Source organism: Microtus pennsylvanicus, chromosome 8 (assembly GCF_037038515.1).
Source record: "Microtus pennsylvanicus isolate mMicPen1 chromosome 8, mMicPen1.hap1, whole genome shotgun sequence".
In the NCBI taxonomy this organism is placed as follows: domain Eukaryota; kingdom Metazoa; phylum Chordata; class Mammalia; order Rodentia; family Cricetidae; genus Microtus; species Microtus pennsylvanicus.
In genome coordinates, this window is record NC_134586.1 from 105,329,889 (window position 1) to 105,453,457 (window position 123,569).

Below are 123,569 nucleotides of genomic sequence, written 5' to 3' on the forward strand. Positions count from 1 at the left end.
ACAGTGAGACCCTGTCTCCAAAAACAGAACAACAACAACAACAACAAGCAGATTCCCACCGCAGACCATCAGAACTCAGTTCTACAGGAAGACTGCATCGAACATACCCTTTACTGCCATCCCTGAGTGCAGGAGACAGAGATTCTGGGTCAATGGTAGAAGGCCCCTCTCAGGGACTGTTAACTCAATGGTACATTGGGATTATTTGTCACATGGTGGACAGATTGAACCCCATGTCCTAAAAAAAATTCTGCAACAAATTTGAAGCCTGAGACTGTAGCTCAGGGACACGGTGCTTTCACAGTGTATTGAGGGCCCTGGGTTTCATCTCCAGTACTAGAAAAAAGGAAGAAGAAAGTAAGAAAAGAAATGTTGGGAGCAGGCCGGTTATGCAGCAAAATAATAAAACTGAAGAATTCTGGAGATACCTCAGCAGATAATCCTAAGGATCTAAGTTCGAATCCCCACTACTCATATAATAACACTGGGTGCTGCCAAATACTCCCATAACCCCAGAGCTGTAAAGGAAGATTGCTGAGGCTTGCTGCCTGCCAGCCAAGATCCAAACCTGGTGAGCAATCCTGTCTCAAGGGAAAAAGGCAGAGAATGTAGAGCAGAACACTTGACAGCATCCTCGTCTGACGTCTGTGAATGAATGCCACTCCCCAGTTTGGCAGAACACAGTGAGTCGCCTGAATGAGGTGGGCCTAAAGTGGGCACATAGGAGAACAGAAATGTCTGCTCTGTAGGACAGTTGTGGCTGTCACTAACTGCACCACCCTCTTCATTAGGCTGAGGACACAGTTCAGAGGTCAACGTCTGCCTAGGATATTTGAGGCCCGGAGTTCCAGCTCCAGCACTGCAAATAAAAAGCCTCCCAGTTTGATTCATTCTCCATTGTAGTAATACTCCATAACATCACATTGCACCTTATAAATTATCATTTTAATAAAAATATGGCTGGGTAAGGGAGCACACATTTTTACTTTCAGCCTTTGGGAGTCGGAGGTGGGCGTTGCTCTGTGAGTTTGAAGCCATCCTGGTCTATACAGCAAGTTCCAGTCCAGCTAGGGCTACCTAGTGAGACTCTATCTCAAAAATTAATTAACTTAAACTTTAAAAAATCGGAATTAGCACAAAGCCTTTAATCCCAGCATTTGGGAATCAGAGACGGGTAGATTTTAGGCTAGCCTGACCTACATAAGATCAAGGACAGCCAGAGGTAAAGAAACCCAGCCTAGAAAAAAATCAAAATAAATAGATAAATAAGATAAAAACAGAGCTGAGGGTGCAGCACAGTTATAGAGAGAGGGCCTGAGTTCCTTCTCCATCCACACTGCAGAAACTAGGTATGATGCTGTATACCTGTAATTCCAAGGTTCGGGGCAGAGAGCATAAGAATCAGGAACGCATGGTCAGCCTCAGATGTATAGCAAATTCAAGACCAGCCTGGGAATACATGCGACCTAATCTCAAAAATATGTATAAATAAGAGCTAGAGCCATAACTCAGTGTTTACGAGTACTTCTGCTCGTTCAGAGTTCAGTTCCCAGGACCCACACAGTTCTTCACAACTGTCTGAAACTGTCTCTGATCCCAGGGGATTCAATACCCTCTTTTGACCTCCATGGTCAGCAGACACACATGTGGTACCCATGCATCATGAAGGCAACAAACAAAAGCTCTCATATACATAAGAATATTTTTTTTTAAAGACAGGGTTTCTCTATGTAGCCCTGGCTGTCCTGGAACTCGCTCTGTAGACCAGGCTGGCCTCAAACTCACAGAGATCCATCTGCCTCTTCCTCCCAAGTGCTGGGACTAAAGGTGTGTGCCACCACACCTTACCACAATGTCCCCTTTTCAAAGCAAGAGTTTCAGGACAGGCACAGTAAAGGAGACATTAATCCAAGTGTGAGACCTCAGAGTCTGGGCACCTAGTGACTGCCAACACTATATGACCACCGAACCATCCTCATTCTTCCCACTCCATAAATCCAACTCCCCACACACAGAGTGCACTATGTAGCCCAGGCTGGCTTCAAATTCGTGGCATGCAATCTTCCTGTGTGCGCCTAACCAGTCCTAGGATTACATGTGTGCATTGCCCCATGGATTCTTGATATCCTTGCCTTCGCCCAAAGTGTACCTTCTACTTGGTACAATCTTCTGTTTTCCTCTCATGCTTCAGCTTGCAAAAGTTACCTCCCTAGAGAAGCCTAGCCCTGATTTTTCCATCCTGGGAAGAGTGGCATTTCTGTTCAACTGGTCATCCTTCATCCAGTATGTCTCCTCTCAGTCTTATACACAAATTCATAAAGTCCCACTGAATTCAGGACCTGTCCCCTCCCCAGACTGTGAGTTGTAGTAATATGAGCAGCGGGGCTACGTCCCCGGCACCCTGCCGCTCACATGGCTAGCTTATGCCCGAAATAATTACACGGAAACTGTATTCATTTAAACACTGCTTGGCCCATTAGTTCCAGCCTCTTATTGGCTAGCTCTTACATATTGATCTAACCCATTTCTAATAATCTGTGTAGCCCACGAGGTGGCTTACCAGGGAAGATCTTAACCTGCGTCTTTCTGGAGTGGGAGAATCATGGCGACTACCTGACTCAGCTTTTTTCTCCCAGCATTTTGTTCTGTTTACTCTGCCTACCTAATTTTCTGTCCTATTAAAGGGCTGAGAAAGTCTCTTTATTTAACCAATGAAATTAACACAAAACAGAAGACTCTCCCCCATCAGTGAGTAGCAGGAGAACAGAAATCACTTTTATTTATTCTCTCTCCCCACTTCATCTAGCACACAGTCAACACTCAGGAAACATTTGTCACATGTGAGCTCTAAAAAACTTTTTTAGCTGGGTGGTGATGGCACATGCTTTTAATCTCAGCACTCAGAGGCAGAGGCAGGCAGATCTCTGTAACTTCAAGGCCGGCCTGGTCTACAGAGCTGGTTTCAGGACAACCAGTGCTGTTACACAGAGAAATCCTGTCTTAAAAAAATTAATTGTGTGTATCTGTGTACAGATATGCGCGCTTGCAGTATTGAGTGTAAGTACACTCAAAAGCCAGACCTGAAGCTTCAGGTCATGTGGAGCTGGACATACAGGTGGCTGTGAGCTACCCATGCCATACCATTTCCTGCTTAACCTCAGAGTCATCTCTCCAGCCTTGAATATGAGCTTTTTGAGACCGATACCATCATCCTTTACAAATAAGGAAGCTCAGAGAGAGGAAATGACTTGTCTGAGGTCACAGTGAGAAAGAGGGTGGCCAGCACTCCAACCTGGGTCAGAACGATGCTGACTCACTACTGCCAGAACATTTGCCTATTTCTTTTTTGTTAGATTTTTATTGCGTTTTATTTATTTTGTCTGTGCATGTGTACACATGGGCATGTGTCATGAAGAAGAACGGAGGGGTCAGAGAACAACTTGTGAGCATTGGCTATCTCCTTCTACCATGTGGGTCCCAGGGAAGCACCTTTTATTCACTGAGTTATGGTGATAGCCCCTCCTCTTTTTCAAGTAAATACTTATGAAATCATCAAAGATGCTGACTAGATAGTGCACCAAAATTCACCTCAAAGAGATTTCACAACAGAACATACCCAAGTCACTAGCACTGAAAGTCATAAACAGAGCATGTTAAATTCATGTTGTGAGAATTTTACTCGCTGTTAAAAAATAAATCTGGGACGGGAGCTAGAGAAATGGCTCCGTGGTTGAGAGAACAAACTCCTAAACCCAAGTTTAGTTCTCGGCACTGTCAGGCAGCTAATAAACAGCTGTGACTACAGCGCCAGGAGAATCCAATGTGTCTGGCCTCTCTGGAGACCCTCTCACACACACGCACACACACACATCCTCACATACACATGCACACACACACTCTCACACACACAGAGACACACATGCACACACATTCATGCACATACAGATGCACACATACACTCACACACACAGACACACATACACACATGGTGGGGTGCATTTTAATACTGATCACAGTGATAAATCTCAGCATTCAGGACACTGAAGCAGGAAGATCAAAGGTTCAAGACCAGCCTGGGATACATAGAAGATTCTGTGGAAAGAAAAACATTCGAGCTAAAAATATAGATCAGTTGACAAAGCATTTGTCTAACATAAATGAAACCCTGGGTTCAAGTGGGGAAATAAATCAAATTAAACCAAACAAACAAATAAAACAGGCTGGATATCTAGTGCACACCTATAACCCCAGAACTTGGGAGACAAGAGCAGGAGGATCAAAAATTTAAGACCAGCCTTGTCTACATACCAAGTTCCAGGCCAGCCTAGGATACAATAGACACCCATCTCAAACAAAACAGAACAAAGAAAGCCATCATCCAAAAGTCTCTTTTATGTCCTTACTCAGTCACTAGCCCCTCTGAATGAAACTGATTCCCTGACTCTTTAAAAAGATTTATTTTTACTATTTTTAATTCTCGTGTGTGTGCGTGTGTGTGTGTGTGTGGTACTTGTGCTCATGTAAGTGGGCACAGATGCCCAAGGAGGCATGTGATCCCTTGGAGCAGGAGTTACAGGTAGCTGCTAACTGTCACAGGGTCTAGGAACTGCACAGGTTTTGGTCCTCTGCAAGGGCAGTGCACACATTTCACTACTGAAATTCCTGACCTAATTCCCTGACTTGTAGTATCTTCATTTGCTTGGTTCTGAACTTTTTACTTCATTTTTTCCTTTTTATTATTTGAAGCAGGGTCTTGCAACACACCTTGGCTGCCATTGAACTCATGGAAAACCTCCTGCCTCGCAAGGCTTAGAATGCTACATGAAAGGACTCACCCAGCATATACGCTTTAGCTTTTGCTTTCGTTCAGCACTGTGATTCTTCTGACGTCATTAGTTCAAGAACTTACTCATTTCCCTGGCTATGTGACACTCTTCAGTATGGAGATGCCACCGGGTGTTCGTTCTGCCATCAGTGAACACCTGGGTCTTTTGGAGTTATTAGTTGCAGTGTTGGTGGGCATGTCTATTGGATATCTTCCTAGCAAGAGAAAGGCTGGGTCAAAGGAGACCTAGACAATTATGCTGGGAGGATCAGAACTAGAGTTTTGCTCGGTGATGGCTACAGCTGTTGCTGAACACGCTTGGCCTTTGTTCTACCATAACACTGAGGTGGGGGACTGTCCAGCCAAGTCTTTAGACTCAAGAACCAAAGTCAAAGGCCAGCCTAGGGTACACATGCAATGAGCTCAAGGCCCAGTCTGTGCAATAAAAAACAAAAAATACAGGTGTGTGGTTCAGTGATAGAGCATAGGCCTTGCATCCTCAGGCCCTAGGTTTCACCCCTAAGGTGGAAAAGGGTGGCAAATGGCCCAGGGGGTAATGACACTTGCCATATAAGTCTGGAAACCAGCACTCCATCCTGCGAGCTCACTTAAATGTGGAAGGAGAGAACTAACTCCTTGTCCTCTGACCACCACTGTGGCATCCACGCACATAATAGTATATGTTGACTCTTCTTTTAAAATCCATTCCAAGATGGGCAGCCGTGGCGCACGCCTTTAATTCCAACACTCAAGAGGCAGAGGCAGGAGGATCTCTGTGAGTTCGAGACCAGAACAGCAGAGCTGTTAGACAGAGAAAGCCTGCCTCATCAAACCCACCTCCCAAATAAAAAATACATACATACATAAAATCTATTCCAATAAAATTATGGCAGCGTCTTTACACAGGTGAATCCTTCCACATGCTGGCCAGCAGCAGATTTCCAGGGGTCCCTAGCATGCTCCCATTTCACAGAAGGCAACTAACTGAAGCTCAAAGAGAGAAGTACATCCTACCGCCCTGTCCTTCTCGCCAGAAGCCAGCACTACCACCCCTCCCACCTCCACATCCTGCCCCCATCATGCCCTCCCAGCCTGACTGTAAAGAGGGAGGGGGGAAGAGACAGGCAGGGTCACGTGGAGCTAGGTTCTGAGGAAGGAAGCTAAGCACAGTGCAGAAGGCTGCTGATTCTGGGACTGGCCAGGAAATCAAGGTAAGGGACGGTGTACGTGTGGCACCCTCAAAAGTGTTCCTTGGAGGCAAAGCTGAAAAGAGACCGGGCAAGATGAAGACAGAATGTGGGCAGACAATGCGCAGAACTGTCACCTTCTGGTCTCGCAGCAGAGACTCCGCCATGGACCCACCACTGCCGAGTGAAGCCGTCCAAACGCAGCCCGCGCCACCCTCTCCACTGGCATCCTACCGCTGGCACACTGGAGGTGGAGGGGAGAAGGCTTCTGGAGGGTTCCGCTGGGGCCGCTTCGCGGGCTGGGGAAGGACCCTAAGCCATCAAGAACCTATGGTGAGCAGCCAGCCAGCCCCTCGATCTCTATTTCGTCGGGTCCTCTCTGCACCCCCTAAGGTGTCACGGTCCAATCGCCTCCGGCTTTCCAAGACCCTCTGGGGGAGACACAAGAACGTGGCACCGCTGGAGGCCACACCAAATCCCAAGGCCCCAGGTACGTTCTCCCCTCTACCAGAGTTGGGGCCAGGCTGGGTGGCCGGATGCCTGGGTGTTTGTCTGTCAACCTAACATCAGCCCTCTAGACACAGGAAGTTGTGGGGAGTATGAAAGCCCAGCAGGAAGCGGCTGGGGCCCCCAGCAACCCTCATCTCTCTTTCTCCCTAAACTGGAGTGAGGGAGACTCGCAAGACCTGTAAGCAGCTGGGTTCAGCCTGAGAAAGGGGCATTGAACAGACGCACCTTAGTGCCGTCTGGATGCTCAATGGCTCTTGGCCCCGATGGTTGTCTCCTGTTGTATCCAATTGACCAAGCCATTGACTGGATCTCAGCTGCCTTATAGCCTATGTCTTACTTTGTTTCCTTGAATCTGAAACTCCCCATCCCTGCCTTGAAGAGCACACTCACTCATTCAAACATGTTTATTCATATGTTTTGTATGTGTGTACCTCAGTGTTGGCATAGCCCATCTCCCTTAACACAGTACCTATGTTGAGGTCAGAGAAGAACCTGTATGTATTAATTTATGTTGCGGGGGCAAAGTGCGGTTCCAGTGAGGCCCTATAGAGTTCACAGAATGGGACGGTGTGTGTGGGGGGGGGGGGTTAATGTGAAGATGACAAATGAGAACTGGGAGACAGAGGAGACTATGAAGATTAGAACCCAGGAATGCAGTACAAGACATCCATTCGTAAGAAAGAGTTAAGGCTGTGGATGTGGCTCGGTGGTAGAGCACTTGCTTAACATGGGAAAGGCTGTGGGATTGTGGGTTTTATACCCATCGCCGAGAAAGAAAGAAAAAAAAAGTTGTATTACCCCTAGTGGTGAAGCCGGGTAGAAAATAAAGTGAGAAGATTCAGTCCTTGTTTCCTGGAAGCACAAGGTTAATTCAGCTCTTTCCTAGAAATCTTTGAAACTCCTTTCGTTCGTTTCAGAGCTAGAAATAGTAACGCACACCTATAATCCCAGCACTTGGAAGGCAGGGGCAGGAAGATGATTGATCTGAACAAGATAACAAGACTCTCATCTCAAAACAAATGAGGCTCTCGCCAGAAAAGGCTCCTGGTGGTAAGCCCCGAGAGCCACAAGGTGGGAAGAGAGAACTGACTCCCAAAGGTTGTCCTTTGACCTCTCCCACTCCCCGTATAAATAAACGAATTCAGGCTGTCCTCTGGCCTGCACTGGTGTGATGGCAAGTGAGTGTGTACAAACACAAACTAAACAAGCGTCTTAAAAGGCAATCAGCATATAGTATTATGTTTAGAAAAATGGCTTCATAGTGTAGGGAATTTCTTTTTCTTCCTGAGACAGATTCTTGCTATGCAGATCTGACTGGCCTCAGACTCACAGAAATCTGCTGGTTTCTGCCTCCCATTTGCTGGGATTGAAGGTGTGCACCACCATGCCCAACTATTTCTCTTTTTCCTTTTTTTTTTTTTTTCAGTTTAGGGACTCACACATGAAAGGCGAGGGCTCTGCTACTGAGCTAAGCTCCTAGCCCTGTAGAATCATTCTTTGAGGCCTTACAGGGTCCAGTACCTAGTTGTCCACTACACAGGTCCAGACAGAGCTTTCTACCAAGCAGCCTGCTCCTTCTTAGCGTGTTCTCTCCCATGGCTCGCTACTACTACTCCCACGGTTGGGAACTGAGTGTAGCCCACTGATGGGGGACATGCTTAGGACAAGGCTCAGTCCTCAGTACCACAAACAAACGCTAGTTCCTAACCTGTTGCCGACACCTTCCCTCCAGTCTTTCTTGCCCTTCCCTTTATTTCCCTGGCTCTTCCCCATCTGCCAGCCTTTGTTCAGACACTCCTGCTTCCTTCTCTTCCAGCTTGGCTGGGTGAAATTCAAATTTCAGTTCAAAATCTAGTGCAGATGCCCACTTTTGGGTGTGGAGTGGAGTCTTCCCTGGCCCACTCCGCACCAGCGCCACCTGCCCAAGAAAGAAAACTCCCATTCAGTTCACTTTTGCTTTTTCTCCACCTTTCTCAAATTGAAGACTTTCCACCTTAGAGAAGTTATCTCATCAGTGCATGTGGAAGTCAGAGGATAGCTCTGTAGAATTGGTGCTCTCCTTCCACCTTTCCATGGGTTCCAGGGATTGACTTCACATCAGGCCCGCATGGCTGGCACCCTTACTTGTCGGGCCACCTTGCTGGTCCCAGTTAGTTATTTATGTAAGAGGTTTGTACCCCCTCATTCTCATATTCTCTTCCTTCCTTCTTCCTTTTAGAATAAGATCTCAGTAAGTAGCACAAACTTACCTGAAACTCATCATCCTCCCAATTCAGGTCCTAGCGTTACAGGGGTGTCCTGAGTCTCAGCCTTGCCCACTGTCTTGGTTAAGAGAAAGGTGGTTGTGTTAGAAGCCTGGCTTCACCACTCAACAGCTGTGTGATTCTGGGTAGGCCAATCAACCTCTCTGGGCCTAAGTTCTAATGCCCTTTAAATGATATTTGAAGGACTGGGCAAGAGAAGGCGGGTAAAGCGGTAAACACATGGTATTGTCCACTTTTAGGGCTAATGAGAACAAGCCCCACAGAGGTAGAGATCGGCCCAGTGACACCCAGCCTGACATGGTTGCTGCACAATGCACCTTGTCTACACGCATAGGAGGTCAGAGGGAGAAAGGGGAGGCTCTGTAACCAGCATCCCCTCCTCTCCCCAGAGCCGGAGTTGGAAACAACCCCGGATCCTGTTGCACGGATCCCTGAGCCTCCCACTCCTGACATGCCAGTTTGGGACATTGGGGGTTTCACCCTACTCGAAGGAAGGCTGGTGCTTCTCGGTGAGGAGGAGGTAAGAAAGAGGAAGGAGAGGGGAGGAAACTGGGCAGAGGCAGTGGCAGAGAGGTAAACACCAGAAATGTGCGCCTCACCCGTTACCTCCCCTTTCTGACCGCCAACTTCTATGGGAGGACAGGGTCCTCGCCAAATCCGAATGGGAAGCGCCAGCTCGGAGAGCAGCATGCAGGCGTCCATGGGAAACCTCCGGGATCCAGGTAAATTGGGGAGACTGGGGAGGCTGCAAAACTGAGAACTTTTCAAAACGACTCATAGGCTACTACTATGCTTCCTCCCCTTAACCTCCTACCTCTGACCTCCCGCAGATCGCACTGCTGGAAAAACTGAGCCTGAAGCTACTGGTTCCAACCAGGTCCACAATGTTCGGGTACGGCAGCCAGTGTGACAGGATGGGGAGTGGCCAGGGTGAACAAGGTCTCCCAGACCTGGGTCTCACACAAGCTGTACCATCTAACTAAATCTGGAGACCTAGTATAGATATTAGGGCCAGGTGTGGTAGTGCATGCCTGTAATCCCAGTACACAGAATCAGAGACAGGGCTGCTTGAGACAGCATTGGAACTCCATTGTGGGTTCCAAGCAAGCCAGAGATACATATTGAGACTATCTAAAAAAATAAACATTCACATACACACACAAAATGACTACTATTTTAAATTTTGTGATCCTCCCACCTCTTCCTCCTGAATAGAAAGAATTGCAGTCCTGAGCATGGAGGACCAGGAAAAAGGGGATCATGGGTTGGTCGCTGGCCAGTTCTGACCCTCTGCATCTATTCTTGGTTGAATAAACCTAATGAGAAAATTCCTACTTTTTTGGCTATATATTTGGGGGGTTGTGGAGCTTTTGCTTTTTTTTTGTTTTGTTTTGTTTTGTTTTATAGACAGGGTCTCTCTATGTAGCCCTGGCTGTACTGGAACTTACTATATAGATCATCCTGGCCTTGAATTCACAGAGATCCAACTTCTTCTGCCTCCTGAGCCCTGAGATTAATGGTGTACACCACCATGCCAGACCCAAGTTATTTATTTATTTATTTATTTTATTATTTTTTTTTGAGACAGGGTTTCTCTGTGTAACAGTCCTGGCTGTCCCGGAATTCACTCTGTAGATCAGACTGACCTCAAACTCAGAGATTCACTTGCCTCTGCCTCCCAAGTGCTGGGATTAATGGCGTGAACTATCACTGCCCACTAGGTTTTATATTTTTAAAACAGCTTCATACTATAGTTCAGAATTTTCTGTAACTTGGTATGTAGCTCATGCTGGCATCTGATTCTCAAAAAGTCTCCTGCATCAGCATCCTAAGTGCTGGGATTATAGATGTGAGCCACCACACCCTGTTCCTTCTCTATTTTACCAAGAGTCTATAGAGAGTTCAGGGAAGTGAGTGACTGGACTTTCAGAGATGCAAGCTGCGGGGGCTGGGGAGCACTGGCCAGGCACACAGGAGGACAAGAGTTTGGATCCTCTGCGCCCATCAAATGCTAGGGGAGCATGGCAGCCTGCCTTTAAGTCTGGTACTTGGAAGGTGGAAACAAGGAATCCCCAGAACAAGCTATCAAATCAATGAGTTCTGGGTGCAGTGAGTGACCCTGCCTCCTGGTGAAGAGTGCCTTAGAAGAATTCTTTGTTTTTCTTTTCGAGACAGGTTTCTCTATGTTCCAGCCTGACTGTCCTGGAACTCGCTTTGAAGACCAGGCTGGCCTCAAAGTCATAGCGATCCTCCTGCCTCTGCCTCCCTAGTGCTAGGACTAAAGACATGTGCTGCCATGCCTGACTGTGAGGAAGATCCTTGATGCCACCCTCAGGAATCCACATACACATGTGCATACATGCACACATGCATATCACACACAAGGACACATGAAAAATATTGTAAACATAAGAAAGGGAAGCCTGCCTATTTTACTAAGTTCTAACTCAAAAAGTATAACTTTTCCTTTTCCTTCCTTCTATCACTTTTTTTGGATTTTGAACGAAAGCCTGCATGTGCCTTCCCTGGCACTCTGGGCTTTTTTAGCAGTCCCTGCCCCCTTTTACCATGCAGATGGTTGCTGACCTCTATTGTGCACTGGCTTCCTTGGATACTAACTCAAAAGGCATGACTAAGGAAAGAAGGAAGAAAGGGGGAGGGAGGGGAGGAAAGGGAAGGGAAAGAAATACAAGCTGTTGGGCGGGGGGATAGCATGAAGACAGCTCTTGTTTTGAGAGCATTTGCCCCTCATGAAGCCCTGAATTCGATCCCCAGTATTGTAAAACATAAATATAAGTGTCATCTGCTGGTTACAGATATTAGTGCAACCTGGTCATGGGCTGGGTCCTCCAAGACTAGCAGAACCTGAAGGACGCTCTGAGAGGACAGAGCTGAGGAGAGAGTACAGGGTTCTACCTGGCTCACATACCTCTCTTCCCACTTAGGGGTTACTCAAGAGGCTGAAGGAGAAGAAAAGGATCAGGTCAGAGCTGGGAGCCCACGGCCCTCGAGATGGGTAAGTCTCTGGGAAACTGGAGGGCTTGAGGCTCAACATTATGCCAATCTTCACCTCTGGGTTCCTTAGCCTCACCTTCATCCCATGCCTCCCTTGTTCTTTCTATTCTGCCTTATACCAGGTGAACTTGGAACCATATAGATCCAAGGCATTTTCTCATCTCTTGGTTGAAGGGTGGGAGTGGTCTCTGGATTAGATGCTATCTGAACACCCTGGATCTGGGCGCTCCAAAGAATGCATGGAAATTAAGCCACAGAGGGAAGGAAATAGCAGGTCAAATGCTAAGAGCCAGAAAGGGACAGCAGCTAGGGTGGCTAGGGATTAGAAAGGTCTGAGTGAGCAAGGAATGACCACTTGTTCCCCTTCCCTGGCTCCAGACCCCCCAGTGCTCTGGGTTCCAGGGAATCTCTGGCCACACTCTCTGAGCTGGACCTGGGTGCTGAAAAGAATGTGCGAGTCTGGCCACTGCATTCTAGCCTCCTGGGGGAGCCATACTGCTTCCAGGTAAAAGAGGAACCTACGTTCGCCTTTACTAAATAAACTCTTGGCTTCACGTTAGCCTCTTTTAAATTCTTGAATCCCGCATCCAATAGGTAACCTGGGCCGGCGGGAGCCGCTGTTTCTATTGTCGCTCCAGCGCTGAGAGGGACCGTTGGATCGAGGACCTTCGTCGGCAGTTCCAGCCCAGCCAGGTCATTGAGGATGAAGGGATGGACACAAAAAGCCCTCTCACAAGCTAGCCACCCTCGGCATGCCACCCAAAGCTGTTTGCCCCAAACCCTCTCGTACACACACCCGCCTAGTCCACACCTGTGCAACCACCAACCCCATGAATGTCAGACTTGTTCCCGCATCCAGTTCTGGATCTGTTTGCTCCCCAAGTCAGCCTACCAAGTAGTCGAAAAGTCCTTACTCCTTTTATATCTAAGCCCCGATGTGTGCGACACTCCCTAAAGCTAAATGTGTTTTGCTTAGCATCTCCCAGACAATCGTGGCCCCAGCCTCTTCGCTAAGGGGTCCTGCGATTTAACTGTGGGCAAGGCTCCGGATTGCGATGCGCAACGTGGAGTCTCAGTGCGCGTCTTGGAGCCCAGACACCTCCAAAACACAACTTATACCCCACTCCCGCACGCAGGACAATGCGGAGAGGCAAGAGACGTGGCTGACCGTTTGGGTGCACGAGGCCAAGGGGCTGCCCCGAGCAGCGGCACCCGGAGTGCGTGCGGAGCTGTGGCTGGACGGGGCGCTACTGGCACGCACAGCTCCGCGGGCTGGCCCGGGTCAGCTCTTCTGGGCTGAGCGCTTCCACTTCGAAGCACTGCCACCAGCTCGTCGCCTGTCGCTGCGGCTACGAGGAGCAGGCCCTGCAGGTGCAGCCGTGGGCAGGGTAGCGCTGGAGCTGGACGAGGTGAGCATCCCCCGAGCGCCCGCGGCGGGCCTGGAGCGCTGGTTTCCGGTGCTAGGGGCGCCAGCCGCCGCCGCTCTACGGGCGCGGATAAGGGTGCGACGTCTGCGCGTTCTGCCGTCGGAGCGCTACAAGGAATTGGCCGAGTTCCTCACCTTCCACTACGCGCGCCTGTGTGAGGCGCTGGAGTCCGCGCTGTCTGCTCAGGCCAAGGAGGAGCTGGCAGCAGCCATGGTGCGCGTGCTACGGGCCACTGGCCGGGCTCAGGTGAGGAGCCGTGACTACGCAGATAGGTGGCCCCAGAGCAGACGGATAGCAATTTCTGAGTTGTGCTGGGAAGGGAGAGTCTATACAGTGCTCATCGGGGCAGGGCATCGTGAGGGGCGGGACCTACACTTAACCAATGAGGGAGACTCCTGAATTTTGACTACTTGAGGCTAGTCTGGAATTTCAGCTGCTAAGGATGAGGCTTTAACTTGAATTGTGAGAGGCAGACCCTGAACTTCACCTGAGAGGGGTAAGGCTGAACTTCAGCGAGAGGGGAGGGGCAAGAGGTGAGCCTCTAATGCTACTAGGCTCCATTTCTGTTGTGAGAGGTGGAGTCTGTGGCTTCATCTAAAAGCTGAGCGCTGTGCCTGAATATCAGCAGGAAGGGACAAGGGCTGTGCCTAGGTATGAAAGTTGGCTCAATGGTTGGGATTCCCACGTTCATTCAATGTGTGATCCCTGTCCTCCACAGGCATTAGTGACGGACCTAGGCACCGCAGAGCTGGCGCGCTGTGGAGGCCGAGAAGCATTGCTATTCCGAGAAAATACCTTAGCCACCAAGGCCATTGATGAATACATGAAACTGGTGGCACAGGAGTACCTCCAGGAGACCCTGGGTAAGCTGAGAGAGGGATTGGTGCCAGGGGTTCAGAAAACCCCTGGTGACCTGTCTTCTGGGAGTGAATGGTGCCTTGCGGGTGCTAGAATTTTGGATGGGAGTGGAGCCTTGCTATTCCCCCAAGATGTTACCTGCTTCCAGAGTAAGTTGCAGATAGGGTTTGGAGGCTGGGTGTGATGCATCTGGGTTCATGACCTTAGACTGTCTGCTCTGGACCGCAGGGGAAGTTGTGCGGCGTCTCTGTGCCTCCACCGAGGACTGTGAAGTGGACCCAAGCAAGTGCCCTCCACCAGAGCTGTCCAAGCACCAAGCTAGACTCCGAAACAGCTGTGAGGAGGTTTTTGAAGCCATCATCAACTCTTACAAGTGAGAATCATGGACCCAGCAACTGAGTCCAGCCCTGCCTCTCTGCCCCTGTGCTGCCCTGGCCAACCAACAAAATGCTGGGCACTCAGTTAAATTTGATTCCATATTTGAGATATGCTTATATGAAGTCAAATATATCTGCCCTGGTTTTGTTCTTTGTATCTGGCAAACCCTACACTCATGCCATACCTAACCTAACCCCAAGTAACCTAAGGACCCACTTCTTTTGCTTATAACCACAAATGATTCTGACTGCTTAACCTTGGTCAACATAAGATTTTAATTTCAGATGATGCATTATCCTAATCCCACAATTCCTGACCTTAAGAGAGCCTGTATTCTAAATCTCATGAAACTGATTATAGGAAACACGAGCATTCAGTCCCTCAGCTTCTGGCCCTAGGATAATTTGCATGCCTAATCCTATGACATTGTAATTGCCTCATCTTAAGTCATATTATACTCAGGCACCTCACTCTCATGTGAAATTATAACTCTACCCCAAACTCAGGACCACTGTTCCCACGTGATCTTATCTGCCCAAATCTAAGAGTATAGACTTCAGAGGTTGCCACACTTATGCTATAAGTTCTGAGCCTCTGGGGCCCAAGCCACAGGTACTGTTATCCCAAATAGCCCCATCCCTGCAACCCAAACAATAGGTCCAACGAAAAGAAAGCACACACAGGCTTCATGAATCATAGATCATAGACAAGCCATGTAGTGTTTTCTATACAGCAGACCTCTGGACTTATAACTTTGATCATGCATGACCTTTATGCCTCTCTATCCTGTTCCTCTAACCATTGCTTCTTCTGCCCCAGCTGGTTCCCAGCAGAGCTGGGCACTGTGTTCTCAAGCTGGCGAGAAGCATGCCAAGCACGTGGCTCCGAAGCACTGGGCCCCCGACTGGTGTGTGCCTCTCTCTTCCTAAGGCTCCTATGCCCTGCTATCTTGGCACCCAGCCTCTTTGGCCTGGCACCAGAGCACCCGGCCCCAGGCCCAGCCCGAACCCTTACACTCATCGCCAAGGTCATCCAGAATCTTGCCAACCATGCTCCGTAGGTGCTGGGAGAATGTGGGGGTGATGACGGGACCAGGGAGTAGGGAGTTGGCAGGTGTCTGTCATGACTCACCCAGTTTGGCTCCAACGCAGGTTTGGTGAGAAGGAAGCCTACATGGCCTTTATGAATAGCTTTTTGGAAGATCATGGACCAGCCATGCAACACTTCTTGGACCAGGTGGCTGTGGTGGATGCAAATGCCACACCCAGTGGCTACCAGGGCAGTGGAGACCTGGCCCTCCAGTTGGCAGTTCTTCATGTCCAGCTCTGCACAATCTTTGCTGAACTTGACCAGGTGTGGCCTGAATCCCAACCCTGGATGTAGGGTAGAAAGGCAAGAAGGCTGGGAAGTGTTGGTGCCAGAGAGTTCACAGGGTGTCTTCATTGTATGCCTTGACAGACAACCCAAGATAGCTTGGAACCACTGCCCACCATTCTTCAAGCCATAGAAGAGGGCCGTCCTGTACCAGTGTCTGTGCCAATGCGTCTTCCCCAGATCCCCACCCAGGTTCATTCCAGGTAACCCCAAGTCTGGCCTAGGTTCTCGTGGGTGGCAGGAGGGGTTCCTATGTTAAGATTAATAATGCCAGGAGAAGAATCACGTTGGGATCAAAGGTCAGAGGCTGCAGAAGGCATAATGTAAGAAGACAGGCAGGGAACTCGCTCTCTAGGTGGTCAAAGAGTAAATCTTCACAGACTCAGATAGAGTCCAAGATTGGGAGAGTCCTGTCAGAGATCAACAAAGAGTCACCTCCAGGGACAGGGAAAGTAGCCGTGGGGTGGGGGAGGTGAAGGCCATGAGTCAGAGGTTGAGGATGGGGTCAAATCTTAGAGACAAGATACTACAAAGGTCAGAGAAGCGAAGATCAAGCTTAGGGCTTAGGACAAATAGGGCTAGTCAAGGGGTCACAGGTTAGAAATGGGGTCACAAGTCAGAGTCAAAGCTAGAGAGGGAGAAAAGATTAGATTGGGATGGAAGTCAGAAGTTAAGGATAGTTTCTCAGCAAAGTCATAGGTCAAAGTGTGGTCCTAAGAGATAGTTATACTGATGTAAAAAGTGGGGTCATTTCTGGCTTTAGGCTGGGGTAGCGTCATCTCCAGGATCAATTGAGGGTCTGAACTTCCACATCCCACCTCCAGCTTCTCTTCAGGGGAGAAACCCGGTTTTCTGCCACCACGAGACCTCCCCAAGCACACCCCTCTCATTTCCAAGAGCCAATCTCTGCGCAGCTTTCAAGGGGCAGGGAGCTGGGCCCGTAGGCGGCCAGATGAGGAACGGTCCCAGCAGCGGCCCCGGCAGGTGCAGCGCACACAGAGCGTCCCTGCCAGACGGCCTGCCCGCCGCCGCCTTTCTGCAGGTCCCAGGCCAAGACTCAAAGACTCACTACGCACTGGTCCCGTGCCATGCGGACGGGCCTGGACTGGAGCTTCTGCCTCGCTGCCTCGAAAGCCATCGGTGCCATGGCAGCGCCAGCTGGATCAGCCTGGGGACCGATACCAAGCTTTGGGAACGCATCGACCGGTGGGCAAGGTGACATCCCGCCCAAATTCTAGCCTGGGCGTGGGGCGGATAGAAATGGAACTAAGAAAGGACCTTAGTACTCGTCTAATTGACTCTGAGACTCCCCCCCCCCCAACCCCGGCCCCCGAGGCCATACATGTTCTCTATCAGAGTAGAAAGGTGATAAAATGAGGAAGGGACCTGAGGATGGGTCAGATTACAGCTCCTATCTCCCTACAGCTGGCAGAGATACAGTGCGAGGTGGCTGCAATCCGCGAGGAACAGAAAGCTCTGTCCCGTCTTGTGGAGTCGCTTAGTACCCACATCCAGGCCTTGACGGAGCAGCAGGAGCAGCTGCGCTGTCAGCTGCAGGATCTGGACTCCAGACTGGGAGCTGGGTGAGTCCCTGCCTCTTCGTCAGGGCCGCCCAAATCTCACCCAGAAAGTCCCTCCCCACCGGCCCGGCCCCAGCTTCTAACAGCTCCAACCCATAGATAAGCAACCTCCAAGTCACCAGCCCTGGCCGCAGCAGCCTCTCTCACACCTGTCTTTGACCGGTGCTTTTACTTACCTTCAACCAGTTCCTCTTAACCCGATTGGACCGTCTGGGCCCTTCCCACCCATTGGTCAGTCTCCGCCTTCAAATAGTGATTGATTAATTATTCTTTTTGTCTCCCTTCGGTTTTTTTTTTCCTTCTGTGAAGCAAGATTTAGCTATGTAGCCCAAGCTAACCGTGAACTCTCAGTCCTCTTGCCTTATCACCTGAGTGCTACAGTTCCAGGGTTGCACCACTTGGCTAGTCTTCACATTTTAGCTATGACAAGCTCTGAGCCAGACCCTGCTTCCAATACACTCTGCTCTCTGGTCTGAACAAACCCCAACTCCACTCCAAGCCCCAATCACTGGATGGATTCTTGGCTGTCCATCCAGGATGGAAGGGATTTTCTCAGCTTTTGACCTTTCCCCTGTCTTGCCTCTGACCCCCACAGGATCTCAAAGTTGGATTCTGAGAATAGTCTTCCGAGCAATGGAAGCCACAGGCTGAAAAGTCTGGTAAGATTCTTGCCTGAGATCGGATGGGAGTGGGGAATCTGTTTGGTGAACACCCCCACCTCAACTCCAAACCCACTTCCATTACCTCCCCAGGAGCACCGCCTGACTGAGATGGAATGTACTCAGAACCAACTAAGGGATACCCTCCACAGCCTACAGCTTCTTTCAAGGACACCAGGATCCCGGAGCCAGCCCCCACCTCTCAAAACGCCATGTGTCAATGGGGCTGAGCTGTCAATGGGCACCTGAGTTTCTCATTCCACTCCACGTGGTCTGGAAGCCAAGAGAGCCTCAGCCCTTCATGGTCATTAGTGGAGGCAGAGTGGGATACTGTGAGGTTGTCCAGTAAATCTTCATCTCAGTAAAATTCTGCCCCTACAAATGATTAATCAGAGATCATTCCTAGTTCTCCATCTCTCCCAAATTCCTACCTGGTTTGAAGCCTCCCAAAGATGGGAGTAATAAGCAGACTCTCACCACTGCTGTGACCTAAGCCATTACTCTAGGAGATTCCATTCCCTCATCTGTGAAATGTATCCAAAATTCTCTACAGAGCGCACAACTCCTAGTTAAAGGTATTCAATAAAAGGTATTAATAACTATTATGGGAAGCGCGTGCTTTTCAGCGAAGCACATACCTTCCACCCTCCTCATCCTCTATCAGTATCTCAGGCCCCACAAGTGATAGAATCTTTCTAGATTCCAAATCACAATCCAGGCATGGAGGCAAATGAAGGAAGGGAGTGTAAGGGGAGAATACAGTTGAGTTCTGTGGCTGGTTGAGTAATGGGCAGGCATTTGACTCATGGATAAAAGGGTAAGATAGATGAAACAGTAGGCAGCTGACTAGGTTAGCATCCAATGAATGTTTGACCTGGTAGATGTGTAAGGCAGGTCACTAATCATAATAGGTAGGTCTACTTAGAGAAGACTGACTCGTAATAGGAAACTAATACTTGAACTAAATGAGTAATCAAATGTACACACCACACACACACACACACACACACACACACACACACACATCTCACATTTATTGAGGTTTTGGGGGACTCCCAAATGAGCCATGGGAAAAGAATAAAGTATATAGACACGAACTCCTGTCTTCTTCGCTTGGAGAAGATAAGTACACAATCCATGGGTGATTGTATGGGTGGATGCTGGTAGGATTGTTGAATCCCTTTATTGTATGAATAAATAGATACTTGGTTGCTGAAGCAATGGGTTGGTACATGGGTTATGGGTGGATAGGTTAAGTGCATTTTTGGATAGATGAATAGGTGTTTAGAGGGATGGATGGATGGATGGATGGATGGATGGATGGATGGATGGATGGATAGGTGATTTGATTACTGAGTTGTTGAGTGGTTGATAGGTTGAGCATGTGGATAAACAGGTGGACAATTGGTGATGAGTGGGAGAACACAACCAGCTTGTGATGTGTGTATATGAGCTATTCTGGTGGCTGAGATCTTGAAGACTAGGTGAAGGAGAGCTTAGCCTTCGAGACAGACATAAAGTTGTTCTAGGGTCTTGGAGATGTTGAAGCCCAATGTAAACAATGAAGAAAGACGAGGAACCATGTGGTTAGAAGAGACTGGAAGCTAAAGACTGCCTGGGTGGGGTCCTCAATGATCTAAGAATGACCCAAGGGAAAACTTCTCTGTTTCCTTTCCATTCCTTTGGTGTTACTAACAAACCTAGTGTAGGAAGAACCAGTGGGGTGCAGAAGGACAAGATGTTGTTAAGGTAACAGTGCCCCTCCCTACACGCTCAGGTCCTGAGGACTCTTTAAGAGTGACCTGCTTGGCCACTCCCAATATGGCGGCGCGCCCGTTGGACCCCCCCCCGGAGTGGCACAAGGGGGGGCAGACCTCCTCATCATGGCGGCGCGGCGGGGCTGTCGCGCTGAGGTCACGGCGGCGCGCCGGGGGGGCGGGGCGGCGGGGGGAGCGATTTAAAGGGACAATGTCTCCCGAGCGGTGGAGGCGGCGGCGGCGGCAGCTGCGGAGGCCGTGGCACCGGCACCAAGAGCCGCTGCAGCTGTAGCGGCGGCGACGGCCGCACGAAGGAGGGGAGTTCCCAGCCGGCGGCGACGCCCACCGGGTGAGGCCAGACCCAGCCTGGGAAGCTCGCGGGCGGAGCGGAGCTGGAGCGGGGAGGGGGAGGCCTGGGCCGGGCCCGGACGGGCGGGACCCCCTGAGGCGGGGGGCGGGGCGGGGCCTGCATGGGCGGGGCCTGGTTGGGGGCGGGGCCGTACAGGTGGGGGGAGGGGAGGGGGTCTCGAGGCAGGTGTCTCCCCCCCCTTCCTCGGCTCGTCCCGCGGGGTCTCCCGCCCCGAGGTGCACGGGCGAAGGGCGCATTCCCGGGACCCTAGGTTCCCCGCGGGGTGCGTCCGCGCAGCGCCACCCCTACCTCTGCGACCCTTGAGGGGCTGGGGTGGGGAACGACCATCCGGACCGGAGCCCCCTCCCCAAGCTGCCAAAGTGCTCCGAAGTTGCGGTCCTACCCGATCCCCGCCGGCAGTGCCTACCCCAGTGGGCACCCGCAGGTGCTTTCTCCAGGCCTGGACAGGGACCCCTCCTGCCAAGGCTGTCAACCCACCCTGTATAGGCCCCCCGGGAGCACCAGGCCCCCGAGGGCAACGCCTGCTACCAGGCCTGGAGACCCGGCCCCGCCCCGGTTGCCTGGGCCCGGCCTCACCACCATCTCCCTCGGGAGAGCGCCTCATTCCTGCCCTTCACTTTCTGCTCTACCTTGAAGGTATTTATAGGTGGAGAGGACAGCCGGCCCCCCTCCCCCCGCCAGGGTCCTTATTTCTGAAACAGGAACCCCATCTGTCTCTTTCATCCTTGGGCCAGAGCAACCAATATCGGTGGAGGATGCAACCAATATTATTGGAAGGTGGCAGGGTGGAGGAGCCCAGACTTAGTATGCATGAGAGATCATGCTGAGGAGAAGGGAAAGGGTTAATGGTGGGGTCACTTGAGGCTGTGAAGAGGTTAAGGGGTTAACTCTGGATAACCTTACAAGGAGAAGGGTCCAAGTGTGGGGAAAGTGTAGGGGTAATTGACATGGGGCAACAAAAGTGAGAGAAGTGTAAGGGCAAAGATAGGGGCACTTGAGACAGTGCATTCAGGAGCTGGGAGTGTGGAAGTGCCTGGGCTCCTGGAAACTGGAGGCATGGTCATAGGTTGTGCAGGTCCAGGAAAGCCAGCAAGCAGCTGGAGAGGTGAAGCTGTAAGTGAGCGAAGGGAAGACTAGGGGGGAGGTAGAAGGATTAAAGAGGGAAGACTGGGGTGACTGAGTGCATGTGTGAGTGAGGTAAATGAAGGCTGCAAAGAAGCTGGGAGAAGAGAAAGGTGTGGTGTGGTGAAGCAGGCTAACAGTGGAGGTGATGGGGTTATGATACATGCGAAAGGGCCTCAACACCATTTACCCCCTCACTTCAACTGAGAAGTAAACTGAGGCAATAGGCCTCAAAGGTAAGGACTGGGGTGTTGAGGGAGGGGAAAACTGAGACAGAATTTCTTTCTTGCTTTTCCTAAGGCTTTCTCTTTGTTTGTCCCCAGGGCCACAATGTCCCGCTGAATCTGCCAGGTACTGAGTGAAGATCAGCGGCTACCACCCATGGAGGGGTTACTGGCAGGTGGCCTGGCTGCCCCAGATCGTCCTCGAGGCCCAGAGAGACTGCCTGGCCCAGCTCCGAGAGAGGACATCGAGGGTGGGGCTGAGGCTGCTGAGGGGGAAGGTGATATTTTTCGATCTACTCATTACCTGCCTATCACCAAGGAAGGACCACGAGACCTTCTGGATGGCCGCAGTGGCATTTCTGGTAAGAGGGCTCTGTGACCCTAAGGAAACATCCCGCTTAGTCCTCAAGGCTCAGAGAGAGCCCAGTCACCCTACTTAGCAAGGGTTGGTATTCGAATTCTGCTTGATGTCCAGAGCCTTCTCCTGGTGCTGTGCTTTGTTTTTATTTTGCTCTTATGAAAACAAATTCCTTTGGGAGCCCATGACTGTATCGCAGTTGCCCAGAGGAACTAGAAACATACTTGGAGTGGCCTGGCTCCCTGCTTCTGAGCTAGGCAGCACTTGTATTCTAATACCGTACCAGCACCTTGAGCTCTCGGCCCAGAGCCCACTTGTTCCTCAGGGGGCAACCTGTTCCCATCAGAGTAGCTCACGCAGCTCCTTGCAGTCTTGATGGAGTGTAGCTCCTGAGCCCTGGGCCAAAACAGCTTGTGCCCTCTAGTGGTGAGGTAGAAACTGGGGCATTAGAGATGCCTGTCACCTCTGTCTGCCTTGCTCTGCCCTGTACAAGGATAGCTCACACTGTCCCTACTTCACAAATCGTTATTCATTCATTAAATACGGAGCACCTGCTGAGTGCCAGTTTCTGTTCTGGGTGCTGGAGAAACTAACCACGACAGAGAGGCAAGAGTTCCTGTCCTTCCAGGGTTGGTATCCTAGAAGGGAAGATAAATGGAAAACAACTGGACAGATGTCCTAAGGGGAGGTGATGATGGAGGCTATGCAGATCTTAACCAGAGTGCCAGGATCATGCCTGGGAGACCTGGGGAAAGCCTCCTGAGGGAGTGGTATTTGAGGTAGAGCATGAAATGAATGGTGGAAAATGCCCACCACGTGGGAGGAGCAGTAAGTGCAAAGGCCTGGCGGAGAAGAGCCTGGCATGTTTAAGGAATCTGGCGTGGCTGGGGAATACTTTCCCTTCATCTCCTTGGTTACCCCCCCCCAAAAAAAAACTCTGGGTCCCAAGAACTTCCAAGCACCTTTTTGGTGGTTCCTACATGCCAGATTCTTTGTGTGACCAAATTATGTCATACTTAGAACCTTGGTAGGGATAGTCTCAGTTATTCATTTACCTCACATTAGGAATGAGGGATCCAAGACCCTCAGGGATGAAGTAAGTATCCCAAAGTCACAGAGTCACAGAGTCAGGGAGTAATGTGGCCTCACAACCCTCCTCCTTTTTCATTTTAGGTTTTACTTTTTTAGAGAACTGGGGATTGCACCTTGGCCCCTGCACAGTCTGCTCATGCTGTTCCACTAGCTCCATCCCAGCCCTCTTTTTATATTTTAAGTTTCTTTCATCCAGTTGTTCTTTCTTTCTCCTCGTGTTTTGTCATCCTACATGTTAGGCAAGCACTCAACCACTAATCTACATTTTCAGGCCTCATCTTATTTATTTTATTTTATTTCTTTTTTTGGTTTTTCGAGACAGGGTTTCACTGTAGTTTTAGAGCCTGTCCTGGAACTAGCTCTTATAGACCAGGCTGGCCTCGAACTCACAGAGATCCGCCTGCCTCTGCCTCCTGAGTGCTGGGATTAAAGGCGTGCGCCCCAACCGCCTGGCCTATTTTATTATTTTTGACAGTATGAAAATATTGCGTGTGAATATATGCATGTGACTGCTAGTGCCTGCAGAGGCCAGGCCCATTAGCTACCTGGAACTGGAGTTACAGACAGTTCTGAGCCACTGTCTTGTGTCTATGTGTTTCTCTGTGTATCTCCTGCATGCAGTGCCTTTAGAAGCCAGAAGAAGGAATCAGATCCTTTGGGATTGGAGTTACAGACAGTGCACTTAACCATTGAGGTGTCTTTCCAGTCCCTCTTTTTTGATATTTGTTTGTTTCTGTTTTTGTTTCTTGAGACAGGCTTTCTCCGTAGCCCTGGCTGTCCTGAACTCACTCTGTAGACCAGGCTGGCCTTGAACTCAGAAATCTGCCTGCTTCTGCCTCCTAAGTGCTGGCATTTTAGAGTTGTGTGCCACCATGCCAGGCTACCTTTTTAGTTTTTTAGTATTTTTCTCCTTTTTTCACTTTTCTGCTTTCTTTCTTGTGTTCTGTTTTGTTGTCCCAAAAAGTTAGGGAAGTACTCATCCACTCAGCCCCCTCTCTGTACTTTTGAATCTCCTTGATCTACCACTACCTAGCAGCACTTCTTATGATGCTCCAGTATTTATGAACCTACCTTCATAGAGTCAAGTAAGGAGGGGACCAGGAACATGCCATCCCTGCTTTCATGGGCCCATTTATCCGGGGCAGGGAAGAGAAACATGAACCAAGACATAGGATGAGGAGGAAGCAACATGACAAAAAGCAGAAGGTATCTAGAGAGAGAGAGCCCTGACTTGTAAAGGTTTGAAGGGGACTCTGGCACCTGCCAATCTGAGGCGCCAGGGAGATGGTGAGTAACAAATCCTGAGGGCAAAGGGTTATCCCTTAGCAGTCCCATCCTCGGGACCCAGAGAGCAGCAGGACTTTCCCAGGTCACACAGCTAGCCAGGGCAGGACTGGGGTCTTGACTCTGTAGGAATCTGAGAAATCTGTAAATTCCAAGGGACTGGCACTTTTTCTCCATGTGGCAGATAACCCAGGCTGGAGAGGTGGGGAAGGTAGGTAGGTGTGTGTCTTCACCACCCCACACCTGACTGCAGAGCAGCCAGGGTTCATGTGTGTACCTCCTAGGTAGGAGGAGTAAGGAGCCACCAAGGATGACCAAACCCATCCTCAATGGGTTCCCTGAGCAAATGGGAGCACAGGTGGGAGTGGCTGCATTGACAAGATCAAATCATGGAGGTTAGAGGTTAGAGAAGGCCTGGATGTTTCTCCCACTGCCCTCTCAGCCTGCTTGATCCCCCCCCCCACCTTCATAGACTAGACACTTGCCCCAGGAGTCTTGTGATGTCTATAAATAGGTACAGCCTCTGAGGCTGCTATTCTGTCCTGAAGCCTGGGCACTCCCTCATCCCCATGCAGCCCTCAGAACCCTTCAAGGATCCCAGGAATGACACCCCAAACTTCTCTACCTGGACAAGGATATGCCCACTACCTGTTCTGTCTTCCATTATGGCTATCAGTTGGGACCCTGTCTGAAATTCCATTGCAGTCCCATATACCTCTGAGGTGGGCTTCACAGGTACAGAAAAGTCTTGTGGGATTTACATGTTCCACTCAGATCAGTGAAGAGTCTGGTGCATGGCCTGCCATTGTTTGGGGGACAGGAGTCCTGGGAACAAAGAATGTATCATTTCGGGATCCTGAAGGGAATGAACCAGAGCACAGAGAAAGCAAGCCTGAGGCTGCAAGTGTAGCCTCCAGCTCCCCACCCCAGGACATCATTAAGACAGCCGTGACACTACAGAACACTTACCTCCTCCTCCCCTCCACACATCGCTGTTTCTCTGGATGGAATTCTTCCTGTGATCTTATTGGCCCTCGTCAGTGGCCTCTTGAAGCTGGGTTCCTGTCTGTTTGCATTGTACTGAGGAGGAAACTGAGACTTGGAGCCTGGAAGGCAACTTCTGATCACACTGCTGAGTTTTACACTTGGAACTCTCTGACATCAAAGTATGGATTCTTGGCTACTCTGTCAAGCTGCAGGATGCCTGGCTTAGAGTCTAAGTGGATCATGGACACTCTTTCCTCTCATTTGTAAGCTGTCTCAGGAACCCCATATGGCAGGAGCCAGTGAGGGATTCCAGCACTGCCATGGACTCAAGAGTTGCATCCCAGGTGCCTCATATGACCCACAGAGGCTTCTGGATCCCCTTCAGTGTGGAGGCTTCTGGGCAAAGCCCCCACCTCCAAGGTGTCTCAGTTACAAGCCCTGCTTGTTCTCTTTCCTCAAAAGTTGCTGCCACTAAAAATAGGAACCTCATTGGAGCTGCTCAGACAAAGAGGACAGTGTGCCCCCCGGCTCATGGAATTCTTAGACAACAGCCATTGCACACAGCCATCAAATCTGGGACACTCAGAATTTCAGAAACAGGACACCTGGGACCCTCAGACCCACATCTCTAGGCTGTACTAGGGCTGGTTAACCACTAATTGGTCACCCCCTCCTGATTAGCTCTTCTCTGTGATGTATCCAGGAGAGAACCTGTTTCTTATGATTGGTTTTCCTAGCCCCCATTGTCCTCTCTAGCACCCAATTATAACTTCAGTCTTTAAAATCCAAGAATGTCCTGCTTCTTGTGGGTCTACCTCTGTGGTTCTCAAATGGGGACACTTTGGGAATGTGTAGAGACATTTTCAGATGACACTATTGCAGGAGAGGTAGGTCTTAGTGTTTTGTGGATGTGTAGATGCCAAGGACATTGCTGATCATCCTGCAGCAATACAGAAGTGCCTCAGCCCAGAGAAGCACCCCCCATCCAACTGTCAACACTGAAACCACTCTGCCCTAGGATATGCAAGTTTTTGTGCTCCTGCCCCACATTTTAGAGGCCATGCCATTGTTACAGGCCCTTTCATCCGGTTCAACAGACAGACCCCACCTTCCTGACCACCCGTCCTCATTTTCATTCTTCTGTCCCCAGTGGTCAGCTTTCAGTTCCCAGGGAAAATTGGACGGTGGGGGATTGGAAGAATCTGTGCCAGCCCTCGCCCTTTCTGGACTATCCTCAAATTGAGGTTGATCCAGCAATTGCATCTGTCAGGCCCTGGCCAGGGCACAAGTTCCCCCAGCGTGTTAACCTTGGCCCAAGCAATTGGCTTACTCCCTTCTTGGCATGCTTGCCATGTCAGGCAAGCGTGGCGGGTAGAGGCACGGGCCAGAATTCCTGTGGTGGCTCCAGGCATTGGCTCTACAGGTGGATAATGGAGAGTTGGCTCTATCTGTGTTGTTGTGAGGTGGTGGGCATTCCCAAGAAGGGATTCCATTCTAGGATTTAGGCCTGGAAACGGGTCCAGAAGGCAGGCATGGGCCACGTGTGGCTCAGGGTGGCCAGGCTCCCCACTCATCATCTGGCATGTGTTCGTTTAGTACTTGCGTGCCAGGTGCTGGAATGCTGCCATGAATGAGGCTGCAAATGTCCCAGTTCTCAGGGGGCTTATGTGCTTACAGGGGACCCAGACATGCAGTTATCCATAGAGAGAACCTGGCAATATCTGGGAGAGCTAAAAAATAAATAAAACAGATGCCAGGCATGGTGGCACAAGCCTGTAATCACAGTATTCAGAAGGCAAGAGACAGGAGAATGGATGGAAGAAAGACAAGCTTGGCTATATAATGACTTCTAGACTAACTGGAGCTTGTAGCAAGATTTGTCTCAAAAGCAAAACAAAGCTGGGTGTGGTGACTCATGCCTATTTTCCCAGCACTTAGAAGGCAAGAGGCAGAAGAACTGTAAGTTTTGAGGTTAGCTGGTCTTAAGAAAGACCTTGTCAAGCCGGGCGGTAGTGGCACACGCCTTTAATCCCAGCATTCGGTAGGCAGAGGCAGGCGGATCTCTGTGAGTTTGAGGCCAGCCTGGTCTACAAGAGCTAGTTCCAGGACAGGAACCAAAAAGCTACAGAGAAACCCTGTCTCGAAAATCAAAAAAAAAAAAAAAGAAAGAAAGAAAAAGAAAGACCTTGTCTCAAAAGCAAAACTAAGACTAGGCATAGTGATACACACCTGTAACACACCTGTAGTTCCAGCATTTGGAAGATAGAGGGAGATCGGGAGTTCAAGGTCATCCTCAGTTACATATTGAATTTAAGGCCAGCACTGAGCCAAGTGAGACCACAGACAGACAGACAGATAGATAAAATCAAAACAAACAAACCAACAGAAATCCAACAAAGTAGCACAAAAATAAATGTTAGGTTAAAAAAGAGACAATCATAATATCTCATTTGAATAAGTAGTCAAAGAAGTACCAAGTGCAATTGGAAAAGTCCTGCAACTGCTGGGCATAGTAGTGCACACCTTTAATCCCAGCATTCAGGAAGCAAAGGCAGAAGGATCTCAGTGAGTTTAAGGGCAGCCTGGTCTATAGCCTGGGCTGCCCAGTAAGACTCACTCTCTCTCTCTCTCTCTCTCTCTCTCTCTCTCTCTCTCTCTCTCTCTCTCTCTCTCTCACACACACACACACACACACACACACACACACACACACACGGGTGGGGGTGGCTGAGGCCAGAGAGAGTTAAGACTCAAAGCTTCATAGGGATGGGAGTTGGGGGAGAATGCAATTGGGTCACAGCAGCAAGAGCCCAGGAAAGGCAAGTGAAGTTGGTGGAACCAATAAAGACCCAGATCTCATATGTGTGTCATTGTTGTGGTAGGTGGGACTTTAGCTTTTTCTTGTAGCTAGAATTAGAAGCATATGAGTTTTCCCAGGGTATGACTTAAAAATGAAGAAACAGACAAACACTACCCTGGTTGTTGAATGTCAGGAAGCCTGAAAGGCAGCAAGTCCCTAGGGTCCTCCTTGAAAGAACCTCCTTTCAGGGTACAAATACAGAGGTCAGAAGCCTCTGAGGGATAGGGTTGGAGGCCTACAGGGCCCCTCTTAGATATCCCACAGGCTCTTGGAGCTGAGGTATGGAGGACCCCGGCCAGGGGAACCCCGGCCCTGGCCAGAGGGACCCCAGCCCCTCAGGGTCTCCCCTCTCTGTTGCAGATGGGCAGCCCCATCCTGGCCTCAGCGAAGCCCTCCCCCGTGCCACCTCCGCCACCCATCGGATCAGCAGCTGGTGAGTGCCACGCTGGCCCTGACCTCAGGTAGGGCAGGGGGATGAGCAGGAGTGTCTAGGGTCCATCAAAGCCCTCTGGGGAATGAGAAGGGGATAGGAGGGAATCAAGAGGCCAGGCAGGAGGAGGTGGCTCCCCATAGACCAGCCCCCGGATGTGTGCTGGGGTAAGGGAGGAGGTCTGATAGCAACACAGAAGGTCAACTCTCATTACCCCTGCCAGGAGCCAGGCCAGAAAGGGACAAGTCTGTACGCTGGACTCTTGGAGTCCAGTCTCTCTGTTAAGTGATGCTTAGATTGCCTCAGTTTTCTCATCTGCAAAATGGAAAGTTCGCTGCCACAAGATATGTTTCACATGGCGCACGCCTTTAATCCCAGCACTCGGGAGGCAGAGGCAGGTGGATATCTGTGAGTTCGAGACCAGCCTGGTCTACAGAGCTAGTTCCAGGACAGGCTCCAAAGCCACAGAGAAACCCTGTCTCCAAAAACAAAAAAAAACAAAAAAAAAAAAGATATGTTTCACAAATTAGCCTTGGGAACTCAAGGAGCAGGGAAATGACAGGGATCATGCCGATTCTTTTGTTTGTTTATGGTGCTGGTGACAAAACTCAAAGGAGCAAGGACATACAAGGTCAATGCAAGTGCTCTACCATCTAACCCTGAGCTGTAGCCCAACCTTGCTACTCTTTATTAAAGAGTTGGTGGATCTAATATATAATTATGATAATCTCAAGATTAACAACAGGTCTAGAAATGAATACTAACTATTATGTTCTGGCTCTCAGTTCAGCCCACTGACTCCTTGCGACAGCGCTGAGAGGATGGCACTTTTCATATTGCATGGCACCGATGGGGCTCAGAGAGTGGTACTATGGCGTACACTTAGCCTGTCTGTACTACCTGTTTCCTCACCTGACCCATGGGTGTGATCAGTCTTCCCCTCCACCCCCATCTTGTGAAGGCAGAGTCCCTTAAAATGAAGGGAGGCGTACATCAGTCATCCCAGAACTCATGAGGGAGATGCAAGAGAGTCAGGAGTTCAGGATCCTCCTCTACTACATAGTGAATTCAAGGCTAGAATGGACCACTGAGACCCTATCTCAAAGAAGTGTGTGTGTGTGTGTGTGTGTGTGTGTGTGTGTGTGTGTGTGTGTGTGTTGTATATGCTCATGTGGGCACGATGGCACATACTATTCTCCCAGAACCTGGGAATTTAAAACAAGACAGTCTTGAGTTCAATACCAGCCTGGGGTACGTAATGGGACCCTGTCTCAAATTAATTGGCCTATCCTGGTAGTACAGACCTATAATCTACAGCTACTCCAGAGGGTTAGGGAAGAGGATCTTGAGTTCAAAACCTGACTGAACTACAGAGTGAGTGCAAAGCTAGCATAATTTAACAAGATCCCATCTCAAATTTTTAAAAAGGGAGAAGGTCTAGGGATGTGGTTCCATGGTAGAGTGTTTGCCTAATGTGAACCAGGTCCTAGGTTTGATTCCCAGCACTGGAGGGAAATGAAGAGAGAACTGATCAGGAATACTTATATTTTAAAAAGTCCAAGAACCTGGTGTGGTGGCTACAACTTTAATCCCAGCACTCAGGAGGCAGAGGTAGGCAATCCCTGTGAGTTTGAGGTCTGCCTAGTCTACATAATGAGTTCTAGGCCAGCCAGGGCTACGTAGTGAAACATTGTGTCCTCTGAAAAAGTTCTGTCCATCCCAAGGCTTACCAGGTATCAGGTGATTCCTAAGCACTTGAATTATATCTGTCTTTACCCTATATCTTGTTGTAGGGTCGTAGCCCTCGTGTTGGCAAGCTTTTAAATAAGCACCTGCCTTGTGTGATAGTTTTCCTTGGTGAAAACTGTCAGAAAGTTCCTTAGATATTGTATAAGGAAGACAAGATTCCTGACTCAGAAATCATCTCCATTTTTAGGATTGGAAAACTGAGGCCCAGAGAACACTTTGCTCATCTGCTCTGACCTCCCAGCCCTATCTCCCACCCAGGAAGGTCAGAGTCATTGGAACCATTAGTCACTACTGACTCTGCCCCTCCAAGAGGGGAGGAGGTTCATCCTTTGAGCTGTCCTGCCACAAAGTTGACCTTCACCAAATTTGGGGGAGAGATGTGACAAAATCGCCAGTTTGGGGAGGACCAAGACAGAAGCAACTTGGAGCCCAGGTCAGAGCCTTGGATCCTCCCTGGGGAAAGGTGAGAGTTGACTGTACCACCAGATTTGGGGATGCTCTCTTGAGGCTCTATCCCCCAACCTGTGGTCTCTGCACATTTCCCCAATGATGCAACAGGGCTGGGCTGTACAGACAGGTGCACTCTAGGAATTAAACCTGGCTTTAATGGACTTCCTCACCTTTACCCTATTACTCCCAGCCTCTCCACAGTCACCCTTAAGCTGGATTTCAAGAAACTGCTCCAGCAAGCCTAGGAGGACTACTACCCTATCACTACTACCTAGGGAGGGAAGCTGAGGCTCATGCTAACCTATCCCCATTGGCACTTCCTTGCAGCTACTGGGATGGAGACAGCCTGGACTTTCAGCCGGGCTCCCCACCACCCTATCTTCTGGGCCCCTTCCCTGCTTCCCTTGATGTTCAGGGGTCTTGGGAGCACCCCATGGTCCAGGAGGCCGGGGAGGGCATCCGGTCTGAGCAGAGGTTCGAGGATTCAGTTATTGTGAAAACTATGAAACCCCATGCCAAGCTCAAGGGCTCTAGAAAGTTTTTGCACCACCAGGGTGAACTGAAGCTCTTAGAGAAATACCCTCCAAGCCACCACAAGTTTGACTGGCTCCAAGATGCAGATGAGCAGGGGCCACTGAAGGATGCAGGGTTACACCTGGACCTCCCTGCCCAGCCACTGACTGTCACTTCCTTCAGGAAGGTAATTGTGCCAGTGGATGACACTCCCAAGACACTGGACATGGAGGTTATGGGTACCAGAGAGGACCTAGAGGACTTTGCGGGACTGGCCCAGCCTTCTGAGTGGGGACTCCACACATCAGCCTCAGAAGTGGCCACACAGACCTGGACAGTGAATTCTGAAGCATCTGTGGAGCGACTGCAGCCCTTACTGTCCCCAGTCCAGACAGAGCCATACTTGTGTGAACTGTTGCAGGAAGTCGCTGATGGGGTGGACAGCCATGAGGAGGAGGAGGAGGAAGAACCGGCTGTGTTTCCATGCATTGAGTGCAGCATCTACTTCAAGCACAAGGAACACCTCCTAGAACACATGAGCCAGCACCGCCGAGCACCAGGCCAGGAGCCCCCAGCTGAGCTGGCTCCGCTGGCCTGTAGTGAGTGTGGCTGGGCTTTCACTGAGCCTACTGCCCTGGAGCAGCACTGGCAGCTGCACCAGGCTTCCCGGGAGAAGATTATCGAAGAAATCCAAAAGCTTAAGCGATTTCCAGGTGATGAGGGCCGTGAAGCACGGCTGCAGTGCCCCAAGTGTGTCTTTGGCACCAATTCCTCTAGAGCCTTCGTGCAGCATGCCAAACTACATATCCGTGAGATACTGCCCAGCAGGCAGGCCAAGGAACCTTTCAGGGGTGGCAACCCAGTCATAGATGCTAACACCTTTGTCTATCCCTCCTATGGAGACTCCTCAGGCCTCAATACCTGCATCTGCTGTGGCTTCACGGCACCTAGCAAGAGTCTGCTCAGGGAGCACATAAGGCTAGTGCATGCCCATGCCCAGTGGGGGGAGCATGGCGAGTCCTTTGAGGAGAACCTCACTAGCCAGCCAGGTACTAGCCAGGATGCCTACGTCCACTTCCCTGACACTGCCACCATGGACTATTTTGGCAAATCTGAGCCTCTCTTGGCCTCTATGTGGCAGGAGAACCCTGCTGGATATGACCCGGGCCTAGCCTTTGGCCCAGACCATCAGCAGCCAGGCATGAGAGATTTCCCACTGTTAAACTCAGGCCAGCAGCCTTTTGGAAAGCTGGCCTTTCCTTCCCCTATGGCATCTGCTTCCTATTCCATTCAGCTCAATAGAAACAAAAGCACTGTCCAGCTGCAGAGAATGGAAGACAAGAGTCGCCCTTGGAGTGAAGAGGAGGAAGAAGATGAAGATGTAGTGCTAACTTCTGAAATGGATTTTACTTCTGAAAATGGGGCCTTTCCACCCTCATCCATCTCTAGCCTCATCCCTCAGCCAGCCCTAGAGTTGAAGCAGACTTTCCAAGATGTTCTGCAGGCAGTTGAGGCCTCACAGGATCAGCAGCAGCAGCTCCAAGGAATGGTGCCCATTGTTCTGGTGGCGAAGCTCAGGTCACAAGTCATGGCTGCGGCCAGCCGGGCATCCCCAAAGCTGCCACCTGAGGAACTGGGCCTGGGAAACACCCACCCCCTGGACTTCCTGCTCCTAGATACACCTTTGGGTGGATCACTGGGTCTGGACACACTTCTAGAAGGGGATACGGCGATGGCTCTTAAGCATGAGGAACGGAAATGCCCCTACTGTCCTGATCGTTTCCACAATGGCATCGGGCTGGCCAACCATGTCCGAGGCCACCTGAACCGCGTGGGTGTCAGCTACAATGTTCGGCATTTTATCTCTGCAGAGGAGGTGAAGGCCATTGAACGCAGGTTTTCCTTCCAGAAGAAAAAGAAAAAAGGTAGGGCATCGGCCTTGCTTTGAGAATCTATCTCCCTCTCCCCTTGCCTGGGAGACACAGAGCTGGAGAGCAGACTTAGCCACCCCCACTGTGAATCCTGCTTTAGCATCCTGTAGGGTGAAATTGGGGGCCTCCCCTCTTGAGAGACCTGGGAGCCATGGGTAGTGTTGTCACCAAATGTTGGTGGATGTGCAGGGATGCCCCAGTGCCCTAATCACAATGACAGCTTGAGGAAGGCATTATATATTCCACAGGCAGATAATTCCATATGATGTGTTCATGCAGTAAATGTTCTTTAAACTGGGTCCTCTCTGTTCTGGAGCGAGCCAGACAACAGTTCTGATTTGTTAGAACTCATGGCCCACACCAAATAAAAGGACTCTTGGTGGGCTTCAGAGCGTGGGGCCCCTGTGCAGCATGAAGATTTCAAGGAAAAAAAGGTTCTGATTCCAGAGGGCTGCCTCTAGGGAAAGCACACTGGGTGGTCCACTTGGGGAAGGTGCTAGTTTGGTGTTTGAGTGAATGAGAGCGCACACACACACACACACACACACACACACGAGAGAGAGAGAGAGAGAGAGAGAGAGAGAGAGAGAGAGAGAGAGAGAGAAAGAGAGATGCTGAAGTGTCGGGTGAGTGGTAGACAGATGTGGGCATCCCATCCTCTCCTTGTCCGTTTCTTCATACAGCCTACAATTAATGTATAAATACTGGAGCGATGCCAAGCAGAGGTAGACACAGAGAGAGTATCTATCCAGTACTCTCATATTGCAAATTCAGAGAAGCCTCTTCTAGAAAGGGGTCCCTAATGCTGCTTGATGTGCAAACAGAGGTCTTGGAAGTGAGGTTTCTTGGAGTGTCTGGTTTGGGGAGGGTGCACACGCTGAGAGTTTCGGGTCAAGCAGAAGCATCAACAACAGAAGGGAAGGCAGGCGTTCCAGGGTGATCTGTAGAAGCGGGGAAGTTGTGGGAAGGAGGTTGAGTTGGAATGGAGAGTGGCTCCCCTCACCACTACTCCATCTCAAGAAGGCTGTATCTTTTTTCTGCAGTGGCTAACTTCGACCCGGGCACCTTTAGCCTGATGCGATGTGACTTCTGTGGGGCTGGTTTTGATACTCGAGCTGGCCTTTCCAGTCATGCCCGGGCCCATCTGCGTGACTTTGGCATCACCAACTGGGAGCTTACCATCTCGCCCATCAACATCCTGCAGGAGTTGCTAGCCACCTCAGCAGCTGAGTTACCCCCCAGTCCCCTGGGCCGTGAGCCACCTGGAAGCTTTCTGACTTCACGACGGCCACGTTTACCTCTGACCATGCCCTTCCCACCCACCTGGGCTGAGGACCCTGGGCCAATCTACGGAGATGGTAAGGGGAGGGAACAGGCCAGACTGGAGCCCTTCCCCTTCTCCAGGGCTTCAGAGGGATGGATGGGTGAGTTGGAGGGTGTCCACTCTGCTTTCTCGGAAGCATTTCATCTGTCTGTAATTCTAGCACTCAGGTAAGACGCTCAGGGCCAGCCTGAACCGCATAGCAAACTCCAGGCCTGAGCTAGGCTAAACAGTCAGACCTTATTTTTTTTTTTTAAGAAAAAAAGCATATTGACAAATTTTATCACCACTATATTGCCACATAAGGGTAATTTCTGTTTTATTCAAGGACTTGTTCATGGCCTTTTCTGAATTCGATTTCTCAGTAAGTTCTTTCTAGAAGCAATGGCATTTTACAAGCACAAAGCCATTGAAGTCCTCACAGCTACCCTATGAAAGTGGGTGTTTTCATCATATCCATTTTACAGAGGAGGAATCTGAGGCACAGAGAACTTAATTTACCTGCCCCAAATTGCATAGTTAGAGGGAGCTAAGCTTTGCAATCCAAGTAGTTGGGCAGCAAATTCTTTGTTCTGGGAAAATCTCCTATGTTGAGTACTACATCCAATAGAACTTTGTCAGATGTCAGAAATAGTCTGTGCTGGCTGGAGGATCACCATGGGCTACATGTAGCCACTGGGCACTTAAAATATGACTGGTCCATTAGTGATCTTACTGTAGTGGGTAGTACAGAGCTAGAATCCAGACTCTAGCTGGGGATGTGGTTCAATGGTAGAGGGGTAGCATGGGCAAAGCCCTAGTCTGGTTCAGTCTCTAGACTCAGACAGTTCTGTCCAGCCACTCTGACAAACCCTTCCCATACTCAAGCAATTGCATGTACTAAGGCTTCAACCTTTGTCATCTCAGATATGCCAAAAAAAAAAAAGCTGGTAGGGCAAAGGATTATTTTATTTTGCTTTGATGTTCTGGGCATGGAACCCTGGGCCTCATGCATGTTAGGCAAATGTCCTCACCACTAAGCTATGCTCCTAGCCCTAGGATCATTGAGTATTTATCTCAAAGAAACTGTGAATTGTTTGCTTTGTTCCAGTCACATACAGGCAGAGCTGGACTTCTGAGCTTCTTGTTTGGTGGTGTCTTGAAATCTAGAATTGGTGTTTGGTGTTAAGTTACAGGATGGACACAGCAGAATTAGAGGAAAAGTGAAGGACCTGTCTTGCAAAACTTGACATTCTGAGAGCTTTTAAAAGACAAAGAACTCAGCTGAACATGGTGGTACACACCTTTAATTCCAGCACTCTGGAGACAGAGACAGGTGCATCTTTGAGTTCAAGGCCAACCTGGTGTATGTAATGAGTTCTAGGATAGCCAAGGCTACATGAGGAGACCCTGTCTCAAGAAATAAAAGTTAGAGTCAGAGAACTGAGCTGTGAAGTGTAGTTGAGTAAAATTCAAACTCCTTGGCTCTGAGGAGTGAAACACATCTAAACTGGCAGAAGTAATGTAGGGTACAGGGACTGTCTCTCTTCCACGGTTCCTCTACCTACAGAATTAATGTAGGGTACAGGGACTGGCTTTCTTCCACGGTTCCTCTACCTACAGAATTAATGTAGGGTACAGGGACTGGCTTTCTTCCACGGTTCCTCTACCTACAGAATTAATGTAGGGTACAGGGACTGGCTTTCTTCCTCGGTCCCTCTACCTACAGAATTAATGTAGGGTACAGGGACTGGCTTTCTTCCACGGTCCCTCTACCTACAGAATTAATGTAGGGTACAGGGACTGGCTTTCTTCCTCGGTTCCTCTACCTACAGTTGCCAGGCTCCTGCCTAGATGTGTATTTTAGACTTGGCCAGATCCACCATCCCATCTGTAAGCCATGTAAAGACACTTGAGAATTTTCAAAGGACAGGGTGGGGATGTCAAAAGTCCATCTCTTGCTGGGCAGTGGTGGTGCACGCCTTTAATCCCAGCACTCAGGAGGCAGAGACAGGTTTCTGTGAGTTCGAGGCCAGCCTGATCTACAGAGCGAGTTCCAGGACAGGCTCCAAAGATACAGAGAAACCCTGTCTTGAAAAAAAAAAAAAAAGTTCATCTCTTCATTGAACAAGAAGGAAATGGAGGCACAACAGATAGGTTGGTGACTAACTGAAGCCATATCTCAGAGAAAGGCAGAGGAATGGGACATGGGGCTTTTTGCCTTTGGTAAAGATTGCTGGTGATTCAGCTTTTCCACCTGATTTGGTTTGTAATGTCTTAGGGATGACTGGAAGGTAGAGCCAGCTCTAAGGATGTCTATATCTGTAGAAAGCAATCTATGGGAGCTCCAGCTCTGACCCCTTTTTCTGTTTTCCCAGCACGGTCCTGCATATCATGCTCACATTTCTTCTCTGGCACCTGAGCCAGACATTCCCAAGGATGAGACCAAGTACCTAACAGCCAAATTCACTTATGACCAAAATATTTTCATGAAAAAAAAAATTAGTGTGTCACCTCCCAGAGGGAGCTGGCCCAAACTCTAGGGTGTGAGGAAGTGGAGTCGGCTTTGCTTTGGCTTTATTTAAGGGGAGGAGAGAGTTATGGCCTGTTTAGGGAACACATGAAGATGGGGGGATAAGGAGTAGCTGAAATTATCTCAACTTTGCAAAGTAAGGATGTTCCAAATCAGGCTCAGGTTGGGGTAGTGGCCCTGCGTGGCAGTTCCTTTAGTAGGTTCTTCCCCTTTTGCCAAGTAAGCCAGAAGGGGAGGGTACCAGGTTGGAGGCGGGGCAGCGGTCAGATTCTGGTTCCACCCATCTGTCAAGGAACAGCTGGACGCTGCAGTTTGAAGTTGGGGCGGGAGAGTGTGGGGTGCTAGAATCGTAGGTAAGGAGGGACTGAGTTTCTTGGATGGCGGGACTGCTCTATCCAAGATCAGCTATAGATACCAGGGTGACGTGGGGGATGGGGAGGATCACCGTGGTCAAGGATCTATTGTCTTTCAGAGTTGTTCTAGAAGGCTTGCCTTGAGTAAGAAAAAAGAAAGCGACAGGGTCTCAAGGCAGGTCCTAGCTCTGCTGTCAGGGTTCTAATTCTGAAGGCTAATATTGAGGTGAATGTGTGTGACTGGAGTGTTCCCTTTCTAGCCGTAGGGATGTGCGGATCACGGTCTAGGGCGGCTTGCTGGAGGCGTCTGGAAGCTTGACCTGTGTGCGTGAGCCCTAGCGCTCCAGGCAGCTCCCTAGAGCTTCCAAGTCAGCTCCTCAGCGCCCAGAGCATTTCGCTCGAGGCGCTCGACGCTCTTCAGGTTGCCCTGGGTGCGCCCGGAGGGGCGGAGCAGAGCACGCTCGGCGGTAGCCGCGCACGGCGCTCCGCTGCTCTCGCCTGGGGCGGCCGCCCCGCGTGCGCCGGAGCCAAGATGGCCGCCTCCACCGCCCAGTGCCGAGTGACAAAAGCGGAGAGCAAGGCGGCGGCGGGGCCGCGCGCGGGGGCTGCCCGGGAGCGCGCGACCACGGGGGCGCCCTCGCCAAGTCCCCCGAGTCCAGGCCCGGTGGTTCTCCCGGCGCCGCCGCCCCCGCCCCCGCCTCCGCCGCCACCTCCGCCTTCGCGGGACGGGCCCAAGGCCGAGCCGGAGCAGGGTCCCGGGCCCGCGCCCGCGCCCGCGCCGGGTAAGAGTTGGCGGAGGGGAGGGATTCGGGAGGGGAAAGTCGGCGTCCCACCCGCGTGTGCCGCCGCCTCCCGCACACCCGCCGTCCGGTCTCTGTGGCACCCCTCCCCCCCCAGGCGCTCGGGCCCTGGGCCTCCCTCAGCCTCCTGGAGGGTCCCAGGCTTCGGAAGCACTCTGCCGCTGCTCCTCGGGACGCTCGCCGGCTCTGACAGAAGTCCCCTGCCTCTTTTGGAGTCTCAGAAGCTCCCAGTTGTCACGGTTCCGATCCCCTCAGTGTGGAAAACCACCTTTGGCCCTGCCCCATCTGACAGACGCGCCCACTTCTACCTGGAGACTTTGACAAAGTACTCGGTGTCATGATCTCGGTAGCCCCCTGGCCTATCTTCTTGCCTCTGTGGGACTCAGACTGAGCAGGGAGCGACCTTCCTAACCCCCTGCCCTATTGCATTCTACTGGTCGTCTCCGAAGCCCATCTGACACACACACTTCTTCATCCTCAGCTCTTGTTCAGAATTCGACTTCATCTCCTCCCGGTATCTCCCATCCGTACCCCTTTTAATGGAAACTTAGACTAAGAAAACCACCCTTGAGTCCTTCTCCGCGTACCTCTTACCTGAGAAGGCGTCCTCCCTGGAAGCCTAAGAAAGTTTGTGCAAACTTGTGTCATCATCACTCTAGCTGTCCCCGAGTTGCCCAGGCTCCAGATTCTTCCTTTGTCCCATTTACAGTTCTACTGCTGGGACTAGCTTTTGTATTTGAAGCTCCAGCTCCCTTGGCTGGTGGAGGTTCCCCCCTCCCTGTGTGTCCTTAGCTTCTTGCTTTTTCTGCCTTGCCTCTCTGGCCTCCAACTCTGGTCTTTGTCTCTTTTGACTGTTTTTACCCTTCACCCCCTTATAAGTTCTACCCAGAGAGGCATTCTCTCTTAAGATGACCTCAGATAGGAGTCTCAGCTGAAATGTGTTCTCAGACCAGTCAGCCTTCTGCTGGACTGAAGCTACTGTTTGTCTCCTGTCGTTGAACAATCTCAGTGTCTCTGCTTTGTGCTGCGGTGGGGGTTTATGGGTACAGCCTCAGCTCTCATGGAATAAATGGCTTCCAGGAGTGAGAGCAGATGCCAAGGATGAGGAAGAAGTACTTTCAGTTCTTTCAGCCCCATTCTTGGGATGGACAGCCTGACTATTGATTGGCCTGAGCCTGTCTCCTCCACCCCACAGGCCTTTGTTCTGAGGAAAACACAATGGTGGCCATGGACTTGGGGTCTCCCTTACTCCCAAAGAAGAGCTTGCCTGTCTCTGGGACCCTGGAGCAGGTGGCCAGTCGGCTGAGCAGCAAAGTGGCTGCAGAGGTTCCTCATGGCAGCAAACAGGAGCTGCCAGACCTCAAGGGTGAGTGGCCCAAGCAACAAGGCATGTTTGCTGACCAGCATAGTCATGCTCACAGAAGCACTTTCTGGCCTGGCCAACTACCATGGGTCCCCAGGTTGGCACTCATCTTCCTTCCGGCATTATATAAGGCACCAAGGAGATAGACACCCAGCTGTCTTCTACATTGAGTTTCTATAGCTTTGGCCATATGGCCCTCGGCTACTACCTTACTGGGTGAAGAAGGGGCATCCAGGGAAGCAGTGGGCAAGGTGGATAAGAGATCAAATTCAAACCCACATCACTAGCCAACCTTGTTAGTTTTGAGCTTTCATATGATACCTATTTGTTTTTCTGTAGACTACAAGGTTGTTGAGAGTAATGATAAGCATCTTACTAGTTCCTACGTGTGTTAAGATGAGCAAAACCAAACTCTCCTTTGCATCATTGAAGTTGGGCAAGGAGGCCAAGAAGCAGATGGGGAGTGGGCAGGGCCATGGCTGGGACCTCTGACTTAGCATTTGAAGTATGCATTGAGTTACAGTGAGTAGGTTGGATATTAGCTCCATGTGTGATGTATGTGTGTGAATGCATGCATTTGTGTAAGTATGCTACCAGGGCATTCTGGTATGTTGCAGGTCTGAAAGACATCCCCACTGGCTAGGCAACAGAGGGTCCAGCCTCCTGTTGTGCGCCCTTGGACACAACTCTTCCCTTCTCTGAGCCTCAGTTTCCTTACTTCCAAACAAGAAATATTAACCCCCACCAAATTAGAATTGTTACGACCAAAGAGATTTGACAGAAGCAGAACACTTCTTTTGAACTTAGATAAGGGGAGGAGAATGGGTCAGTATACCTGCAAGACCTCATGGCCTTTCATCCTGGCCTCCATCTCACCCTCCAGCCCAGAGCCTGACCACCTGTGAGGTCTGCGGTGCCTGCTTTGAGACACGAAAGGGCCTGTCCAGCCATGCACGTTCACATCTGCGGCAGCTGGGGGTCGCAGAGTCAGAAAGCAGTGGTGCTCCCATCGACCTTCTCTACGAGCTGGTGAAGCAGAAGGGCCTGTCTGATGCTCCCCTGGGGCTGCCCCCTAGCCTGACCAAGAAGTCCAACTCACCAAAGGAGTTGGTTGCTGGGGCTGCCAGGCCTGGCCTGCTCACCCTGGCCAAACCTATGGATGCCCCTCCTGTCAACAAAGCCATCAAGTCACCTCCTAGCTTCTCAGCCAAGGGCTTGGCCCACCCATCCAGCTCTCCACTCCTCAAGAAGGCCCCACTCACTCTGGCAGGATCTCCTACACCCAAGAATCCTGAAGACAAGAGCCCCCAGCTATCCCTGAGTCCCCGGCCGACCTCCCCAAAGACACAATGGCCCCAGTCTGAGGATGAGGGGCCTCTGAATCTCAGTGAGTCTGGGTACTGGGAGCTGAGGGGGGTGCTGGGTATTACATGGTCCTTGGATGAGGAGGACCCAGGGTAGGAACTGAGGCTTGCATCTTCCAGATCGTGGGTCATCCAGGTCAGTACTGATTGAGGCACTCATTGGGTCCCCTATTGGGCTGTCCTGAGATGATGATTTTTTTTTCCCATTCTGCCAATCTTCCCCTGGAGGCCTACTACAGGTCTAAGCCTGCTAGGGTCCTACTTGCTACTTGAGAGGCGCTCTTGTCCACCTTCTTTGGCCTGATGTGGGGTGGAAAAGGTAACCAGGGTACCTGTGGACCTGGCTTTCCTAGTGGGAGTCTGGGATATTTTGAATCATACAGGTAGATAGGTAGTAATCTCTACCAGAAAGGAAGTCCTTACACTGCCCTCTTTTTTTTCATGTCTCCTGGTCATGTGTGCCGAGGCTTCTCCCTGTTGGTGCACACAGATAGAGACCCTCCGCTTTGGCTGCCTTGCACTTGGCAAGTTGGGTTTGGGAAAAAACCCTCCAAGTTCAGCAGTCAGGTTTTGAGGTGTCCATTGTACTTTCCCATATGTGGCAGGTATTAGAGCCTAGTGACACCTGTGTTTTCTGGCAGCCGCTTGCATTGGATCTGCTGTGGTTTTAGGAGTAGGTGTGCTCGGTAGTCTGGTGGTGCCTCCTACTCTTCACCTCTGTCTTCTTCCATAGTTCCCCTATCAGAGTTCCAAGGGAGCATCAAGATTTATCACAGAACTATATCCTTAAGCTCCTCTACCTTCATTTGGTGCCAATGAGCTAGGCAGGGAACAGCTGCTCTGCTACCTGAAACCTGTAAAAAAAGAAACAAAAACATGTCTGCAGCATAAAACTTGGACCCCTAACCACCCGGGCAGCTGAAAAGCACACCAGACCCTCCTGCCTTCAACCCCTAGGGCCGACCAAGGAGGCGGCCGTGAACCCCCCCTGTGTTTTGTCTCCGCAGCTTTAGATAGTGACGGGGGCAGAGAGCTGGACTGCCAGCTGTGTGGTGCCTGGTTTGAGACCCGCAAGGGCCTGTCCAGCCACGCCCGTGCCCACCTGCGCCACCTGGGCGTCAGCGACCCGGATGCCAAGGGATCCCCCATAGACGTGCTCCACGGGCTCATCAGGAGGGACGGCTTCCAGATCCGCCTCCCACCCGGGCGGGGAGCTCTGGCCCAGCTGGGGCATCCTCCTTCTGCCTCCACGGCCCTCTCCTTGCTCCCTCCCCCACCGCCGGCCAAGAAGGCCAAGCTGAAGGCCTCGGGTATGGCCATCCCCTGGGGGAAGCAGGATCTCTCGGCCGCCGGCATTTTCTGGGCCTCTGATGTGGAGCCATCTCCTCTCAACCTCTGTAGGTTCTCGCTTCAGCTGCCCTTCCTCCCTGTGGGCCCTGGAGCCCCTCCCTGGGGGGTCATGGCCCCCTCCCTACTCCCTCCCTGTTGTCGTAGGGAGTAGACAGGGGCCCTTGGCAGTGGGCCCGCTCAACCCAGAGATTTTCTTGGCAGTGGGCTGCTGGTACCTCTCTCTTGGTCTTAGCCTCTATCACCATGACCCTGCCTGAGAACGAAGGCCAAGGGGAAGGTCCCACCTTTTGGTGTGGAAGGTGCCCTGGGTCTGGAAAGCATATGGCACCTAGGTTGGCTGTGTCCTGTCTCCTGCCCTGTCCTTGTTGGGACCCACAAAGCTATGGAGTATTGGTACTGCCCTCTGCCAGGACAAAGGTCCTATTAGCCTCTGGTGCCTCTCCCTCCCCTACCTTGCCTCTACCCAGTGTTTGACCCCACCCACCAGCTCCCTCACTTGCACCTGCCTTCCACTACTACCCTAGCTTATGGATACATTGCTGCCCATACCTAGCTGGCCAGGATACTCCTGCAGGTAACTATCCTGATGGTGCCCACAATTTTAACTGTCCCTTTTCTTCCTGCTACAGCTTCAGGTCCAGAGCCAACAAGAGACATCCGTTGCGAGTTCTGTGGTGAGTTCTTTGAGAACCGAAAGGGCCTTTCCAGCCACGCGCGCTCCCACCTCCGCCAGATGGGTGTGACTGAGTGGTATGTGAATGGCTCACCCATTGACACTCTGCGGGAGATCCTGAAGAGACGGACCCAATCCAGGCCAGGTGGACACCTCCACCCACCAGGGCCTAGCCCAAAAGCCCTAGCCAAGGTGGTGGGTAGCGGAGGCCCTGGCAGCTCACTAGAAGCCCGCAGTCCCTCAGATCTTCACATTTCACCCCTGGCCAAGAAGTTGCCACCGCCACCGGGCAGTCCCCTGGGCCACTCACCAACTGCTTCTCCTCCTCCCACGGCCCGGAAGATGTTCTCAGGCCTTGCTACTCCTTCCTTGCCCAAGAAACTGAAACCTGAACAAATGAGAGTGGAGATCAAGCGGGAGATGTTGCCAGGGGCCCTGCATGGGGAGCCACACCCTTCTGAGGGTCCCTGGGGCACGCCTCGAGAAGATATGGCACCTTTGAACCTGTGTAAGTGTGACCGACCCTGTGTAGGGCAGGTAGACCGATTGGCTGGATCCCCTCCCTATACCCCCTTAGGAGTATTTATAGATCACAGGACTGGAATGAAGATACTAAAGTCCAGAGGAATAGAACTTGCTGCCGTTTGTTATTCTTGCAGAAGAGGCAGAATCATGTAATTAATGTCCTCCTTAGCCAACTGGTAGTGGCCTCCAACTAGATTCCTAGGGAGAATAGTTGCAAAGATTCATTAGTAATACCTGCCACTGGCTGGAATAAAGGGATGGCATTCAGTGTTTGAACTGTGTCTGATATTCCTGGCTATTTGGTACTTGGCATTTGGAATCACAGTCAAGATCTCTATATCACAATAATGTGGTAGTGATTTGGGCAAGTTTCCTCATTTGGAAGATGGAGATCAGTATAATCCTCTGCCTTGTATCTATATAGTTGAGAATTAAGCACGATAAAGCACTTATCATGGTGCCTGGTTGCAAAAAGGTCCTTGTATATCATAATTGCTATCATGTCACTGTTACTTGTTTCCCTGGCACTCTGTCACAATATTTTATTCTTCTTGGGTTCATTATAAGCAGACAGGTGTGACTGAGGCATCATCTTAGAGCACATATGCCAGCTCCCTGCCACGTGCTCTGAACCCTTCTGATTTTAGACCCTGCCACCTACATTGGGAGATGGGGTTTTCATCTCCATCTTGCAGAGAAGGAAACAGGCTCAGAGAGAGGAAGTAGCTTGCCCAGCCTCACTCAGGGAGACCTGTGAAGCCAGCTAAAATTTGAGGTAATAAGACAGATAGGAGGGCTGGATATATGAAGTGCCTCTGGTGGCCCAGATGACATAGGAGTTCAGTGGAGTCTGGAGGGAGGGGCTGGCACTGTCTTGGGCTTTGAGCTTAGAGGCTTCCTGCCCATAGCCACTGCCTCCTTCTCTTTCCCCCACCATGGACCCCTTGCAGCATCCAGGGCAGAGCCAGTACGTGACATCCGTTGCGAGTTCTGTGGTGAGTTCTTCGAGAACCGCAAGGGCCTTTCCAGCCACGCTCGCTCCCACCTGCGCCAGATGGGTGTGACTGAGTGGTCTGTCAATGGCTCACCCATTGACACTCTGCGGGAGATCCTGAAGAAGAAGTCCAAGCTGTGCCTCATCAAGAAAGAGCCTCCAGCTGGAGACCTGGCTCCTGCTCTGGCTGAGGATGGCTCCCCGACAGCAGCTCCTGGGGCTATGCATTCCCCACTGCCTCTGTCACCCCTGGCTAGCCGGCCTGGAAAACCAGGAGCTGGGCCTGCCCAGGTTCCCCGGGAGCTCAGCCTGTCGCCCATCACGGGAGCTAAGCCTTCTACCACCAGCTTCCTGGGCCCAGTGGCAACCAAACGGCCCCTACAGGAGGACCGCTTCCTCCCAGCAGAGGTCAAGGCCAAGACCTACATCCAGACTGAACTGCCCTTCAAGGCAAAGACTCTCCATGAGAAGACCTCCCACTCCTGTAAGCAGTGGGTGGTAGGGTCTTGGGCTGGCATTTGTTAGGGAAAGCAGGGCCCCTGAGGCAAGGTCCCTGTGGGAGGTGGGATTTGCTCCTGACTTGCTTAGGCCACCTGGGTATGCCTACAGTCTTAGAACAAGCAACCTCCTCTGTCTGTAGCCACCGAGGCCTGCTGTGAGCTCTGTGGCCTTTACTTTGAAAACCGCAAAGCCCTAGCCAGCCATGCGAGGGCACACCTTCGGCAGTTCGGTGTGACAGAGTGGTGTGTCAACGGCTCTCCCATCGAGACGCTGAGTGAGTGGATCAAACACCGGCCCCAGAAAGCGGGTGCCTACCGAAGCTACATCCAGGGTGGCCGCCCCTTTACCAAGAAGTTCCGCAGTGCTGGCCATGGCCGTGACAGTGACAAACGGCCACCCCTGGGGCTGGCACCTGGGGGCCTGTCCCTGATTGGCCGAAGTGCTGGGGGGGAACCGGGGCCTGAGGCTGGCAGGGCAGCTGACAGTGGTGAACGGCCTCTGGCAACCAGCCCACCCGGGACCGTGAAGTCAGAGGAACACCAACGGCAAAATATCAACAGTGAGTACTGGTGGAGAAGGGATGGGAGGGCAGTAGGCACCTTCTAGGGCTCACCCAACCACTACATCTCAGTTGCTTAATCCCCTTCCCTTATCAGTATGCCATTCTACCTGTACGTATGGTGTCCAGTCTCGAATCCCCAAAACCTCTGTCTCCTTATGCTCACTGAAAGCAGGAGTGTCTCCAGGGCCCTAACCTTCCTGTTCATCAAGTATCTCTGTCTCTGCTTTAGAATTTGAACGTAGACAAGCCCGCCCACCAGATGCCTCTGCAGCTCGGGGTGGTGAGGATGCCAATGACCTGCAACAGAAGCTGGAAGAGGTGCGGCAACCCCCACCCCGGGTCCGGCCAGTCCCCTCCCTGGTGCCTCGCCCCCCCCAGACATCACTGGTCAAGTTTGTGGGCAACATCTATACCCTCAAGTGCAGGTATGCAGTTCTGGGCCTTGGCTCTCTGAAGCCTGGAAATGTGACAGTCTCTGTTAGGTTGGGAGGTGGGGGTCCCATGGGCTATTTTGGGGTATTGCAGCCCAGGTTAAGGGCTCTCACTCACAGTAGAACTTACCACCCTTATACACTGAGCTTTGTAGCCAGCCAGACCTGGGTTCAGTCCTAACTCACTTCACAGCTTGGTGACCTCAGGCAAGAGCTTACCTGCTCTCTGCCTCCATTTTTCCACCTTTAAAAAGAGTTCAGCTTGATGTAGTGATACACACCTTTAATTCCAGGACTCAGGAAGCTCAAGGCAGGCAAAACTTTGAGTTAAGGTCAGTTTGGTCTACTAGGGAGTTCCAGAACCACTAGGGCTATGAGGTAAAACCCTTTCTTTAACAAAAATACAGACACCAGCAAATAGGGACTTTTGAGACCTGAAGTAATCCAACTCAGTCTATATAATACAGGCCAAATCAAAAGTAGCATCCAAACTGAGAGTGATGATTCAGGCCTATCAGCCTAGCACTTGGGAGGCTAAGACAAGAAGATTGTTACCAGTGTAAATCCAGCTGGAATACATAGTTTGGGGCCAGCATGAGCTACAAAGGTAGAGATCATGTCTCCCAAAAAAGACAAAGGATAAAGATTTAATTTCAGCCCAACTCTCTGAAGCCACAGAGCTCAAGCTCCTATGTTCATTGGAGACCTAGCTTAAGGCTACCATAAGGGGAGGAAGCATGGTTCTTGTGAGAGTTAGACTTTGTTTCCCTGTGCCCACCACCATCTCAGAGCATACACCTCAGGTGGCATGCTCTTGGAGAATCCTCTGCTTGCCTGCCATTAAAGACTTCATGCCCAGCAGACTCTGCCAGTACTTCACAATAGAAGAGGTAACTGTCCATTAGGAGACACTGCTTCCCTTGAGTCCTGGTCTTGACATATCTACACTGAGCAGTGGTAAATATGCCTAAGCCCTTGGATTGGACTACACTTCTGCCTGTCTTTGAAGCATTGGCCACTTCCTTTCTCTTTTTTTTCAGGTTCTGTGAAGTGGAATTCCAGGGCCCACTCTCCATCCAGGAAGAGTGGGTGCGGCATTTACAGCGGCACATCCTGGAGATGAACTTCTCCAAAGCAGACCCTCTGCCTGAGGAGCCCCAGGCCCCACAGGCACAGACAGCAGCTGTAGAGGCGCCCTAACATACATGCATTCCAGATCCCCTCTTGTGCCACCTGTCTCTGTGTCCTTTCCCATTTCCCTCTTTCTTTTCCGTTTCCAAAGGAGCAAGCCAGAACCTCAAACCGGCGCCCTTTGGGGGCCGGGCACACTACATCCTGGGCGCCGGGAGCCAGCTAGTCACCTTCCCTCAGCCTGAGGACTCTGGGGCCACAAGGGTACCCTCTTTGAGCCTACCTGGTTGGTCCAGCAGGGGCAGTAGCCAGACCTTTGGTGGTGGCCAATCTGGTTACAGGGGAGAACAGCACTTCCCTGTGTCTAGCAACCAGGCAGGGCTATGTCTGCCATCCGTGGCCATTTGCAAAGACCCCAAAGACCCCTGTTCTCTTTTGCCCCCATGAATATCTATTCTCACTCATGTACAGGCAACCATAACACACACGCGCACCTCGTGAGACCTGGGATCTGCCCTAGCCCCCACAGTTCCCAAGTCAAACAACCACATCATGCCACGGTGCTTGCTCAGGGGAATCCACGCTCCCTCTGCTAACCTACTAGGGCTTGGGAGCCCCCACTGAGCCCACAATGCCACGGAAATTATTGTTGGCTGCCCCCCCAAAAGGGACTTTCCTAGCTTGTAAGAGTTCAGAGCTGACAGCTGCCTCCTGCCATGTCAGAGCCTCAGGGGCTCCAGGGCTGGGAGGGTAGAGTGAGGGGTGGGACTCTCTTCTCCCACCCCTGCCACCCTCCCCCTTTTCACTGTTGCTTTCTATGTATAGCTCCCTAGATCTTTCACTTTTTTAAAAAAAATGCATTTTGTGTAGAGAATAAGGAATGTGGATCTTTTTATTTTCCAATCCTGGGCCAGCTAGATGCCGGGAGCTAATTGACCTTTTAACCTTTTTCAGTGGCCATCTTTTGGTTATCAATGTACCTAGAAATATGTAAATTAGATTAAATTTCTCTTCTGGAAACACCCCAGGGCAGGCAGCCACTGTGTGTTTTTCTGTCAAGTGGACAGGCTAGCATTGGCTAATAGTGGGGCTGGGGATCAGGGTTATGCCTGGCCAGAGTCCCTGGGTTTCCCTGCTGGCCACCGAATTGACCAGACACTACTGGGGATAAATTCAAGTTCTCTGCTGTTGGCCCATGGTACTGTGGGTGGTGAGGGGCTCTGGTTACCTGGGAAAGTGGCTCCCCTGAGTGGGAGGAACCAGGGCTCTGGTTGGCTGGTCTGGGAAGGGAGCCAAGACAAAAGGGCTAGTTGGCTTTAACCAGCAGCAATAACATCTTCTGGCACTGGTGCTATTACCAGGGAAGGAACTCCTTGAGGGTGTTGGGTAGAAGCACACATCTGCTGGCGCTTTGGGTGGGAATGAGATTGCAGAGTTGGCACTCTTCTGTCTTTAAGATAGGACTTTAAATGCAGTGCTGGGGATCCTATCCCAGGTCTTGAACATATTACACAAGTTATGCCACTTGTGTTACCTCCCTAGATCCAAGGTAAACGTCAAGAAGAGACATATGAACCCAAATAACAAGGGGAAAGCAGCTTTGTTTTTGTTTTAATAATTTATTTGGTTTTTCAAGGCATGGTTTGTGTAGCCCTGGCTGACCTGAAACTAGTTCTATAGACTAGGCTGGCTTTGACTTGGAGATCCGAATACTGAGATTAAAGACATGTGCCACCACTACCTGGCCTTATTTAAACTTCTAAAATTTTTCTTTCTTTTCTTTCTTCCTTTCTTTTTTGGTTTTGTTTGTTTTTTTGTTTTTCGAGACAGCCGTGGATGTCCTGGAACTTACTTTGTAATCTAGGCTGGCATACCCTGCCTCCTGAGAGACTAAAGGCCTGCGCCATCAGGCCTGGCTTCTTGATCATCTAATATTCATTGAATATTTCTGAGGTGATAAGATTCTGTTGGCTCCTACTTTTTTATCCCGTGTGTCTTTTTCAGTTCATCATTTTCACTAACTAGCCAAGTGAGAATGATGTCATGGGGTGTGGACAGTAGTAAGCCCCTACCCAACCTTTTTTTCCCCCAGCCTTTCCTACTGTGCCTCTGCTAGGGGAGGAGGGTTTAACAGGCTGCTGTGTCAGCCTTGCAGGGGTGGTGTACTTGACCCAGGTGTGTTCTTTTATTTGGTGGCTGGTCTCCTCATCCACTGTCATTGGTCATATACAAGACTGGGAAAAGTGGGATTTCTTATGGTAAGAACTGACCCAAATATGTTTCTTTAGTACTTGCGGGAGTGTAAAGGTGGGGTGGTTAAGACAGGGTTTCTCTATGTAGCTCTGGCTGTCCTGGAACTCTATCTACCAGGCTGGCCTTCAACTCAGTGATCTGCCTGCTTCTGCCTCCTGAGTGCTGGGATTAAAGGCATATGCCACTACCACCTGGCTAAAATCAATTTTTTAAATATAAAAGCGATAGAGTGGATTTTGAAAGATCCAATGACAGTAACATGGGAAGGCCTTCCAACCCACTATGACACTGATGGCTGTCTTTGTGCATAGTTAAAATGGAAAGGTTTTCTCTTCTTTCTTTTCTTTTCCAGGACAGGGTTTCTCTGTGTAATAGCCCTAACTTTCCTGGAACTAGCTCTTGTAGAACAGTCTAGCCTTGAACTCCTAAGAGATCCACCTGCTTCTGCCTCCCAAATGATAGGATTAAAGGTGCACCACCACCACGCAGCAGAAAGGTTTTCTTTATCCATTACAGTACACTGATAGAGTTGTCTTTCTGCAAGGTTCACCTACCATTCTTACAACGGGGACCTTTTTCTAAAACTCACAAATATAACAAATCTCTGCTTAAATGACTCTGTAGTCTTAAAAGAAGCAGCCGTTAGCCTTTGAATGGCTTGAGCTCAACCCACGAGGACATCAGAAATTAAAACCCTGGGTGGCATGATGGCTATGACAAATGCCACAAAGTCAACTACGGGATTTAGAGGAGATATCATGGGGCCTTACTTTATTTGGATGCCAGTGAGTGGTACCCCAAAGTAGTAATAGCACATAAAGCAGACCTCTACTGCATGTTCTGAGTTCACATGTAGAGTGTACTGCAAGTGGCTTTCTTCCATCGGGCAACAAGGTCTGCAAAAGTAAGTTTGGAGAGGGAGTGTTATCCAGATATATCCTCGATCAATGGTAAAAATAAGCTCTTGTTAATCATAGCAACTGTACTTCTCTACCTCCATTCCCCATCTAAATTTCGGATAAGCACATTTTTTGGCTATCCTATCAACTGTATTTCAGCATGTTTCTTTGAAGGATCTGGACTTTCAAAGAATGCTATTAGTACTACCCCTAAAGAAACTGGTAACAAGGACTGAGAGATGGCTCAGTGGCAAAGAGGACCTGGGTTTGGTTCCCAGGATACCCAGCACCCTCTTCTGACCAGCTCAAGCATTAGGCATGCATGTAGTTGCATGACATTCAAGTGAAACATACATAAACCTAAAAAAAAACAGCACCCTACTTCAGAATTTCCCCAAATCCAAAAGGGTTCATAATCATAGAAGCAGTTTCCCAAATGTTAAGTTTTATTTACAGTGCCCTCCCCTGCAAGGAATTATGAGAAGTCTCATGGTGACTTTGAACACAGCCAGGCATGGCACTTAGAACAAGGCTGGTGGTTACTAGGCTGTGTTTTTTGTTTTATGGAACTGAGCCCAGGCTCTCATGTGAAGTATTTGTAATAATACATGATGCATCTAAATAATATTGCATACATAACAAATACCATACACAAACTTTTATCTGAACAATTTTTTGAGACAAAGGTGATCCTGGCTAGCCATAAATTTGCTATGTAAACTAAGCTGTACTTGCACTCACAGAGATCTGCTTTCCTCTGAGTGCTCAAGTTAAAAAAAATGTGTTACCAAGCCCAAATATTAATTTTTGAAACAAGGTATTATACCCACAGTGTTCCTCCAGGCTCAGTCTCCCAAGTGCTGAGATTACAGGTGTGAGCCACTATGACCAGGTTTTGTCTTTTAAAATGCATCTTTTATTCTGGGGTGTTGGGGAATCTCACACAGGTCTTCCATACATGCTAGCATAAAGTGCTCTACCACCAAGCTACATCCTTAACCCTTACAAATTCTTAATTGTTAATGTAATGCTTAATGAGAAAATACTTCGTGAAACTGGCCCCAGCTCTTTTTCACCTCTGTGAAACAGGGTTTTAATGTAACCTGGGGTGCCTTAGAACTCATAACATAATTTGACCTCAAACTCGAGAGCATTCTCTGCCTCAGCCCCCTGTGTTTTGGAATTACAAACCACCTACTACACGTGACCAGGTTCATTTATTTAAACATTATGTAATTTTTGTCAGGACCTTGTTTGGCAGTTAGATCTTAATTTTCTCATTTCAGCGTGGCTTTACCATTCTCGTTTTGGAACTGAAGGCCAAATGAATACATGAACGGATTGCGCTAGCATTTCAGTGGCGGGAGTCCAGCGAACACGCACCCGCCGCCCACCACGCGTGGGTTCGGGCCGCTGGGTTGCACGTAGCCCCTCCCCTCCGAACTCTACCTGTCCGTCGGCTCCGCTTGGCCTATCAGCTCAGGCTTTGATCAATAGGAGGCGGGGTCGGGGAGGGGCCATCAGGGGTTGGCAGTGTCTCCAACCACTGTTGCGAAGAGGTGTAAAAATAGACAGCTCAGCAGCCCAGTGGACGTGAAGTCCGAGGCTGACACGAGCCAGTGAGATCAGGGGGCGGGGCCGGGCGTGTGTGGAAGGGGCCCCCAGAGATTGTTGTGGCGTCAGATGCGCAGAGTAGCGGTGTCGGTGCACGGCTTGGGTGTTCGCTGTCGCCATGAGCTACACAGGTAGGCCCAGCAGAGTGAAGGGGGCGCTCCGGACCGGAGAGGGACTAGGACGGGCCGAGTCACGCCTCAGTCGCCCACGCCTGCCGTGGTGTCGCGGTCACTGCCCTCTCCGGTCACAAAATGGCGCCTCAGGCCCTTCGCTTCGGGGTCGCATCCCTCAAGCCCCGGCTGCCGTGACCTCAGCAGGGCATCCCGGTCTCCCGGATGCTCGAAGCCATGCTTGTCTTCTTTGACTGTAGGCCCCGAGCCCCGGCGTTAGGTCCCAGCTTCCATCGCCTACGTCCCTGGCTAGTGCCCCCACGGACCTCCAGGTCCTAAGACATAGCTTCTCAGACCTGAGCTTTTGAGATCAGTCCGTTGTCTCGGCTGCTATCGCCATTGCCTCCCACGCACCGTTTCGGTGCTAAATGTCGCGGATCCTTACCCAACGCCACTCCCCTCTTCATCTGGTCCAAAGCTGGGAGAAGCGCCAGGCCCCAGGGGGATGGATGATCAGTAAATAGAAGGATCTGAGTTATGCAGGGAGCTTTAGGGACCGAGCGTGAACCTTGGCGAGGAATGACTATTTTCCACATCAATTCCTTCAACTCACCGAGAAAGTGATGAGTAGGTACTGGGAATACTGACCGAAAATTTCTTAAGCAGCTTATCGGGGAGGGCAGACGTTAGGCTCATAAATGAGTGCACGCTGTATTCCTGGGCCCTGGGTATCCTGAAGGGATTCAGAGTTTCGAGGCCTCCGGGAAGAGGTGAGGTTTAAGAAGACATGTAAGCAGAATAAGAACAGCTGGCCCAACAACGTCCTGGACTGGAACCGCCTACCTCCTTAGATCTTGCTAGGGAGATGAGTGGTATCAGAGCAAAGAAGAAGGTGGGTGATGTGCAGGATGAGGAGGTGTGGAATATGCTTAAGTGACTGTCAGTCATTCCTGGGCAAGTTGCCAAGGCTGCCTGGGTATGCCTTGGCAGTGACCCATGAAACTTATCAGTCAGCACCTTAAAGCCGTAGACAGCGCCTCACTTCGCTGGAGGTATTTCAGGCTTGAAATGTGGTTGCTGGGTAACCCACATTCTGCTAGGAATATTCAAGGCTTTGAATGAACCTAAGCAACGGGCTTTTGTATAGTCCCCTTATGCTAGTCCTTGGTTAAGAGCTCACCAAGAACCTTGGGTTTTCTAACAACCATCCCCTAGGCCGGTGGTTCTCAATCAGGGTGAATCTGCCTGCCTCCCACCTCCCAGGGGGACATTTGACAATGTCTACAGTCCTATTCCGTTGTCTCATCTTAGCGTGTGGAGGGGGCTGGTATGCAGTGCTACTGACATCTAGTGGATAAAGGGTAGGGCTGCTTGCTGTTCTGTGTCCTGAAGTGCCTACTGTGGCTTCCACCACTTTTTTTTTATACTAAGCAGCTGAGGTTCTGTAGGAGCATTGGGCGGTTTTGCAGCGATATTGGAAAGGAAAATCATTAAGTAGAACTAATGCTTAATGTCTCTAGAATTAAGATGTAATTCTCTTCACCAGGTCTGTCCAAGACTTGAAAATAGTTCTGCATTTAGAAGCAGGGCTATTGAAGAACAAGAGGATGAATGATTGTATCTTATGGGATAGCTTGATAATGGAGCATTTGTTTTTACAGATGAGAAAACCAAATTAGTTCACTAATGGTGAAGTTTGAATTTCAACTTCAGATCTTGTAGGCTGTAATCCTGGGTTTTGTGGGCACTGAAGTAGCCAAGCTAATGAGATAATGGTTAGTTTCCCTTTCCTCTGGCTAAACTAAAAAGCCAGCTGTAACTTTATACTATGGTTCTTTCCCTTTAAAGACGCTAACCAGGAAGCTGGTCTTTGTGTCTTAGAATCCCAGCACCTGAGAGTTAGAAATGTAAGTTCAAGACTGGCCTGGGTGACATTAGCTGTCTCAAAAAACAAAAACCCAAAAAAGGTTACTAAATTCAAAGACGTTTTAAGACACTTTTGTTAAGAGCCTTACATTATAGCTTGGACTGACTTCCCATCTTAAAATGAGCCCAGGCTGGCCTTGAACTCACAACAGTCGTCCTGCCTCATCTTCTTTTGTATTGAATTAAGTCACTTTAATGGAATTTAGAGGCTAAGTCCTGGAAGCTTTGAAGCGTATGCCACTGTTATTATGTGTATACCTATACTTGGGTATGTGCACATGTGTGTGGATGTCAGGTCCTCTGGAGTTGGAGTTACAGGTGGTAGGGAGCCAATATGCTGGTCCTGGGAACCAAGCTCAGCTCTCTGCAAGAGCAGTGCATTCAACTTTGGAACCCATCTCTAGTATGAAATGGGAAGGATGGGAACAGGAGAAAAACTGCAGGAAAAAAATCTCGAATCAGCCCTTCAAATGTCTGACATAGACTGGTCTTTTTATAGAACACTTATCTCACAGTATCACTCTGTTCGTGATGCCACAAGTACTGTAGCTGGTGGTTCTGGGCCAGATTACATTTAAGGTGACAGTTGTCGCCCCCACCTCCAGCATGACTCAAGCTCCTGTATCTGGCAAATTAATTCTAGTTATGGTTGTTTGCCACATGGATTGCTCTGTAGGGCCATAAGAAGAACCCTAACAATATGGCATCTGTTTTTCTGCAGACTAGAAATAATCCAAGAAAAAACATACCAGAAGTCACAAAAGTCAGTCATTTCTACATGACTTAGTGATCACACCAGCTACCTCTGTTTCTCTGGAGTGGGGGTGGGGAGACTACATCATCTCAGGAAGGCAGAATCATTGCAGTTCATCTCAGAGGTGGTTTATCAGCATCCTTCTCCATCTCTCTGTATTTGCAGCACTGGGGATGCAATCTCAGGGCTTTCTGCATACCTGACAAGTACTCAATGTGTGTGTGTGTGTGTCTGTCTGTCTGTCTGTCTGGTATCAGAGATACAGGTTTGCCCCACCTGTCAGTCCCTATCTTTAGGTTTTTGGGGTTGTTTTTGTGTGTGTGTGTGTGTGTGTGTGTGTGTGTGTGTGTGTGTGTGTGTGTGTTTTGGTTCAGGGAGGAAATAAGACTCTCTTATGAGTAAACATAAACCCTTTGGGGGCTGAAAAGAAAGCTCAGAGGTTTAGAGCACTGGCTACTGCTCTTCCAGAGGTCCTGTGTTCAATTCCCAACAACCACATGGTGGCTCACAACCATCCATGAGATCTGGTGCACTCTTTTGGCATGCAGGCAATGCAGGCAGAACACTGTATACATACTAAATAAATAACTCTTTAAAAAAATAAATCATTTGCTCTGCAGTTTTCTTACTGAACTTAGAATGTGTATCTGTCACTATGTAGTGTTTCATTATAGTTGCTGTATACTCAGGCTTCTGTATCTGTGAGCTCTGTTTGTGGGTTCAGTCCATAGAGGATTGAAAATATTTTGGGAAAGGTGTATCTCTACTAATATCTCTACTAACAATGTACAGACTGCTTGCCATTTTGCATTAAATAATAAACAGTATGACTTTATGTGTAATTTACATCATGCTAAGTCTTATAAGTAATTAAAGATAACTTAAAACAAACAGTGGGCATTTTATTTTTTAAAAAAAATGCATTTAACTTTATTTTATATGCATTGGTATAACAGTGTCAGATTCTCTGGAACAGGAGTGTCAGACAATTGTGAACTGCCATGTGGGTGCTGGGAACTGAACCCAGGTCCTCCAGAACAGCCAATGCTCATAACCACTGAACCATCTCTCCAGTCCCTACAGTGGGCATTTTATAAAAGGGACTTCAGCATTTGTGAATTTCCTTTCTTTGAGTGAGAGGGCCTGTTCTGGAATAAGTCCTCAACAGATAACTGACAACTGTACTTAAATGTACTTAAACTTGTATGTGCCAAGCCTGGGAGCACAGGCTTGTAATTCGAACATCTGCAAGGGTTACAGAGTGAATTTGAAACCTGTCTGGGCAACTAAGCAAATATATCTCAAAATGCAAAGTAAATTAAAAAGAGGACTGGAGATACAGTGCAGTGATGGCGTGCTTGCCTAGTAATCTACCCACCACACCATCGTGCATACCTGTAATCCCAGCATTTGGGAGATGGAAACAGAGTAAGGCTTTGAGGTTATGTACCTACACCCTACTTAGCAAACCAAATCAGGGCTGGAGATATGGCTCAGTAGTGGAGTCCAGGTCCCTGAATTAGATCCTTACCCCGGGCGGGGGGTGGGAGGGACACCTTAAAAAGAAAGCATATTACATAGTTGGCTGTGATAATCTATACCTGTAGTTCCAGCTATTATAGCTCAAGCAATGTAATGAGACTGCAAAAAATTACCATATTTATGTAATATACATAAAGCCTAGGGGCATTTTGGTGGCGGTGCTGTTATAGTCATAAAGAAAAAAGTGGGTAGAATACATTATCCTGATTATTTCCTATAGGTGAGCTCCCCCGTGAATATTTTTGTATTTAGTGTGTGTATATATACATATGTATACAGGTGTGGTGTAAAGCAGAGGTCAACTTTGATGTCATTTTTCTAGTGCCAGCTACTGTGTTTTTCGTTTTGTTTCGGTTTTTTGTATTTTGGTTTTTTTAGCAGGGTCTCATTAGCCTAGAACTTCCTGATTGCACTGAGCAGACTGGTAAACAAGCCCAAGGACTCACCTGGTCTTCCTCCCCAGGGAACTGTTCCACCATCCCTGTGGGTATGGGGCTGATACTCAGGTTTCCATGCTTGGACAGCAAGCACTTTACTAACTGAGCTATTTCTCCAGCCTTGCTTTCAGTGACTTTGCTGTTTTGTTTATTTAAAATTTTATTTTATTTATATGTATCTCTGTGCATTTATGTTTATGTGTTTGTGTGAGTATATCAGATATGTGTATGAACGTGCCGCTGGAGACCAAAAGAGGACATTAGATCCCTTGGGGCTGGAGTTAACAGATGTGTGTGAGCTGCCTGAAATGGGTTTTATGATATGACCCTTGTCCTCATGATTGAACGGCAGTTTCTCTTAAATCCTAAGCCATCTGTCCAGCCCCTCTATGTCTGTGCACCACTATATGAATGCCTGCCCCCCCCCCCTTTTTTTTTGTTTTTTTGAGACAGGGTTTCTCTGTAGCTTTTAGAGCCTGTACTGGAACTAGCTCTTGTAGCCCAGGCTGGTCTCGAACTCACAGAGACTCACCTGCCTCTGCCTCCCGAGTGCTGGGATTAAAGGTGTGCACTACTACCGCCCGGCATGAATGCCTGCTCTTAGGAGTGTGTCAAATCCATAAAACTATAGTTACAGATAATTGTGAGCCACCCCATGGGTTTTTGGATTAAACCCCTGTTCTCTGAAAGAACAGGCAGTACTCATAACCACTAAGCCATCCCTCCCATCATCTCCTCACCTCAGTGTTTCATATAGACAGTTATTAAATCATCAGTACTTGAAATTTAAGCATCTTGGGAAGGCTCTGAACCCCTGGGGGAAAAACTAATTGAACACAACCTCTTTAGGGAGACTAGCAAAGAGTCAGTCTGTGTATTTGTGTTTTCTCCTTCCTCAAAGCCAGACTCTATTCCTTCCATGGACAGTAAAGCTGAAGCTGAGTCCACAGTTTTCTTATTTGGAGCCCTTGCACCTGGATGTATTTGGAATTCCAGCTTGAAAAAGCATGGTGTCTTCTCCTGGGGTCAGGGTACCCTGTAATTAAATACACTGGGGACTAGGATATAGCTTAGTGATACATTGTTGACATACCAGAGGGATCATCCAAAGGACCACAAAGCATAAGCCTTATTAATTTTGCACCACATTCATAACAGTATCCATTCTTCCAGGTCCCAGTGTGCATTTGCTCACATTTGCAAAGGATGCTTGCATGTTCATGAAGTGTAGTCAAGTGATTTATCTGACTTCATTCCTGTTGTTTGCTGCCTAGCTCTACTCTGCCCTGTCACAGGCCAAAGAACAGGCTTCTCTGTTCGTTAACCAATAAAAGCAACACATATACAAAAGGACTTCCCACACCATATCCCCAGTTCCGAGAGTCCTTGATTTGCAGAACTTTTTGGACTTGAAAAGGACATACCTTTTAAGAACTTTGAACCGGGAATGGGATCAGCATACTGGCTTTAATGAGGATGATATGAGATGTAGCTAAAGCATCCACCAAGGAAGCACTTGTTCAGTGTTCAGTGCTGGCTGTTGTTGCTATGGGGTTTTTTTTGGGGGGGGCAGTATCTCACTCTGTATTCCAGTGCCTTGAACTCATGGCAGTCTGCCTCATGAGTGCTGGTTCTTAGGCTGCAAACCTTCTACTGAACAACTATATAAGAATTTGTACCAGATGGATGGTATTTAACATATGTTTTTGTTGGAAATGTTGCTTTTGTTGAAAACACTATCATTAATTTTGTTATGGGCTTAGTGGTTCTTAATCATTATTTCAACACTAAGTGTAAAAAAATATACAGGATATTAGACAAGATCCCTCTATTTAAATTAGGCATGCCTATGGGCTGGAGAGATGGCTCGGAGGTTAAGAGCACTAGCTGCTCTTCCAGAGGTCCTGAGTTCAATTCCCAGCACCCACATCTATGAGCTCACAACCATTTATGAGCCCTGGTGCCCTCTTCTGGTGATCAGGCATACATGCAGATAGAACATTGTATACATAATAAAGAATTCCTTTAAAAAAATAAATAAATAAATTAGGCATGCCTAGAACTCAACAATCCTCCTGCCTCTGCTGTATAGGGTTACAGGTGTACGTGTGTAGCTTCATAGTGACTGCTGCAGAGTGGGTGAGTGTCCGAGTATCCCTTATCCAAATGCTTACGACCTAAAGTACTTTCAGATTTTTTTTTTTTTTGATTTTGGAATATCCCTAATGATGCCTTGGGTAGGGCCCAAAACTAAACAGTAAATCATTTATGTGTCACATGCACCTTGTACAAATAACCTGAAGGTTTTTGTTTTGGTTAGTTTTATTTTTGAAACAGGGTCTCACTGTGTAGCCCTGACTGACTTGGAACTTTTATGTAGACCAGTGGCCTTGAACTATAAAAGATCTCTGTGCGAAAAAGAACTCATCACTCTAGAGTGATGAGTTCAAGATCAGCTCAGAGTACATACAGAGATATGTCTTTAAAAAACTAGGGAATGCCAGGTGGTGGTGGTGCACGCCTTTAATCCCAGCACTCAGGAGGTAGAGGTAGGCAGATCTCTGTGAGTCAAGGCCAGCTTGGAGGCTTCTGCTTGTAATACCTAGTACCTAGGAGACTGAGACAGGCAATATGAGACAAGTTTTGAGAGAGTGAAACCTATCTCAAAAAACAAAATAGCCAGGCAAGGAGACAAGATTTTTTAACATCAACATAATTTTAAAACTAACCCCACGCCTTTAATCCCAGCACTCGGGAGGCAGAGGCAGGCGGATCTCTGTGAGTTCAAGACCAGCCTGGTCTACAGAGCTAGTTCCAGGACAGGCTCCAAAGCCACAGAGAAACCCTGTCTCGAAAAGCCAAAAAAAAAAAAAAAACAAAAAAAAAAAACCTAACCCCGCTTTTGTTTTTGTTTTGTTTTGTTTTGTTTTTGTTTTTTGTTTTTTCGAGACAGGGTTTCTGTGTGGTTTTGGAGCCTGTCCTGGAACTAGCTCTGTAGACCAGGCTGGTCTTGAACTCACAGAGATCCGCCTGCCTCTGCCTCCCAAGTGCTGGGATTAAAGGCGTGCGCCACCACCGCCCGGCTCCGCTTTTGTTTAAAATGAAAGTAACTGAATGATAATTTAGGTTCTCGTTCACCACAATAGGCTAGAAACTTAAATGTTTATACTTTTTATGTAGTACTTGTAACAAGTTAGACATGACTGTCTTTCCATTGGTTGTTTTCAGAGGTTTACTTAAAGTATGGAATCTTGCTGGACAGTGGTGGCGCACACCTTTAATCCCAGCACTCAGGAGGCACAGGCAGGTAGATCTCTGTGAGTTTGAGGCCAGCCTGGTCTGCAGAGTGAGTTTCAGGACAGGCTTCAAATCTACACAGAAAGACCTTATCTGGAATCTACAGGTTTTAGAAGCTGCTCAGCTGAAGGCTAGTCTCTATTGAAATGAAATATTGTCTTAGTTGCTTTGCTGTGGCTGGTTTGGGGAAATTAACCACCTTGTGCATACGTTTATTTAGGTTTTGTCCAAGGATCCGAAACCACTTTGCAGTCCACATACTCTGACTCCAGCGCCCAGCCCACCTGTGATTATGGTAAGTGTGGCCCTGGTGGGAACCAGAGTGTTCTGCCTTCTGCTTGGTTACTACTGACTTTGCTGTCACACTGTCTTGCTTAACTAAATCCAGACTGATAAATGGTATTGTGGTCCATTTGAATAGCTTGTGCTTCTTTGGGGGCAATCTGTAAATGTAAATCTGTGTTGCAGTCAGATTGACTTTTTCACATTTTGTGAAAGTAATATTGTTCTTGCCCAGATATACAGCTTCAGCAAATCTTGAGGATCTGGGAAGAAGCCAACCAGAGTCCAGCAGTGTTTAACTGTTGTCTACAAAATGTTCAGTAGAGAACAATACAATTGATTTACAAAATAAAATTTGCAAAAAAAAAATAGTGCTTTAAGAACATTTATGATTTTTGTGTTGAGTACATTCAGAGCCATCTTCTGCTGAATGCAACTGAAAAAATTGATGGAGGAGAGGCCACACTGTTCTTTCAGCACCCCCAGGGTCTTGGCAGTAGCCTGTCATGGAAGAACCTGACATGTCCTACTGTCTAGCTGCATTTCAGAGATTGCAGCTAGGCTAAGCCAGTGGACACACATTGAAGGGAATTTCCAATTGATAAATCAACTGTGAACAAACAGAAGTAGCCACCCAGTGAGTGCCGCAGGTACTGCTCTGTTGCCAGTGCAGTCGAGAACTGAGAAGCCGGTCTCTGGAGTTGTTCCCTTCTTTCACAATGGGGTCCTACTGAGCTGTCTCACTGCCCTGTTTCCCTCCCTCCCTTTCCCTTTCTTTCCATTTATCATGTATGTGTTTGTGCCACTGCGTGCAGTTCTCTCCTTCTATCTCTATGTGGCTTCCAGAATGAAACTCAGGTTAGTCTGCTGGATTGCCTCTATCCATTGAAAATCAATTGAAATCTATTATTATTACTGAAGTCTCTGTTCTCTTCCAGTCGCCTATTCTGTATTCATTATTGGGTAATATAAGTCTTGAAATCTGTAAGTTTTGAGTCCCATGGATTTGTACTTTTATTTTAACTTTTTGTCAGTTTTCTTTTTTAGATTTAATTATGTTTATTTTATATGTGTGGGTGTTTTGCCTACATGTGTGTCTGTGCACCATATGTGTGCAGTGCCCATGGAAGGAAGGCATCAGATTCTATAGAAATGGACAGATGGTTATTAGTTACCATGTGGGTGCTGAGAGGGTCATATATAAGAACAGCAAGTGTTCTTAACTGCTGAGTTATTGCTTCAGCTCCTGGATTTATTTTTTCTTTTCTTTTCTCTGATATTTTTGTTCGTGTTTTGAGGCAGGGGTTCATGGGGGTCTCACCCTGTAGCCTGCTGGCGTGGAACTCAAAGGAGGATCCACTTGCCTCTGCCTCCTGAATGCTAGGATTAAAGGTTTGTACCACCTTCCTTTTCTTTTTTTGTTGTTTGTTTTGTTTGGGGGTTTTTTAAGACAGAGTTTCTCTGTGTAGCTGTGGCTGTCCTGGAACTCTTTTTTTGTTGTTGTTTTTGTTTTTGTTTTTCGAGACAGGGTTTCTCTGTAGCTATTGGAGCCTGTCCCGGAACTAGCTCTTGTAGACCAGGCTGGCCTCTGTAGTAATATGAAGTGGCGGTGGGGCTGCGTCCCCAACACCCCAGCCGCCTGCCCGGCTAGCTTATGCCCCGAAATAATTACATGGACACTGTATTCTTTTAAACACTGCTTTGACCCATTCCTATCTAGCCTCTTCTAGGCTAATTCTCACATCCCCATCAACCCATCTCTAATAATCTGTGAGCACCGGTCTTACCGGGAAGATTCTAGCCTAAGTCCATCCTGGGTCGGAGCTGGGGCATGTCTCTCTGAAGCGTCTGCTCCGGAGAGGAGAGCTGCGGAGTCTGACTTCACTTCCTCTTCCTCCCGGCATTCTGTTCTGTTTACTCCACCTACCTATGTCCTAACCAATAACATGGGCCAAGGCAGTTCCTTTATTAGCCAATGACCTTCCTCCATCAGGCCTCAAACTCACAGAGATCCACCTGCCTCTGCCTCCCGAGTGCTGGGATTAAAGGCATGCACCAACACTGCCTGTCCTGTCCTGGAACTCTTTTTTTTTTTTTAAAGATTTATTTATTATATTTACAATGTTCTGCCTGCATGTGTCCCTGCAGGCCAGAAGTTGGCACCAGATTTTATTACAGGTGGTTGTGAGCCACCATGTGGTTGCTGGGAATTGAACTCAGGACCTGTGGAAGAGCAATCAGTGCTCTTAACCACTGAGCCATCTCTCCAGCCCTGGAACTCTTATATAGACCAGGCTGTCTTCAAAGTCACAGACAATCACCTTTATCTGCTTTCCAAGTGCTGGAATTACAGGCATTTGCCACATATCTGGCTGGTTTTTTTTTTAACGCTTTTTAAAAAATTGTTAGTGCTGGAAAGATGGCTCAGTGCTTAAGAGTACTGCCTACCTGTCCAAAAATCCTGAGTTCAATTTCCAACAACCCACACGGTGACTCACAGCCATCTGTAATGTGTTCTGATGCCCTTTTCCAGCCTGCAGGCATACATGGAGGCAGAACCACTGTATATATAATAAATAAATCTTTTTAAAAAATTGTCTTGCTTATAATTTGCTTTCTTTTGTGCATAAAAATTTAAAATCAGCCGGGCAGTGGTGGCGTACGTCTTTAATCCCAGCACTCGGGAGGCAGAGGCAGGCGGATCTCTGTGAGTTCGAGACCAGCCTGGTCTACAAGAGCTAGTTCCAGGACAGGCTCCAAAACCATAGAGAAACCCTGTCTCGAAAAACAAAAAATAAATAAATAAATAAAAATAAAAATTTTAAATCATTTCATCTTTTTTTTTTATCAAATCCTGAAGAGATTTTTGTTTTGTTTTGATACAAGGTCTCACTATGTAACCCTGTCTGGATTGGAACTTGATATATAGGCCAGACTGGCTTTAAACTCACAGATTTGCCTGCTTCTGCCTAGTAATATTAAAGGCATTTTGTACCACCATTTTTAGTCATACTTTGACTTTTTAATTAATTTCTTTTTATTTTTAAAATTTCATTTATATGAATGTTTTACCTACATTTATATTTGTGCATCACTTATGTGCCTGGTGCTCTTAGAAGACAGGAGAGGACATTGACTCCCCTAGTACTGGAATTACGTCATAAATTCTGTGTTGATATCTACCCCTGTATTAGTTAGGATTCTTTAAAGGATCAGGACTAATTGTGTGTGCTTGTGTATGTGTACATATTAAAAAAGGGGTTTATTAGAGTGGTTTATAGGCTGTGGTCCCAGCAATCCAACAATGGCTGTCTCCTGTTGGAAATATCAAGAATTTGGTAGTGTCCACAAGACTGGATGTCTCAGCAGTCCTAATCTGGTACTGGAGTCCTGGAAGATTCCTAGGGAACTGCTGGTCTCCAGTCTGCACTGGTCTCCTGAAGAATGTTCTCAAACCAGTGAAGGAATGCCTCAGCAACAGGATAGATGAACTTGCCAGCGAGAGAGAGGGCAAGCAGGCAAAAAGCAAAAGCTTTTTTCTTCCATGTCCTTTTATGTGGGCTGCCATCACAAGGTGTGACTCACATTTAGGGTAGGTTCACACCTCAAATGATCCAGGCAAGAAAAATCCCTCACAGGCTACCCAGCTGCTTGGGTTTTAGTTGATTCCAGATGTCAAGTCCAGATGACAGCCGACCTTAGCCATCACAACCTGGTATCTCACTGCGCAGGTAGATTATAGTCTTTAATGGTATCCAGTAGAGCATGTTCACTTGGTCTATTGGTGTCTCTTACTGTGGTTCTCTCCTCTTTTTGAGACAGGATCTTGTTTTTTTTTTTTTTGTTGTTGTTGTTGTTTTTTTTTGGTTTTTTTCGAGACAGGGTTTCTCTGTGGTTTTGGAGCCTGTCCTGGAACTAGCTCTGTAGACCAGGCTGGTCTCGAAGTCACAGAGATCCGCCTGCCTCTGCCTCCCGAGTGCTGGGATTAAAGGCGTGTGCCACCACCACCCGGCTCAGGATCTTGTTTTGTATCACCAGATGGCATGGAACTTTTTGTCAGTCCTCCTGACTGTCCTTCCTCAATGCTGAGTTTATAGGTGTAGAGGACCATACTCTACTTTCTTTTAAAATTTCTTCTGCTAGCCAAGAGTAGTGGCACAAGCCTTTCATCAGTACTTGGGAAACAGAGGTAGGCAGATCTCTGTGAGGTTCGAGGTCAGCATGGTCTATGTAGCAGGGCAACCAGGGCTACATCGTGAGACCCTGTCTCAAAAATAACTATGCTGGGTGGCATTGGCATTTGCCATTAATCCCAGTATTGGGGAGGCAGGGGCAGGTGGATCTCTGAGTTTGAGGTCAGCTTGGTCTACAGAGCAAGTTCCAGGACAACTAGGGCTACACAGCAACCCTGCCTCAAGAACCAATATGTACATACATACATACAGTTTCTTTTGTCATCCATGAACTCATTCCCTGTGGACAAAGTCAGTAGAAATGCTTTTTCTGAAGAGTCAGGTCTGTGGACACACATTCTAGATCCAACTTCCTTTCTGCCCCCACTCCTGAAAATCCATCAGAGAGTTGCCTTCATTCCAGGTATAGCAACTAGCATATAGTGAATGCTTGCCCAAAGCGACTCCTGTAGCCCATGTAGACATTAATCTTGTGATCCTTCCAAGTAAATGTGATTGTAGGCCTGTGCTTAACATCTGGTGGCAATCCTGTCATGGGGGTCATTTGTCTGTCTTTGAAATGTAAAGAAGTTGTCCACTGACTCACTCCCACTACCTTCTCTGTGCTTCCTCCTTGGTAGCTAAACCCTTGATGATACTTACAGCCTGCCCCACAAACAGAGTTCAAATGTGTTTGTGCTTGCCTCCCAGACCTTCTTCCTGAGAGCTGATGTCCACTGTTTCTGGTATTGTTAATCAACGCTGTGGCCAGGCTCTGATTCTCCTTGTTACTCTGCTGACCTTTCTTGCCTGTAGACATGACTCCTGGATCACTCTTCTTTATAAGGTCTTTCTCTTCCATATGTTCTCTAAACAGCAAGCTGCATTCTCGTATGAACAACATCTAGGAGTTGGGTTGCTCTGAGATACTTGCTGCACAGGCACAAGGTTTGGGTTTCCCCATCTGGAGATGATGTTTGCTTTCTGAGCTCTCATGCCACAGATTATTAAATGTAGTAGTCTTCTAGAATTTCTTAGCTGGTCTCGATCATCTTCCCATTTTGTTGTATATAGCCCAAATGTAGATGGTTTCCTGTTATCAGGGGTTTCTGTCTGGTTCTCACATTTGCTAAGTCCCAAAAAATCACACAGAGGTCTACATTAGCTATAAACTGATTGGCCTAGTAGCTCAGACTTCTTATTAACCCTTATAACTTATATTAGTTATATTATAACTTACATTATTCATATCTGTTTGCCATGTGTCTCGGTACCTTATTCAGCGAGGCAGTCACATCTTGCTTCTTCTGTGGCTGGGTCAGGATGGCAGACCAAGCTTTCCTCTTCCCAGAATTCTCTGTTCTCATTGACCCACCTCTACTTCCTGTCTGGTTGTCCCACCTATACTTCCTGCCTGGCTACTGGCCAATCAGCGTTTATTTAAAATATAATTGACAGAATACAGACCATTGTCCCACACCATTTCCATTTAATTTCCCCATTTCTCTGTCATTCACTAGCTGTCTTCTCGCTGTGGTTTAGTTTCCTGCCCAAGGTTAAGTATAGTTTGTCAGTGGAGCAGAGATAGCATGCACTAGGAGTTGACTGGGGCTCTCCCCAGAGGGACTAGCAGAGGCGTCTGTGCCTGTGTCCCTCTGGGGAGTCCCATTGACTCAGTTCTCATGTGATTTTTGCACCTTTGGACTTCACTCTCCTAAAGGTATGGATTTTTACTACCTGTGATCAGACTTAGAGTACATTTAGTTTATGATTCAGATTGTTCTTTTCTAAGCTAGGGGTTATGCTTTCCCAACACAGTGTTTTGTTGTTTGTTTTGTTTTGTTTTGAGACAGTTTTAAAAAATATGATACAGTCTCATAGTCTGGAACTTCCTGTGTAGACCTTGACGACCTTGAATTCACAGAGTTCTGCCTGCCTCTGTCCCCTGAGATTTTTTTAAGCAGGGTCTCACTATGTAACCAAGGATGGCCTGGGACTTATTGTGTAGCCTAAACTTGCTTTGAACTTGAACAGATCCTTCTGCCTCTGAAATGCTAGAATTACAGATGTACATCACCATGATTGGTTCTGGGAACTGCTGATTGTCTGTCCTTCCCCTGCTGAATTGTGCACCTAGTAGCTATGATGGCATCATTCAAGGACTTCTTGGCCCTCCCTCCCTGTTAAGGCAGATGCTTAGGGTTCCTGGACCATCTGTTTCCCTGCTCCAGTTGGGTGATAGGATGTGTTACATGGCTTTTCCTGGAGCATTGGGAACAAATGTCTATACCCTAAGTATAGTTAAATGTGTGTGTGTGTGTGTGTGTGTGTGTGTGTGTGTGTGTGTGTGTGTATGTGTGTGTGTGTGTGTGTAGGAAGAAAATCCAGTTCAGTCTAGCTTGGTGAACCTGAGTTTAATTGGGGTTACTTACAGGAGCGTGGGTGAGGGGTTATTTCTAGGAGAGCATATAATTTACAGGCATCTACATCACAGAAGAGTCTTCCTCAAAGCAATTATTAACTGTTCATGTGTCTTTGGGTAGGGAAGGAGCCTTGTGTGCTGTTCACTGCTTTCCTAAGTGAATTCAGGTAGACTCAGTCTTGTCAGGACATCATGAGGGCAGCAACACCTGATCTGATTTTAAGACAGCAATGGCCATGTAATACTCAGAGGGCAGAGTTCCACCACAGTATGATGACTTCATTGTGAATATGTACTTTTTGTACAGTAGTTTGTTGTAATATTTATCCTTTCAGTAAATCAGTCACCAGTCATTCAGTCATTTGTTATTTTATAATGCAGGATAAAACTCTATCTCTGACTTTTATCCCTAGACCTCATTGCTAAAACATAATTGACTAGCTGTGCTTGATGTGTTTATATACAAGGCTCCTTAGGCCTTACACTTGCTAGGAAGACCCTGTAACCCGTAGTCTCTGAGGCACTGTGAGCTCTTTTCTTCCTCCAGTTAGTGCTTATCTTATAAACACTTATAAGTCTGTAGGGAAGAAGTGTAGAAGCCAAGTTTATTACCTGAGAGGGTTGGAAACAGGAGGCTCCTTAAATACCCATGTCCCCAGAGCCCCAGAATGCTGAATATCAGGGCAAGGAGTGGCCAGGTATGTCTGTGTGATATTGTTCAATGTATAGCACCTTGGAAAGTTGAGTCAGATACTGAGAGCAATTGTACTTTTTAATTAAATTATATTAAGCTAAAGTTCATATACTAGAAGCTATTGTAGAAATAATTGCCCTTTTGCTTTTTGTAGGATATGGAACTTGGAACTCTGGGACAAATAGAGGCAAGTATCTGGCCAACCTCATCTTCTTTGGACTGTACCAGTTATGTTTCTCTAAGTGCCCATGTGATCAAGCAGGGTTTAGGTGGATGTCTCTGAGGCTGGCACAGGAAGCCTACCCAGCCTCAAGTGGCTAAGAGTTCCCCAATCTTGTTTTTGACCAAAAACACTTTTTGTTTTCCTGTATTTGTCTCTGTTTCCTCCTCCCTTCTTCTCACCTCCTCTGTTTGACCCTCTGTCTTCCTAACTACAGGCTACGAGAACTATGGTTATGGCTATGGCTATGGCCAGGATAACGCCACCAACTATGGGTATGGTATGGCCACTTCACACTCTTGGGAAATGGCTAACTCTGACACAAATGCAAACCCTAGTGCCTCGGGTAGCGCCAGTGCCGATTCCGTTTTATCCAGAATTAACCAGCGCTTAGATATGATGCCGCACTTGGAGACAGACATGATACAAGGAGGTGTGTACGGCTCAGGTGGAGAAAGGTGAGTCTGGGTGCTGCTAGGGGCTAAGGCTCTTCAGGGTTGACACTCCTGTCTGCTGGAACCTTTCCTGAACACTCCTAGGTGTCTGCTTTGTCTCCCCTTGCTCTGTGCTTCCCAGATGCTGTGCTCCTAATGAGGTCCATTGTGCTTTCCTTTTCTGACCTGTCATCCTCCCTGCTAACCCCTATTTCCACCTCCTCTGTGTGCAGGGGGACAGCAGGCCCCTGTTGTCTTGACTATACCCACAGAATAACTCCTCAGAAGTAAAATATCTAATGTCTCCCTTCAAGACAGCTAGGTATTCAGTCCAGATCATGGCATCTCACATAGTGCCAGGGCAGGACAAATTGGGTTTGGTGAGAAGAATGAAATAAGCCTTTGGAGATAACCACTGGGAGCCAGGTCATCTCCACCCTAGAGGCTAGTCAGATAAGAGTACTTAATGGCCACTTGCTGGTGCCTTATAAATGTGAACTGAATTTGTTGAAAGCACCCCTGGGAGAAATTTTGTCCTAGTTTTGTGGATAGGTCTACTGAAGTGCAAGCAGGTCACTCTTTGCCTGAATATAAGTAAATGGTGGAACTGTACCTCCCCCTCAGATCCGTCCCGCAGCTGAGGATCCCATATGTGTGTTGTCATTGACTGAATTGATTGTGGTTTGGTTAGGGGCAGTGCTTGTGTCATAGTAAGAAGGGCACATATATTTCTAGCATAGGATGAAGGGAAGCTGGATAGCTTCGAATAGTAGATAGGGCAGATCAAGCAGTGAGGAGGTAGGGACTGGTCTGGTCACTGAGAGGACCAAATAGTCTCAGGGCTCCTAGGGAAGAGCAAGAGACTTGGCTTACATGGCTCACACTGCTGCAGGGTAGCTTGCTATAGCATAGAAACTTGGAATCAGTGCCTGGAATAAATGGCAGGTGCCATATCTTTTGTAACTGTTGATGCTTCCTAGTGAGGCTTGGAGAAGAAAATACAGATAGGACCATATATCTGTGAGGTATGTGGGAAGTGAGCCTAAGCATGGGCTATAGTTGAAGGCAAGCCATCTCTGTCCTCAGCAGGTGGTCCAGCCTCCTTGCTAGGTCCTGTGTTGAGATTTATGTTTGCCTGTTTTCAGTGCTGGGGCTAGAAACCCCAGCCTTGAAGCTAGGCAAAATGCTCTTCAGCTGGACTACAAACCCAGCCTTTTCTGATCCCTTGGTAAGCTCATAATATCCCCCAAGAAATGTTGCACATTTCCTCTCGCTTGTTCAAGGTAGTAAGAGTTTTACAGGATTTAAGGGTACTCCCAACCATCAAAGATGAAACTAGCCCAGTGTTGTCACAGGTATTGAAAAAAACATTCTTTGTTCTTGACTTTGCTCATAAGGAACAGCTTTGACCATTGTAATTGCCATAGTTTAAATACTTTTGGAAAACTCTGGAGGCAGCTTTGTCCCTCAGTTGAATAAGAGCTATCCTTCCCTCTGTCACTACTTAGGGTTCCCAGGCAAGTGCATGGCTGTGTTCAGGTTCACTGGAAGAGCTCTTGCTGCCCCTGATGTTCTACTCTGTGGCCTTTCTGAGCAGTAAGCCTGTCTTACAGCCTTTTCTGTTATAGGACTAAGATTGGGGATGACTGAGCAGGATATGGCAAGAGCAGTAGTCTAGGCCAGTTGGAGTTGAGGAGCTCCAAGGGGCTCTCCCTGATGCTTGTCATCTGTCTCCACAGATATGACTCCTATGAGGCCTGTGACTCAAGGGCCATCCTGAGTGAACGAGACCTCTACAGGTCTGGCTATGACTATGGCGAGCTTGATCCTGAGATGGAAATGGCCTATGAAGGCCAATATGATGCCTACCGTGACCAGTTTCGAATGCGTGGAGGAGATACATTTGGTCCAAGGGCTCAGGGCTGGGCCCGGGATGCCCGGAGTGGACGGCCAATGGCCTCGGGCTATGGGCGCATGTGGGAAGACCCCATGGGGGCCCGGGGCCAGTGCATGCCTGGTGCCTCCCGGCTGCCTTCCCTCTTCTCCCAGAACATCATCCCCGAGTATGGCATGTTCCAGGGCATGCGTGGTGGGGGTGCCTTCTCTGGTGGCTCCCGATTTGGCTTCGGATTTGGCAATGGCATGAAGCAGATGAGGCGGACCTGGAAGACCTGGACCACAGCCGACTTCCGGGTAAGTCAGTTGGTGTACCTCTCCTGATCCTTGCTGGGGTACAGCTACCATCTCTAACTTGGCTGCTTCTTTCTGACCCAGACCAAAAAGAAGAAGAGAAAGCAGGGTGGCAGTCCTGATGAGCCAGACAGCAAAGCTACCAGAACAGACTGCTCAGACAACAGTGACTCAGAGAATGGTAAGTTGTTCAGCCTGGGGCCTGCTTCCTGTTCCCTGCCCCCAAGGGACTCCTCAACTGAGCTTATCTATTCTCCCCTTGCAGATGAAGGCACTGAGGGGGAAGCTGCAGAGGGTACTGAAAGTGCTGAGGCTATGGAGAAAGGCTCCCGAGCAGTAAGTAACCCTAGACCCAGGCTCTTGGTCTCTGCAGGTAGGGCCTAGGAGGACTGAACTGGCTTGAAGAATCACAGGCTTTGTTACAAGGGTCACAGACTATGTGGTATCGCCTGTATGCATGGGTGGTGAGTGGCCAGCAGAAGGAGGCTGTGTATCTGGGGGAGAGTACAGACCACTTCACCAGCTATGTGTTTCCTTGGAAGAGATGGGGATATGCAGGCTTCTATGCAGCAGGTGATGGGAAGGGGTGATGCTCCCAGTTCTGACCTTTAATCCTTTAGAGCCAGTATAAGTAACTGCCCTTTTAAAAGTTGAATTTTAAAATTGTATGTTAGGAAGGAGAGGACGAGGAGGGAAAAGAGGATGGGAGAGAAGAAGGCAAAGAAGATTCAGAGAAAGGTAAGTTTTCCAGGGGAGCCTAGGTACTGGGGAGGCTCTTCCAGGTGCTGAGATAGTGGGAGGGATCCAGCTGAGGGCAGGGTTGTGGCAGAAATATGGCTGGCTGGGGACCTTATGGGACTGGGTATGTGTAGAAAGGACCTCTTCTTACTTTGTGCCCTCCCAGTCTGCCTGTTTTTCCTAAGCGGAGGTTATAGATGGTGTGGCCCCCAGCCTAGCACTTTGGTTTTGCCTTCAGGTGGGGCCAGGAAGCAAAAGTGTGGGGAGCCCCAGGCACACCCCCTCCCCTTGGTCCCTCAGTAACACACAGTTCCAAGTCCTCAGTGGCTGGTGTCCGAGCTGGGACCCTTGGTGCAGTTTTTACGGCTCTGGTTTGCGTGTCCTCTCCCTTAGCGCCTCTCCAGCCCTTGTTGGGAGTCCGTGTCCCCCCATCTGAGTGATGAGCGCCAGCAGGTACCTAACAGTAAATCCAGCCTCAGCCCACTGTTGCCGCGGTGCCCGGTGGGGGGTGGGCAGGGCCATGTGAACGGCCTCCTTGCATCCCGCCACCCAGTCCCTCTGAACACGCCTGTGTTCCCACCAAGACAGCCTGTCTTTGCCTTCCAGCTTCTCTGCACCCACTCTGCAGAGAGTGAGGGTGTTCCGGAAAATGGAGGGGTCAGTACATGTTCCCCCTCTCCTGGTGCCTAAGCCAAATCTACTTCGTGCTAAGCCCAGGGCACCCAGCCCTGCTCATGGCCTGAGGCTTTATGTATACAGCTGCTCTCAGATGGACCCTCTGGAGTGGACAGCGGGTGATCAGCCACAGGTCACAGGGTCTAATTTGTTAGAGTCCTGCTGGTAATTCTGCCTTTCTGTTACCACAGGGGCCCTGACCGCCCAGGATGAGAGCAGCCAGGCCAAGCGCAAGTTGCAGGCAAGCAAGAAAAGCCAAGACAAACAGAAAAAGCGACAGCGAGACCGTATGGTGGAAAGGTAACTAACTGTCTTCCCTCCATCCCTCTGCCTCCGCCTGGCTCTGGGGCTGCCACCAGGAGAGCAGGGCCATAGCTCTGCCATCTCGCCGCCCTCTGGCCTCCCTTGGGAGCTGCCACCTGCTCTGCTGTGCATGGACCCTGCTTCCCGCCAGGCCCAGCTCCCAAGTCCTGACTCGTCCCCTGCCCCTCTGTGGCCACCTGGCGACCGCTGCCATCTATGGCCTGAGACCTGGCACTGCTCAGCACCATTACCCAGAAGTTCCAGCGCTAGGTCACTCAGCGCACAAGCCCTGAGGTGCGCAGGGGGCCCGATGCCCCTGAGGGAGGGGGCCAACTCATCAGAGACTCAAGGTCCAAGGCGCCTGTGCCACCCCAGCTAGCTGCCAAGAGGCCGCCGCCGTGCCCAGGAGAGATGACAGCACCTGTGGGCTATGGCAGCCTCTGGGTCTGCTGTTGGCCCTGCCCACCGGCCCTACCAGGCCGGGCCTGTCTGTGGCTGAGCCCTTCACGTCCCTTGGTCGGGTCTGTCTGCCCTCAGGGCTCCCGCACTGGCGCTTGCCTCCTCGCCTCAGACTCTTGCTCTTGCTGGACCTTCCACTCAGCCTCGCCGGCGCCCGGCCCCTGGGCTCTTCAGACAAAGCTGACCCCGTGGCCCAGATAAGGACGTCCGGCAGAGGTAGGGACCCGCCCCGAGGCCTCGGTGGCGGCTGGCCTCCTCCGCCCCTTGCCACGGAGGCCTGTTCCAGCCCAGGCCCTAGACCCCAGGCTTCTGCTGTGGACACGAGGCCCAGACAGAGCACCTCGCCCAGTGATTCCAGGCTGCCCTCTGGCAGGCCAGGCGGGCACCCTCCTTCCAGCTCAGACTGGTCTCTTCTTGGAAGAGGAAGATGAGGCAGCAGGTGCCCAGGCCTGCTGCCTACCATCCCTCCTGACACCACCCCCAGGCATTCTGAGCAGAGGATGGGCTGGGCCTTTGAGTCCCCCCCGACCCCAGAAGGAAGATGCAGCACCTTTTCAGGCACTGCCTCGGGACTGCGTACTCCACTCTGCACCTCAGGGCCTCCTGGCTCTCGCCAGGGCATCCTTCCTTTTGGTCCCCAGCTGGGCCAAATGCACAAGCTCCTGCCCAGCCTTGCTAGAGAGGCCCTCCGACAACCTTCCAGCGACTTTGCCTGTTTGCAGCAGCAGCTGCCTCGGGTTCAACCTCCTGCCTGTGGGAAGAAAGCGTTCTTCCCCTAATCCCTACGTTGCTGTAACTGCAGCCTGCAGACTGTCCCCTTCTGTTCCTGACCCTGTCAGTCCCAGCCTATCCCTCTGCTGGGACTGCACTTCAGTTTGAGGCCTGTTTTCAAGGCCTCCAGCTGGGTTGAATAAAATAGCAGTAACACTCCCTAGGATCCTTGCAGCCTCAGCTGTTTGTTTCCCTCCTGTGGCAGGATCCAGTTTGTGTGTTCTCTCTGCAAATACCGGACCTTCTATGAGGATGAGATGGGTAGCCACCTTGACAGCAAATTCCACAAGGAACACTTCAAATATGTAGGCACCAAGCTTCCCAAGCAGACAGCTGACTTCCTTCAGGTGAGCTTCTGAGCAGCACATGTGCTGCTGGTTTCTCCAGTCTCTGGACTCCTGGGCCTGGCCCAAACATCTGTGTCTCCAATAGGAATATGTCACCAACAAGACCAAGAAGACAGAAGAGCTCCGAAAAACTGTGGAGGACCTTGATGGTCTGATCCAGCAAATCTACAGAGACCAAGATCTGACCCAAGGTGAGGAGGTTCTATCCCAGCAGGACGGCTGCCACCAGATAGGCCCCCAGCCTGCCCTTCTCTGCTTCTCAATGCAGTGACATGATGGTCCTCTGTTCAGAGTCTCAGGCTTGGATGGAAGTGGCAGGGAAAGTTAAGAAGCTAGTCCGATGTCTTTGGCACTTGAGACCAGTGATGACTGCTTTCTTCTGCCCCACTACAGAAATTGCTCTGGAGCATTTTGTAAAGAAGGTGGAGGCAGCCCATTGTGCAGCCTGTGACCTCTTCATCCCCATGCAGTTTGGAATCATCCAAAAGCATCTTAAGACTATGGATCATAACCGGAACCGCAGGGTGAGTTGGGGCCCAGGTATCCTCTGATAGGGTTGTAGCCTCTGCTTGCCCATGAGACTATGAGGGAAGCAGGGGCAAGATGGAAGGCCAAGGAGATACATGCCCTCTTTGACAGAGGTGACATTGAACTGAACTTTCAAGGAGCACCTTGGGATATGTGTCCTTCATATGCACAAGGATCAATAGCTAAATTAGTTTCAGAAAACAGGCCAACAAATAATACTGATGTGGCTTAAAGAGAGAAGGGAATTCGCTTCAGAGGCTTGCTTCTGTCATTGGCAGTGTTCAAGTAGTCAAGTAAAAGTATTAAAGTTAATAATGAGCTAGAGACATTTGCCATGAAGGATATGGGGAGCTGCTCTGGGGCCATGTAGATAAGAATGACTTTGGGAATGAAGAAGAGAAATGCTGGCAATGCAGGAACAGGACACTGGCTTTTGGGAGGAACCAGGAGCCCTGGATGATTCCCATTCCTAGGAACTGAGTAGATGGTGGTGCTGCATTGATTGCAGACAGAAGTGTGCATGTTTTGTGATGCAGGGGAAAAGGCACACTTAGTAAGAAAGTTAGTGAATCGTGGCTCGTTTTCCAGTGTGTTCCCAGGCTTTTCTTTGGCCGGAGTATGTGGTGTGTGTTTATTTTGGTGGCTTTTGTTTTCTTGTGTTTTGACCTTATAATTATATCATTTTCCCCTTTCCTTTTCTTCTCCCAAATCCTCCATGTGCCTCTCCTACTTTTCTTTCTCTGACATTCGTGGCCTCTTTTTCTTTAATTGTTGTTACATATGAGAATATGTGTGTGCACATGCGCTTGCACGCAAGCATGCTCGTGTCTGTTTGTCTTTTCCTAACTAGGTAAGTGCAACCTTCTCAGCCTGCATAATGTCATTTGTATGCTTATTCTTCGGGACTGATTTAAAATTGGATAACCAAGTGTTGCACTCTTCCCTGAGGAAGACTGTTTCTCCTATTCTCAGCATTCTTTAGTTGCTTATAGTTCTTTGTCTAGGATAAGTCCTCTTGAGTTTTCCATTCCACAATAGCATGTCTGTTGGTTTCATCCTGTCCTTTTCAAGTAACGTTTAGGCAGCCGTGTTACGAGATTTCATGTATGTAGCTTCTGATATTTCTAGAAGATACAATCTCAGCAAATTCCCCGTTCCTTTAGCTCTTACAATCTTTCACCCCTTCTTCCTCAATGATTACTGAGCCTTAGACTCAAGAGTTATGTTGTAAATGTATCCTTTGGAACTGGACTCTGCATATATTGATTGGTTGTGGTTTTCCCCTAATGGTCCCTGACTTTTACAAAGAGAAGTATCCTTGATGGTGATTGAAGACTGCACTTATCTGTGGGGATAATGACAAGTATTTAGAATGTATCTCAGGGTTATGCTGGTTTAGTAAAGTGGTAGTTGTAGGTTCTCTTCCAAGATCCATGACTTCATTAGCTCTGGGTAGCTGGTTAGGTTTCCTATCCCAGGCATGAGTTCTCTCCTGTTGAACAGGCCTTAAGTTCAATTAGGGAAAGAAGGTTGTAGAAGTTGTAGAGTGTATTGTATTAATAAAATGTAGGAACAATTAGCAATAACTAAGAAAATATAAAGTCAGAATTTTGCCTGTGATGAAATTACAGGTGAGTTAATTTTAGTGCAGTTTAAATGCTACACGTTTGAAAGTTTCAAACTAGCCAGATATGATGGTGGCTCACACCTGTAATCTAGCCAGATATGATGGTGGCTCACACCTGTAATCTAGCCAGATATGATGGTGGCTCACACCTGTAATCTAGCCAGATATGATGGTGGCTCACACCTGTAAACTAGCCAGATATGATGGTGGCTCACACCTGTAATCTAGCCAGATATGATGGTGGCTCACACCTGTAATCTAGCCAGATATGATGGTGGCTCACACCTGTAATCTAGCCAGATATGATGGTGGCTCACACCTGTAATCTAGCCAGATATGATGGTGGCTCACACCTGTAAACTAGCCAGATATGATGGTGGCTCACACCTGTAATCTAGCCAGATATGATGGTGGCTCACACCTGTAATCTAGCCAGATATGATGGTGGCTCACACCTGTAATCTAGCCAGATATGATGGTGGCTCACACCTGTAAACTAGCCAGATATGATGGTGGCTCACACCTGTAATCTAGCCAGATATGATGGTGGCTCACACCTGTAATCTAGCCAGATATGATGGTGGCTCACACCTGTAATCTAGCCAGATATGATGGTGGCTCACACCTGTAAACTAGCCAGATATGATGGTGGCTCACACCTGTAAACTAGCCAGATATGATGGTGGCTCACACCTGTAATCTAGCCAGATATGATGGTGGCTCACACCTGTAATCTAGCCAGATATGATGGTGGCTTACACCTGTAATCTAGCCAGATATGATGGTGGCTCACACCTGTAAACTAGCCAGATATGATGGTGGCTCACACCTGTAATCTAGCCAGATATGATGGTGGCTCACACATGTAAACTAGCCAGATATGATGGTGGCTCACACATGTAAACTAGCCAGATATGATGGTGGCTCACACCTGTAATCCCAGCACATGGGAGGCCAAGACAGAAGGGTTGTTGTTAGCTCCAGGCCAGCCTGGGCTACAGAGTAAAGCTCTATTCAAGAAAGAAAAGAGCCGGGCAGTGGTGGCACACACCTTTAATCCCAGCACTCAGGAGGCAGAGGCAGGCAGATGTCTGTGAGTTCGAGGCCAGCTTGGTGACAAAATACCTGACCATTAAAGCAACATAAAGAAGGTGAAGTTTAGGGCTGGAGAGATGGCTCAGCAGTTAAGAGCACTGGCTGCTCTTCCAGAGGTCCTGAGTTCAATTCCCAGCAACCACATGGTGTGTCTCAACCATCTGTAACGAGATCTGGTGCCCTCTTCTGGCCTGCAGGCAAAATGCTGTGTACAAAATTAATCAATTTTGAAAAGAGGGTGAAGTTTATATTGGTTCACAGTTCAAAGGTACGGTCCACCATGGTAGGGAAGCCATGGTAGCAGAATTTTGGGACAGCTAGTCGCATTATGTAACACCATGGACACAGCCAGTCTTGGCTTCTTATAATCATTTCAGGTCTCAGGGTCACAGAGACAGGTAGGTTTCTAAAGCTCTTTGATCAACCAGTCTAGATAAATTGATGAGCTTCAGGTTCAGTGAGGGATCCTGAATCAAAACACAAACACACATACACTAACTAGTACACACCCTATATATAGACACAACTTTTTTTTTTTATTAGAATTCAGTGGTTTTGGGTAGATCCCACAGACCGCAGAGGTCTACAACCACACCACAGTCGGCTGTGAACAGGCTATAGAACATACTAGCTGTTACCTACCCCTAACTTTTCATTCAGTCCTGGTTCTAGGAAGTTTCCAGTTTACTGTTTATTTGCCTATTTCTGACATTACTTATAGATACTCAAATAATGCGTGGTCTGTGATTGCTTCTTTCTCTGTGAGCATGGCATTTTCAGGGATCTCTACATTGTACCATGTATCAATTTCATTCTATGTATGGATTAATATATTCATTGTCTAAATATATTGGGTTTTGGTTTGGCTTGGTTTGGTTTTTCAAAACAGGGTTTCTCTGTGTAACTGCTTTAGCTCTTAGACCAGGCTGGCCTCAAACTCACAGGGATCCGCCTGCCTCTGCCTCCCAAGTGCTGGGATTAAAGGCGTGCACCACCACTGCCCTGCTTATTTTGGTTTTTTAAATTCACTCATCTTCTTAGGCAGTGGTTTTCAACCTTCCTAATGCTGTAACCCTTTAATACAGTTTCTTATATTGTGGTGACCCAACCATAATTATTTTTGTTGCTATTTCATAATAATTTTGCTACTGTTATAAATGTAAATATTGATATGTGACCCCTGTGAAAGTCATTCAACCCCTCCCCCTAGGGATCATGACTCACAGGTTGAGAACCACTGCTCTTAGGCATTTGAGTTGTTTCCAGCTTTTGGCTATAAAGAATAATGCTCTTAGGAACATTTGTTTACCAGTTAACCTGTGGGCATGTTTTTTATTTCTCTTGGCTATATATTTAGGGATAGAATGTCTGCATTTCTGCATTAAAGTATAACTCTTAATTGCTTTAAGCAACTATGACACTGTTTTCCAGAGTAGCTACACTATTTTATATACTCACAGGCATCATGGAAATGTTCAAACTTCTCTATATTCTCACCAATGTTATTTGTTTGAGATGGGGTCTCATGTAACCCAGACTGACCCCTTTATGTAGCTGAACTCCTGCTCCTCCTGTCTGGAATTATAACCATGTGTCCCCGTGCCAAGTTTATATACTGTTGGAGATCAGTCCGTGGCCTTATGCATGCTAGGCAAGCAGTCTGCCCACTGAACTTACATCCCCAGCCTTTTCAACAATGTTTACTACCTAACACTTGGTCTAGCCATCCTAGTGAGTAAAAAGTGATATTTTTGGAGATACCTAGATTATTTAAAAATTGTGTTGTTTTCAGTTATTATGGTTATTGTATTGCTCTTCGATGTTTTTTATTTGTATTGCTGTGGATTGAATATAGGACCTTGTTCATGCTAAGCTAGCAGTCTTCTAACTAAACTATACCCTCAGTCTTATAATTCTTTGTATATTTGAGACATAAGTCCCTTATATGATAGGATTTGCAAATTTACTTTTACCATTTTGTAGGTTTTTCCACTTTATTTTTTCCAGAGTATCACTATATAGCTCTGAATGTCCTGGAATTCACAGCATAGACTAGGCTGGCCTCAGAGATATCGGTATGCCTCTTGCTCCCAAGTGCCAGGATTAAAGGTGTGCACCACCACTGCCCAGATGTTTATTCACTTTCTTGATGTGTCTTTACTTCACAGAAGGATTTGTTAATGTTATTGTTGTTTTAAAATTATTTAAATGTTATTTTTCAGTGTGTACCTGTGTGTGCATGCATGTGTACACACGTGAGTGCAGTTGTCTGTTGAAGTCAGAAGAGGGCATCAAACTACTGGAGGTAGAGCTACAGGGGGTTGTAAACCATCTAATATGAAGACTAGGAACACATTCAGGTCCTGGAAAAGCAATGCATGCTCTTAACCCCCAGCCATCTCTCCAGCCCCTCACAAATGGTTTTTGTTTGCTTGCTTGCTTGTCTGTTTTGCCATCCTGGAATTGAACAAACCTAGACCTTTGTATGTGTAGGCAAGCATTTTAGCACTGAGTGACATCCTCAGCTGTTTTATTTTGAGGCATGATCTCACAGTATAGGTCAGGCTGGCCTGGAACTCGCTAGGCTGCCCCCAGATGGCCTGGAACTGAAAATCTTCCTGCTTTAGCCACCTGAGTACTTGGATTATAGGCATGCACTGTCACAGCCAGCCAAAAAAGATTGATTTGGTTATTGTATGCTATTTAGTTTTATGTTTAACTTGTCATTTTCTCTGAAAAAAATCTAGTTGGTAGTCTGATAGACCTATGTTGAGTTTTAGATGAATTTGGGAAGTCCTATTTTACAATATTGTTTTCTGTTGCTTCTTGGTGCGGTTGTCAGAGTGTTTGTTACTCTTACAGTGTTGTCTTCTATTGGATGATTACTTTGGGGGGTTGTTTGTTTGCTTTTAATATTTCCTTTCAACAGTTTCTCAAAAAGTGTAATTTATACCTGGTATAGTGGCATAGTCCCTTAATCCAGGTGCTCAGGAGGCAGAGGGAGGTAGATCTCTCTGTGAGTTCAAGACCAGCTTGGTCTAAATAGTGAGTTTCAGGCTGACCAGGGACAAGTTGACAGTTGTTTTTTAAAGCATTTCTATTGCATTCTTACTGCCTTTGGGTTTCTTCTGCATGGTGAGACATCAGCTTATAAGTGAGGATTTATTTTTCTCTTGTTGTTTTCAAGGTTTTTTTTTTCTTTTTTTTGTTTTGTTTTGTTTTGTTTTGTTTTTGTTTTTCGAGACAGGGTTTCTCTGTGGTTTTGGAGCCTGTCCTGGAACTAGCTCTTGTAGACCAGGCTGGTCTCGAACTCACAGAGATCCGCCTGCCTCTGCCTCCCAAGTGCTGGAAGGTTTTTTTTTTCTTTTTGATTATGTATGTATGTATGTATTGGGACAGAGTTTCTCTGTGTAGTCTTGGCTGTCCTGGAACTCACTCTGTAGACCAGACTGGCCTCGAACTCTGAGATCCATCTGCCTCTGCCTCCTGAGTACTGGGGTTAAAGGCATGTGCCACCATACCCAGCTTAAAATGTATTTTTAGTTGTCACTTTGAAATATGATGAAACTGCCAGGCTGTGGTGACACCTATTTTGATGAATGAGTACTCAAATTATTCAGTTATATAAGGTAAACTGCTGTATGAAATCACTGTAAGAAAAGCTACATCTGCCAGTGGTTGTGGGTGGTGGTGCTGGCAGTGGTGGTGGTAGTGATGTTGGCGGCAGCACAGAAATTTAATCCCAGCACTCAAGAGGCAGAGGCAGGCCAGTCTCGGAGTTCAGAGCCAACCTTGTCCACTGAATGAGTCCCAGGACAGCCAAAGCTATGCAGAGAAACCCTGTATCAAAAAAAAAAAAAAAAAAACTGACATCCAGTCACTATTTCATGGATTGCTTCCTGTTTGCTGTTAGAGGCTTTTTGTTGTTTGTTGTTTTACATATGGATCAGTTTCCTTTGAATATCTTATAATTTAGATGTCTTAGAAACCACATTGTGACTGACCTCTCACCCTCCACATTGTAGCATCTTGTTAATCTTTGCTTATCTGTGTGTTTAATGACTAGCCACATTCTGTTTTGTTTTTTCCTTTATATGGGTGTTGGAGTTAGACTCCCAGCCTTGTACATTCTAGACAACCACCGCACTATGAAATTACATTCCCGGGACAAGCCAAATTCTTTAGTGAGGTATTTGCTAATGATGTCTTTTTCATTCTTATGGTGAGAATTTGATGTTATCCTTCAAGGGAGGAAACCATGGACATATCACTGCTACCCCGAAATGACTGTGAATCACCTGTCTCTTTCTTAGTCATACCAGCTAATGAACTACATTAATTTCTGGCTGGTTGTTCTTTTGTTTTTAGCTGCTCCCTGGAATTTAACTTGTTCTCTAATTTGAACATTAACTTTGAGGTATGGCTCAGTGGTAGAATGTCTCTCTAGCATGCATTGACACCCTGAGTTCAGTCCTAGCTCCCATTTACCCCAGTTGGGACTTCTTACAGGGTTAGTTTTTGAAATTATTGTTTGAAATTTATTCTCAATCCAGGAAGGCTGTTCTTAGCTCTTATGCTGGTTCTTTGTAGCACAATCTCTAGTTCGTCTTGGATCTTCCAGGCGCCTTCTACATTCTCCATTGGTTTCAAAGAGCCCTTCATCTTGAATGTCATTCTTGGTGATGAGGTTCATTCCTTTGGGAGATACTGAAAGGGTGGTCTCTAAGGGGCTCTGCCAAGGCTTGAAGAATGAAGGCAAAGAAGCACTTCTCTTTGTGTTACTCCTCAGCTTTTAGAAAGAGATGAGGGAACGTGAACTGGCTCTAGCCTGTCTCTTCGCTTCTCTCTCAGCCCGGGCCCTTCCTTTATGAACAAACCAAGGATATGTGGGTCCTTATAGTCTTAGCATGCTGTGCTCTAAGGCAAATACCTTGACTCTTAAGGACAGCAACTAAGCTGTTATCTCTTTATCAAGATTTGAGCCTCTGCAACAGGTAGCAGGGACAGAAAGAGAAATACAGTTGTTGCTGCCACTGGTCAAAATATTTTCTTCATTAAGCATTTCTTCATCTACTGTTTGTCCTTTGGAACATTTCCAGAAACTTAAAATGGTAGGTCTTATTTTCAAGTTTTCATCAGTTTCATTAGAGCTTGGAATCCACAGAGCCCTCAGCCTGCTGTTCTAGATGTCTGTCCGCTCTAAGTAACATTTTAAGCTGTTACTGTGCGTGTGTGTTAGTGTTTGGGAGGGTTGTGTAGGTTTGGACAGTATATGCTTGCACATGCATTCAGTATGCTCTGGAGGCTAGACGACAGCTGTAGGATGTCATTCCTTAGTCACTGCGAACCCCTTTCTGTCTGCCTGCCTTCTTTCCTTTCTTTCTGCTTTTGACAGTCTCTAAACTGGCCTAGTTAGACGCCAGCAAACAAAAGGCAGTTTTGAGTTCAGAGACTTGCTAAGCAGATTAAAACTTATGGCAAAGCCAATACAATTCAATATTTAAAAAGTTTACATGGGCCAGTAATTAACGACTAGATAGTCTCACAACTATGTGTCTCAAAACTCAGCATTTGTTTAACTTAGTGTTAGTGCATGCAGATAGGACTAGGAGATTCTGGTGAATCTCTTGGAGTTTTAGAAAGCTAATCTGTTATTATACTGACCTCTGTCTGGATCTGAGAAAGAACCTTATAGTTAAATAGTGAATAATTTGTCAAGGATAAGTAAAGTGGAATAAAGACCTGTGTTGAGCTGTCAAATTTCTGAAAAGAAAGCTTGTTCTCTAGAGCCCTTATGGAGGTGGGGGTGGGAGCTTATCTCACTAAAGTCCTCATGGAGACATGGGTGTACTTGTTTCTCTAGAGCTGTTACGGGGGTGGGGTGGATGCTTGTTTCTCTAAAGCCTTTTTGGAGGTGTGAGGGTCTGCTTGTTCTCTAGGCCCCTTATGGAGAAGTGAGGGTGTGTGGGTGTGTTGTGTGTGCATGTGTGCTGAGATTGAGTCCAGTGTTTTACATTTGCTGTGCCATTGTTTCACCAAGTTACATCCCCAGCCCTGGATTTTAAATTTATAAAAAAAAATAGAATTGCTGGGCAGTGGTGGTACATACCTTTAATGCCAGTACTTGGAGGCAGAGGCAGGAAGATCTCTCAGAGCCAGCCTGGTCTACAAACCAAGTTCCAGAACAGCCAGGGCTACACAGAGAAACCTTATCTTGGGGGAAAAAAATAAGATTATAGACCTATATTTCAGTTTAGTAGGAAAATACTGATGCATTTTATAAACTTGTGGAAAAGAAAGTTGTATCCCTGCTTCATAGCATGTGCTGAATTCTAGAGACTTTAAATGTGAAAAATAAAAGATCAGGAGATCAGAGAGAAAATTAGATCGTGTGTTTACCTTGACTGTTCCAATAAATCTTCCTGAGCAGGCCAAGCACTCTGGAAGCTAAGGGAGTTGACCTTACAGAAACTCTGGACAGTTATTTCAGTGTGCACATCAGAGCACTCAGGGTTGGTTGCTGGAGGCCAGGGCAGCAGAAAAGCAAAGATCCTTTTTATCTGACAGCAAAGACATAGCAGCAATGCCGAGAAGAGGCAGGTAAGAGGAGTCTGTTTTACCTGATCTGGCCTTGAATCTTTGGGCTCAGATAATCTTTCTGCCTCTGCTTCTGCAGTAGCTGGTCCTACATATGCATCCCACTGACCAGGTCAGGCTCTATTTTCTTCCTGAGTGCTGTACAGTCGGTTGTTTTAAGGCTAGTGCAGCTATGTGTGAGTCACTGTTGGACTAGAGGCTGAAGGAGACACTAGATAATCAGGCACTGTCACTTGGTATTACTCATCTGGTTAGAATTAAAAGCACCAACCTGAAAGTATATAAGTTGTACAGTATTTTAAATATTTCTCATGCTTGGTCATTATAAGCAAAACCTGGAAACAGCTGTGTTTCAACTTCTGGACACATAGATGGGGGAAGAAAGGACCTTAAGCTGTTACTTGCACACTCAGTCTGTTAGTAGATAAAATATATAAAGAGGACTAACGAGGTAGCTCAATGGGTAATGGTTGTTGCCTAGCCTGACAGCCCGGTTTGAGCCCTGGTACACACATGAAGGAAACAGAAAATCCTTTCATTCTTTCTTTGACTATCATGTTTGCACTCCTGCCTCTGAAGAAATGGCCCAGCATGTTGATGTGTCCTCCAGACCTGTGACTCAAATGTAATAGTGCATCTGCAATTCCAACATTCAGAAGGCCAAGAGGATATAAATTCAGAGCCAGTTCATAAACTAGGCATATTCAGAGCTGGAAAGAGGGCTCAGCAGTTAAGAGCACTGGCTGCTCTTCCTTAGGTCCTGAGTTCAATGCCCAGCAACAACCCAGCAGCTCACAACCATCTATAATGAGATCTGGTGCCCTCTTCTGGCCTGCAGGTATACATGCAGGCAGAATGCTGTATACATAATAAATAAAAATTAAAAAGAAAAATAAACTAGGCATATCCAAATTTTCCCACCTGAGGCTGAGGCAGGAAAATTGCCACAATTTTGAGAAACCAAACTACACAGTGAGCTCAGGCCAGCCTTGCCTACAAAGAGACCAGCCTGGTCTACAAGAGCTAGTTCCAGGACAGGCTCCAAAACCACAGAGAAACCCTGTCTCGAAAAACCAAAAAAAAAAAAAAAAAAATTATTCCAAAGCAACCAAATAAACCCCCCAAAACACAATAAACTACCACAGCAAGACCAAGTCTTGCTGGGCAGTAGTGGCACACACCTTTAATCCCAGCACTCGGGAGGTAGATCTCTGAGTTCAAGGACTACAAAGTGAGTTCCAGGAAAACACAGAGAAACCTTGTGTCAAAAACAAACAAAAAACAAAGGAAAGGAAAGGAAAGGAAAGGAAAAAGATGTTGTTTCAATAAAAACAAAAGGCCCAGACTTCACACCTTCTAGCAGGGTCTGATAGGTGGGTAGGGTATTATTTTAGGTAGAATGGCTTGCCCACTTCTCCACCAAAGAACATAAATGCTTCCAGTTCTTTACCCCTACATTTAGTAAATGTGCTTATTTCTTAAATTTAGGGATAGGAATTACTCAGGTAAATTTGTACTTCTGGTGTTTTCTGCCAAACAGCTTTCCAGAGTCTGTAACGAACTGATCCACCAGTAGAGTAGTGTCTCTGTTTATGTCTGAATCCTGTGGAGTAAAAGGATGCTCAACTTTTAATACAGTTTCTACTGGTAGTCCCAGTTTGTTTTGGTGTTTTTTGAGGCAGTCGTGGTTTGTGTGTGTGTGTGTGTTTTGTTTTGTTTTTTGATTTTTTATTTATTTATTTATTTATTTATTTATTTATTTATTTTTTGGTTTTTCGAGACAGGGTTTCTCTGTGGTTTTGGATCCTGTCCTGGAACTAGCTCTGTAGACCAGGCTGGGCTTGAACTCACAGAAATCCGCCTGCCTCTGCCTCCCGAGTGCTGGGATTAAAGGTATGTGCCACCACCGCCCTGCCTTGTTTTTATACTTTTTGTTGTTTATTTTGTTTGTTTTTCCTAGACAGGGTTTCTCCGCGAAACAGTCCTGGCTGTCCTTGAATTTACAAAGATCTGCCCACCTCTGCCTCCCAAGTGCTGGGATTAAAGGCGTGTGCCACCATCACCCACCTTATACTCTCTTTATAGACAATCTCCTTGAGTGTCGTGGTGCACGCCTTTAATCCCAGAATTTGGAGGCAGAGGTAGGAGGATCTCAATGAGTTTGAGGCCAGCCTGGTCTACAGAGTGAGTTCCAGGACAGCCGGGGCCGTTTCACAGAGAAACCCTGTCTGGGGGGGAGGAGGGAAACAAACAAACAAAAAACCCACCTCCTAGTGTACTAGGACAATTTGCTCCTTGTTTTGTGTCTGTGTGTGTTTGTAAATCAAAGGACAACTTGAGGGACTGGTTCTTATTGTCAGGCTTGGTAACACATGCCTCTACCCACTGAGCCATCTTGCCAGCCCCTTTATTATGGTTTTTACATTTTACTTTTAAGAGGTTTTATTACACCCGTATTATGTGTGTACGTATCTGGGAACTGAACCTAGGGTTGCAGGAATACTAAGTAAGCAGTCTGTTAAGCACTTAACTATTATTTCCAGTGTTATGCCCAAATCCACAATCCCCGACAAGCCAAGGAAACCAAGAGTCCCGTATATAAAAACAAAAAACCTTTATTTTAATCAAGTTTGCAAACTCGGTCTCCCCACATATTCAACATATTGGAATAACCGGAGAGCCCCGAGCTCAATTAGAATAGGATTTTATAGTAGTAAAGGTGGGGGTGAGGAGTTTCTGAGGTTTTAAGACCCCTTATTGGCTGACTTTCGTCTAGGGTTTCCTGGTGACTGTGCTCTGGCAGGTGTTTCTATTTAGTGCTTAGGATGCCAGGAATTTCCTTTGAATGGTCTGTTGGGTGGGGGTCGGGTGATCTTAGCTTGTGGTTTCTCCTGCAGCCAGGCTTCATAAAAACTATTTAGACTCCAGCCTCTATTGAAATTCATGGATGGCCAGAGCCCCAGGTGATAATGGTTGGAGGAAGTAAAGACTTAGATTGTCATGGCTGGCCCTCACACCAGCTCCCTCCACCGTTTTTTTTTTTTAACTTTTTATTATTTTGTGTGTTTTGTCTGCATATATAAATGCTCACCATGCAAGTACCTGGTTGCCTATGGTGGCCAGAAGAGGGCATTAGATCCCCTAGAACTGGAAATTGAACCTGTCTTTGATGCCAGTGCTTTTACCACGGGCATCTTTGGGTAGCTGGAATTACAGCTTGTGCCACTAGGCCTGGCAGTTACTATAGTTGCTATGTAAACGAATCACATTTCACATACAGTAAATATGGTATGGATGAATGGAGCTCTTCACTAAGATCAGATCAGTCCCCTAGTTCCTTCCAAGCTTGTAGAGCGACCGGACAATTATGTCCAATGCGAATTTACAGACACTAGGTCTAGTTACTGGTGAATCTTAGCCTCATCTGGGTTTGCTGGGCTTCCAGAGCAGCTTCACCAGCTCTGTTTGCCCCACCCATAGCTCATGATGGAACAGTCCAAGAAGTCCTCTCTCATGGTGGCCCGCAGTATTCTTAACAACAAGCTCATTAGCAAGAAGCTGGAGCGCTATCTGAAGGTGAGGCTAAAAGGTAAAGGCGCTGTTCAGCCCTGACCTCTTCGTGAGCCTGGTCCCCATACTGTCCCTGTGAATCCTTCCCTTTTAAGGTCTCCATCAATCTCTACAGGGTGAGAATCCTTTCACCGACAGCCCAGAGGAGGAGAAGGAGCAGGAGCAAGAAGAGGTGGACAGTGGCGCTCTGGATGAGGGGGCACCAGGTGAAGCGACAGGGCTCTCAGAGAGCGTGCCAGCACAGCCCCCGGTGCCCCTGGAGCCTGCCCCAGAGACTGCAACACCGCCACCTCCGCCGCCTCCAGAGGAGGAGGAGGGCGCCGTACCCCTGCTGGGCGGGGCCCTTCAGTGCCAGATCCGAGGGATCCCGGGTCTCGACGTGGAAGACGACGAGGAGGGCGGTGGGGGTGCTCCATAGCCCATACCGATAGCGGCAGGGCTCGCATGGCCGAGGCTGGAAGCCCAGCCCAATAAAGTGCTTTCCCACCCCAAGTCTTCATTTGTGTTGTTCCTGAGTAGCGAGGGTGGGCCCTGGAAAGTGTCCAGAAACTAAGTGCGCTTGCGCGCGTGTGGACGCGCTAGAGAAGCTCACGCGTGCGCGAACCTGGATGCTCTTGCGCACTAGCTTACCCTTGAGGTTCAACTCCAGAGCCTAGCAACCAGGAAGGCTAGGTGGGGCGGCTGGGGCGGGCTCAGTTGGAGACCAACCAATGGTAGTGCTAGGAGGAGGGACGTAGGTCCTTCGTTTTCAGTAGCAGACGGCACGTTGAACGCATGCGTTCCAAGGGACGCTAAGAAAAGGGTCTGCTGGCGGATCGCGTCGGAGACATGGAGCAAGGCTACGGAGGTTAGTACGGCCTACTGTGCACGCACTGAAGAAAGACTGCCGCGCGGCGGTACGCGGGCCTAGCGGGCGGTCGGAACGCGCTCGCCGCAGCGCGCTCCTACGGAGCGTCTGCCGGGACGCGCGCGCGGCGCTTATTGGGCCTCCACGCAGTCGCGGGGGAAGGCGGCTGAGGCGCCGAGGTCGAGGGTTTCTGGAGGCGCCTTGGGCCGGTTTCACCACTCAAAGCTGGAGGATCTCGGCCCGGCCCGAACCCGACTACCCTGGAGGTCTCAGTCCCGCCTTCTCTTCCGAAGACGCCACAAAATGGCGTCCCCAGGGGCGGGGCTAGAGCGCGCGGGGGTGAGGTCCGGCCAGGGCCGCGGCGGCCGCGGGCGGAGTCCCGGCAATTCGTCTGCAGCCGGCGGCCGCCGTTGAGCACGTGCCCTGGGCCTTGCTTTCCCAATGCCCAGCGGTGCGACCCCTCGGAACGACCTGGCCGGGTCTCTGCAGTGTGCGTGGTATGTGCTGCCCCTGGGAGGTGGACTCCTCCAAGGACCGGACATTGAGGGTCAGGTACTGCGTGGTTTTGTGCAAAACCTGATGTTCTCCAACCAGGACTGCAGATTAGCCGTCCTCCCAAGTGTCACTTTACTGAGGGACTGGAGTGCTTAACTGTAACATTACGGTGGCCTGGAGGGACCAAGGGATGGCCAAAGCGGAAACGTTGCCTTTCCTAACTTAAATTTTTAGCATCTTTTTGCAGTTAGGCCTCATTTTTCGAGCGTTAATCTCTAGAATGTGAACCTCCGGGGAGGCCTTTACTCTGGGCCGAAATTTACGTGCAGGAGACAGTTGGAACCCAAGGAATGGGATTCGAAATGGGCTCAGGGAGTTGTTGGCAACTTTTAGCTGCTGGAGAAAGGATCTTGAAATACCTGGAAATGGACTTGGCAGAGACCTGAGATGTGATGAGCACTTGACCTTTCAGATCCTAGATGAACCAGATACCTGTCAGACCCCTGCTCTGTGTTCCTCAGGTTAGGGAACTTCATGGTGACTCCACTTTCTACATACCAAAAACTTCACATACTCTGTTAAAATATTAACAGCCTCTCTGTTTTCCTCCTCTCACTGACTGTTTGATGGCAGCTAGAAGGACTAGTGTCTCACAGGGACACAGTTTGTACCCGGAGGTGGTTCACTGTTTGTTACCAGGGCTGCTTGGTTAACCGGGTGAGACAGGGACAGGAAGCCGTAGCCTGCAGAGGCGCAAAGCAAACTCTTCGGGACAGTTAAGTTCCCTGAGGAGCTTCAGCTCTCTCAGCTGTTAGTAAGCAGTTAGGTTTGGCGGTACTTGCTGAATGCCTGTTCTGTCAAGGCATTGAAGGGACTTTGTTAATGGTGGGTGAGGGATAGTCTGGAGAGAGAGAGAATGGTTCACTTTATCAAGGTGAGACTGTTTGACACCAAGAACTGTGCCACTGTGGAAAGCTGTGAGCTAGGCTGCAGGGACAAAATGAAGAGAATATGATCCCCTCCCACCCAGACGGGTGTTGTTTGTAGGGTAGATAAGGAATGCAGGGGGTCAGGCTGAGGATCAAAAGCCCAGGACATTGTTAGTTACATGAAAGCCAACACTACAATGATGTCACTAAATTCCCAGCTTGTTTCTCAGTTATGTGGCGTTTCTGGCAGCAACCTGAGCTGTTTTCCCACTTATGTGGTGGCTGCACCAGGAGGGTGGGCTCTATGCTGTGTAGCTGGTCCTGTGTCCTCCCAAGTTTAGCTCCCTCATTTTTCTGCCTTGACCTCAGTTCAGCCAGGTCAAGTGTGATGGTCTCCAGCTGCAGGATGGGTGGCGTTGTCAGTTGCCACTTCTGACAAAGGAAAACCCTTTAGATTGTGGGAGATTCTCAGAGCCCACATCTTCTTGATGGTGGATAGAATCTTGACACGTGATCTCTTCACAGGCTATGGGGCATGGAGTGCTGGACCTACCAACACCCAGGGTAAGTGGTTTCTGCTTGGCGAGTTGAATCATGGGTTCCCCCACACTGGATGCCCCTTTGTAAAAGAAGCCAACATCTGCCTTCACCAGGGTATCCTTGCCTTACCTTGCCTTCTTCCCTTTCTCCAGAAGACTACTCTGTTGTGTACTGCAAAGGAGTAGAGGCTGGTTAATAAGTAGAATGTATCACTCCGCCCCCTCTCACTACTCAGTTTTCTTTTAAAATCTGGAATGAACTCAGACATTGCAAGTGGCCCCAGGTTTGGGCCCCAGTAGCACCCATCCACCCCTTTTAGTCTGTGTGTACAAATTGCACATTTCCTTATATATTTGGTATGTCCTAGAATGTGCTTTGTTTTGGGGGTACTTTTCCTATCACCATTTAGAGAGATAAAACCTGTTTTTAACTCAAGCACTGTACAAAAACGGTGGACTAGATGTGGACCAAGTTTTTGTTCACCCTTGTTGTGAGTCTAAAACCTGCCCCACACTCTACCCCATTCCAGGGCACAAAGACTTCCCCCTTTTTTTTCTTTTTCTCCAGTCATAGGACATGTCCCTAGCACCTTTGGAGGCAAGGCACTTTTCTGTATACCATTTTGTGTCCCAGGAGGTGGTCTCTGAGACACCCATGCCACATAATATGCTATTGTTCGGATGGGAGTGATTTTCCACTCCTGTCCTGTTGGTATGATTGGCTCCTGGTGAGAACTGGGCCGCTACGGGGAATCTCTGAGATCTGGGCCAGACTGGCCACTCGGTTGGCACTGTGGTGTAGGTCGGCATCCTGGGGTCTGCTGTTTACCTTCCTTTCCTTAGCTTTCAGGGGAGAAGTCAGGCTGGCCTGGGAGAGAAATGTTGGTATGTTCTGTACCTGTTCTATGAAACATGCCAAGGACCTCTGCCACATTGTCACAGCCTGTCTTCTGGTGAAGTGAGGTGGCAGCTGTCCCTAGGGAAGTTGTAACTGTGACACTGAAGCCCCTTCTGTCTTGTTTCTCCTAAGGTACATACGGAAGCAGTGTGGCCAGCTGGCAAGGTAAGACCTTCTGAAAGGGGTCTTGAGGAAGCAAGTGAAGCTCTGAGAGCCACCCAGATGGGCTGAAGTACAGGTCCCCAGTTCCCATCCTGGCTGTGTACACTGGGTGCTGAGTATCAGTGCTGGAGCTAGGCTGTCCTGAGGGGGAGTTTGAACTTAGAGAGGGATTGTGGGTACAGTGCAAAAACTGCAGCTCTCAAATGTCTTTGTCGGTACCCTGAATTGCTATTCCAAGGTTCTTAGCTGCCTCTGGCTCTGTTTAGGGAACAAATCCTACTGTCTTTAGTGAAAGCCTGCTAGTAGAACACCTGTGGCCCCCATCTCTGGTCTTGATCACTTGTATATTGTGGTTTGATGTTGGTGACTCTTTCTCTACAAGACCAAGAGGGCTTCTGTGCACGATGTCATGGGCAGCCTCATGTTCTGAGGTCTGACATAGTTTCTCTTTCTTCTGACAGGTTATGACAACTACAGCTACTACAACGCGCAGAATACGAATGTCTCTGCGGGAGCGCCTTACAGTTATGGCCCAGCCTCGTGGGAGGCCACCAAAGCCAGTGATGGTGGCCTGGCAGCTGGGAGCTCTGCCATGCATATGGCCTCTTTTGCACCAGAGCCGTGCACTGACAATTCTGACTCGCTCATTGCCAAGATCAACCAGCGTTTGGACATGTTGTCCAAGGAAGGAGGCAGGGGTGGGACCAGCAGCGGTGGGGAGGGCATACAGGACCGAGACAGGTGATTAAACCTTTCCTGGTGGAATTACTTTCTGGCATCATGAGGTGGGAGTGGGTACCAACTCTTAGAAAGACGTCTTTCCTGCTCTTGTGTATTAGACAGGAGTTGGGCCCTACAGGGGTGCTGTAGTAAGACTTGAAGACTAAACTGTTGGCTGATTTAGTTAATTCCAGACTTTGTCTTCATCTGGCAAGAGTTCATGCTCTTTCTTGTTAGCAATGTTTGAAGGAGGTCTTGGGCTGTTTTGCCTTCTGGGCATTTAAATGGATACTGGGTGGTTTGGTTTTCTGTACTGAATCTAAGGAGGTCAGCTTAATGTAAGGTTAGGCTGAGGACTGATGATTGGGTGGCCTAGGTGGCTTAGCCAGTACCCTGGCTGCTCCTAACAGGTTGTGTACTTCCCTTGCAGCTCCTTCCGCTTCCAGCCGTATGAACCCTATGACTCCAGGCCCTGTTTGCCTGAGCAGAATCCCTATCGCCCCAGCTACAGCTATGATTATGACTTTGACTTGGGGGCTGACCGCAATGGTAGCTTTGGTGGGACATTCAATGACTGTCGGGACCCAACACCAGAACGGGGCTCCCTTGATGGCTTCATGAGGGGCCGGGGCCAGGGCCAGACCCGATTCCAAGACCGGAGCAACTCCAGCACCTTCATACGCAGTGATCCCTTCATGCCACCCTCATCGTCCTCGGAGCCCCTGCCTGCTGCCTGGAATGAGCTGAACTACGTGGGTGGGCGTGGTCTGGCTGGGCCCTCCACCAGCAGGCCACCTCCTTCCCTCTTCTCCCAGTCCATGGCCCCTGACTACAGCATGATGGGCATGCAGGGGGTGGGCGGTTTTGGTAGCACCATGCCTTATGGATGTGGCCGGTCCCAGACTCGGATACGGGATTGGGTAAGTTCACCAAGTTATGTCAGGTCTTCTTGCTTTTTCTTCCTGGCAGCTTCATTGAGGTAAAAGCTGTGTGCCTGCCTGTACTGTGTGACGCTCTTACTACTCCCCAGTGTGCCGTTCGCTATCACTAACTAGGTTTACACCACTTGGTTTAGATCATCTCCATCAGTTCATCTGTTACAGAACAGGGGCGGCCTGAGTCAGCCTGGTGAATGACATGTGGCTGTGCATGTCTGGCTTCTTCAAGCATGACACTGACTCTGAACTCCAAATGTAGTACAGTTTACTTTTTAAGGCTTTTCCTGCCTGTGTTCTTTGTTCTTACAAACTTTGATCTCATCTGTGGGGCACTTACTGGCCCAGGTTAGCTTTACATGGCATGTGCTTGTATCCGTAGCCCCGAAGGAGAGGGTTTGAGCGCTTTGGACCAGACAGCATGGGCAGGAAGCGGAAGCAGTTTCCATTGTATGAAGAGCCAGATGCCAAACTGGCCCGAGCTGACAGCGAAGGAGATTTATCTGAAAACGGTATGCTCTGGGGATCGCTGTACCGGGTAGGTTCAACATGAGTAAGTTGCCTGCTCAGACTTGATATGTGGTATTGTTTACTGGCAACTTTGTCCCCTGTTGTCAGTCTGGTCAGTGAGCTTGGGAGCATGATTATGCTCTGGGGGCCACCACCTAGGGGCTAATACTTCTGTTGCCTGTGTTTGGCAGATGATGGAGCTGGTGACCTACGGTCAGGAGATGAAGAATTCAGGGGGGTAAGTTCACCACAGATTCTTTGTCTCTGGGGTTTCTTCTGTCCTTTATCTTTCTCTACAGAGGTGAAAATAGCTGTATTGATAGACTCAACCATACAACTACCTATCTCTTGAGCACCCTGTAACAACTCTTACTCTCTCCTTCCCCACCCCCTCTCCTCTCATACATTACATCCCAACCAGTTGTCCCCCTTCTACTTTTCCTCTTCCCCAGAAAAAGGTCCCAAATCATTCTTCTTGCTTTACTGTGTTGAATGTAGCCATCAGCCTTCTAATTGTAGGGCTCTGTTGGGTGCCGCTGGCTCTGTCTGCAGCCTGTTGTCCTGATAGCCAGTCACTGGAGAGTGGCTGCAGAGGCCAGTTCTCAGGCCACGCCACATTTCTGAGGAGGATAATTTTCTTTCTCTCTGTATATGGAATTAGAAAATTTCTTCTAGGTACTTCTGGCAGTCAGGTGGAAAGAAGGGTGAGGGTGGGCTAACAGGTCTCCAATAGCTTTTCTCTCCTGGGTGGCAAGAAATGGAATCTGGAGTTTAAACAGTGCCCTCCAAGTGCTTTGTCCCTCCCCACCTGGCTCTACCCGGCCTTGACACTTCCGTGAGAGTCTTGCTTGTTCCCAGTTCAGTTGACTTAGCTCTTGATGGTGGAAGTCTCTGCACATCTCTTGTCCAAGGCATTGACTCTGTTTAGATAATCATTGGATCTCTGTTTATCCTAATTTGTTAGAATGCTAAATACACTTGGAAATTGGGAAAGCCTATTTCCAATCAGTGTTGGAATTAGAATAATACAAACCAGAGCTGCTTCTCCTACTAGTAGACTATATGGGATTTGCTGCTGTCACCCCCCACACACACACACACAGACTCCTCCCCCTCCCCCCCAGGCAGGTTCTATCACTTTGGAGAGAACCAAGTTAGTGACTTGGTAGTCTTTTTTATAGTCTTTTTTTTCTTCAATAATTTATTATTTCATGTGTATAAAAGTGTTTTGCGTGCATGCCTGATGCGTCCTGTGGTCAGAGGTGTTAGATGCCTTGTAACTAGATGTCCAGATGTTCGTGAGCCACCATGTGGCTTCCAGGGATTGAACCCAGGTCTTCTCCAAGAACAACAAGTGCTGTTGACCACTGAGCCAACTCTCCAAGCCCCCTTTGTAGTCTTCTAGTGCTAGTGAATCATAACAGGGCATTTGGGCTCTGCTCTATGGCTCTGAGGTTTCCCTTATACTGCCTCATTTCCCAGCACCATAGCAGGCCAAGGTCTGTGGTGAGACCACACATTAGGTATTAGGGCCTAGGCTGCTTATAGAGAATTTTGGAACTTCCACCTCACTGCCTGACATTGCGTTTACCTTTTTTAGGAGGATGAATTCAGTGACTCCAGGAAACAAAAAGGTAGGCATCACCCAGTATCCTTTGCAGCCTTCCTGTCTGACCCGCACTCACTGCCGAGCTCCATGGCATGGTAGAGGAGTTGCAGCTGTGCAGTGGGTCTACACTGTGGGAACCACCCCCAAAGCTTTGCTCCAGTCTTTGGGGCAGGATTTGCTTGAAAGAATTCATTTGCCTCAGTGGATATAGATATAGGTTATAGGAACTGGGGAGCCCATCTCTGGGTATCACCAGATACCCGTGGTAGGAAAGTGTATTTCCAAAATGTGAAGAGAAAGAGGCCCCTTTTTTTTATTCCCTCTTCCCATATTCTGGCCCATCTTTGCTGTTCCTGCCATCTAGTTTTTTGGTTTTTGGGGGTTTTTCTGTTTTGTTTTGTTTTGCTTGTTTTTGTTCTCAATCATCAACCTCAGTGTATGCCTTGGCCTTTGCCAGAAATCCTGGCAGCTTTGATTGTGTGGACAGAGAACAAATGCCTGCTGTGGTTGGTCTTGAGGTTGCGAGAATGACCTGTAAGGTGCTCTCAGGCCCAGATCTCAAAAGCAAGAACAGGTCTTGTCAGTTCTAGGGCAAGAGACCCAAGAGCCCAACAAGGTTATACCGCTAGGGTGACTCGGAGAAGCCGCCTGCTTTGCAAGGCCTTAGATTCACTCTGCAGCCACTTGGTCTTTCTCCATGTTCTTGTGGGCCTGTCCTAGCTGATTTCCCTCCATGATCATAGGCTGGCCTTCACCCCTTATGATGTGCAGGCCCTTGGCTCCTTTAAAGTTCTTGGGTTAACTATTCCTCAGATGTCCCCACCCCGCACATTAAAGTTTTGCCCACAGCACGGGATTCCTCCCCAGCTTTCAGCAGATCATGCAAGCCGGGTGAATGCTAAAGCAAAGGTGACATGTTTGTTGCGCACAGGTCCTGCTGCCCAACCGGGATGACTATGCTATTAAACCGCAGTCATAGTTTCAGGCAGTGACCTCTTGCCAAAAGTCCCACACGTCCTTTTGAGAGGCTTCTGAGCAGCGCACGCCGGTCGCCATCTTCGTGGGACAGTCTCGGGACTGGCATCAGGGGTAGGGGTTACAGTTCAGATGCTTATACAACCTTTTTTCAGCATCCAGCCCTGAGCCTGGGGATCTGGCGTGGTCTCATGCTAAGATACTGGCCACAGGGCTCTCCTGGGAGCTATGCCAGCCCAGGGAATGGATGGGAGGACCAATTGGTCTCTTCCCGTTTTTGTTTCTAGGATTGCTTCCCACTCAGCCTTGGGAAAGTCCAAGGTTGTTGGTTTTCTGAGTGGAAGATAGAGATCGGGCCAGCAAGGACTGTCAGACCTGCTGAGTCCTTAGTTCAGGTGAGGCCAACTGGACGGTCACCACAGCCCACCTAGAGGTGGGATGGAGGGCGGCAGCTTAGCTTAGCTTGCTTTATTTTCTGAGGCCTTCAACTTCTGCCTCTGTGGGGTTATTTGCTGCTCTTTGAGTGACATGGGAGACGACCCAACAACAGAGTGCTATACTGGACCAGTAGGCTGGGACAGAACAGACTAGGTGGCCATGAGTGGGATGGGCCTCTGCCCATCAGGCCATGGGAGGAGTGAGGCAACTCCTCTGGGTTCTCATCAAAGGTCCTGGTACATAGGAGCCTCTAACAGCTCCTCAGTGCCGTGGGGTCCTGGCTCTGCCACAAGAAATGGAAGATGGGCACAAGGTGTGGCTGCCAAACTGCAGCATCCAACTTGGCCCTGGAGGCGACCTTGCCTGTAGGCTCCTCAGTGTCTCTAGGGGACTTTTCTGTTACAGGAGAAAAGGAGGATGAAGACGACGATGTGAAGAAAAGACGGGAGAAGCAAAGGAGGAGAGACAGGATGCGGGACCGAGCAGCTGACAGGTAACAGCTGATAGGCCAGTGAGGCAGATTGACAGGCTAGATAAAGAGTCTGGGCACTGTCTACCTCCCCAAGCTTACCTGTTCCTCCCTCTGTAATGCATAGGAGTTTGGTTTGATGTAACTCCAGCTGTCAGGAGCTCTTAGCCAGGTTATTGGGAGGTACGACTTAGAGAAGTGTGTGAAAGGTGCATGTAGTTAGCCTTCTGGCTTTGCTCCAAGAATCCGCCTCAGAGACCACCATCTTTCCTCATTGTTGGGATTAGGGCCTTTATACTAGGACTGGGAGGTCAAATGTGCCCATCAGCAGGCCGAAGGGATGCCCAATCCTGTCTGCTGACTTGGCATTCAGCCTCCCAGAAAGTGACCTTCATTTGGCAGAAGTGGCAGGAGGAGGATGTCTTGGTTCTCTATCCAAATCTAGTCAATCTCTGGAATTCAACAGAGTGAGAATATATGTGTATGAGATTTTGCTGGCCAAATTTGTCTCAGAATAGAAGAATGGTAAAATGCCAGACCCATAGAGTGCTGTTGTAATAATACACCATGGGTCTGTCTGTCATGATTCATTGAGTAAGCAGCTACTGGCTGGAAATCAGAGTCGCTACATTAGTGTTTGTTGCTTCTTACATAACAGGTACTCTGACATACAGAGCCATCTCCCCAGACCAAATGATTCTTAAATTTATTATTGATTGCAGGGTAGGTCATGTGTTTATGCAGAGATGTGTGTGTGTGTTCATCTGCCACAGCATGCTTATGAAGGTCAAAGAACAGTTTGTATGTGTTGGTTCTCTTTCCATCCTGTGGTTTCCTGCAGATCCATGTGAGTCTTTTAAGCTTGGTGTCAAGTGCCTTTACTCATTGAGCAATTTCTCCAAACTACTATCCTTGGTTTTAAGGCTCAGGTACTACCATAATTTTCCTGTGTAGAGAAATGCTTAGCAAAAGAGATCCTAACAGTAGAAACTAGGAATTGACAAAACACAAAGTCATCTTTTCCTAGAAGTTCACCAAAACCTTTGATTTGGATTGGTACAATGGATAAAGACAGTTGTTCCACACCAGTTGCCTGAGTTTGATTCCTGGGATCCCCCTGGTAGGAGAAAGCCAGCTCTCACAGATTGTCCTCTGAACTCTGCACAAACACATGCTCCACTCCCCAATAAATGAAATTTTTAAAAAGTCATTTGGTCTGGGGTGATGGTTCTGTAGGTAGGCACACTTGCTATGTAAGCATAAGGACCTAAATTCAAATCCCCAGCACCTACAAGAAAAGCTCATCGTAGCCATGTACATTTGTAGCTCAACACTAGGGGTTGGGGGTGAGACAGAAGGATCACAAGGGTTTGCTGGCTGATAGCCCAGCTCCAGGTTCAGTGAGAGACCCTGTCTGAAAGGGATGAGGTGTAGAGTGATAGAGCAGGATGTCTAGCCTCCTGTTGTTTGTGCACCCACACACATAAGCGAGCAGATGTATACACTCCTTGATTCAGAAATGATGAGATGCCAGAGGGAGAGGTGACATTTTTGTTGGGGATAATACCCATTGCATGCCAAGTAAATGCTATAATAACTGAATTACATCTGTGTCCTCACATCTTATATTTTTTTGTTTTGTTCTGTTTTTATTTAATCTTCAATCTCAGCACTAATGACCAAGGATTTCAAAGAAATTTAAGATTGTTAGAGAAATCTAGGCATGGTGGTGCACATCTTTAATCCCAGCACTTGGGAGCCAGAGGCAGGCAAGGACAGTCAAGGCTACACAGAGGGGCTGGGGAGGGGGATATCAGAGAGTCCCCACAACTTTTAGTAGTTTATCATCAGCCCTACCTAAAGGACCTGTGAATGTTTCCATTTCTTTTATCACTTTAGAGAGTTAGTTCTTTTTGGCCCGGTATGCTACTGATGGAATAGTTTTCAGAAAATATTTGAGAGGCTGTACACCCTTCAGACAGGGACCTACAGTAATGTGTGTTTCCTTGCTGGGTTTATTGCTCAACACCTAAGAGAGAGACTGGGAGGCGCTCTTTGAACGCCCTTAAGGACCAGAAGAACCCTGTTTCCTGGGTGCATCTCTGTGCTCAGAAGAACTAGTGATTCCTTTCTGTGTTGCCTTCTAGGATTCAGTTTGCCTGTTCTGTATGCAAGTTTCGTAGCTTTGAAGATGAAGAAATCCAAAAGCATCTGCAAAGCAAATTTCATAAAGAGACATTGCGGTTTATAAGTACCAAATTGCCCGACAAGACAGTGGAGTTCCTCCAGGTAAAGTCTTCATGGAAAGCCCTACCAGCTTTAGAGCCTGCAGAGGATTACAGGGAATGAGAGACCTAAACATAATCCAGTTTCTTTCCCCAAATGGAAACTATTGTATATGTTCCTGTGTCACAGAGTGATGATAGTTCTAACCACGGCGAGTTTTGGTCTTGGAGCTGCCACACTAGAATCTTCTCACCCTTTTGAGTAGTCGAAAAATGTCCAGATAGTGTGTTCTCACATTGGTGGCATCTTTCCATCCTTCCAGGAGTACATCATAAACAGGAATAAGAAAATTGAGAAACGGCGCCAGGAATTGTTGGAGAAGGAAAGCCCTAAACCCAAACCAGATCCATTTAAAGGTCAGTTGTGATCCCAGTGTCCAGATTATTCTGGATGCTTTTTTTTAGAGGACTCTGGTTTGATTCCAGTCCAGTTGGTTCACAACTGTCTGAGATCCAGTGTCCTCTTTTGGCTTCTATACATAGACAAGCATATAGACAGAATGCCTGTACACATAAAATAAATAGATTGAAGAGGAAGAAAAATAGACGGTGCAGAGGCTTGAACAACTCTTCTGTGTTGCAGTACTTAACTAGCGTGCATGAGGCCTGGAATTATTTAATCCCTACACCATAAAAAACCAGTCCAAGCCAGGCGGTGGTGGCGCACGCCTTTAATCCCAGCACTCGGGAGGCAGAGGCAGGAGGATCTCCGTGAGTTCGAGGCCAGCCTGGTCTACAAGAGCTAGTTCACAGGACAGGCACCAAAAACTACAGAGAAACCCTGTCTCGAAAATTTAAAAAAAAAAAAAAAAAACAGTCCAGGAGCTGAAGAAATGCCTTGGCATTCACAGCACTGGCTGATCTCCTAGAGTTCCTGGATTTGATACCCAGGACCAACATGGCAATTTACAGCTGTCTGTAACTCCAGTTCTCCTGGCCTCCTTGGGCACCAAGCACACATGTGGTGAACAGACATATGTGCGAGCAAAATGCAAGTCTTAAAAAATTAAAAAAATACAGTGCAATGCCAGCTTAGGGCTACCAAGAATGTGAAGCCAAGTCCTGTGGAGAAAGCACGGGGTGGAAAAAAGCCCTGGGTGCAGTGAAACGAGAACAAAGCTGTATAGCCTCTCATCAGAGCGATGTGAAACACCCCGATGTCCTGTCGACAGAGCTGGAAGGATGAGGTGTGGGCATAGCACCTCACAGTGGGGCAGGTCTCCTGCAGGCATAGTTAGGAGAGTGGGTTCCAACCTCTCACCTTCTGTCCTCATGATGACCTTAGAGGGTGGCATGGGGACAGTGTGGACCTTGCTGGGAAGGAGGAAAAGAACTGTTTATATGGGTTCCATTCCAGGGATTGGCCAGGAGCATTTCTTCAAGAAGATTGAAGCCGCACACTGCATGGCCTGTGACATGCTGATTCCTGCACAGCACCAGCTCCTCCAGCGGCATCTGCACTCTGTGGACCATAACCATAACCGAAGGGTAAGTCTTGTTTTGATTCAGACTGGCTCCTGGAGTGACCGACTATTGATATTGTCCCAGGAGTGCTTGCGTTACTAGCAGGTCCTCAGTGAGCTTGTGTCTTAGTGTATCCATCACTCCCAATTCTATTAAAATGCAAGTTGAAATGTAACTGTTACTCCACCTACGTGGAGGAGGCTGAGAAGCAGGCTTTTATTCTCTCTTGTTCTCTCTCTCTCTCTCTCTCTCTCTCGTTCTCTCGTTTCAGACAGGTTCTCACGGGGTAGCCGCCATCTGACCTGGAACTCAAAGACCCACGTGCCTCTGCCTCCCAGAAATTAACAGTGTATATCTCCACACCCATCTTTGCCTTATTTCGAGGTGGGGTGGGGGGTAGAAATTTGGTGACTGGATTGGCTGTATATAGTAGCTGAAATTCTAAATTGAAACTGGGTTTCTGTAAGGTGAGGCCAAGGGCCATTCAGAACTCAGTGGCCTGGGGGACCAACCTGGGTTTTGGTACTGGTTTGGTTTTTCCTTGATGATGAAGCTGAGTCTAAAGGCAAGGTTTAAACCAGGGGTTAGCAAGGTTTTGTTGTTGCTGTTGTTTCTTTCATAAAATGTCTGATTGTAAATACAGTTTGCCTTCATCTCTGAATTCCATAGTCACAGATCGAACTAACGGAGGATTGAAAACATTTAATAGAGGAATTGCAACTATACTGACTGAACACACTGCAATTCTTTAATGTTCCCCAGCCAATACCTTACCATAGCTGATGATAGCACAGCCTTTGTTATGTTAGGCTTACAAGTTAGGCTTAAAATACAGGGAGGATATGCATAGATCCTGTACAAACACCAAGACCATTTTATAAGACATTTGGATGTCCTTTAAGTTTGTTACCTGAAGGGACCATGAAATCAGTTCCCTACAGTTAGGATGCTCTGGGTCCAGAGGTCTGTGCTGTGCAGCACAACTGCTTTAGATAGGCAGAACAACCACAGTTGATAGAATGGGTTTGGCTACATTGCTGACCATTAGGTTAGCTTGTCAGTCAAGATGGAGTACCAAGGCTGGGCGGTGGTGGCCCACGCCTTTAATCGCAGGGCTCGGGTGGCAGAGGCGGCAGATCTCTGAGAGTTGGAGACCGGCCTGATCTACAAGAGCTAGTTCCAGGACAGGAACAAAAACTACGGAGAAACCCTGTCTCGAAAAAACAAAAAGAAAAAAGTACAAGTGGCTGCCTACCCTTCTCTTAATGCTTGGTGGTGTTTTTGTTTTGTTTTTTTCAAGACAGGGTTTCTCTATAACAGTCTTACCTGTTCTGGAACTAACTCTAGTCCAGGCTGGCCTCGAACTCAGAGATCCACCTGCCTCTGCCTTCTAAGTGCTGAGATCAAAGGTGTGTGTTACCACCGCCCGGCCCTAGTTTCATCCCCCCTCCCTTTTTTTTTTTTTTTTTTTTTTTTGGTTTTTCGAGACAGGGTTTCTCTGGTTTTGGATCCTGTCCTGGAACTAGCTCTTGTAGACCAGGCTGGTCTCGAACTCACAGAGATCCTCCTGCCTCTGCCTCCCGAGTGCTGGGATTAAAGGCGTGCGCCACCACCGCCCGGCTCTAGTTTCATTTCTTAACTGTGATAAAATACCCCCAACCAGGGACCCCCTGAGAACACAGCCCACAGAATCAATGAATGGACCACCGGGACTCAGTGGGGGCTCTCAGAGATCAGAGAACCTTCAATGGATCTGAGCTGGGTCCTCTGCATATATGTTATGGCTGAGTAGCTTGATGTTCTTGTGGGAAATACCCTGACCATAAGCAATTTAGTGAAGAAAGGTTTACAATTCCAGGTTGTAGTACATGGTTTCGAGGAAGTCCAGGTGGAGCCTGCAGCAGCTGTCACTTTAGATTAGAGAGAATGGATGCATGCGTGCTTAGTGATCAGCTGGTTCTCTTACGTACGCAGTCCAGGAGTTGGGAGTTGGTGCCACCCCCTGACTTAGCAGTCCAAGAGTTGGGAGTTGGTGCCACCCCCTGACTTAGTACAGCATTGAGACTTTCTTCCTTGTGGTTGGGTTGTGTCAAGGTGACAGTTAAAGTAGCCATCACATATACTGGCTAGTTTCTGGTTTCTCTTGGCTATTTTAACAAAGCCTACTTTTGGTTGCCTTTTGCAGTTGGCTGCTGAGCAGTTCAAGAAAACAAGTCTCCATGTGGCTAAGAGTGTTTTGAACAACAAACATATAGTGAAAATGCTGGAAAAATACCTTAAGGTTTGTATTTGTGACTCTAGTGAGCCAAAAAAGCCTTGGAGGGGGTGGTGGGAGATTTATATGGAATGTAGCCAGAGTACAGTGACCAGCATTTATTTCTGAATTTTTACTATTTACTTCTTTGTTTATATGTTCTTTTGAGTTTTGTTTTGTTTCCTTCAGGACAGGCTGACCTAGACCTACCTCTGTAGACCAGACACATGTCACCATTCCTGGCTAGCATTTCTGAATTTTGAAAAAAAAAAAATTGAAAGACATTAAAACACAGAGGGCTGTCCGGGTGGTGGCGGCGCACGCCTTTAATCCCAGCACTCAGGACACAGAGACAGGTGTATCTCTGTGAGTTCGAAACCAGCCTGGTCTATTGAACAAGTTCCAGGACAGACACCAAAGTTACAGAGAAACCTTATCTTGAAAAACCAAGGAAAAAAAAAGAAAAGAAAAATACCAGGAGGGCTGGATCTGTGACATTGGGGTTTCTAGAGACTTGCCGGTCTGTGAATGGGGATGTGGTGCTGCTTAGTAGATGGCCACATCATGCCATGCAGACACCAGAGAAAGCCATGGTTGTCTAGCTGTGAAGTACTGAGCAGATGCTGATGGTGTGCTTTGTATAAAGCATCCAAGCTGGGTGCAGTGACACATCCGTCCTGGCTACCCTGGAGCCAAGGAAGGCCTGGTCTCATAACAAAACAATGAAATAAACTACAAATGAAGTTAAAAGTGCTTAAAAATGTGGTGGCACGTACCTGAAGTACTGGCCCTTGGGAGCCAGATGCAAGAGGATTACTGAATTTGAGGCCAGGCAGGGCCGTAACACCAGGCTAAAACTGTAGATAGGGTCTCTGGGTGGCAATAGTGGTGGAGTACTTGTTTATTACCATATGTGATAACTAGGATTTCATCCCTGACACTCCCTTCCAAAAATGTGCATGATGATTAACAAATGAGGGGCCATGAATTTGAGGACAGGGGGAAACATGGGAAGAGTTGGAGCAAGGAGAGGGGAAATGGTATGAGTACAGTACTTCTATGTGTGTGAAGTTCTCGATAAATAAACGCAATGAGCTGAAAGCTGCAGTATGCTGCTTTGCAGACTTCCTCAAAACCACAGCTCCTCACAAACTGGGCCTCTGGCTCTAGCACTGATTTGTGTTTCCTCCTGGTTCAGGGTGAGGATCCTTTTGCCAATGAAACAGTTGATCTTGAGACAGAAGGAGATGACAATGTTGGAGGGAAGGAAGAGACTCCAGAGGAAGTAGCTGCAGAAGTCTTAGCAGAGGTGATTACAGCAGCGGTGAAAGCTGTAGAGGGGGAAGGAGAGCCAGCTGCAGAGCGTAATGAAGTTATAGCTGAAGAGGAAGGCCCTGTGGACACAGCAGAGACCAGTAGTGACCCCCACACTGAAAAGTCGCTGGGAGAGCAGACCTGTGAAACGGCGTCTGAAAATAGGAACACCGAAGACAAGGCTAGAAGCGAGGCCACTGAGGCCAGAAATGAAGCATTCATAGCGGCAACAGAGAGCACCATACCTGTTACAGCTATCCCAGGAATCCTGGACGATGAAATGGAGCAAACTGATGCAGACTCTAAAGATACCCCCGCGGAATGACCTCTTTCTCCCTGTTCAAAGGGATGTGTTTTATTTTCTCTGTGATTTATAAGCAGTACTAGGGTGTGTGTTACTTGGTGGAAAGACTCAGCCGTTTCCTTCCCAATGTACCTCAAGGGCTGATGCTGTACAGTGGATGGCTTCCCACCTCTGTTAGAATATGAAAAGAGGTAAACATTTTTTCCCAAGTGGCCTTTGGCTGTCTGCACTGCAGTTAGACTAATAAAGTAGATCTTCCTGATGCTTGGTAAATACAGCAACTGACAGAATGTGGGGTTTTGTTTTGTGGTGTTTGTCTTTTGCTTGGGAAACAGCTTGATGATAGGAATATAACTTGCTCAAGGTTTTTTTTTTATTATTATTATTTAGGGGTATTCCCTTATTTACCTTCATGGTATGTGGGACATTATGGTTCAACCATCCATGTGGGTGAGAGCTTTTCAAGACACTGTAGACCAGGCTGGAACTCATAGAGATCCACCTGTCTGCCTCCTGCGTGCTGGGATTAAAGGTGTGCACCCACCGCTATTGCTTGGCGACATTTTTTTTTTTAATTCGATTCATTACTTTAACTTTGGCATTGAGATAGCATATTGCTTGGCCCACACTGACCTCAGAACTCAGTCCTGTCTCAGCCCTGGAATACTGGGACCGTGTGTATACAGCCATGACCAGCTGGATTTTGGTTGTTATAATGTGCTGTATTCTATGTTCCGTCTCTGTCATAATCACAGCATTGGCCTTGGCCTGTGCAGGAGGTCTGAGAAAGCCCCTGGAGCTTTCCATAGGCTGTGCTTGCTGATCAGTTTCATGTTTTGCCTTTTTTTGTGTGTGTGTGGGGGGGGGGAGGTCGAGACACAGTTTCTCTGTAGCCTTGGAGCTGCCCTGGAACTCGCTCTTGTAGACCAGGCTGGCCTTGAACTCACAGGAGAGCCACCTGTTGCCTCTGCCTCCCGAGTGCTAGGATTAAAAGCATGCGCCACCACTGCCTGGCTCATGTTTTCCCTCTTTGTGTTCCATCTCACCATTAATGCAGGATGTTAGTTTTGTTGTCTCTTAATTCCGTTATTCCCACATACAAGTTTTTAGGAAGAAAGCATGAAATTATTCCATTGATGGAAAACACATATAAATTCCCATAGATGGGCTCTATCTGTAAAAGCTCATACAGTTAATGAAGATATTTCCATTCCAAGCAATAGTATGGTAGTTCTGAATCTGAAAAAGGAAGGCTTAGTATGTTTAAGGTAGCATGTACCAAGTTTTTATAGGATCAGAATGATTTTTTTTTTCCTTTTGAAATTACAATGCTGTTTCCATCCTTGGACGGTACACAGCTCACATCTTGGAAACATCAGCCAGTGGTGATTATTAATTATAAAAGAGGCAATAAAATACTGTAGAATTCCATCAGCACTTCTGTCAAGGAGCGTTACTGGGATATGAGATGAACTTCGATGGGAATATCAATGTCAAAACTTAATAAGCAATAAAGCAATGCTACTGAAACATTTCTGTTCATTGCTGCTCAGATGTGGTCTGAAGAGTGTTTGTTCTGGGAATGGAACCAAGGGCCTCATGGCAAGCGGCATTTATTTTTCTTACATTTACTTATGTAAATGTGTGTGCACATGAACGAGCCATGGTGTGTACATAGATTGCAGAGGACTGCTTGCAGGAGACTCCCACCGCGGGTCAGCCCCAGGGATCCAACTCCTTTCAACAGGCTGGGCAGCCGGTGCCCACAGCTGATGAGACGTCTCTCCAGCTGTTTTTGACACAGTCTCCCTATGCAACTCTCCTGCCTCAGCCTGGTTTCTATAAACCAGTTGGTTTCTATAAACCAGGCTGGCCACAAACTCTAGAGGCCCACCTGTTTCTGCCTCCGGTGCACCACCACTGCCTGGCTTAAGACTTTTTAGTTTTTTTTTAAGTAGGCCTGCCATTGTTGAGAAAGGTGATTTTCAGTGTGTATTTCTGCACTTTGTCAAACTGCATGGGATGCTTCATACTTTTGTGTGTGGAAATAAGTAAGTTCATTCTCCAAGATGAATAATTATTTGGGTTGAAAAATGGGGTGGGGGCACACCTTTAATCCCAGCACTTGGGAGACAGGCTGTGAGTTTGAGATCTGTCTGGTACCGAAAGTGAGTTCTAGGATGGCCAAGTCTCAAAAAACTAAAAATAAAATTAGTGGTAGAGAGATGTCTTAGCAGTTGAGAACATTGCTATTGGGGCTGGAGAGATGGTTCAGTGGTTAAGAGACTGTTCTTCCAGAGGACCTGGGTTCAATTCCCAGCACACACACATGGCTGCTCTCAACTGTAACTCAAGTTTCAGAGAATCTGACTTCCTCGCACAGGCATACATGCAAGCAAAACAATTGGTTCTCATAAAAATAAGTTATTTTTAAAAATGGGGTACCTTTTCATGGGGTTCACAGGATAAGCTAAGCTGCCTCCTTCATCAAGGGTGAGGAGTTAGTATTACTCCTCCGTGCAACCAAAGAAACTTGATGATTTGTTGTGTGTGAACTGATGAGTGTTAAGGATATCAATAACCATAAACGTGTGTACACAGGGCACCTTTGTTACTTAAAAATGTTTTATTTTGTCGTTTTGTGTCTCACTGTAACTCCAGCTGGCCTTGAACTCAGAGATCTGCCTAACTCTGTCTCCCCAGCATGGGATTAACTATGTGGACTACTTTGTCCAACTCTAAACAGGTATTAATCTGACTTGTAACTCCAGCTACTTCAGAGAGGTTAATGCAAAACGCTTCGGAGTTCAAGGTCTGCCTGGTGTATTTAGGAAGACCCTATCTCAAAATTCAAAAGGACTGCACCTGGGCAATGACACACACCTTTAATTCCCTGCACTCTGGAGGCAGAAGCAGGTGGTTCTCTCTTTAAATCCAATCTGGCCTACAAAATGAGTTCGAGGACAATCAGGGCCATTAATGTGGAGAAACTTGTCTATAGATAGATAGACAGGTAGGTAGGTAGATCGATTTTAGATAGATAGATAGATAGATAGATAGATAGATAGATAGATAGATAGCCAGCCCAGCAACTTGGTCTACAAGGGTAATTGGTTTTTCAGCCCCCAGACTTACATATACTTCCTCTGTCACAACATTGCTTGTTAGCAAAGTGTGGGCATGCCTAATACCAGCCCCAGGTTCATAAGAGTTCCAAGGCCAACCTGAGCTATGTGAGATTATTTTAAAAAATAATAAAAGTGGGCTGGAGAGATGGCTCAGTGGTTAAGAGCATTGTCTGCTCTTCCACAGGTCCTGAGTTCAATTCCCAGCAACCACATGGTGGCTCACAACCATCTGTAACGAGGTCTGGCGCCCTCTTCTGGCCTGCAGGCATACAGACAGAACATTGTATAAATAAATAAATAAATAAATATAATAAAAGTCAAAACCACATTGGGTATATACAGTAAAGAAAATCCACCCTCACAGTTTCTTATTCAGCCATTTGGCACTGTTGAAAGAGTGGCTCATGGGGCTGGAGAGATGGCTCAGTGGTTAAGAGCACTGACTGCTCTTTCTAGAGGACCCAGGTTCAATCCCCAGCACCCATATGGCAGCTCACAACTGTCTGAAGTTACAGTTGCAGGGGATCTGACACCTTCATACCAATGCACATAAAATAAAGTTAAATAAACCATAAAAATATTTTTTTAAAAAGTGGCTCATAGGTTCGGGTTTGCAGCTGGGTGACAAAGCGGGTACTTAGTACATTTTACTCCCTGCACGTTGAATTAAAATTCACGTTACCACATTTTGGCCTGTTGATTGTTTTAAGGTAGGCAGTGGCATTGGGTAGGATCAAAGTCTTGCACATCCATCACTTTTATCCAGTGCCAAGACATTCTCATCCTCAAAGCCTTCATTCTCGTAACAGTGACTGCCTCTAAGGTGTAGTGTGGTCCACCCTCAAATTCTCAGGCTGACCCAAGAGGAAATCAGCCTGAACTACAGAGGGGAACCCTCTCCAAAACCCTGATACCAGGCACTCAGCACTCAGTAAAGCAGAGACAGTCAGAGCTCTAAATTTGAGACCAGCCTGGTCTACATAGCCAATTCCAAATAGGACTACATACTGAGAGCCTGTCTCAGAAACAAATCCAAGCCTGGCTTGGTGGCTGATGTCAGTAGTACCAGCTCTCAGGAGACAGGCAGATTTCCAGTTGAGAATCTTGGTTACAGAGTAAGAACATGTCCCCCCAAAAAATCAAACCTAGTGAGATGCCTGAACAATTAAGAGCACTTGGTACCTCTGTTTCCTGTGAAGTTTTCAGCTCACAGATGTCTGTACCAGTTCCAGAGAATCTGGTATCTCCTCCTGACCTTTGACACCAGGAATGGATAAGATGTATGTACACACATGCAAGAAAACACTCATGAATGTAAAATTTAAAAAACAAAGTGGGCTGGGCGGTGGTGGCACAAGCCTTTAATCCCAGCACTTGGGAGGCAGAGGCAGGCGGATCTCTGTGAGTTCAAGACCAGCCTGGTCTACAAGAGCTAGTTCCAGGACAGGCTCCAAAGCCACAGAGAAACCCTGTCTCGAAAAAAACAACAACAAAAAACATGGCTGGAGATATGGAAGAGAACGCAAGTTCTACCGCTAGCAGCCATGTCAAGTGGCAGGATCTGAAACCATCTTCTAGCTGCCATGGGAATCTCCACTCATGTCCACAACCCACACACACATAAAAAAAATGTTTTTTTTTTTTGAGGTTGGGTTTCTCTGTGTAGCCCTGGCTTTTCAGGAACTTTCTTGGTAGATCAGGTTGGTCTTGAACTCTGGGATCTGCCTGCTTCTGTCTCCTGAGTGCTGGGATTAAAGGACTGTGCCACCAACATCTGGCTTTTTTTCTTTTTTCTTTTGATAAAAACAAATCTTAATGAGCCCAAATCAGCTGGGTGGTGGTATAATCCCAGCACTCAGGAAGCAGAGGCAGATGGGAGTTCGAGGCCAACATGGTCTACAGAGTGAGTTCCAGGCTGGGCGGTGGTGGCACACGCTTTTAATCCCAGCATGGATCTCTGTTAGTTCGAGGCCAGCCTGGTCTACAAGAGCTAGTTCCAGGACAGGTTCCAAAGCTACAGAGAAACCCTATCTCAAAAAACAAACAACAACAACAACAAGGAAGTGTGGGAGTCCAGTGCTAGCCCAGATGCTCAATTATTAATTATTTTTCTCAACTAGACCCCAACATAAACTATCTCTCTGGGGCTGGAGAGATGGCACAGTGGTTAAGAGCATTGCCTGCTCTTCCAAAGGTCCTGAGTTCAATTCCCAACAACCACATGGTGGCTCACAACCATCTGTAAAGAGGTCTGGCGCCCTCTTCTGGCCTTCAGGCATACAGACAGAATATTGTATACATAATAAATAAATAAATAAATAAATAAATAAATAAATAAATAAATAAATAAATATCTCTCTGGACCGGCAGCGTGGAGGCATGGGAATAAAGACACAACTCACATGGTTTCATTGGGAGGGAGACTTTTAGTGGTCCCTTATGAAGTCCTGAGTTCATTCTCCAAACAGTCTTTATACCAAAACTTTACCAAGGGGGAAAATACATTAGCATTTTGTTTCCTAGGTAACCAGGTGAATGGCCTTTCCTCATGTCTGCATCTACCTGTCTGCTGTGTATGCTAGCTGTCACATAGGCTTGAATCAGCATCTCTATAAGGCATCCTCCAAATTACAAAGGAAGGAGCAAAATCCTGACCTTTTTGTTAGGTTAGCCACAGCCTGCCTGGCAGGATATGTGACCCATCAGGAGGGGCCTATGGCTTTAGAGCCTGGCTGTCATACCATATAGAAATACGGGCCTACAAAGAAGAATGACTACATTTTCAAGCAGGGAATTTCCTCAAGCCTCCAAGGGAATGGAGACCCTTACCCAAATGGCTGACCTTAGGAAAAGGACTTCCGGGGAGCAGACACTTATACCACACTTTCTTAGTCATACTATATGGACCTGTTCCCCTCATAACACTCCAGAAGGGAAGGTCCTGGTGTCTTACTCTTTGCCCATTATACCATATAATTCTGATTTCTCTGTATTTAAAACTGAAATCTTGCCCTTAATGGCCTCAGGCTCTGGATCTGAACTGTAGGCATTTCATCCTTCGGATCAGGAGTGTCTGGTAAACCTTTAACATTCTTGTTCTTGGTGTAATTAGGAGGGCACAGTGAAATTCCTGGTTCCGTGGTGGTGGGGATTTTTTCCAAAAAAAGTCTACCATTGTCCATACATATACATATATGTATATGTATATTGATGTATATTGGTTTTTGAGACAGGGATTCTCTGTGTAATAGTCCTAGCTGTCCTGGAAGTAGGTGGGGTTTTTTTTTTTGTTGTTTTGTTGAGACAGGGTTTCTCTGTGGCTTTGGAGCCTGTCCTGGAACTAGCTCTGTAGACCAGGCTGGTCTCGAACTCACAGAGATCCGCCTGCCTCTGCCTCCCGAGTGCTGGGATTAAAGGCGTGCGCCACCACCACCTGGCTTTTGAATCTATTTTCAATAAAGGGGAAAAAGGAAAAAAAAATATTTATTTATGTATTTTATGTGTATGTGTGTTTTGTCTACATCACACCAGAAGATATAGGATCCCATGGGACTACAGTTATAGATGGTTGTAAGTTGCCGTGTAAGTAATTGAACTCAAGAGACTCTGGAAGAGGAGCCAGTGTTCTTAACTGCCCAGCCTTCCCTCTACCCATAATAAGATTGTTATTTATAGATGGAGGGAAGGTTATTATACCCCCACATTATACCATGGTGCCCCCCCACTCCTTTCTACACACCACCAGCTGTAATTCTCCCAGGCTTCATGTGGTCTTGGGACTTAGAGAGAATGTGGAATGTGGAGAGCTAGCTGATGGATTCTATCTAGCCACCTGAGATGAGAGTCTTCGTCTTCGGTGAGCAGTTTCTCTCTCCCTTCCCTTCCCTTCCCTTCCCTTCCCTTCCCTTCCCTTCCCTTCCCTTCCCTTCCCCTTCCCTCCTTCCCCCCTTTTCCTTCCCCCCTTCCCCTTCCTCCCCTTCTTCCCCTTCCTTCCTTCCTTCCTTCCTTCCTTCCTTCTTTCTTTCTTTCTTTCTTTCTTTCTTTCTTTCTTTCTTTCTTTCTTTTCGAGATAGAGTTTCTCTATGTAGCTATGACTCCTGGAACTCACTTTATAGACCAGGCTGGCTTCGAACACACAGAGATCTGTCTGCCTCTGCCTCCCGAGTGCTGGATTTAAAGACGTGTGCCACCACTGCCCTGCATAATGAGCCGCTTCTTTGGGGTCACCCATGTTCTGTAAGTTAGCCCAACAAACTCATTGCTTTGCTAAGATGGACTTTGGGATCATCACTTTGTTCTGTCACTGGCATTTTATCTGGGGTTAGGGGTGTATTTATATCTCCCCAGGAAATGTCCATGGCACAAACTGTGAACCAAAATAAACTGTTTTTTCCTAAAAGGTGTTTTGTTTGTTTGTTTGTTTGTTTTTTGTCCCAGCATGTCACCCCAGGTGCTCTATCAGTCTTTAAGGAATTAGGAGATCTGGGTTGTAAAGTGTGTGTGAGAATTCTAGTGTGAAAACATTGGGATCAGGTTCTAATTGCAAACTGACAGAATCAGTACAAGACACAACAAGTACTGAAGTTTTTCCAAAGTTGACAAAGCTATATGTATGCACCCTTGATTTTAAAAAAATCATTACTAGGGCTGGAAAGATGGCTCATTGGTTAAGAGTACTGACTGCTTTTCCAGAGGTTCTGAGTTCAATTTTTAGCGACCACATGGTGGTTCACACCCATCTGTAATGAGATCTGGTGCCCTCTTCTGGCCTGCAGTGGCACATTGCAAACAGAACACGGTATATATAATAAATAACAAATCTTTTTTAAAATCATTACTAAATGTTACATGTATATTCCCTTTCTTTATTGATGATGGGGCTCAAACATGTGGCCTGGGATGTGCTAAGCAAGTTCTCTATTGCTGAGCTATACCTATAGCCTGATAATTAAAAAAAAATGTGTATCAGTGGGTTATTTTGGGGGGAAAGTTGAGACAGGGTCTCTCTACACAGCTCCAGCTGTCTTAGAAATCACTCTATAGACCAGGTTCGCCTCAAACTCAAAGAATCCCCTGTTGTAGTAGTAGGAGCGGCGGGCTGAGTCTCCGCACCCGGCAGCCTGAACGGCTAGCTTTACCCGAAATAATTACACGGAAACTGTATTCTTTTAAACACTGCCTGACCCATTAGTTTCAGTTTCTTATTGGCTAGCTTTTACATATTGATCTAACCCATTTCTATTAATCTGTGTAGCCCACAAGCTGGCTTACCAGGAATGATCTTAACCTGCGTCTGTCTGGAGTGGGAGAACCATGGCGACTCCTTCACTCAGCTTCTTTCTCCCAGCATTCCGTTCTGTTTACTCCGCCTACCTAAGGGTTGGCCTATCAAATGGGTCTAGGCAGTTTCTTTATTAATAAGAAATCACTCCCACATCACCCTGTAATGGTCTGCTCTGTCCCTTTAAGAGACAAGCCACGCCCACTCTCTCCCCAGTTCTCTGAGGCAGGCTAATCTTCAGCTTCCAGCAGTTCCTTCTTTTCCATCTCCCTCTCAAAAGAGGCAGTTTTTGTCTCTCCCTTCTCCCCACTTCTCCCCTTCTCCTCTTCTGCCTCCTCCCACTCTCTCTCACCATTACACCCCCTGTCTCTGCCTCACGAGTACTGGAATTAAGGGTGTACACCATCATGCTCAGTCCCAGTTAAACTGAAAGCCACAATAGAAGCAGGAAGATCAGGAGTTTCAGGCCAGCCTCAGTTATACAGGGTGTTGGAGGTCAATCTGGGCCACAAGAAACCCTGACTCAGCAAAACAATAACAAATATTTCTCCTACTGCAGTCCAAAAGCAAGAAAACACTAAAAAGTATGTAAAGAACATGATTGGTAGAATGTTTGTCTAGCGTGTACAAAGTTTTGGGTTCCACCCCCAGCATCTCATGCCTACAATATGATCACAAAGCCTTGTCTGGAGCCCAGTGCTGGTGACACACACCTTTAGTCTAAGCACTTGGGAGGCAGAGGCAGGCAGACCTCGTGAGTTTGAGGCCAGCCAAGTCTACATAGTGAGTTCCAAGACAGCTAGGGCTATGTAAAAAGACCATGTCTCAAAGGAAAACTGAAGGTACTATGTTAGGGGCACTGGAGATGGCTCAGCATTTAAGAGCACCTGCTACTCTTCCAGAAGGCCTGGTGCAGTTCCCAACAACCACATATGGTGTTTAGGTCCCTGTACCCATCTCACAACTACCTGTCACCTCCAGTTCCAGGGGATCCTCTTTTAGTTTCTTTGAGCACCCACATTCATATACACACAACACACAAATACAAATAATAAAAAAAAAACTACTAAGCCTAGCCTGGCAGTGGTGGTGCACGCCTTTAATCCCAGCACTCGGGAGGCAGAGGCAGGAGGATCTCTGTGAGTTCGAGGCCAGCCTGGTCTACAAGAGCTAGTTCCAGGGCAGGCACCAAAGCTACAGAGAAACACTGTCTCGAAACACCAAAAACCAAAAACCAACCAATCAAACACCCCCCCCCAAAAAAAAAAACCAAACCCAAACTAAGCCTAGCAGAGTGGTGATGGAACTGGTGCACACTTCAAACACAGCACAGACAGAGGGGTCGATCTCTGAGTTCAAGGTCAGCCTGGTCTATAGCTGGTCTAGAGAAGAACAAGTTCCAGTACAGTCTGGGCTACACAGAGAAAGATCCCTCTTGAAAAACAAAAAACAGGGCGATGGTGGCGCACGCCTTTAATCCCAGCACTCGGGAGGCAGAGGCAGGCGGATCTCTGTGAGTTCGAGACCAGCCTGGTCTACAGAGCTAGTTCCAGGACAGGCTCCAAAGCCACAGAGAAACCCTGTCTCAAAAAACCAAAAAAAAAAAAAAAAAAAAAAAAAAAAAAAAAAGAAAGAAAGAAAAGAAAAGAAAAGAAAAACAAAAAACACAAACAAATTAGGCCTGGGGGGATGACTCAGTGGGTAAAGTGCTTGATTTAAGGTGGAGAACAATTGAAGATACATAACCTGTTACTTTCACCTTTGCTCACAGGCTAGCATTCCTGTGTGTGCTATATAATGCATGAGAAAGACAATGTGTGTGAAATATAATGTAAGCAATATACAGGGTTTCTCTGTGTAATAGTCCTGGCTGTCCTGGAGCTCACTTTTTTTTTCTTTTTTTTTTTGGTTTTTCGAGACAGGGTTTCTCTGTCGCTTTGGAGCCTGTCCTGGAACTAGCTCTGTAGACCAGGCTGGTCTCGAACTCACAGAGATCCGCCTGCCTCTGCCTCCCAAGTGCTGGGATTAAAGGCGTGCGCCACCATCGCCCGGCTGGAGCTCACTTTGTAGACTAGGCTAGCCTCAAACTCACAGAGATCCACCTACCTCCGCATCCCAAGTGTGCACCATCACAGCCTGGAAAATTTCTATTTTCTAGTAGCTACATTAAACAAAACAGGTGAAAGACCCCTACCTAGCAGCATTAAGTTAGCAGCAGCAATAACGCTATTTTACAAGGCTTAAAGTTTGAGTAGTATAACTAAAAGCTAAGACAGGGGAGTTTAACTTAGAGATAAGGGCTGTGGTCAGCTTAGGGGCAGGGGCGCTGAGCAAGGCAAGATATCTCTGGTCAACCATCCGGACTGTCAGCAGGGGACTCGGGGTCCAAAGGAAGAATGGCACCCTAGATAGGCCAGAATAGCATGTATATCTGATTTCTTGGAAACCACAAAATTGTACTCAGTTTGAACCCGAGCCTTGTTTGAATTGCCCAATCAGAACCCTGTAACTATGCATCTCGCTTCTGTTCCCACGCTTCTGCTTCCCTACCCTATAAAAAACCCACTGTTCCAACCTGAAGGTGCGCAAGTCCTCCGAAAGACTTGTTGCCCGCAGGTACCTGTGTTGACTCAATAAACCTCTTGCTGTTGCAGCCGTATGAGTGGCCTCGCTGTTCCTTGGGAGGGTCTCCCCAGACTGAAAGGCAGCCCACCTTGGGGGTCTTTCATTTTGGTGCGTTGGCCGGGAAGTGGAGACCCCTGCCCAGGGATCACCGACCCACCACATCGGGAGGTAAGCTGGCCAGCGATCGTTCTCTGTGAATATCTGTGCTTCTGTGTTTCTGTGTATGCGCATGCGACCGTATCTGTATCTGTATCTGTACTAGTTAGCTAGCTAGAATCAGTATCTGGCAGATTCGCGGAGAAGCTGACGAGCTTGTACTCCCGGCTGCAACTCTGGGAGACGTCCCAGAGTGTCTGGGGCCAAATTTGTGGCCCGTCCGTATTCTGTGAATCCTACCAAAATAGGACTGTTCGGGGCACCCCCGCTGTCTGAAGGGTATGTGATTCTTCTGGGAGACGAGAGATCCGGACTCTCGCTGTCTCCATCTGAAATTTTGCTTTCGGCATCACGCCGAAACCGCGCCAGCGCATCGGTATTGTCTGTGTATTTTTGTGCTTAATATGTTCTTTGTTTTGTATATCTGTTTGTACTCGAGTCTAAATCTGGTACCATGGGGCAGTAAGTAACCATCTCTTTGACCCTAACTCTATGAAAATCCAAAAGGAACGCTGACAGCCTGCCCCTCCTTCACTTCCCTAGGCTGTGCTGCTGAACTGCCCTGCTTGCTGTTGCGAGGGGGGAGGGAGCAGGGCTGTTATCTCCTGCAGCACAGCCTGGAGCCAGGCCTAGGCGGGGCAACCAGCTCCAGCGCCGAGCAAACTTCTCAGCAGGATGCAGGGAGGGGCATGGCAGCAACCCTGGCCCGAGTCAGGGAAGGGGGCAGCTGTGGCCCCCACATCTGCAGGTGAGTCCCCTCCCCGGCCCAGCAGCAGCCGCCTTAGCTGTTACCAAGGGCGCCAATGCAGAGACACTTGAACTGAGTTGAGGCTTCCAGGTGGCCCACCAAACCTGACCTGAGGGAATGCCTCCTGGGGCCTCTGGAATCCCATTCAGAGAAAAGCTGTTAGATTGCTGTGAGTACTGAGGTGGGGTACGGGAAGCTTGTGCTATACAACTAGGAGCTCACTGTGGACGGAGCTGAGGCTGAAGCCAGGTCCTGGGAGGATCCCCAGTGGGGTTCCCTGTGGAGAAGGCTTGTTTTCCTTGGAAAATAAGGTGCTAGAGACTGAATGGCAGCCCCCATCTGCAAATGCCATGTAAAACCTTGTGCCAAAGATCTATGGCCCTTGCCCAGGGGAAATAGCTGGTGCTAACGCCAGGGTCACGGAACTAAGGCCTCCTGTGGAGACACATGCCAGCCAGTTGGGTCCAAGCTGGTGCTAATTCCTCCCCACAGGACCCAGTAAGCCTGGGAACCTGCAGTAGGCTATTTCTCTGGGATTGGATACCCTATTAAAAAGCAAAAGGTCCCCTAAAGAACCTGGACCTTTCCGTTTTGGCAGTGGGGCAAGAGATTGCAAGTAAATATCCCTGTGGCTGTTGGTAAATGATGAATGTGGATTCAGGAGTGGCAGGTAATGGAGTAAGCTGACATTAAAAGGGCCTACCAGCCCTGATAACATCTGTCTTCTGGGGATACTCTATACCAGTCATCATGTGCTGCATCCAGGTAAAAGCCTCTGGTTTAAAAATTGAAAAAATTAAATTAAGTCACTTTAAAATAATATGCTTATAAAAAACTACAGATTGTTGGTTTTTATATTTCTTACTATGCAGTGTGTCCAGAGAAAAGTGAATTCCCAGCTCTGTTTAGATGGGTGCAGGACTACACTGTCTTCAAGAACTATTGCTGTAAAAGCCCTGGCACAGGGCCGGGGCCATATGAACAGCCCAGCTGAGCTTCTAAGCCAGCCCATGTTTAGATCTAAATTTAACACTTGTCTGCTCACAATGCTTGTGATAAGGAGGGGACCCCGCCCACATGGCCACATGGCAAAGATCTGCTAAAGCCTCTCACCCCACCACAATTGCAAGGGGGTGTTACTAAATGATGAGGTAGAGATAAAATGGCCCTTTTGACTCTTTATAATGTTTATGGATATTTAAAAAAAAACATGGCAAAGATTCTCATTCATTATTAATATAAAAAGGTACATTTTAGGTTGTTTTCAGATTCTGTCTATGATAATATAAAGGATGTCGCTAAGTTTTTAAGGTAATATGTTATCTAATTCTGAAAATCCACCATGCTAATGTTCAAAGTAGCTGTAAGCATAAATTGTCAAATGATACTTTTAATCCTGGTCAGTTTTACAGGAATAAGATAAAATCTCAAAATTGTTTAATTTGCATTTCCCTGATGATTAAGGATGTTATATTTAAGCAAATTTTAAATATCTTTCAGTCATTTCAAGTTCATTTTTTGAGAATTTACAGTTTTGGTCTATGACGTAATTGTACTGAAATATTTATTTTTATGAGGATTAAGCTTCTAAATTCCTTATATGGTTTTAACATAATTGATAAAGACACCTTTCCTATTCTACAGGCTGATATTATGTTCTGTTAATTATATCCTTTGTTATACAAAAAGCTTCTCAGTTCTGGAGATTTCAATTACTGATTGTTTCCTTTAATGTCTACGCTACTGAGGCTATGTTCAAAATTCTATTTATATTGTTGCCCTTATGTTAAGGTCTTTAATTTGTTTGGATTTCAGTTTTGTGCATAGAGATAAATATGGATCTATTTTCATTCTTCTACATGATAATGTCTAATTAATTCTTAAAGGGAGAAACTGACAGTCAAAATGTTGGGCTCATGGCAAATCTCAGGGGGGGGCTGCAAGGCACCCCACTAATTCGGCCAAGATAAGAGAGGTTCTCCAGGGGCCAGTTAAAATCTGTGTTCTTTAAATGATTAATAGAAGTTTACAAGCATTTTTACCCAACCTCTGAAGGTCAGCAGACAGCAGTAGTCATGGCCTACATAGGACAGGCAACATCAGATATAAAAAAAGATACAGCAAATAGATGGGTTAAAAGATTATACTTAGTAAAGATTTAGAAAAAAAAAATGTTAAACAAGGGACAGAGAAAAAAAACGAGAGAGAAAAAAAGGTGGAAAAAAAAAAAGAGAGAGAGAGGACTCAGACAGATAAGGAGCGAGCCTGGGCAACAGAAGATCAAAGACAAATGAAGAGGGACACTGGAACTGAATAAAGAATACGAACTGGACACCTTACAAACTATAAATTTGGAAAAAAGACAAATAAATGACTCGTTCCTCCCTGGTCACTCCTGAATGTATGACCAACGCCTTTTGTTGACCAAACGAGGGACTTTTGCTTTCGATGCTGTTTTCAGTTCTGCAGGAGATACAGGCTGCTTGTCTGCCTCTGCCTCTACCACGCCCTCCTCACCGGGATGACCACCTCTCCCTGCCGTCACCGCTGAAGAAATCCTCACCTCCTAGCAACTGCCTTGATGCTGTGCTTGCTCTAAAGCCTGCATGAGCCCTGACTGCTCACTCTACAGTCTTGCTCTCCTCACCCATGTCAGACTGCGACACAGCAGTCAAATGCTACCACAGATGCCCTCCTGTGACAGACTACTGCTCCTGTGCTGGGCTGACGTCGATGGACTATGGATCCTGCCAGCATCTGCATAAAGGACAGGCGAATGGCAAAATGGCAGGCTAAGCTGTGCCAGGCAGAGCCGAAAATGAGGGCGAAGCTTGCCTGGGGCACAAGGCTGGCGGTCCAAGCTGAGCAGGCACACAAGACTGAAGGTAAGCGGAAGGCGGGGGCAGCATTGGTGGACAGGAAGCAAATGATCTAGGCCAGTAGCCTCCCTTCAGAGATGGCGGCCCGACCAGAACGCTGAACTTATGGCTTTGATACAAGCTCTACAGATGGCAGAGGGAACGTCTATACTAACAGCAGGTATGCTTTTACCCTCACCTGTATACACAAAGCAATATACATTTGCAGAAATTTTGAGCCTCCAGGAGGCCACACATTTGCCAAAGAAGATAGCCATCATACATTGACCAAGATTGAGACACCCAATATGATGGCTAAGAAGATCATAAAAAAAAAATCATTCTAAGGTTGGGGATGCCCAAGATAATCATGTCCCATAATAGACCTGCCTTTGTTGCCCAGGTAAGTTAGGGTATGGCCAAGATATTGGGGATCAATTGGAAATTAAGCTTACCAACCCCAAAGCTCAGGTCAGATAGATAAGATAAATAAAATTCTAAAAAAACAAATTGACATAATTGGCCCTGGAGACCAGCAAAAATGACTGGACAGACCTCCCTCCCTCCTGTCCTGTTCTGGGTTCAAAACACCCCGGCATCGTTGCCACTAGTTCTGCTGCCTGGCTAGTTAGCTGCCGCTCATGTATTTGCTGAGAATGGCTGACCTTGATGATGGAATCCTGAGCTCAAGGCTTGCACAGGGCAGGCACATCTGCTATAAGATGGGCTTACATCACCTTTAAGGCTCTTCTTTCCTAAAGTCAGAAACCCACAGGGCTCTGCTCATTTTTTAATGTCTTTTAAAGCACAATATCACACAGCAGAAGCAAAAGGCAATTCTGTTCTCTTCCTCCTCTGTGTGTCTGGGACAGATTGACAGGAATTATTTTGTACTGTTTAAGACTTTTCCAGATCAGACCGTTTTGTGCAGATAACTGCAGAGATAAGCAAACACACCTAAAGCCTCCTTACCTCTGGACAGGTTTTGTTTTTTAAAGCCTGGGTATTTATGTCCTCATTGGCTGTCCTCTGGCTTTAGGGCTTTTTGTTTTGTTTTAAACATTTGTCATCCTGTATTGCATTTTCTCTCATTGTTTGTTAAAGTTCTCACAATGGACACAACCCTGTACATTTGGATAAAGCTGATGCTACAGGATGCAATGGAAACCCGTAAATGCCATGTGGTGCCAACTGGACCAAAACTGACCTCTCCGGCACATTCTCTGGAGTTGAGGATCAACACTCCCGGTGTCTACAGTAAAAGAGATTTGTCTTCATAATACTGAACTTGTCTCTTATGAAAAGGCATGTGTTTCTTAGGGCTGAGTTAAGCTCTTTGTAGTCAATAGACTATTATTGCCACAGTGTTGGGTGCTATTCTCGGGTCTACAGTGGTTCACAATGTCTACCATATAGTTACTTTCAAGCTCATTCAGACAATTTTGCCAAGAGCTATTCTGCACACCCTAGAGGTGTTCTACTATCTTCTCAACAAGGATAGTTTAAAGGATGGTTTATAAACCGCCTGGTACAATTTATAAAAGACAGACTTTCAGCTATCCAAACCTTGGTCTTCACTCAGCAATATCATCAGCTTAAACAATATGATCCAGAACATGTTAAAAATGCCCGCTAGTTGAATAAATGATTTTATTCAAATTCACAAAAAGAAATGGGGGGATGAAAGACCCCTACCTAGCAGCATTAAGTTAGCAGCAGCAATAACGCTATTTTACAAGGCTTAAAGTTTGAGTAGTATAACTAAAAGCTAAGACAGGGGAGTTTAACTTAGAGATAAGGGCTGTGGTCAGCTTAGGGGCAGGGGCGCTGAGCAAGGCAAGATATCTCTGGTCAACCATCCGGACTGTCAGCAGGGGACTCGGGGTCCAAAGGAAGAATGGCACCCTAGATAGGCCAGAATAGCATGTATATCTGATTTCTTGGAAACCACAAAATTGTACTCAGTTTGAACCCGAGCCTTGTTTGAATTGCCCAATCAGAACCCTGTAACTATGCATCTCGCTTCTGTTCCCACGCTTCTGCTTCCCTACCCTATAAAAAACCCACTGTTCCAACCTGAAGGTGCGCAAGTCCTCCGAAAGACTTGTTGCCCGCAGGTACCTGTGTTGACTCAATAAACCTCTTGCTGTTGCAGCCGTATGAGTGGCCTCGCTGTTCCTTGGGAGGGTCTCCCCAGACTGAAAGGCAGCCCACCTTGGGGGTCTTTCACAGGTAAAATTAAGTACAATGTTTAAATTTTTTACATTTATTTAGTGTACACATGAGTACAGAGATTATTGGACAGCTTGCAGGAGTTCTTTGCTACTTTCACCAAGTGCCTAGATTTGAAACTGGTGTTCTATACTAGTTCCCCAGGACTAGATACATTGTATCCTTCAGGGAAGCACTTCAAGGCATGGTGGTCTTTAATGTCTTTAATCCCAGCACTCAGCACTCTGAAGCAAAGGTAGGCAGATCTCTGAGTTGGAGGGCAACCTGGTCTACATAGTGAGTTCCAGGACAGCTTGGCTATGTAGACAAAACAAAATTCTGGGTGTTCTAAAGGGTGGCCCTTATTGAAAGTTAACAACTCAAAAGCTTCAGGAAGTCCCTGAAATTGGCCAGATGCACTTCCCAAGCTCATATTAAGCATTGAGGACTACTAAGAGATACTTTCAGACCAGACTAGCAGATTTTTTTAAAAAGATTTATTTATTTATTTATTTATTTATTATACAGTGTTCTGTTCCCGTGTATGCCTGCAGGCCAGAAGAGGGCACCAGATCTCACTACAGATAATTGTGAGAGACCATGTGGGTGCTGGGAATTGAACCCAGGACCTCAGGAAGAACAGCCAGTGCTCTTAACCACTGAGCCATCTCTGCAGTTGTGAAGCCCTCAATTTGATCCCCAGCACTTCCCATGACCAGTCATGTTTGCACACAGTTGTAAAATCCTGTCTGGGGTGGGGGGAGAAAAAACACTAGTATTGTTATTAAAGGCAAATATGGGCTTATGTTCTATGAGAAACAAGAACTACTAATTATATGGGGTTTTTTTTCAAGCTATTCTCTTGATCTTTGTTTATAGACAGGGTCTCTCTTGTAACAGTCCTGGAACTCTGTAGACAAGGCTGGCCTGGAACTCAGAGAGATTCCCTTTCTTTGCCTCCCAAGTGCTGAGATTAAAGGTGTGTGCCACCGTGGCCTGCAGCCAGGCTAATATTGGGTATTTTTATGATTGGTACAAGTTAGATTTAGGCTGCTAGCAGCTTCTGTGAAATTGTTCAAAACTGGACAGACACATAACCACATCATCTCTCTTCTGCCCTTAGCATTTTTTTGTTTTATAAAAAGGCAAGCAAGCAGGTTAGGGATGTGATTCTGTGTCGACTAGTCAGGGCTGTCATACAGAGAAATCCTGTCTTAAAAAAACCTTAAAGAACTGTATTTCAGGCTGGGATGTTTTGAAAGCCCCAAGGGGTCAAATACCTAGTTTTAAAGCATGTTGGAAGTTGACTTCCAACTTCTTTGAGTGTTAGTTTGGTATACAAGGAGAGTGCCCTAGGCTTGAAGATCAGTACTAATCAATCTGCAGATCTACAGAGGCCAGCCAAGAAAGAAAGACTGGTTGCGGTGGTGAACACATGTGATCTCATCACTTGGAAGGCTGAAGCACGAAGGGTAAAAATTCTTTTTTTTTTTGCCTCCCGATTGTTGGGACTCAAGGTGTGCGCTAGCACACAGGAAGGGTAAGAATTCTTAAGACACTTCTCCGAGAAAAGATTCCCTGATGGTTTATTCCCTTATATACTTTTATGTTTATGAATATTTGCTTGCATGTGTTTCAGTGTACCACATGTACACCTGATGCCTATAGAGACCAAAAGAGGGCATCAGATCCTCCGGAATTAGAGTTATGAGATAGTTGTGAGTTGCCAAGTAGGTATCAGGAACAGAATTCAGGTCATTGGAAAAGCAAGCAGCAAGCTCTCCTAACCCATGACATCTCTCCAGTTTTTATTTCAGAATGCATTGATACGATATAATGAAGAAAATTCCATAACTGGGGGGTACTAGATGTACTGAAACATGTCTGTATTTTTAGAAATTGTCAGGTCACAACCTTCTACACCCTAGCACGCCTAACCACAATCCTCTGGCTCTTAATGTCTCTCTTCACCATCTGCCTATTTTTGAGTTTGTCATCTGACCATTGTTAAATATTTGGAGTTCTGTCTTAGGTTTAAAAATCTTTTCTCAGGGGGCTGGAGAGATGGCTCAGCGGTTAAGAGCATTGCCTGCTCTTCCAAAGGTCCTGAGTTCAATTCCCAGCACCCACATGGTGGCTCACAACCATCTGTAATGAGGTCTGATGCCCTCTTCTGGCCTGCAGGCATACACACAGGAAGAATATTATATACATAATAAATAAATAAATAATTAAAAAAAATCTTTTCTCAGGCCGGGTGGTGGTGCACAGGTCTTTAACCCCAGCACTCGGGAGGCAGAGGCAGGTGTATCTCTGTGAGTTGGAGGCCAGCCTGGTCTACAAGAGCTAGTTCCAGGACAGGCTCCAAAGCCACA

At 47.8% G+C, this 123,569-nt stretch overlaps 4 protein-coding genes across 36 annotated transcripts; all 4 read left to right on the forward strand.

The window, feature by feature from the left end:
- Nucleotides 1–5,948: 5,948 nt before the first annotated feature.
- On the forward strand, nucleotides 5,949–19,174 carry Rasal3 (RAS protein activator like 3). Of its 3 annotated transcripts, XM_075984234.1 has the most exons (18): nucleotides 5,949–6,036; nucleotides 6,165–6,502; nucleotides 9,176–9,306; nucleotides 9,430–9,508; nucleotides 9,617–9,678; nucleotides 11,732–11,802; nucleotides 12,180–12,306; nucleotides 12,396–12,494; nucleotides 12,938–13,474; nucleotides 13,947–14,091; nucleotides 14,315–14,459; nucleotides 15,284–15,520; nucleotides 15,616–15,817; nucleotides 15,923–16,041; nucleotides 16,663–17,053; nucleotides 17,264–17,421; nucleotides 18,014–18,077; nucleotides 18,171–19,174. In XM_075984234.1, the coding sequence occupies exons 2-18, from the start codon at nucleotides 6,178–6,180 to the stop codon at nucleotides 18,324–18,326; spliced, it is 3,048 nt and encodes a 1,015-aa protein (XP_075840349.1). In that variant the 5' UTR covers nucleotides 5,949–6,036; nucleotides 6,165–6,177; the 3' UTR covers nucleotides 18,327–19,174. The 3 variants fall into 3 exon arrangements, with proteins under 3 accessions (XP_075840349.1, XP_075840348.1, XP_075840350.1); XM_075984233.1 differs by lacking the exon at nucleotides 5,949–6,036 and having other exon boundaries at nucleotides 6,044–6,502; nucleotides 18,171–18,473; XM_075984235.1 differs by lacking the exons at nucleotides 5,949–6,036; nucleotides 17,264–17,421; nucleotides 18,014–18,077; nucleotides 18,171–19,174 and having other exon boundaries at nucleotides 6,044–6,502; nucleotides 16,602–16,683.
- An 862-nt stretch (nucleotides 19,175–20,036) lies between these two features.
- Wiz (WIZ zinc finger) lies at nucleotides 20,037–48,111 on the forward strand. 28 transcript variants are annotated; one of them, XM_075984236.1, is made up of 13 exons: nucleotides 20,037–20,183; nucleotides 21,650–21,912; nucleotides 28,492–28,564; nucleotides 31,088–33,198; nucleotides 34,248–34,562; nucleotides 39,386–39,556; nucleotides 40,437–40,940; nucleotides 41,925–42,314; nucleotides 42,897–43,448; nucleotides 44,416–44,943; nucleotides 45,100–45,519; nucleotides 45,752–45,947; nucleotides 46,994–48,111. In XM_075984236.1, the coding sequence occupies exons 2-13, from the start codon at nucleotides 21,708–21,710 to the stop codon at nucleotides 47,151–47,153; spliced, it is 5,625 nt and encodes a 1,874-aa protein (XP_075840351.1). In that variant the 5' UTR covers nucleotides 20,037–20,183; nucleotides 21,650–21,707; the 3' UTR covers nucleotides 47,154–48,111. The 28 variants fall into 28 exon arrangements, with proteins under 28 accessions (XP_075840351.1, XP_075840366.1, XP_075840362.1 ...); XM_075984240.1 differs by having other exon boundaries at nucleotides 20,051–20,183; nucleotides 41,925–42,227; XM_075984241.1 differs by lacking the exon at nucleotides 20,037–20,183 and adding an exon at nucleotides 20,352–20,840 and having other exon boundaries at nucleotides 28,492–28,592.
- Nucleotides 48,112–51,799: 3,688 nt separating this feature from the next.
- On the forward strand, nucleotides 51,800–87,535 carry Akap8l (A-kinase anchoring protein 8 like). 4 transcript variants are annotated; one of them, XM_075984272.1, is made up of 15 exons: nucleotides 51,864–51,981; nucleotides 60,137–60,211; nucleotides 67,641–67,673; nucleotides 67,924–67,981; nucleotides 68,084–68,164; nucleotides 69,880–70,333; nucleotides 70,415–70,511; nucleotides 70,596–70,666; nucleotides 71,005–71,068; nucleotides 71,935–72,043; nucleotides 73,482–73,623; nucleotides 73,709–73,814; nucleotides 74,017–74,147; nucleotides 86,951–87,046; nucleotides 87,156–87,535. In XM_075984272.1, the coding sequence occupies exons 1-15, from the start codon at nucleotides 51,969–51,971 to the stop codon at nucleotides 87,456–87,458; spliced, it is 1,833 nt and encodes a 610-aa protein (XP_075840387.1). In that variant the 5' UTR covers nucleotides 51,864–51,968; the 3' UTR covers nucleotides 87,459–87,535. The 4 variants fall into 4 exon arrangements, with proteins under 4 accessions (XP_075840384.1, XP_075840383.1, XP_075840387.1 ...); XM_075984270.1 differs by having other exon boundaries at nucleotides 86,951–87,059; nucleotides 87,136–87,526; XM_075984269.1 differs by having other exon boundaries at nucleotides 51,800–51,981; nucleotides 67,924–68,164.
- Nucleotides 87,536–87,674: 139 nt separating this feature from the next.
- Akap8 (A-kinase anchoring protein 8) lies at nucleotides 87,675–105,721 on the forward strand. Its single transcript, XM_075984267.1, has 14 exons — nucleotides 87,675–87,887; nucleotides 89,837–89,875; nucleotides 90,881–90,913; nucleotides 91,372–91,651; nucleotides 92,061–92,550; nucleotides 92,948–93,077; nucleotides 93,267–93,313; nucleotides 94,676–94,709; nucleotides 96,503–96,590; nucleotides 98,714–98,855; nucleotides 99,115–99,208; nucleotides 100,209–100,339; nucleotides 102,501–102,596; nucleotides 103,768–105,721. The coding sequence occupies exons 1-14, from the start codon at nucleotides 87,869–87,871 to the stop codon at nucleotides 104,206–104,208; spliced, it is 2,064 nt and encodes a 687-aa protein (XP_075840382.1). The 5' UTR covers nucleotides 87,675–87,868; the 3' UTR covers nucleotides 104,209–105,721.
- The last annotated feature ends 17,848 nt before the right edge of the window (nucleotides 105,722–123,569 follow it).

What these genes read in the sequence shown, in the direction of transcription:
- Akap8l (XM_075984268.1), top strand. An exon ending in GAACTCTGGGACAAATAGAG is followed by an intron (nt 67,674 to 67,923) that starts GCAAGTATCTGG and finishes TCCTAACTACAG; the next exon opens with GCTACGAGAACTATGGTTAT. An exon ending in AGACCAAGATCTGACCCAAG is followed by an intron (nt 73,815 to 74,016) that starts GTGAGGAGGTTC and finishes GCCCCACTACAG; the next exon opens with AAATTGCTCTGGAGCATTTT.
- Rasal3 (XM_075984233.1), top strand. Translation starts at nt 6,109, where the DNA reads ATGAAGACAGAATGTGGGCAGACAATGCGCAGAACTGTCACCTTCTGG. An exon ending in GGGAGCCATACTGCTTCCAG is followed by an intron (nt 12,307 to 12,395) that starts GTAAAAGAGGAA and finishes CGCATCCAATAG; the next exon opens with GTAACCTGGGCCGGCGGGAG. An exon ending in GCCACAGGCTGAAAAGTCTG is followed by an intron (nt 18,078 to 18,170) that starts GTAAGATTCTTG and finishes TTACCTCCCCAG; the next exon opens with GAGCACCGCCTGACTGAGAT.
- Wiz (XM_075984236.1), top strand. Translation starts at nt 21,708, where the DNA reads ATGGAGGGGTTACTGGCAGGTGGCCTGGCTGCCCCAGATCGTCCTCGA. An exon ending in GGAGCTGCCAGACCTCAAGG is followed by an intron (nt 39,557 to 40,436) that starts GTGAGTGGCCCA and finishes CTCACCCTCCAG; the next exon opens with CCCAGAGCCTGACCACCTGT. An exon ending in TGAGAAGACCTCCCACTCCT is followed by an intron (nt 44,944 to 45,099) that starts GTAAGCAGTGGG and finishes CTCTGTCTGTAG; the next exon opens with CCACCGAGGCCTGCTGTGAG.
- Akap8 (XM_075984267.1), top strand. An exon ending in AGACTCGGATACGGGATTGG is followed by an intron (nt 92,551 to 92,947) that starts GTAAGTTCACCA and finishes TTGTATCCGTAG; the next exon opens with CCCCGAAGGAGAGGGTTTGA. An exon ending in TGCTGGAAAAATACCTTAAG is followed by an intron (nt 102,597 to 103,767) that starts GTTTGTATTTGT and finishes CTCCTGGTTCAG; the next exon opens with GGTGAGGATCCTTTTGCCAA.